General features: G+C 40.4%; 1 protein-coding gene across 1 annotated transcript; it reads right to left on the bottom strand.

Moving 5' to 3' along the window:
• Positions 1-64,779: 64,779 nt before the first annotated feature.
• On the bottom strand, positions 64,780-135,502 carry LOC126416383 (engulfment and cell motility protein 1). Its single transcript, XM_050084066.1, has 7 exons — positions 134,557-135,502; positions 130,937-131,275; positions 118,795-119,040; positions 89,555-89,833; positions 82,701-82,876; positions 65,811-65,941; positions 64,780-65,724 (listed from the first exon to the last, which is right to left on the bottom strand). The coding sequence occupies exons 1-7, from the start codon at positions 135,412-135,414 to the stop codon at positions 65,561-65,563; spliced, it is 2,193 nt and encodes a 730-aa protein (XP_049940023.1). The 5' UTR covers positions 135,415-135,502; the 3' UTR covers positions 64,780-65,560.
• Between the last annotated feature and the right edge of the window lie 8,677 nt (positions 135,503-144,179).

The following is a 144,179-nucleotide window of genomic DNA, read 5'->3' as shown; positions in this document are numbered from 1 at the left end:
ACTACAGACCAAGACTACATAGATCTCAAAGTAACAGATCACCTTAATCCCGTCCCGTACCTCTGATATCTTTTTGAGTCACATGTGCAGAAGCTTCCAGTAAATCATAATGTTAGTATTGCAGGAATAAAGAAACGATGTATTGATTTTAACGTACAGTTAGGAGAAGAAATCCAAAAAAAACTTCCAGCCAACTACAAAGCTTTAGAAAAAACAACATTCTTGACTGAGGAAGACACGTCATTAACTAATCTTGTAAAAGAAATGGGATACCCTGACGAAAAAATTGACAAAATCTTGCAGCAGTGGAAAACTATTCACTTCGTTGATTGGAATCCGCTAAAAGGCGACACTATTAGCTTTTGGGCTAAAGTAGCCGAATATAAAAATGCGAAAAGAATAAACACCTTCAAGGATTTAAGTGATTTCGCTATTGCTGTTCTATCTTAACCACATTCAAACGCCGAAGTAGAAAGGGTGTTTAGCTCCACGAATATTGTGAAAAATAAGCTTCGGAACAGACATTCTGAACAAACTGTAAATTCTCTTCTTCTCATCAGAAACCAACTCAAGATTAAAAACATGAGTTGCTCGACTTATGATCTCCCAGAAGATGTTATTAACCAAGTCGGCATAGGAAGATCAAGAGAAACTGGAGAGGCTTCAACTTCTTCTTCAGTTAACGCAATTGATGATCCTGGAGACTTCTTACATGATTTTGAAATTTAGGTTAAAGCATTCAGCTAATAATTATATTTTCTTTCATGAAAGTGCAGCGTAATATATACATCGTGACATGTTGCATCAAGAGTCGAATCGAAGTTAGGCCCTACTCATCATTGCGAACAACTTCTGCTATGGGATCAGTCGTGAAATCGCAAGAAATTAGATATTCCATATATTTTTTGAGTGGCATTGGTCTTTTTATGTGGATTTTCCGGGATTTCAGGGTTTGTCGCACAATAAAAATTGGAGTTATGAGTAGCGACATTATTTGGGCTTTCAATGTAACACGTTTAAAATGTCACAGTGTATGTATTTTATTTCATTAACAATCTCATGTACATAGTTACAACTGTTGTTGTTGTTGTGGTCTTCAGTCCTGAGACTGGTTTGATGCAGCTCTCCATGCTACTCTATCCTGTGCAAGCTTCCTCATCTCCCAGTACCTACTGCAACCTACATCCTTCTGAATCTGCTTAGTGTATTCATCTCTTGGTCTCCCTCTACGATTTTTACCCTCCACGGTGCCCTCCAATGCTAAATTTGTGATCCCTCGATGCCTCAAAACATGTTCCACCAACCGATCCCTTCTTCTAGTCAAGTTGTGCCACAAACTTCTCTTCTCCCCAATCCTATTCAATACCTCCTCATTAGTTACGTGATCTACCCACCTTATCTTCAGCATTCTTCTGTAGCACCACATTTCGAAAGCTTCTATTCTCTTCTTGTCCAAACTAGTTATCGTCCATGTTTCACTTCCATACATGGCTACACTCCATACAAATACTTTCAGAAACGACTTCCTGACACTTAAATCTATACTCGATGTTAACAAATTTCTCTTCTTCAGAAACGCTTTCCTTGGCATTGCAAGTCTACATTTTATATCCTCTCTACTTCGACCATCATCGGTTATTATACTCCCTAAATAGCAAAACTCCTTTACTACTTTAAGTGTCTCATTTCCTAATCCAATTCCCTCAGCATCACCCGACTTAATTTGACTACATTCCATTATCCTCGTTTTGCTTTTGTTGATGTTCATCTTATATCCTCCTTTCAAGACACTGTCCATTCCGTTCAACTGCTCTTCCAAGTCCTTTACTGTCTCTGACAGAATTACAATGTCATCGGCGAATCTCAAAGTTTTTATTTCTTCTCCATGAATTTTAATACCTACTCCGAATTTTTCTTTTGTTTCCTTTACTGCTTGCTCAATATACAGATTGAATAACATCGGGGAAAGGCTACAACCCTGTCTCACTCCTTTCCCAACCACTGCTTCCCTTTCATGCCCCTCGACTCTTATAACTGCCATCTGGTTTCTGTACAAATTGTAAATAGCCTTTCGCTCCCTGTATTTTACCCCTGCCACCTTCAGAATTTGAAAGAGAGTATTCCAGTTAACATTGTCAAAAGCTTTCTCTCCAAGTCTACAAATGCTAGAAACGTAGGTTTGCCTTTTCTTAATCTTTCTTCTAAGATAAGTCGTAAAGTCAGTATTGCCTCACGTGTTCCAACATTTCTACGGAATCCAAACTGATCTTCCCCGAGGTCGGCTTCTACCAGTTTTTCCATTCGTCTGTAAAGAATTCGCGTTAGTATTTTGCAGCTGTGACTTATTAAACTAATAGTTCGGTAATTTTCACATCTGTCAACACCTGCTTTCGTTGGGATTGGAATTATTATATTCTTCTTGAAGTCTGAGGGTATTTCGCCTGTCTCATACATCGTGCTCACCAGATGGTAGAGTTTTGTCATGACTGGCTCTCCCGAGGCCATCAGTAGTTCTAATGGAATGTTGTCTACTCCCGGGGCCTTGTTTCGACTCAGGTCTTTCAGTGCTCTGTCAAACTCTTCACGCAGTATCTTATCTCCCATTTCGTCTTCATCTACATCCTCTTCCATTTCCATAATATTGTCCTCAAGTACATCGCCCTTGTATAAATCCTCTATATACTCCTTCCACCTTTCTGCCTTCCCTTCTTTGCTTAGAACTGGATTGCCATCTGAGCTCTTGATGTTCATACAAGTGGTTCTCTTCTCTCCAAATGTCTCTTTAATTTTCCTGTAGGCAGTATCTATCTTACCCCTAGTGAGACAAGCCTCTAGATCCTTACATTTGTCCTCTAGCCATACCTGCTTAGCCATTTTGCACCTCCTGTCGATCTCATTTTTGAGACGTTTGTATTCCTTTTTGCCTGCTTCATTTACTGCATTTTTATATTTTCTCCTTTCATCAATTAAATTCAATATTTCTTCTGTTACCCAAGGATTTCTATTAGCCCTCGTCTTTTTACCTACTTGATCGTCTGCTGCCTTCACTACTTCATCCCTCAGAGCTACCCATTCTTCTTCTACTGTATTTCTTTCCCCCATTCCTGTCAATTGTTCCCTTATGCTCTCCCTGAAACTCTCTACAACCTCTGGTTCTTTCAGTTTATCCAGGTCCCATATCCTTAAATTCCCACCTTTTTGCAGTTTCTTCAGTTTCAATCTGCAGTTCATAACCAATAGATTGTGGTCAGAATCCACATCTGCCCCAGGAAATGTCTTACAATTTAAAACCTGGTTCCTAAATCTCTGTCTTACCATTATATAATCTATCTGATACCTTTTAGTATCTCCAGGATTCTTCCAGGTGTACAATCTTCTTTTATGATTCTTGAACCAAGTGTTAGCTATGATTAAGTTACGCTCTGCGCAAAATTCTACAAGGCGGCTTCCTGTCTCATTCCTTCCCCCCAATCCATATTCACCTACTATGTTTCCTTCTCTCCCTTTTCCTACTGACGAATTGCAGTCACCCATGACTATTAAATTTTCGTCTCCCTTCACTACCTGAACAATTTCTTTTATCTCATCATACATTTCATCTATTTCTTCTTCATCTGCAAAGCTAGTTGGCATATAAACTTGTGCTATTTTAGTAAGTTTGGGCTTCGTGTCTATCTTGGCCACAATAATGCGTTCACTATGCTGATTGTAGTAGCTAACCCGCACTCCTATTTTTTTATTCATTATTAAACCTACTCCTGCATTACCCCTATTTCATTTTGTATTTATAACCCTGTAATCACCTGACCAAAAGTCTTGTTCCTCCTGCCACCGAACTTCACTAATTCCCACTATATCTAACTTTAACCTATCCATTTCCCTTTTTAAATTTTCTAACCTACCTGCCCGATTAAGGGATCTGACATTCCACGCTCCGATCCGTAGAATGCCAGTTTTCTTTCTCCTGATAATGATGTTCTCTTGAGTAGTTCCCGCCCGGAGATCCGAATGGGGGACTATTTTACCTCCGGAATATTTTACCCAAGAGGACGCCATCATCATTTAATCATACAGTAAAGCTGCATGTCCTCGGGAAATATTACGGCTGTAGTTTCCCCTTGCTTTCAGCCGTTCGCAGTACCAGCACAGCAAGGCCATTTTGGTTAATGTTACAAGGCCAGATCAGTCAATCATCCAGACTGTTGCCCCTGCAACTACTGAAAAGGCTGCTGTCCCTCTTCAGGAACCACATGTTTGTCTGGCCTCTCAACAGATACCCCTCCGTTGTGGTTGCACCTACGGTACGGCCATCTGTATCGCTGAGGCACGCAAGCCTCCCCACCAATGGCAAGGTCCATGGTTCATGGGGGGTAGTTACAACTACAGAATTTTAATAGCTAAAAGCATACTTTTCAGTTTGTCTTTTCAGATCGGAAGCTTGAGACACGAATAATTTCGGTTGAGTGGGACATTTAATGGCTTCGTTTACAAATTAAATTTTTTTCAGATTTTTCTAACTGTGCATATGTTCGACTAATTTTATTGTTGATAACAATAAACTTTCAGTACCATTTATCAATAAATTAATGCGATTTGTAGTGTTTCATACCAAGTTTCTAAAATATCGCGGGAATAAAAGCAAAATAGGACCATTAAAAATATGTTGTAGGCGTTGTAGTACATTATTGTCCGGAAATACCCAAGAGCTGAAAATAAATATAATACTTCTATTCTTCCCCCCCCCCCCCCCCCCCCCCGTTCCGCCGACATATCTTTGCCCTTAAGAAAGTTTAGCGACATCTAGCGGATTTTTAGTGACTGTTATTTTACATATCTAGCGGACTTTTTAGTACCGGCTAGCGACTTTACATATTATGCAACGGCAACTCTGCTGCGGAGCTCAGTCTTGGCTTGGCAGCCGTACGTGATGGATCTCCAGCTCGCTTCGCCCGCCAGGTGTGAGCTGCGCTCGGTGATCCGTTTCCTGTCTGCAAAAAACATTGCGAAGGCAGAAATCCATTCCCAGCTATGCGAAATCTATGGAGACAAGTGTATGAGCGTACAACACGTGCGCAAATGGTGCAGAGGGTTCAAGAACGGGCGTACTGACGTCCATGATGAGGAGCGTTCCGGACGGCCATCTGTTTCTGACGAAACAATCGCAAAAGTGGAGGCAGCGGTGCTCTCAGATCGAAGAGTGACCGTTCGTGAGCTCTCCGAAATGATCCCATGATCCCTGATGTCAGCAAAACCTCTACTGACAAGATTTTGGCTGAGCATCTAGGGTATGCTAAGGTTTGCGCGAGGTGGGTGCCCAGAATGTTGACCGAAGACCACAAACGTCAACGCGTTGAAGCGGCCCAAGAACTTCTTCAAGATCACGGAACTCATGGCGAGGAATACCTCGACTTCATCGTCACTGGAGACGAGACTTGGGTGCACTACCGCACACCCGAAACCAAAGAACAATGGAAGCACCCAGAGTCGCCGAGATTGCAAGAATTCAAACAAACGCAAAGTGTCGGCAACAGTGTTTTGAGACAGCAAGAGGGTATTGTGCGAGTTCTTGCCCACCGGTACAACAATCAACGCTGCCGGGTACTGCGAGACACTGCAAAAATTGCGCCGTGCAATTCTAAACAAGAGGAGTGGAATGCTGCCCAAGGGGGTGCGTTTGCATCAGACTAACACTCAACCGCACACCGCTAAAGCCACTAACGAGATCATCGAAAAATTTGGATGGGGTATTTTCAAACGCCCACCCTACAGCCCGGACTTAGCCCCAAGTGACTACCATCTCTTGCCTGACATGAACAAAAACCTGGGTGGAACGAATGTCGGCGACAGAGAAGAGCTGGAAGAAGCGGTTCTCAGGTATCTGCGCGGCTTGGAGGCAGATTTTTTTGACTCGGGCGTTCAGAAGGTCGTACACCGCATGCAAAAATGTATTGACCTCAGTGGCGACTATGTAGAAAAATAGGTTGAAGTCTGAACTTTCCAGAAATGTACGCAATCATGAAAAAAAAAATTGGGAACTTTATTTCACGGACACCCCTCGGATCAGCAATGAATAAATACAATCTGTGATTACGTAGACGAAGGATCATAAAAAAACAATCACTCAGCTCTAGATGTCTTTCTTTTTCTCCCTCTTTCCGATGATAATGAGCTAAGATGATGCATTCTAGTAAGTCATTGAAACAGGTAAGATGCATTGGCCTGCTCGTCCACATTTTGCAGTGATCTAGTGAATGAAAACTATAATCTGCCCCGCTGCGTGAAAGCTTATGATGCGGAAGCCTACGTAATATCGATATTCAGATTAACTTATAAGTATCCAGTCGTATACCTCTGAGGGAAGGTACATAATAAACGAGTCGTAATCATTAAAATCTATTCAGTGTCTTCTGTTCATTAATAATCCACTGAGATTTTCGTTCCCAGAACCCCATCCTTGACGACGTAAATTTGTTTATAATATTTCTCGTCCCGCACCAGAGAAAGAAAAGCTACATGGTGTAATGTATCTTGCCTCCTCAGGACTTTCTTATTTTAATGGAAATGTTCGATCCCATATAAATTTCGGCCTGAGTTGAGTAAATTTTTATACTTAAGTTACATATTCCACACCTAAAGATAATTTTCCATATACTTGCTCACAAAAATACTATTTCTTGACAACATAATTTTATGTTTCATATCGATCCATTTAGCAGCATCGATCTTGAACCACGAAAATTAGTAATCACAATTGTTAACTTAAATGAGTCAAAAGCCACATTACAATGAAACTAATATTATTATGCTTTAGTTGCCATGTAAAAAATTCCTGTTTTAATTTTACTATCGATTATTCAATCGACAATTTTAAAAGGTAGGAACCTTCATTATTAATTATTAGGCGCATAAATCTTTATATAAATAAATATTTCCAGAAAACATTACGTAAATTATACCTGAAAAATAATTTCAAGTAAGACAATCGTAATAAAATTCTTTTGAACTACATCCTGTTCCAAAATGATCTGGAGGCTATGCAGTAATACTTACAGAAATATTAGGCACCAAACGCGTCACAAGTTTCAACTGTTTTCGAGACTGCTCAAGGTAATTGTCAAGTTCTTCGTGTTGAGTTGAAAAGTTACACAATGCATTTACTTAACAAGTGGTGTTGTAGCAGGTGTCAAGAATTTATTAATAAAAATTGATAACGTTAAAACGCAAAAATATCCCAGCGACTTCTACTAAAACAAAGAAACTTGAACCTATTAACTGGAACGCATCAACAGGAACTGACATCCTAGACAACGAGACAGCCACAGTAACGTAAGTAACACTTATTTGCTAATATAATATTTCATCCCTTACGAAATTATATAAATGTTGACAATACTAGAACAGCTACTTCAATGTAGTATATTAACTTCCGGTACATCTACGAACATTCTGACAGTAAGGGATATGTAATATTATAATGGTCGTAAAAATTAAAAATGTTTAAGTGACAGAATTAAAAGAACTATATACACTACTGGCCATTAAAATTGCTACACCACGAAGATGACATGCTACAGACGCGAAATTTAACCCACAGGAAGAAGATGCTGTGGTATGCAAATGATTAGCTTTTCAGAGTATTCACTGAAGGTTGGCGCCGGTGGCGACACCTACAACGTGCTGACATGAGGAAAGTTTCCAACCGATTTCTCATACACAAACAGCAGTTGACCGGTGTTTCCTGGCAAAATGTTGTTGTGACGCCTCGTGTAAGGAGGAGAAATGCGTACCATCACGTTTCCGACTTTGATAAAGGTCGCCTATCGCGATTGCGGTTTACCGTATCGCGACACTGCTGCTCGCATTGGTCGAGATCCAATGCCTGTTAGCAGAATATGGAATCACTGGGTTCAGGAGCGTAATACGGAACGCCGTGCTGGATCCCAACGGCCTCGCATCACTAGCAGTCGAGATGACAGGCATCTTATTCGCATGGCTGTAACGGATCGTGCAGCCACGTCTCCATCGCTGAGTCAACAGATGGGGATGATTGCAAGACAACAACCATCTGCGCGAACAGTTCGATGACGTTTGCAGCAGCATGGTCTATCAAGTTCGGAGACCATGGCTGCGGTTACCCTTGACGGTGCATCACAGGCAGAAGCGCCTGGGATGGAATACTCAATGACGAACCCGGGTGCACGAATGGCAAAGCGTCATTTTTTCGGATGAACCCAGGTTCTGTTTACAGCATCATGATGGTTGCATCCGTGTTTGGCGACATCGCGGTGAACGCACATTGGAAGCGTGTATTCGTCATCGCCATACTGGCGTATCACCCGGCGTGATGGTATGGGGTGCCATTGGTTACACGTCTCGGTTACCTCTTGTTCGGATTGACGGTACTCTGAACAGTGGACGTTACATTTCAGATGTGTTACGACCCGTGGCTCCACCCTTCATTCGATCCCTGCGAAACCCTACATTTCAGCAGGATAATGCACGACCTTATATTGCAGGTCCTGTACTGGCCTTTCTGGATACAGAAAATGTTCGACTGCTGCCCTGGCCAGCACATTCTCCAGATCTCTCACCAATTGAAAACGTCTGGTCAATGGTGGCCGAGCAACTGGCTCGTCACAATACGCCAGTCACTACTCTTGATGAGCTGTGGTATCGTGTTGAAGCTGCATGGGCAGCTTACCTGTACACGCCATCCAAGCACTGTTTGACTCAATGCCCAGGCGTATCAAGGCCGTTATTACGACCAGAGGTGGTTGTTCTGGGTATTTCTCAGGATCTATGCACCCAAATTGCGTGGAAATGTAATCACATGTCAGTTCTAGTATAATTTATTTGTCCAATAAATACCCGTTTATCATCTGCATTTCTTCTTGGTGTAGCAATTTTAATGGCCAGTAGTGTAACAATACGCAAAGAAAGGGAGAATGTTATGCAGTCAGACACATAAGTCTACATACAGCCCCATTTTGTAGTTTGTTGCGTACAGTCTGGATGCACAGAGGTAGACGTGCAACTCTGTGCCTGCGTCCACGTCCACAATAACATAAACCAAGGTCTTCAGACCGGGATCGTGCACTGCAAGCGTGATAGATGCAACAGTGTTTGTTTACTGCGGTGCAGAAGTCAACAAACATTTCGAGTCTGTCATTAGGTGCAAGAGAGACGTTGCAGTTAACACAGGACAAGTGATGTGGTTTGTTGATATAATAGACGTGTTTTGCAATACACAATTCGATCGTGTAACATGGATTCAAAAAAGAACCGAAATACCAGTGGAGATGAGGAAAAATAGTATTGAGCTCACCAAAAAGGGGTTTTCTCTGCGAAAAATTTGAGGAATTGTTAGAAGGAGCCATGCAAGTGTCCAAACCTTAATAAGAAATTAGAGGGAACGAGGAAGTGGAACGAGGAAGTGTGGAAAACAAAGCTAGATGTGGACGACCAACAAAATTATCTAACAGGGAGCGCCGACACATCATTAGAAAAGTGAATGCGGTCCCCAGAATTACAGCTATGGAGTTGGCCTTAAATGTCGCAAATACTAGTAGAAATAATGTTCATCCCATAACAGTACGAAGACTTCTGCACAATCATGGATTTGAAAGTAGAACAGCAAGGAAGAAACCGTTCATAAGCGGAGTAAAAGAACAGAAGCGACTAGAATTTGCAACTCTGCATCGAAAAAAGGATTCCACTTTTTGGAATGCATTACTTTTCACGGATGAGAATAAGTTTAATATCTTCCAGTGTGATGAACAGCGAAAGGTGTGGCAAAAAAGGAATTAAAGTTGGAAGAAGAGGAATCTTGTCCCATCAGTGAAGTATGGTGGTGCAAATATTCTTGTGTGGGGTTGCATGTCTGGAGCTGGAACTGGGAATTTAGGATTTATTGAAGGTATTATGGATAAATGGAAGCATCTCACCGTCTTAAAGGAGAATCTGAAGCAATCTGCGGAGAAACTGGGACTAAGAACAGACTGGGTGTTTCAGCAAGACAATGACTCCAAGCATACGGGAATTGTCGTAAAAGAATGACTACTTTACGATGTACCAAAACAGTTGCATTCGCCTCCCCAGTCACCACCAGACATTAACCCAAATGAACATCTTTGGGGAGAAATAAAGCGTAGGATAAAAAAATATAACGTCAAAAGCAAAGTTGATTTAAAAACAGCCTTAGTGAACGAGTGGAATAACTTTACACCTGCGTAAAAAAAAAAAAATTGTGGAATCTATGCCTCGACGTTTGGAAGCTATGATCGAAGCAGAAGGTGGATATACAAAATATTAAATTGGGCCTGAAAAAGAAGAACATCACAGTGTATGTTTACTTTTGTACCTGACCGCTGTTTCATTTGTATGCTCAAGATGTCAGTAAATGGAATTATTGTTAATTATGCAGGGTATACGTGGTTTTTCAGCTCTTAACATGTCTGTCTATGTCACAGAAAGTGAATATATAATATTTTCTTGATTAATTTTCACTTCAAGTGTTATTTTTAGGGTGTATGTAGACTTGAGTGTCCGACTGTAACTAGAAAAGGAGGTAACGGGCAGTGCTTTCTGGTATTCCTCTCATTGATTACCTTCCAAACCGTCAGACAGTAACTGACGAAGACCATAGGAGCCGTCTGTAGGTACTGTACTGGATTTTTAAAAAAATACATAAGACGCCTGTATAATAAAAGGAAACCAATCATATTCAGTCTGCACTACACATCCGTCCATAATACTTTAGCCAATGAAAAACTGATGACATTGAAGTAATATTGTTGGAACATTCACCCTATTCACCAGATTGGCTCTTACTTTTATCCATCCTACATCTAATGAAATTTGTGAACGGGAAACATTCTGAGAGCAGTGAATAGGTTACAGTAGTCGCAATCCTTTATTGTGTAGACCTTCCAGAATCGAACAATGCGGGTGGAATTTGTTTGTCGGAAAACTTTGGTCGAAGCCCGTTGACCTAAAAGGGAATTACATAGAAAAAGTTCATTTTTGACCTAAACAGGATTTTCGTTGCCAAGACAAGAATGTTTCACTTAGCGCTCACATTGTTAACTGTGAGCAAAACAGAATTATCAGCGGCCTAGATATTTTAATCTTCCGGGATTACTGTATTTTCCCCGGTGTTAAAGTTAGACAACCTTTTTTATTTTACCTTTTTTTCTTCTTTTGATAGTTTTCAACTGCTTCACTTAGCTTGCTTACATTGGTTTCCTCCGTTTTTTGTCTTTCACAGTGCTGCTCGTTATAATATTTCTAAACGTGATTCCACCATGCTCTGGCTGTGTAAGTACTTTATCGGCCATAATTTTGTATTTTATACACAGTAACCCGTCTGATCTTTCTGGGATCTTCTTCTCGCTTCACAGTGACTCTTAAATGTGCAACACTTATACGTATCTACAAAATACGCTAAGCAAATTTTAAGTGTGCAAGGATGTGAAATTTCTCTACGGTGAAACTCTTCTCTTCCATGGAGGTTATCTAATGGAGCAACAATGACCTAACAAAATACGTGAGCTGCGTCATTTCCATCGTTTCCACCAACGGCGTATACCTATTACATGTATAAATAGCTGTCACTTGCTAATGAATATTTGTCATTAGCAATTCGAAATGGTTTTCTGATACAAGAATGGTATAATGCTCGTTTTGCTGTTGTAATGCGAAGAAGACTGGTTAATAAAACGAAAAATATGCTCCCACGTCAAGTAAATCTGTCACGAGCTGAGGATAATTATATCCACATTACTGGTAAAATTATTTCAGGATCTAGAGCAGTAGTCGTCGAATTAAGTATTCGTGCGTACCGTGGTTCTCAGCCACATTTTATAAAAATACGCATCGAGTAACTAACAGCCGAGTCAACTAACATTTAGAACTTCTTGCTTCCTGCTCAATAACAAACAAAAATACTTAAATATACAGAAATATTTTAAGATGTGCTTAATCTTCGCTGCGATAGTGAATTCAGCTCTGAGCTACTCAGCTCTGAGCCAAGAAGGGCTATTACAAATGATTGAAGCGATTTCATAAATTCGCTGTAGCTCCATTCATTGACATATGGTCACGACACACTACAGATACGTAGAAAAACTCATAAAGTTTTGTTCGGCTGAAGCCGCACTTCAGGTTTCTGCCGCCAGAGCGCTCGAGAGCGCAGTGAGACAAAATGGCGACAGGAGTCGAAAAAGCGTATCGTCGCTAGGCAATGAAAACCTCGTAACTCAAATTGGTCAAATTTTACAGCAGAAACAAAAAACTAATTATAGAAATCACATGAGGACCTGATTAGTCAAATATAGTGGTTTCTGCTACACAATATGGATCCGGTCATTGGTACATAAGACTTTATTATGCACTTCAAATTGTCTGCCGGTTTTTGGAGTTACGAGGCTTTCACAGTTATTTTTTTGGTAGTGATGGAGATAAGAGGCATGTAACGAGTCCACGGTTAAGAATTGAAATGAATTTGTTTTAAAAAAACTTACTTAAATTTTGCATTATTTGTGTATTATGAAACGTTGTTACAGATTGTTACAGATATAAAGTGAAATGAATAATTTCACTTTGATCAAAATATTGGAATCTGGATGTTCATAAATTACAGTGTTTAAAAAACAGAAACAATGTTGTTAGCTTTAATTAACCTTTTCTTACTGTAAACATTTGTGCAGTTTATTAACATTTATTATTGGTACTATTGCTGCTACACAGACAGTCATAGGTGACTGTAAACAAGTTTAATTTCAGCTGCATTTTTTTATGCACGGACATGTTCTCTCATTACAAATGTGAGGCAGTGTGTCATAAAATGAATGCACATCCTTAGGAAGGACCAGCTTTAGTTGTTGCAAATGCGTAATCTTTTCTGCGCTGATTTTTAGTGGTGAACTGTAGAGAGGGGGCACTGTAAGTGAGCTGGGTATGTTTGACATCCTTCTTGGAAGTGGTTCCCATGTATCGCTGAATTTCAATTTATATTCCATTTTTCCAGAGGGATCATACTTGAGACACCGGATATCAGTCACTGTTGGATCCCCAATTTTGGATCCTGGCCGAATAGATGAATACAACGAGAGTTTATCATAGGACTTGAAAAACGTGTGGTCCAAATAATTGACAGCATAAGGTCTAGGACTTTGTCTTGCGGTAGCACAAACTTCTACATAGCCAGCAGGAGTATAAATGTGTCTGTTTTTTAACTTCCTTTCTATGATGGAGTGCATAGAATCACACTCCATTTGAGTGTGACCTTTCTACAGAAATTTTTGCACTATTGTAATGCGTTTCTGATTGGCGAGATAAGCCAGTGCATTACTCATGACTGAGTTTCGATTCTGGTACGTGCATCCGTCGCTATAGAGAATAGCTTCTCAATCATTTTGGACGTACGTTTCTATAAAATGCACGAGTATACTGGCAAATTCCGAAGCTGTTAGTCCACCTTCACTCTCGTGCCAAAGGTAACAATAACCATCGTTACTTTTTAAATCATAGATGGTAAAGTTGTGGACCTTCAGTTTGCTTTTATAGTACAGTGCAGATGCTTTTAGTCTGGGAGAAAGGAGAAGTGCTTGAAGGTCCATTGTAAACACTCTAGCTGATCCTAATGTATCACTATTTTTCGCTTCCCTTGCCTCAGTTTTTCTGGCCATATGCAAAGAGTATTCATTGTCTGAGAGATTGCCAGTCTGGTGAGAACAACAAAGATCGCATTGGTCCTTTTTAGGCGAAAATAAGTTAAGATTATTTTCATCGAATACCTCGCAGAACTGTTTGTAAGCAGCTGGGATCTGTCCTCTTTTCTTGCAAAATTGTATATATTCCCTATGTAGTTCTGATTTACTCTGCCAGTTAGGTTCCAAGTAGAGTTTTGTGGAAGAACGACGGCTATAATGCGATTCCAGTTTCGGCAACTCTGCAAAAAAATCTGATGCTGATTGTCGTCCACCTGAAACTTTCGTTGGTCTCTCCTGCATTTGAGGCCCTTCTACAAGCGTTCTTCCTGATGCACTAGATGCCCATGTTCTGACACTCCATTCGCCTAAGCACAAAGTATTCAGAAACATAGTCTTGCAGACAGTTTTTCTCTGTCCTTATATTACAAAATTGTAATATAGTGTGTTAGAACGGTGAGATTTATTAGATTCTGAATTATTTCTGCGTCTTTTAACTGGAACGTAGTAGACATGGCTTCTAACAAAAAAATTTCTTTCACCCCAAGACATATCCTACCAGAAATGATTAAATATTAGCTGTCTCTGCTCTTCTGTAATATCCTTGCAATTCCTGTTCCGATTTAAGGAAGAATGTTTACAAGTACATCGTGGTTTCATTTCCCTCCTACTCCTGCTCATTGTTGGTCTCTTTTTGCCAAACTCATCTTTTTGCATTCCTAAATAATCCTGTCCCCTCATACGTTTTTCTTTCTGCAAACTTTGAAGTGATTGATTGCTTTTCCTTCTACCGCGCTGCTTAGTACTCTTTACTCCCACATCAACTTCGTCATCGTCGTCTCCCTTGCTCTTGTTACTGCTATGGTCATTTTTGTTTTTATCTGGATCGTACGCATCACTACTGCCACTGGAGATATCATCCTCACTGCTGTGTTCGAAAAGACTTTCAAACTCAGAAGTGGAATTCGCCTCTGTATTGGCTTCTTTTTCCGCATTATATGTAGTGTAAACCATAACGTCATCAATAACATTAAAATAATTTAATCACCTCAACTTTAAAATAAGTATCTTACTTCCAGTTACAACAATATAAACTACGGTTTACCTTCATTTTGTAGGTCTACCCTTTCTTTTGGTGCAGGACAAGGAGGAACCTGACTAGAATCTTCTTCCAGTGATTTTATACGATATGATCCGTTGTCGGCTTGTTTCACTAGGTGAAGAGTGAATTTATTCTTTTTACCCATAGCTGAAAACAAGTAGTTACTGTAGAATGTATAGGATTCTGTTCAGTTCTAAAATTAGAACCTCCTATGCACCAAGCGCAGTCTGCTTTACGCGCGATGAAAAACTCGTAAGTCAACATTGTATTTAACGAGGTCATTATTAATTCTGTATATTAAAATACAATACATAAATACCTAGAAATACTAACACGTGCGTGTAGCAATAAAGCAGTGTTGGGTCTGTCAGTCAAAAAAGTTACTATCACGTCAAAAAACGTTTAAATCTCGGAGTATGTGTTCGCCCTCACACTAACAATGGCGATTATCGGAGATGCGAGATTTACAGCACAAACTACATATCGCTGGAGATGTGAGGTTTTCATTATTGCCGCTAGATGGCAACACCGTTCAACTCGAAGATGGAAGGTTTCAACAGCCTATGTGGCATAATTTTCTACATTTGGTAATGCAGTTACGTGGATTTCATTGTGAGATGGAGTTACGAGGTTTTCATTGCCTAGCGACGGTATGTCGTGCTTGAAATGCACTCACATCAGTCAGTCATAACAGTGCAACGACACTTCAGGACGAAGTTCAACAAAGATCCACCAATTGCTAACTCCATTCGGCGCTGGTATGCGCAGTTTAAAGCTTCTGGATGCCTCTGTATGGGGAAATCAACGGGTCGGCCTGCAGTGAGCGAAGAAACGGTTGAACGCGTGCGGGCAAGTTTCACGCGTAGCCCGCGGAAGTCGACGAATAAAGCAAGCAGGGAGCTAAACGTACCACAGCCGACGGTTTGGAAAATCTTACGGAAAAGCCTAAAGCAGAAGCCTTATCGTTTACAATTGCTACAAGCCCTGACACCCGATGACAAAGTCAAACGCTTTGAATTTTCGGCGCGGTTGCAACAGCTCATGGAAGAGGATGCGTTCAGTGCGAAACTTGTTTTCAGTGATGAAGCAACATTTTTTCTTAATGGTGAAGTGAACAGACACAATGTGCGAATCTGGGCGGTAGAGAATCCTCACGCATTCGTGCAGCAAATTCGCAATTCACCAAAAGTTAACGTGTTTTGTGCAATCTCACGGTTTAAAGTTTACGGCCCCTTTTTCTTCTGCCAAAAAAAACCTTACAGGACACGTGTATCTGGACATGCTGGAAAATTGGCTCATGCCACAACTGGAGACCGACAGCGCCGACTTCATCTTTCAACAGGATGGTGCTCCACGGCACTTCAATCATGATGTTCGGCATTTCTTAAACAGGAGATTGGAAAACCGATGGATCGGTCGTGGTGGAGATCATGATCAGCAATTCATGTCATGGCCTCCACGCTCTCCCGACGTAACCCCATGCGATTTCTTTCTGTGGGGTTATGTGAAAGATTCAGTGTTTAAACCTCCTCTACCAAGAAACGTGCCAGAACTGCGAGCTCACATCAACGATGCTTTCGAACTCATTGATGGGGACATGCTGCGCCGAGTGTGGGAGGAACTTGATTATCGGCTTGATGTCTGCCGAATCACTAAAGGGGCACATACACATATCGAACATTTGTGAATGCGTAAAAAAACTTTTTGAGTTCTTGTATGTGTGTGCAAAGCATTGTGAAAATATCTCAAATAATAAAGTTATTGTAGAGCTGTGAAATCGCTTCAATCATTTGTAATAACCCTGTAACGTTGGCCGCTTACCTCAGCTACAGAGGGGTAATTGGCGCTGCTACGGCGGCGTTGGTGGATGCGAACGGAGGGATGTTTTATTGTTTTTCTTGTGACAATTCACAGACGAGCGCGACTTGTATCAGTCAGCTGCTGTGGTATAAATTTCAAACGGAAGTAACATGGATTCGCGGATGTGCATCACAGGGACGGTAATCTTCCAAAGCGGAAATTATTTGCGGCAGACAACATTAAATTACTTAAAGCTGTTGTAATACAATGCGGCGAGTAGAATAACACTGTTATTTCACTTACCATACTTTATAAGAACAAATATTATTATCAATCCAAGCGAACACGGAATAAATTTCCAACTGCCAAGATCGTTAAAATCGTTTATTCACTTAGATTACCGGGTTTGACAACTCTCTGTTGCCATCTTCGGATCTGCAAAAGATGGGACCTAAAATGCTTGGATAGAGCAAGTAACATAACAGCAGACGTAATTGTACCCAATATTTGCAATACATGGAATAACAACATACCCATGTTTACATCGTTACACAATCTTCTCCCTCAGTACAGCAAGCAGTGCTATACAATGTATGTCCATGCTAGTTGTTAGCACTTTCGATGCCGTCCTTTGCGTATCCGAAGATGGCAACAGAGAATGGCCGAAACCGGTTATCTATATGAATAAATGATTTTATCGATCTTGGCAGTTGAAATTTGTTCAGCATTCACAACACTACAGATCGTCCCCACGCCGACAATGTCAGAAGTGTCTATCAATCCACACACTGTGAAACCAGCAACACTTCACCACGCAATTATAATGCCACACCTGCTCAGATTGGTAGCAATGTGTATGTGTGTGTGTGTGTGTGTGTGTGTGTGTGTGTGTGTGTGAAAGCTAAGCTCGCTTGATTTTAAGACCTTTATTCCAATTACTAGTTTCGGAAGAATCGTGCTGCCATCGTCAGATTGGCATTACACTTTGCATATATGTTCATATACATGTGTCGTCAACATTTTGAGAACAAAGTGTAAATATATTTTTAAAAAACTCTCAAAAGGTGAGAAATAATTACACGAGTAGAAGTGCTGTTTCAAGCGCTCTTCAAATTACAGAGATGTATGAAGTTGAGGTTTTACTTAACATTTCTCGGTGTACTTACCACCGCACTTAGTATGGACAGAGAAATTTTCCCAACTTGTTGTAGATGTTGACTGTAAACACGGTGCTATTAATATAATATTGCATTTAATAATTAAAAAGCACACGTTGTCTTCATCTGATGGCGCCAATCATACGGTATCGCGCACTCTAGTGTACTAACTCTGCACAGGTGCTATCTGCCCGACATGCACTCTCTTACAACTGCCAGTGCGCTGCTATATCATGTGGGAAGGCAGTGTGTCCCTTGCCACGGCTCGCCCCCCCCCCCCCCCCCCATGGGCGTGTGTCTTGTCCTTAGCGTAAGTTAGAGTAAGTAGTGTGTAAGCGAAGGGACCGATGACCCCAGAAGTTTGGTCCCATAGAACTTACCACAAATTTCCAAATTTCCGTTTCGTTGACTGACAGGTACAAAGTAACTTTAATCTAGTTACATGAGAATACTCTCTCACATAATAGTCAATGTTTTAGAAGACGCAGTATGGATTATATACATTTCAACAGGTGCAAATATGGGCGAGAAGACCAAACAAGTGCATCACAAGACACATTATTTAAATAACTTTTATACTTATATTTACTGGTGAAGAACGAAAACTTACCATTTGTAATTGTTGGCTGCACCTGACTCCTTCGTCGAATTAAAATACACTGGAGGAATTATAGTAGGCGTGCAAGAAGCTGGTCAGTCACCTCAGCGATGAAGTTACGCGCAGGGATAGATAAATTTGTCATTGCGGAGTAAGGGGGTTTAATATGGGGAAGGCCTTCTTGTTTGGCTCACAGTGCTGAAAACTTATATTAATCCAACTTATGGGCATCCGTGCCTCGTACTGGTCAGCTGCTATGGTGTGAATTTCAAACGAAAGTAACACAGATTCATGAGTGTGCATTATAGAGATGGTCATCTTCAAACACAATACGTATTTGTAGCAATGAATATGAAATTAAATTAAGGCTGTTGTAATACAGCGCAATGAGTAGAAGAAAAATGACATTTAAAACATTTATTAAATATTTGTGATCGTTTCTCCTATTGTATAATGCATTGAAATAAGGGGTGAGCATTAATAAAGCCGACAAAATGCAGTAACGGATTCATCACTGAAAACGGAGGAAAAAATGTTCCATGAATGTGTCTGGAAATGCATCATTACCATGGAAGACGGCACTGACGAATGACAATTCCTCTGACCACGTGTTGTGGATGCCTTGTGTGTTGCAGGCTATGTGACTGACTCAGTTTGCTGTAAGCAGCAGAATGGTCCTTTGTTCATGTCGGGAACAAGCAGAGATAGTGTTTGTGTGCGGAGAAGCAGGTGGAAACGGTCGAAAGGCAACATAGCTATACCAAGCTCCCACAGACACTAACCACATCACACAATATGTCAAGCACTTTTTGGGTGTTTGTTTGATCATTAGTCCTTTCAGACAGACGAACATGCAGGGAGACGGCATACTGTGCATACATCAGATTTGGAAGACCAGGTTCTACAGGATACTGAGATGAACCCTAATACAAGCTATGTGGCTCGCCGACATAATGTAAGCCAAAGTACAATGTTGTGTATCCTGCATGACAGGATCTGCAACCACTCACCTCCTACATCACATCTTAGTGAGTGAATCACCCCCTTTCCTTTAAAATCCGTACAGATGAATTTGAGCCTGGCATATTCTTCTGCTTTAGCTCACCGACTTGCCAGTTGTTACTGCTTGTGTGCTTCCCTTAAGATGCTAGCAAATGGAGCCAAACCCAACATATGCATTCTACTTCAGCTCACTTCATATGCTTACTGCTAGGCATTTTACAGCAGTTACCGCTTCTGATAACAGTGTGTGAGATTTCTAGTCCTATTAACGTGCTATAGATTTAGTTACATTCGGTTAATTACCAACTCTACCACAGGTCTTCCTGCCTTCTTGCAAACAACTCAGTCACCTACAAACATTCCAAATCTAATACAAATACAATGCAAGCAGCCGTACAGTGCACAGTGGAGGGTAAACCACCCCAATATTATCGATTACTCATCTATCCTAATCTCACATGCCGATCAAGTAAAAAATTGGCTGTATTTTTCCATACATACCCTAGCCCACCCCTACATTTCTGGGAGAAAAAAAATATTTTGTCTTTCCCAGAGATTTTATTCTCTTTCATTACACATTTGAATGAAGTATTCTTACCTATACAATCCCAGCAGCATTCATATGATGCTTTTGCTTTGCAGACCAGTCAAGTAATATCAACAGATGTGGACTTACAGGATTAGTAGACAGTGACTACAGTAGACAGTGACTATGTTCAGTCGAGCTGTCAAATCGATGTCATTGTTCACCAGTATGTATCATTTAACAACAAACGGATCTATGCCTGTTAATGTAGGGATAGCAGCCGACAATGATCTCGAAGTTATAGTACAAATTGAGAATGTATAGTTAGGTACAATGACAGTCCTCTTTCAAATAGAGTGGGGGGAAGCAATATATATATATATATATATATAGAGAGAGAGAGAGAGAGAGAGAGAAAGAGAGGGTGGGGGGCAGTTCACAGCTACGTAAGGCATATTCTGTCTTGGCATTCTCATCTCTGAATCTCTGACAGCAGCAGTGTTAGTCCATCAATACCATTAAAATTAACAGCTCTAGAGGCATCACAGGGTGTATTTCTAAAGCAACAAAGTGCCATCAACACACATGGTCTGCAGGAAGTGCTATGCTCTACAGTAGAGGGAGAGTAGGCATGTGGTATTGTTTTGCTTAAGAGAGTAGAAGCATTGCATTGGAGATGTGCTGTTCATGATTTCAGTCTCTGTCATTCTTAGATCAAAGAAAGTTCATTGCAAGGTGATATACCTATTGCGGTGTCACCGCCAGACACCACACTTGCTAGGTGGTAGCCTTTAAATCGGCCGCGGTCCGTTAGTATACGTCGGACCCGCGTGTCGCCACTGTCAGTGATTGCAGACCGAGCGCCGCCACACGGCAGGTCTAGAGAGACTTCCTATCACTCGCCCCAGTTGTAGAGCCGACTTTGGTAGCGATGGTTCACTGACAAATTACGCTCTCATTTGCCGAGACGATAGTTAGCATAGCCTTCAGCTAACGTCATTTGCTACAACCTAGCAAGGCGCCATTATCAATTGCTATTTATCTTGTGATGCATGTACCGTCAGACCGATGTTCACCAATTATGGATTAAAGTTAAGTATTCCAGCAGCTATGTCTCAATTCCTTGTCATTTTCCAGACCTCACGCCATCCTGCGTGAGCTTAAACGCGTGCCCTTCGGCCTCCCGTCCTAGTGGATTGGCTGTCTTGCCAGTCCACAAAACCTATTACAGCAGGTTTTGTATGCAACAAATGTGGACTTCAGAGCATACAAAAAACAATTATTTTCGAAGTACTGTCACACAGCTTACAAATGTTTGCAGGGCTGTTTAAGTAAAGTGATGCTGTGTGTGGTGCTCCATTCCACTGTTTACAAATGCTATATTTAAGTTGCAGTCTTGCACACCATATACCTGCATATAGATCTCCTTTAGATTTTGTAAGAAAAGAAAGCACTCCATAATTCCAGTGGTGCAATGGAATGAGATGTGTCTAACAACCAGCAAATGTGTGGCAGGGCATTCGAATACAGTGGTGCTGTGTGTGCTATTTCCTCCCACCATTAAAAAATGTTACATTAAAACTACAGTTTTCTGCACCATACACATTCCATTCTGATTTTTGAAATGTACTTCTGTATTGTTAGCATTTAGACAATATCAAAGTCAAACAGTCTAATTCCGCAGTTATAAATCAGAACTTAAAAACCAAGTTCTTTCTAGTGAAGAAAGATGTAAATGTTTCACCCAAACGTTATGTAGTTGCACATATTCATTCTGATTGTGCGAATCCATAAGCTAGTAGTCATCCATAGAAGGGCATTGCAATAGTACAGGTTGACAGTCCAGTTCAGCATCAACTGGTTCTGCTTTAGATGGATTTTTTATGTTTGCTCTGCATCCATACCAACTTCTCATAATATACACCATGCTTCTGATTATGGAATATGGCACAATGTCTCTAGAGTGTATAGAATTCCATCCATTAAAGTACTGATATATCACATCATCCTTCCATCCAGCACATAGCTATCACATTCAGAGCACTCCTAAGTGTGATTAATGTAGGGAAGAAACAAGAAAACAATGTATTTTATCTATAATGCTTTATTCTTCACATTGTGTCATAACAAAGTAGAAAAAGTACATCATAAAATAATAGTATCTTTCAGAACATCGATGTTTTCATCAAAAATGCTCTTACTATAGCAGAAACATGGCACACGAGAAAAGGGCAGGCTCACATTTAACACAAGCGGAAACACATCTGCATGGAAAGAATACTTCTCCCACTTCTTCCTGGGAGCATATATATTACAGGTGAACATTGTTAGAAGCTCTCACAGTCTCATGGTCTTATGTTGCTACTTACAGAAGATTTGACAGAGGTTTATTATTAGCTGCAACCTTTTCAGAAATTTGTGCATTTCTCTTCTGACAGATATTATCCACATAATCCCTACCTTTCGAAGGAAGCACAAGTAAGCACTTGGAAAACCACACAGTGTGTTCATCCCATGTGTTATTCACTTCACCCCAGTATTTCAACCCTCCACCACAATGGAAACCCACAGTTTCTCAGAAGCATGTATTATCCCCAGGGGGTCATAAACCACTTAGCAGAACAATAGGTTAGGAGAAGGATAATTTACTCCTGAATGTATGCTTGCCCCTAAATGTATGCATCCTATACAAACAAAATATGCTGGAATAAACATTACCCCACTACTCCTCAGGTCTGGTAGCAACAGGAGTAACATGAGCAGCAGTAGGTTCAACAACCAATGAGGAAATAGGATTGCAGTTAGGCTACTATAAGCAGTATAGTGAATGTATTGTCATAGCCAAAACAGACACAAACTCACTGTTTGAAAAACGTGTTTTACCACCAAGAGTTACTGAAAAATATTCTTTATTGAACAACCAATTTCAGTCCAAGGCCCATCATCAGGTTCATAAAAGATTTACATCATACTAGGTGATATAAAATTAATGGCGTCAAATAATAAAATCCATGAAGTTGCCATTGTTGTCAAATAGTAACACAAATTACATTGTCAAGCATAAAAATGGGCCAAATTGATTCATATGATATAATCAGTCAGTATTAATATTACAGACAGAGTCTATATACTGCAATGCTGACGAATTCACGGATTTTATTATTTGATGCAATTGATTGTCAGGATTAACAAAAGTCACGAGTTTTGTGTAGCTTGCAACACGAAGTTGTTACAGCGAATAGATTGTTGAAGAGGAGCCTGGTGGAGGTAAAAGAAAGTAACTTGATGATTCAGTATGAACTGGTCTGAATATAATTCAACAAATAACTACAAACACAGCAAATACGCTTGGTTTTGATATTCCATCAAAACGTCAGTTCATTGTCTCTGACAACTATTCGCACAAATAGTTTCGAAAATCAATTCACTCATGCAATCCTTTACTTTGAAAGTGGGGTAAGTCCATTTGTAGATTCCGTGTAGGACACTGTGGCTGGTGTGCAGTGACCAACTTCCATCCAAAGCACCGGGCGAGTTCACTCGTTTGTTCGGAAGGACAGACCGACGTTGTTTGTTGGCAAGTCATAGCATGCAAAGAGAAGAGTATGTTGCCATATGGCTATTATGCAAAAATTCATTATATATCGTGTTATTCCACTAACTACAGACTTTTTCGATGAAAGAATGTAATTTTAAGGGCCATCGATATCCAGTTAAATGAGAAATGCTCTGAGTTTTGGAACAGCATAGGTAAAGACATTGCACGTTTATTTTTGTACTGAGGATGTGATTTTTCGAAATCTATTGACCTTGCTTTTCCTCAGTTTCTCAATAAACCATGGCTTCAGAATTCTCTCGCAACAGCGTCTGCAAAACATGTTAATGTTGTGTTTTGGCAAGAGAAGCGAATTTTAACTTGGCAACAAGAGAAATATAGGTTTTATTCGAAATTCGCCACTCATGATGCTTGTCTGAAAGTTACAAATGATTAACAAGCCAAAGGAAAATAAATCGCTGCTTTTGTTGCATTTGCGGAATTGTTTCTAGATACAAACCAAAGCACAGGTGACATGCAAGTGTGGGCTCGGAGGGGCTCCACTTAATATTCACAAAAAATGTGAGCGTAGGCTTCAGTTTAAAACGGCTCTCCTCCTCCAGCGCTCGGTATTTTCCCTAAGAGCCTGCCCACAACCCACACCACCACCACTCTCCCCTGCCGATTGCGCATCTACCGACCACATTACAGGGCTATTACAAATGATTGAAGCGATTTCATAAATTCACTGTAGCTCCATTCATTGACATATGGTCACGACACACAACAGATACGTAGAAAAACTCATAAAGTTTTGTTCGGCTGAAGCCGCACTTCAGGTTTCTGCCGCCAGAGCGCTCGAGAGCGCAGTGAGACAAAATGGCGACAGGAGCCGAGAAAGCGTATGTCGTGCTTGAAATGCACTCACATCAGTCAGTCATAACAGTGCAACGACACTTCAGTACGAAGTTCAACAAAGATCCACCAACTGCTAACTCCATTCGGCGATGGTATGCGCAGTTTAAAGCTTCTGAATGCCTCTGTAAGGGGAAATCAACAGGTCGGCCTGCAGTGAGCGAAGAAACGGTTGAACGCGTGCGGGCAAGTTTCACGCATAGCCCGCGGAAGTCGACGAATAAAGCAAGCAGGGAACTAAACGTACCACAGCCGACGGTTTGGAAAATCTTACGGAAAAGGCTAAAGCAGAAGCCTTACCGTTTACAATTGCTACAAGCCCTGACACCCAATGACAAAGTCAAACGCTTTGAATTTCCGGCGCGGTTGCAACAGCTCATGGAAGAGGATGCATTCAGTGCGAAACTTGTTTTCAGTGATGAAGCAACATTTTTTCTTAATGGTGAAGTGAACAGACACAATGTGCGAATCTGGGCGGTAGAGAATCCTCACGCATTCGTGCAGCAAATTCGCAATTCACCAAAAGTTAACGTGTTTTGTGCAATCTCACGGTTTAAAGTTTACAGCCCCTTTTTCTTCTGCAAAAAAAACGTTACAGGACACGTGTATCTGGACATGCTGGATATTGGCTCATGCCACAACTGGGGACCGACAGCGCCGACTTCATCTTTCAACAGGATAGTGCTCCACCACACTTGCATCATGATGTTCGGCATTTCTTAAACAGGAGATTGGAAAACCGATGGATCGGTCGTGGTGGAGATCATGATCAGCAATTCATGTCATGGCCTCCACGCTCTCCCGACTTAACCCCATGCGATTTCTTTCTTTGGGGTTATGTGAAAGATTCAGTGTTTAAACCTCCTCTACCAAGAAACGTGCCAGAACTGCGAGCTCGCATCAACGATTCTTTCGAACTCATTGATGGGGACATGCTGCGCCGAGTGTAGGTGGAACTTGATTATCGGCTTGATGTCTGCCGAATCACTAAAGGGGCACATATCGAACATTTGTGAATGCCTAAAAAAACTTTTTGAGTTTTTGTATGAGTGTGCAAAGCATTGTGAAAATATCTCAATAAAGTTATTGTAGAGCTGTGAAATCGCTTCAATCATTTGTAATAACCCTGTACTTTGCGTGCACTCTAGTCTATAATTGCGTCCCCCTAACGTGATTCTTCTCAAACAGTAAATGAGATAGACCGGCAGGTCACTCAACCATAATTGCCTCCCAATTTTGGTACCAGCAAAACAATAAAGTTTAATGTATCACCCATCGGCTAAGCGAAATGAACAGCGGTGAATACAATTATTTTCTGTGACCCTTCAACGATAGAGCTTTCTGAATAAATGGGATATCCCATAATTGGTGGTTATTTTAGAAAAGGTCAATGTATTAAAAGAGTTGCCTCAGGCGTTTGAATACCACCGCCACTCCCACGACGAGAAACACGAAGTGAAGTATGAATCCGTATGACGCCCCATGGCGAGGAAAACATTTACCAGCCGCCGGCGTGAATACCATATTTCAGGTATTACATCTCATCACGGACAACGCAGTGGCCGATGGCCTTCAGTTTACGGCAGAGAGCAGCAGCATTTTACGTAGAGTTGTCAGTGCCAACAGACAAACAACACTGCTTGAAATAACCGCAGAAATCAATCTAGTAGGACGTACGACGAACGTATCCTTTAAGACAGTCCGGCGAAATTTGGCTTTAATGGGATATGGTACCAGACAACCGATGCGAATGCTTTTGCTTGCAGCACATCGCCTGCAACTCCTCTCCTGAGCTTGTGACCATATCAGTAGGACCCTAGTCAACGGGAAAATCGCGGCGTGGTTAGATGAGTCCTGATTTCAGTTGGTAAGAGCTGATGGTAGGGTTCGAGTGTGGCGCAGACCCCACGAAGCTGTGGACCCAGGTTGTCAACAAGGCATTGTGCAAGCCAGTAGTGACTCCATAATGGTGTGGGCTGTGTTTGCATGGAAAGGACTAGGTCCTCTGGTCCAACTGAACCGATGGCTGACTGGAATTGTTTACGTTCGGTTAATGGGGACTGTTAGCAGCCATTCATCGACATCATGTTCCCAATCAACGATGGAATTTCCATGATGATAATGAGCTGTCACCGGCCCCCAATTGTTCACAACCGGTTTGGAGAACATTCTGCACAATTCGAGGGAATGTTTCGGCCACCCATCGATCACTTATGGGGCATAATCGAGAGGACAGTTCGTGCACAAAATCCTGCATCAGTAACGCTTCCGCTATTATGAACGGCTGTAGAGGCAGCATGGCTCACCATATTTGCAGGTGAGTTCCAACGACTTGCTGAGTCCATGTCCTGTAAAGTTGCCGCACTATGCCAGGCAAAAGGAGGTCCGACACTGTTTTAGGAGGCATCCCATGACTTTCGTCACCTCAGTGTTCAAATGGCTCTAAGCACTATGGGACTTAGCATCTGAGGTCATCAAGCCCCTAGGCTTAGAACCACTTAAACCTAACTAACCTAAGGACTTTTGTCACCTCAGTGTAAGTAGATGAATAGCGCGAATGATTTTGCGACATGCCTGCACCTTGATCACGTATGCTTGCCAAGGCCACAGTTAACCATGTGACAACGTTTAAACGTTAGAAGTCTGGCCGTGAGGGAGAGAGAGAGAGAGAATTGGGGGGGGGGGGGGGGGGAGCTAGGGAGAAACAGAGAGAGTGAGGCAGCGCATTAGGGGAGAGCGGAAGGGAAAGAAACGTCTGGTAACGCACGGAGGCAGGAACGGACAGGATACTTTCCACGTTGACAAGCTTTGCAAGATATTGCTGGGGATAGAGACACGAAGAGAGTATCGAAACATTTTGGTATCGGGTACTTTTTCACTCGATACTTTTCAATTGACACTTTTATTGGTATTGAGTGATCCTAGTATTGATTTATTAAATTTTTATTCATTTTTATTACTTTTGGCCGCATAATTCAGTACCTTAAGTTAATCTTAGATGCAAAGACTCGTTGGAATTACGTTTTATTACAAGCTTCCTGCTGTACATCAAATTTTGATGCTAAGTAGAAAGGTACCATCTACCCTCTCAGCTTTATAAACACAGGATATTAATTTGTTTCTTAATATTTTGGAGACCATAAAACATATCAAGAAAGAGCAATCGAGCGAGAAGTTTGTGTCTAGAAGCAAAATCATGCCAATGGTCAACTGCTTAGAAACGCAAAACCTGATGACGGAACTGACAGCAGTGGAGGCAGTAAGATACAAGCATATGTGGAGAAATCTTGCTTACATTTTCGGGGTCCAAGAGTTTGTGCTAGGCCAATATCTACGCCACGGCGTTCATCAGTAACTAATCCTGCTGCACCAGCGATAGCGAACTAGATAGTGATTCCAGAATGATTCTTCTCTCGAAGTGATAGATGCCTTTTGGAGTCATCACAAGACATTCGCACACAACATACAAAAGAAAAATCTCTACTTGAACAAAAAGATGGAATGAACTTTTATGTGTGTCACCATTGTGGGCTAACTCCTTAGAGCAATGGGAAGACATAAAAGTTCCATTCCTCCAATTACACAAGCCAGCCAACGAGTACCTGACAATTAACAGCGAAATCAATTCCTTCCGAAAATTGTTCATCAAAGGCAGGAAGCACGTTGTCAAAGACACGTAACAAATTGTCAGCGAAACGACTGGATAAAATATTGTTTCGGTAATGATTAATTTATTTACTGTTGGCTCCTGCTAGGCTGTTTTCCCGAAAATCAATTCCGTAATTTCATGTTACAAGTTCCAAATGTTTTGATACTGTAATCTGTAATGAAAAGGTAAGCAGTGCTTGCTTTAACACTTTCATTATTCTATCTCCCATTTTAAAGACAGAGCTAGAGAGATAGTAGCCGATAATGAACACCTACTCGATATCTCAGTCTATCGAAATTTTTCTTTCGACGCTTTTATGAGTGCAATATTTACGATACTGAGACGGAAACCCCGCGATCAGGTCCTGAAGACCACGCGATAGTCGATCGAACATACATTTGGTTTGACGCAGAGTCCCTAGCTGCAGACAACAATTAATGAAATTGCACTGGCTCTGAAGATGATCCTGCACATTCTGTTTTCGCCCTCAGCGATGCTCACGGAAAGGCACACGGAAGGAGCCTAAAATTCGTTGACTGCCGGTGACTGGCGGATGTGTGTGCGCTGAACAGTTTTAAAATACGTGGCTTTACGACGCTATAGCACTATAATGAGATAAAACAACGAAATGTAACGTACATATACACTCACCTTGCTTACAACATTATGAAGAAATGGTGACAATGGAGCAGCTATGCGATGAAACAGGACGTAGCCTTAAAGCGAGTAACACACTTCCGTATGAAGTTTCTCCTTACATAAACTTGCATTTCATTACCATTGTATATGTGTGTTAAAATCAAAATCGTCGATTGTTAATTAATATTCCTTAGTTCTTCTTTCGCCATAGTGTCACTGTCTCATGAACCACTCTGATCATTATTCGTTCGAAAATATGAGTGTTAAACAGAATTACATCAGTGAGCTTCTCTGGATGGGTTTATTTCCTTTCGTTGAGGGTAGAGGAACATAGGCATCACCGTGACAACAAAACTGTGTAGTCTGGGAAATTTCAATTGAGGAAAATCCTTCAGAAAAATGTGACACTTTCATGATCACGTAACTGCCGGCCTATTAATTCTAAAGTGTAATCTAGTTCCCCCCTCAATAGAAAAGAGAAGAGAAAAATGTAAACTTTAACTTTTTACAAGTCCTGGTCGAAAATCTCAAATGTGTGAATAACTACATTGTATTGATAGGCGAATGCCAAAATAAACATTTTTTTGCAGCTTATTACAAAAATTTGGAGTAGCTGACGAATTCCATGCGTTTCGTAAAAGTGGCAGAAAATCGACGTACCGCTCAATCAGAGAGCTACCACAGCGTCTCCATCCTCAGAAGAGACACTTCTCCTTTGCATTGTAGACTTAGACTTCAAATACGTCACCGAACGAGTTGACGCATTGTTAAGACGACCCGCATTCAAGAGGCAGCACTTCAAATCCCAGCCGGACTTAGTTGATTTAGTGTGAGTTCCCTCAACAGGTTACAGGCGATTGCCAGTGCGGTTTCACTGAAATGGTACGATCAGTTTCCTTCCCCAGTTGAAGCTTGTGCTCCGTCTCTAATGATACCGTCGTCAATAGGCGTTTAATCCCACCTTCCTTTCTATTTTATACATGTTGCTGTACAGAGATAAGACACCAATTGGAGAAATTATTCAGTTTTCTCAGGACATAACTAACCTGCTTACCTGCAAATATAGAAAATGAATCTCATTTTATTTTGTTACAAATTCAAACTCATCTTACCTGAAACTACGTAATATTCTGGAGTAACTAAAAGCAATGACTTAGCTACCTCGAATTAGATGTATTGGTTGAGTGCTCGTCCTGGAAACGTAAATATATTTCCACGCTCAAAATATTCACTAAAACGAAAATTTTATTTCTTTCTCCACTCACATTTGGTAATATTTACACCAGTCAAATCGATCAGATAAACTTTAATCGCCTCAGCCTTCCACACTTCGCATTATACGAGCGCATAATTCTTTACATGGACGTCACTGCGGTGGTGCAAAAACTTAAACTTTTCCATTACGTATATTAAATTTTGAAACATACCACACACAGTTGTAAATCTAGAAAGCTAATATTGCAAATGGGTGTTGGGATGTGCGACGTCCAGGTTGAAGGTACTTGTTACTAATGGAAAAGCAATCAAAAGCAATAAATCCTCACTTACATCACAGCACCGTAAATGACTTCACTTGCGATCAAGGCTAAACGCTTGCGATCAAGGCTGCAACGAAGTCAACACGTGATAAAGGCACGGAATGAGAGGTACAAACTTGTTTCTATCAAGCCCGTCCCGTATTATTGCGACCACATAATTTAAACCCAGACCGCTACACAAGGGTGTCAGTGTACCCCAACTATTTATTAATCTCTGTAAATTCTACAAGCTGGTTCTAAGAAACTGTTGCAGTTCCCGCCAACACTTGTAAGGAACGCTCTGTGGCACAGCTGTACCCCGGTGTAGCGCATGTGTAGGGTTAAGTTTTTTTTCACGTAGCGGCTATTTGTTGACGTTTTGATCAGCTGGTATTCAACCAACATAATGCGTGGTATTTGATTTCTCTAGCATATGCAAATAAAGGAGCGGTTCCATGCATAATAACAGAAGTGAAGGCAGGAGGGGAAAAACCGCAGCATTGTTCAGTTACTTCGAGTTCTGCATTCTTGTTATGTTACCCTCAAAACATGAAAAAGACGATCATAAGATTAGACTTCCGTGTCCCTTAATGTAAAAGCTCCAAACTCTGTCAAATAATTGGGTGTGGACACCTTGGTTCATTTATGTCTTTCGTATTCACGTGGGACAATGACGAAGAGTTGGCCTTTGAGGCTATTTTGCTACTGGAATAAATTCACCGATTAAATTCAGCAACTCAGGAAACACCACGAAGGAGAAAAAGACAGAAAAACATTTAAAAAATTCCTTGCAGTTTGATCTCATAACACTGTACATGCCGTCGCGTCTACCAAGTCATACTTTGAAGATTGTTCACTGATAAAGGATATTCTGAAAATTGACGTACCATCAAAAGCATCGTTTAATAGTGGACTTTTGGTCGGAAGATGTTGAATCTGCATGGCCAATACAGGAAACAGAAAAAAAAACGAACTCAGTACACTATATGCCTCGAAACTCAAAGAAAAGCATGTGTAAACTGCAAATATTGAGTAATATTTTCTTTTTATTCTTCACATGAGATTTTCAAGAATGTAATTACATAATTAAATGAAATATGAATAAAAAAATATGTTTTTTGTTGAGGTACTCCAGTACCTCGGAGCAGCACTGACATAGTTTTTAGAATATACCTTTCCAGCGTTGAAGTGGTGAGCAAATTCGATCGCTCGAGCTCGCCAAGCGGTCTCCTGAACATACCTGATGTAGGACAATCTCGATACGGTGAGAAATCCTCTTTAAAGCGATAACATGTCTAAAGCTTCGACCATTTATAATGAAAGGTAGCAATTTCTCCAGCGATCTGTATCTTGAAAAGGACATTTTTTATTGTCTTTGAAGTCGTTGAAAACGAACAGCAGCAGCCTGTTGATGACAGTAGTCTTAAATTCCCCGTGGACGAGTCATGTGAGTTTTGGTGCAGCGTAAACAATGAGACACATATTACTGAGGCCTTACATCTATCGCTAAGAGCGTCAGTGGAAGACCTCAACAACAGCAGTCACCGTAATCCCATACTGCTTACAAAACTGCGGTTGCGGAAAAGACACCTGAAAGACGACGTGTAATGAATAAGTGCTGGGTAGTGACACAGCAGCTTTTTACTTCCATCAGCCGCAGCAATGCCTGAAAGCCTAGGTAATATTTACTTCGTCAGGAAATTCTTAAAAAGTTAGTCGTTTCCGAACGGAACGCTTCCAAGGCGTTAAGACACTCCCCATCCCAAACGTGCTGATGGAAAATACAGCATAGTAGCAAGGTTACCATGACGAATGTTATACAACGAGGAAAAAATGTTTCCACTTTCAGGATCCAGCCCTTATGATCCGGGCATACCACTGAATTATCACGTCCGAATTATTACACTACTGGCCATTAAAATTGCTACACCACGAAGATGACGTGCTACAGACGCGAAATTTAACCGACAGGAAGAAGATGTTGTGATATGCAAATTATTAGCTTTTCAGAGCATTTACACAAAGTTGGCGCCGGTGGCGACACCTACAATGTGCTGACATGAGGAAAGTTTCCAACCGATTTCTCATACACAAACAGCAGTTGACCGGCGTTGCCTGGTGAAACGTTGTGATGCCTCGTGTAAGGAGGAGAAATGCGCACCATCACGTTTCCGACTTTTATAAAGGTCGGATTGCAACTTATCGCAATTGCGAATTATCATATCGCGACATTGCTGCTCGCGTTGGTCGAGATCCAATGACTGTTAGCCGAATATGGAATCGGTGGGTTCAGGAGGGTAATACGGAACGCCGTGCTGGATCCCAACGGCCTCGTATCTCTAGCAGTCGAGATGACAGGCATCTTATCCGCATGGCTGTAACGGATCTTGCAGTCGCGTCTCGATCCCTGAGTCAACAGATGGGGACGTTTGCAAGACAACAACCATCTGCACGAACAGTTCGACGACGTTTGCAGCAGCATGGACTATCAGCTCGGAGACCACGGCTGCGGTTACCCTTGACGCTATATCACAGACAGGAGCGCCTGCGATGGTGTACTCAACGACGCACCTGGGTGCACGAATGGCAAAACGTCATTTTTTCGGATGAATCTAGGTTCTGTTTACAGCATCATGATGGTCGCATCCGTGCTTCGCGACATCGTGGTGAACTCACATTGGAAGCGTGTATTCGTCATCGCCATACTGGCGTATCACACGGCGTGATGGTATGGGGTGCCATTGGTTACACGTCTCGGTCACCTCTTGTTCGCATTGACGGCACTTTGAACAGTGGACGCTACATTTCAGATGTGTTACGACCCGTGGTTCTACCCTTCATTCGAGCCCTGCGAAACCCTACATTTCAGCAGGATAATGCACGACCGCATGTTGCAGGTCCTGTACGGGCCTTTCTGGATATGGAAAATGTTCGTCTGCTGCCCTGGCCAGCACATTCTCCAGATCTCTCACCAACTGAAAACGTCTGGTCAATGGTGGCCGAGCAACTGGCTCGTCACAATACGCCAGTCACTAATCTTGATGAACTGTGGTATCGTGTTGAAGCTGCACGGGCAGCTATACCTGTACACGCTATCCAAGCTCTGTTTGACTCAATGCCCAGCCGTATCAAGGCCGTTATTACGGACAGAGGTGGTTGTTTTGGGTACTGATTTCTCAGGATCTATGCACCCAAACTGCGTGAAAATGTTCTAGTATGATATATTTGTCCAATGAATACCCGTTTATCATCTGAATTTCTTCTTGGTGTAGCAATTTTAATGGCCAGTAGTGTATTAGTGTCAACAGAGAACCGTCTTTAGTCGCAAATGACCTTAGTATATTACAAGAGTGTCTTTTGATATAATGTACAGAGGTGTATTTTATATAGTGTAGCGTCCTTCGATCAAGTGCAACCATTTTTATTTATATATCAAATTTTTCTTAAAGCTTGTCGTGTTTATTAAAGCACCTAAATTTAGACGTATACGTACTTTTTTTCTTTTCTAAAGTTTTAAAAATTTGGCAGAATCTCAAGTTGAGCCACTTAGTAGCGGATTTCATCGGTTGCAGTTTTAATTAATTAATTAAAATTGCTGCTTATGACTGGGTGTCATTTGTGGATGCATTCTTGAGACTCATTTAAGAACGGATGATCATCGTTAGGCAAAAGTGATTTGGTGAAAAGCAAAACATACATTGCCCGTTTTATACATCTTCGGGGTAAGAGACTAGACTATTAGAGCGTTATTACCACTTCTTCGACAGTCTATACTGAGTTATTGTAAACAGGTCTGTGTTAGGGTTGTTCTAATCAGAATCGACAGAAAACCAACGCCTAGCACAATAGTTCAGGAATAAAGGTCGACGTTGAAAGCAGAAAGTTAACAGGTTGAGAGAGTGTAGCTCATTCTGTGAACGGTGATGATAATCTATTAACAGCGGGGACTGGAACGCGGTACTAGGGAAAGGAACAGAAGAAAGATTTACGGGTTGGTAGTAGGAATGAGAGAGGAGAAAATCTAATTGAATTCCGCAATAAATTTCCGATAGTAATAGTGAGTAAACTATTCAGAAATCCCAGCAGGAGCAAGTATACTTGGAAAGCGCCCAGATAGAGATGGGAAGATTCTACCTGGATTGCATCATGGTCAGACAGAGATTCCGAAATCTCTGACTGGATTATAAGGCGTACCCCGATACAGATATAGACTCAGGTCAGAATTTAGTAATAATGGAAAGCAGACTGAAGTTTAAAAGAATAACCTGGAGGAATCAATGTGGAAGTAAGTGGGATACTGGAGTACTGAGGAACGAAAGGACACGTTTGCAGTTCCATAAGGCTGTAGATACTGCGATAATGAATACCACAGTAGGTAGTCCAGATTAAGAGGAAATGACATCTCTGAAAAGGACAGTCACAAAAGTTGGACAGACAAACATGGTACAAAGAAGGTAGCTTCGAAGAAACTGTGGGTAACAAATAAAATATTTCAACTCGTCGACGAAAGAAGGAAATACAAAAAAGTTCAGGGAAAGACAGGAATGCAGAGTATCAGTCACTAAGGAATGAAATAGATAATAAGGGCAGGGAATCCATGGCGAAATGGCTGCAAAGAAAATTTGAAGAAATCGAAACAGATCTGTTCGTAGGAAGGGCGGATTTAGCACATAGAAAAGGTCAAAACAGTCTTCGATGAAATTAAAAGCAAGGGAGTCAACATTAAGAGTGCAATGGGTATTCCACTGACAAACGCACAGGAGAGGGAGCAGTTAGGTGAAGAGAGTACACTCAAGTTGTCTACAAAGGGGAGGACTTGCCTGATGACGTAACAGAAGAAGAAATGGGAGACGATCCAGTGTAGAGTCAAGGTTTAGCAAAACTTCGGAACAATTTCAAACAAATAAGGCAAAAGGTACGGATAAAATCCCTTCCGAACTTCTAAAACCGTTGGAAGGAGTGGCAACTTAACGAGTATTCAAGATAGGATGTAGAATCTATGAGACTGGAAACACACTGTCAAAAATACTATCATCCGCACGATCTCGAAGACATCAAGACAGAAAAGTGCGATAACTATCACACATCAGTTTAACGCCTCATGCTGCTGACAAGAATGATAAACACAAGAATTGAAAACTGAGGACCTGTTAGATCCTCGGAAAGATAAAAGCACAAGAGAGGCCATTCTGATATTACACATAGTAATGGAAGAAGCGTTAAGAGTAGTCAAGACACGTTCATAAAATTTGTCGATTTAGTAAAAACTTTCGACAAAGTACAAAAGAGCAATATGTTCGAAATTCTCAGAAAAATTGGGGTAAGCGGTAGGGAAAGACGGGTAATAGACACTGTGTATAAGAACCAAGAAAGAACAATAAGAATGGAAGACCAATAACGGAGTTAAGGGACATAGTCTCTCTGCTTTACTGTTCAATCTCCATATTAAAGATCCAATGACGGAAATTTAAAGCAAGGTTCAGGAGTGGGATTAAAATTCGGGGTAAAAGGATCTCAACGATAAGATCTGCTGGTGAAATTGCTATGCCCAATGAAGGTGAAGAAGAATTACAGGATCCTTTGAATGGAATGAAAAGTCTAATAATTAAAGAATATGGGCTGAGAGTAAACAAAAGTAGAAAGTAATGAGAAGTAACAGAAGCAAGGAGGACACAAAACCCAGACAAGCACAGGTGAAGAGGGCATTCCTGGCCAAGAGAAGTCTGCTAGTATCAAACATCATCCTTAATTTGAGGAAGTAATTTCTGAGAATGTGAGTTCGGAGCACAGCATTGTATGGCAGTAATCATGGAATTTGGGAATACTGTGAAAAGAAGAGAACCGAAGCGATTTAGATGTACTGTTACAGAAGGATCTTTAAAATTACACTAAGGTGGCAGAAGTTGTGGGATAACGATATGCACATATACAGATCGCGGTAGTATAGCGTATACAGGTATAGAAGGGCAGAACATTGGCAGAGCTGCCATTTGTACTCCAGGTGATTCATGTGAAAAGGTTTCCGACGTGAATATGACTACACATTGGGAATTAACTGACTTTGAACGCTGAATGGCAGTTGGAGCTAGAAGCGTGGAACACTTCATTTCGCACATCGTTAAGAAATTCAATACCCCGAGATCCACAGAGCCCAAGAGTGTGCCGAGAGCATCAAATTTCTGGCAGTACCTCTTACCACGCACAAGGCACTGGCCGATGGCCTCCAGTTGAAGACAGAGAGCAGCTACGTTTGAGTAAGTTGTCAGTGCTGACAGACAAGCAACGCTGAAAATAACCCCAGAAATCATTGTGGGACGTACGACGGACGTATCCGTTAGGACAGTGCGGGGAAACGTGGCGTTAATGAGCTAAGGCAGCAGACGACCGATGCGAAAACCTTTGCTAGCAGCACGACATCGCTTGCAATGCCTCTCCTGAGCTCGTGACCATATCGGTTGGACGCTAGACGACTGGAAGATCGTTGCTTGGTCGGATTAAGTCCCCGTTTCAGTTGGTAAGAGCTGATGGTAGGGTTCGAGTGTGGCGCAGACTCCACGAAGACATGGGCCAAGTTTTCAACAAGGCACTACACAAGCTAGTGGTGATTCCATAATGGTGTACGGTGTGTTGACATGGAATGGACTGGGTTCTCTGGACCAACTGAACTGATCATTGACTTTAAATGGTTATGTTCGGCTGCCTGGAGACCAAACAACGATGGAATTTTTATGCATGACATTGCGCTATGTCACCTGGTCACAATTGGCCGCGACTGGTTTGAAGAACATTCTGGACGATTCGAGTGAATGAGTTGGCCACCTAGTTCATCAAATATAAATCCCATCGGACATTTAAGGGTCAGTTCGTGCAAAAAATCTTGCATCGGCAATACTTTCGCAATTATGGACAAATATAGAGGCAGCATGGCTAAATATTTCTGTAGGGAACTTCCAAGAACCTGTTGAGTCCATGCCACGTCAAGCTGCTTCACTAAGCCGGGGCAAAAGAAGGTCTGACACGACATTAGGAGGTGGCCCATGACTTTTGTCATCACAGTATAGGTGGACTGGAAAGATAAGAAATGAAGTTCTCCGCAGAATCGGCAAAGAGAGGAACATACGGAGATAACTGACAAGAACAAGAGACAGAAAGATAGGTCCTTTGTTAAGACATCAGGGAAAAACTTCCATGGTACTAGAGGCTGCTGCAGGGCGTAAAAAACTGTATGGGGAGATGTAGATTGGAATACATCCAACAAATAAATCAGTATGTAGAGTGCAAATGCTACACTGAGATGAAGAAGTTGGCTCAGCAGAGAAATTGGTGGCGTGCCGCAGCAAACAACTCAGAAGACTGATGACTAAAAAAACGGGAGACATTATATAATAGTTACGCAGTTTTTTCTCAGAGGAAAGAACACGGATAATTTGATATAGTAAGGATGTTCCGAGTCGAACAGTTGCAGTAATGTAATAATGCCCTTGCAGAGGCCGCTCAAGACTTGTTCTGAAATTAAACAATTTAAAATACTGGTATGCAAATAAAATAACAACCATTCAGGAATGACGTTTATATCGTCTGGCTAATAACGTAAGCGAATCTTTCGAGCAGCAGGCAAGTCGACGTTCATGATGCTGCAAAGGTGAGAAAGTTACTCAAGAAACTTTCCGTCTTCGCATAAGTGTTGATGTCATCGGAGGTATTGTCGCCGTACATATTCCTCTTTTTCTTAGCGCCTATGTCACAGTGCTTGTCCTGTGCCACTTTTTAAAGTTTTGTTTATATTTCATCCCATGACATTGCTAGGTGACGTCGAACTGCCGCAAAAAGGAGATGAAAGAGAGAATGTTTGAGTTTAAGAAAGAGTGAACTTACGTAAGGACGAACTGTGATTCAAATTTCGATCCTCCCGATGACATACAGTATTTTAATGCGACGTCACTTCCTCCAACAATAAAACAGTTACGTGAAACTTGTACTTTCTCCTTTTATTCGCATACGTCGGTATGAACACCCCCACCCACTTTTTTATTGGAACTCCCAATAAATGTACGTTCTCCAGATCCTGCTTCATTTGTAATCATTTCCCAAGGCCAGAGTTTCGGAACGCTGTATATGCATTGTAAGGATTGCATTGTGGCTCCTGCTCAATATATGCAAATACGAAAGCAAATTACCACAAATAACGCTTAAAGCGAACTAGACTTCTCAACAGGCTTCGCTTTCCCGGATAAATTCTGGGAAATGTGTTGTTTATGTTGTGATGCATTATACGTTAGAACGTAAAAAGCACGTGACTCCTCCATCCGTTGTTTTGGGACGCCGGCGTATCCAAAAGTGAATTTTACAGCATGAAAATTTCTCCGTAAATAAAGGTACTAATAGTTCAATTGAAACGACTAAAAGTTTAACCAACATAATTACTTATAGCAATGAAAGAAAGTGTGAAATTTGACTTCTAAGCAAACAAAATTTTGGAACGTAATGAATACAGTGTTAGGCCTGAAAGTCACTATCCCCTGCTATTACATTTATAACGCTGTTAGCTCAAAAATATCCGGCTTTATAACATGTTCTTTCTCTTTTAAAGAGTTCTTATAACAGATAATGAACTACTATTTTAATCGTTACTTGTAAGTTATTTTCAAACACACGCACCTGTGTTGAATACCTCTAGATGTGATACTTAAAAACTTCCTGACATCGTAAACATCAGTTGTCGGAAATGTATTTTATTTTCGAATCCAGTCGTTGTTTATCAAAGCTATGACACCATATAAGTAACATAAATATTTTTAAAAAATATATAAGTTTTGATGCCTCTCACCATCACCTAAAAAGCATTGCAAATATTGACATCTGGTTGTTAATAGTCATGCAGCAGCGCGTATACAAGGAAGGAAAAGGCAAGGGGAAAAAATCTGCCAGATGAACATACCTGGAGTAGGACAAAATAATCAAATCGTGGCGGAACAATGCTTTTAACACTTTAATTCCCACTGTATTTGTCTTTAATAACAATTTCGAACTATATTATAAATGAATTATGTCGTAATGCACCACATTTCACGTTAAGAACAACGGCTCGTCACTCGCACACGTCACCGTTAAGATACGTCGTTTATAATTACCGCGTAAAACTGTCGCGTAACCGATCTAAGTGAGCAATCGTACAGAGACACCACACACCCGTCCTGTCGGTTGTAACACTTACAAGCGTCTGTGCCTGTCGCGTGCTGCCGGCTTCAGCGCAGGTTCGCCAACACTGCGAATTCTACAGCCGCCGATAACTTTTCGCATAACGAATAGATTATGTTACACCATACGCTTCGTTTGCAAGATACAGCATTAAACGTTATACTACATTACAAACAAACTCAGAACAATAAATATTTCTATTTTTAGGATCTTACTCTTCCCTTGTCTCATCAGTGGCAGATGGTTTAGAGCGCGGTTTACACAACTGCCATTTGAGACTGCGCGTTGGCGCCATTCCCAAATTCGAATTTGTGTAAGTAAACATCAAGCACGGGGGTCTGGTGCAAAATCTATCTCGCTCACTTTCCACATACAACTAAAAAAATTTAATGACGTGATGCATCACTTATGTAACATAGTACAAAGATGAAGCCTGAATTTACACGGGTCACTAAGAAAAACAACAAAGAGAAAGAAATACAATATTACTGCCTTACACCTTTACAATATGAGAGACTGAACTCCGGTTCAGATCCAGATAAAAAGTGAGAAACGTTGCTGCTTTTCTGCGTACATGAGTTGCAGCGCTTGAAAGGCAACAGAATAGTAAATTCACCGTAGTAAAACATTATTCCAAAGCGAAATGCATATTTTAATTCATGTTAATGACCAATGGGAAAATTAAACAGGTCATATTAATACGGATTATAGAAATGGTAGTTATTTACATTAGAAAACCCTATCAACAAAAGTATTACATAGTTGTTTCCTCTTAGAAGTGCAAAAGTTGGCACTTTTATCGTTTCCCATGTAGCTATGCACCCGGTACAACACCTCTCAAATACTTTCAGGACGTAAACTATTTCCAAACTAGGCATCAGAAATAAACACCATAAAAACAAGTATCAGTGTTTTTGCCTCATGAAGTTTATTATGTTACGTGGAAGTATTTACAGTTCATTTGGCAGGAGTTATGAAGCTGCTGATTCCACTAGTTCAGAGGTAATGAACATCCAAGTTTGTAAAACACGTAATTATTCATTAATCACATTCATCTATTAAGAAATAGAAAGATGAAGATTATAAAGGCGAAGTGTGCATGTTCATATGCATTACACTTCACAGCATTAAAAATAGAGAAGATGTATAAACAGATCACCTGCATGTCAGTTGAACTACTGGTGTCTAAAAAACATGATTACAAAGTTTGCAGTAAAATAAAAATATTAGTCAAAAAATATCTTAATTTTCGTTAATAACTTTGATTTCGATTTGTAACATCACCCATGGTTTTAAAAAGTGAACATTACCAATTTGCACAAATTCTTTATACTATGAAGGTTCTTACATGCTAGACAGTATTTGAGCTCACTGGGGTATTATTTTTTCATACCACAAGTCATATTGGTGGCAGTGACATGTCTTCCTTCCTAGAAGCATGGCCACCTGCAATATCCATGAATATGTTAAAGATTCTAATATTTCTTTTTCATCTAGGGATCCATTTAGAGCCAAGTTAGTGATTCCAGGACTATTCAGCATATGTCTTTTCTCCTGCTAGACTTTTTCAAAGACTACCTTCCGTAGCAGTTTGTTTTAGAATCTTTTCACTTCATAAACTTGCAGCATTCTTCTAAAGCACCACATTTCAAATACTTCCAGGTTCCTTATTTTTCCACACTCTGTGTTTCACTTATATATTTTTTATGCTTCAGGTTAATTTCAGAAATATCCTCTTCAATTATCATAACCATCATTATATGTTACAAACAGTATTTTAGGGCAAAGGAAAGTTTCTCCACATGTGTCAGCCTACTTCTGACAGCACCTGTAAATATAAACCTGCTTCCTAGACGTCATAATTCTAAAAAATTTTACTATATGTTTCTTCATTATGATACTAAGCAGGTCAGTATGCACCCTTGAACTAATGTTCAACATTTATATCTTTGTTTTTGTTTATCTTTAACTGAAATTATGTAATACCTGTAAGTAGTTTGTCTATTCCATTTACAAACCATCCATATTTTCAGTCAGTAGATATATGTCATCTGCAAACTAACAATGGTATCTGCATACGTTTGTACTTCCAAACAGCTTGCAGTTGCCCAACTTTCTTCTCTGAAACACAAGACATCATCAGCATTAAGCAGCAACACTGTTTCGAATTTGTTTTTTGTCATTCAGGTATAATCTTGATTCTCCTCTTATATTACTCTAACAAGGCTATTGCATTATAGACACTACAGAACATTCATCTGTCTCTCATTGCACCTCATTATAGGCAGTACAGAATATTTATCTGTCTCTCATTGCACCATTGAAAGGTGCTCGGCAAGCCCATAAATGTCATTCTGCTATTGTGGTTTTCTTTGTTCCTCTCTGAAAATTGCATTTCTTTCTTCAGTATGGTACCTTTATCATTTTTACACCAAAAATGATTTCCAAAAACTCTTCAGTTTTGTCTGACTGTTCTTTTCAATCTATTCAAGTCAGTAATTCACAAGTCTGACTATGAGATATCTTACACCTTTTGTACATATTTACCCCTGTCTTCTATGGTAGTGCGATGACTATACTGCTTTGTAAATTTTACTGTGTATATTGTACTCCATGCATTGTAGACATCAGATTAAATAACCATCAACTCTGAATTCCATCACTGAATTCTGTGGCCACATTTGATTTCAAATCATTGAGCTCAGTCACAATCTTTAGTAGATAATCAGTTTCCCTCAGATCAATCATCTGCTCTTCCTCTATAATGATGCTTGACACATCTTTTGAGTTACACAAACTGGCAATATATTCTGGCCATCAAATCACATTTTGCTCTGTGTTTGAATGAGACTTCCTTTTATGTATCGTGTTTTAAATTTTACTGTCCTAAAATTAACTTACTACATGCAGGATCAGTTTCTGTTTCATAATTCATATAGCTTACCCAAAATACTAAAAATAACAGAAAAAGTCTCCAATGTATTGAATGCTGTGGCACCCATGAATAGAAAAATGTATTCCTTTACTACTGTGCCATGTACAAATGGTATTCTTCACGACTGGTTCTATAAAAGATTTTTAAAAGACTCAGACAGAATGATTTTCACAGTTTCACAAGTAGACAATTCAGTCACAAATGGAGAACTACTCAGAAACAGTGTGGCATTGGTGCAAGGGAATGACTTTCAAGAATCCTCAGAAGTTACTATAACTACTGTGTAGTGTCTATGAGTAAAAGCCAGTTATAAATACCTATCTTTTCCTCGTCCACCAACATCTCTTTTTCCCTTTTGGATTGTAGCTTTTAACTTTATTGGCAGTCTTTCTGGATCCATCCTCTGCAAGTTTTTTTCTTGTACACTGCCTATCTGAAGCTGTTTCCTAATGTCCTCATTTCTTTTTCTACCTGTTAGTTTATGGGTATTAAGGCTTTCAACAGCACATAATGTACTTAATCACTATGTTATATGACACCAATGTTAAGAAACAACATGCCTCTAGTAAGTTATAAAATACATTGTGACTCAACTAAGATGTTGACCTCAAATATTTCCAGAACCATTTTAAATATTGTAATTGTTTTCACCCAGGAAACTGTAAGAAAGTCTTTGCTAAATGACATATAGTCTCTTCACAATATGCTGAGGAAGCAGAGGCTGTTGCACTCTCAGCTCAAAATAGAACACACAAATTATGACAAGCAAAGATTAGTAGAGATTCGTGCATCAGTGAAAAGATCAATACATGAAGCAAACAACACCTACCACTGTCATACCTTAGTAAAAGATCTGGCAGAGTACCCAAGAAAATTTTGACCCTATGTGAAATCACTAAGTGGATCTAAGCCTTACATCCCATCACTCATTGACCAGTCTGGTGTGGCTGTTGAAGATAACAAAATGAAAGCCAAAGTTTTAAATTTCATAAATCATTCACACAGGAGAATCAAACAAACACACCATTGTCTGACTGCCGAACAGACTCCCATATGGACAACATAGTAATAAGCATCCCTGGCATAGAGAAACAATTGAAAGAGTTGAAAAATAAGTTGCCAGATCTGGATAGAATACCAATTCAGTTTTACAAATAGTATTTATAGCACTGGTCCCTTACTTGGCTTGCATTTATCGCAAATCTCTCACACAGCACAAAGTCCCAAATGACAAAAAAAGCACAAGTGACTCCTGTGTATAAGAAGGACAAAAGAATGCACCTGCAAATTAAAGGCCAATATTCCTAACATTGGTTCACTGCAGAATCATTGAGCATTTTCTCATTTTGAATATAATAAATTTTCATGATACCAAGAAGATTATGTACTATGAATCAGCATGATTTTAGAAAACATCACTCATGCAAAACTCAGTTTGCCCTTTTCTCAGATGATATACTGCAAACTATGGGTGAAGGGCAACACGAAGATTTCATGTTTGTAGATTTATGGAAAGCATTTGACACAAGGCCCCATTCTAGACTGTTAACGAAGGTACGAGCACATGGAATATGTTACCAGATATGTGAGTGGCTCAAAGGCTTCTTAGGTAACAGAACACAATATGTTGTCCTCAATGCAACTGTTCATCAGAGACAAGGGTATCATTTAAAGTGCCGCAGGGAAGTGTGATGGGACCATTATTATTCTCTACATACATATATGATATGGCGGACTGTGTGGGCAGCAGTCTGGCTGTTTGCTGATGCTGAGGTGTACGGTAGGTTGTCAGAGTTGACTGACTGTAGGAGAATACAAGATGACTTTGACCAAGTTTCTAGTTGGTGTGATGAATGGCAGGTAGCTCTAAATGTATAAAAATATAAGTTAATGTGGATGAGTAGAAAAAACAAACCTGTAATGTTTGGATATGGCATTAGTAGTGTCCTACTTGACAGAGTCATGTTGTTAAAAATCTCTGGGCGTAATATTACAAAGCAATTTAAAATGGAACGAGCATATGAAGATTGTGATGGAGAAGGGTAATAGTTGACTTCAGTTTATTAGGGGAATTTTAGGAAAGTGCGGTTCATCTGTAAAGGTGACTGCATATAGAACATTAGTGCGACCTATTCCTGAGTACTGCTCAGTTATTTGAGATCCATATCAGGTCAGATTAAAGGAAGACATTTAAGCAACTCAAAGGCAGGCTGTTAGATTTGTTAGCCGTATGTTTAAACAACATGCATGTTTTATGGAGATGCTTTGGGAACTCAAATGGGAATCCCTGGAGGAAGGCAAAGTTCTTGTCAATGAATACTATGGAGAAAACTTAGAGAACTTATATTTGAAGCTGACCACAGAGTGATTCTGTTGCCACCAACATAATTTTGCGTAAGAACCAAAAACATAACATACGAGGAATTAGGGCTCATATGAAGGCATACAGATAGTCATTTTTCCCTCTGTTTGGAGGTGGAATACGGATGGAAATGCTCGTAGTGGTACAGGGTACCCTCCACCACACACTGTAGGTGTCTTCCGAGAATGTATTTAGATGTAGATGTCATAGGTGTATTAATTACAGAGGTATCAGTATCAATATTGCTTTTCCAAATGGAACTCTTAGTAATTTCTGTTGCTAGTACTATACATCTCCAAAAGCTAATAAGTAGTTTAGTGAAATTACAATATTTAAAACTAAAGATTTATCCTTCTTGAGCATAATTTGATTGCTGTCTTCTTGTAAGTTTGTGTTATCATATAGAACTGTCATATTTGACTGATAGATCAGTTCAACTTGATGCAGCTAAGAGAGTTTAATTACAGATTCAGAGTTGAGAAAAGTTTATTTTAAAATTATCAATAATCACACTGGGTTACATGTTGTTAGACTGATACACCAACTGGAACACAAAGAATTTGGCTGGGTCACCAGTTAACTATGGTACTGTAACAGTTCATCTCTTGTTCTTGCCAGAGCCGTGAGAGGAAGACGACTATCACAAATAAACTGGATTTGTAAAACAAGAAACTGTGGAATAGAGGTTGTTAAACAATAATTTCATACAAACAAAAAAAGGCAAGTCTAAATGTGAGATAATACTTACATTTTAAATCTGTAACATCTGCAACAGCAACAAAAGGAAATCATGAAAGTAAGTGGTCATGAACACTTTTCTAAATTCCATGGAACTTGAGCACTTGCTTCTTCTTTGAGCTATCCCCAGTTTAAAAAAATGGCCAATGGAGTAAATCTGCTGGACATGCAAGCCCTCACATCCTGTTCAATGTCTATCAAAAAATTGGGTGAGCACTTCCCTAACAAGTGAGCAGTGAGCAAGGTATCCATCATACTGGTACTACATACATCTCTATATTTAAAGTGGTACTCCCTCTAAGTAAACCAGCAGCATTTTGGTATAGTTTCTTGAATGAAACAGGGAGAAGTAATATTGTTCCAATATTCCAACTTAAAACACTTGTGGACCACTAGATCTGTTGTTTAACCTGGCTCAGCCAGTGCAGTTTCTCAGCAGCCCAATAATTCGTATTTCTTACATTCTGCTTGGAAAGTTCAGGTTGATATATCAACAATTATGAGAAGGATAGAGTCCTACTCACCATAAAGATAACACACTGAGTTGCAGACTGTTACACACTGAGCTTCCGGCCAAAGTCTTGTTCAGAAAAGAAGGGAAAACACACAGACATTCACACAAACAGCCACTTCTCTTACACACATTACTGCCACCTGCAGCTGCTTTGGGCAGACTGCAACTGTTGCACTGAACAAAAGAAGCAATCTGGAATGGGGCAGGGAAGGGGGACAGAGAAAAGAGCACTGTCTCTCGGAGCATGCAGGGACAGGTAGGTGGCAGGACATGGTTGCCCGGTGCAGCATCAGGAGACTCTAGGGGACAGGAGAGGGGAAGCCAAACAGGGAGTGGAAAAGGAGAGGGGAAAAGACTGGTGTGTGTTTTGGCGGAGGGTGACAGACAATGAGGGTGAGGGGACATGAGATGGGAGGAAATTACAGGACAGAAGGGGCAGAAACTGTTGGGTGGAGGATGTGGAGACAGTAGGTTACCATAGGTTGAGGCAAGGATAATTTCAGTAGTAGAGAATGTGTTTTAAGGATAACTCCCATCTGCACAGTTCAGAAAAGCTGATGGTGGAGGGAAGGATCCAGATAGCCCAGGTTGTGAAGCAGCTATTAAAATTAAATGCGTTATGCCCAGCTGCATGTTGCATCACAGGGTGATCTACCATGTCATTGGCCACAGTTTGGCAGTGCCCATTCATCCTGGTGGACAGCTGGTTGGTAGTCATACCAATATAAAAAGCTGTACAACAATTGCAGCAGACCTGGCATACAAAATGGCTGCTTTCATAGGTGCCCTGGCCTCTGATGGGGTAGGATAAGCCGGTGACAAGACTGGAATAGGACTGCTGGTTGGATGGATTGGGCAGATCTTGCACCTGGGTCTTCCACAGGGATATTATCCCTGTGGCAAAGATTTTGGATTGTGAATGGCGTAGGGAAGGACTAGGATGTTGTCGAGGTTGGGTGGATGTTGGAATACTACTTTAGCAGGGTTGGGAAGAGCCTTGGGTTGGATTTCCCACATGTCAGGGCATTATGATAGATAATCAAAGCCCATACAAAGAATGTTGTTGTAACTGCGACCGGGGTGGTCGCGGGGTTGAAGTGACGGAAAGCACGGTGGGACCCGCGGAGCGGCCCGCGAACAATAACACAACAGGAGAGGACGGACACGGCCAGTGAAGGACAGAACGAACAACCTCATACACAGAACAAGAAAGTGAGTAAGCTGTCTAACGCAAGGTGTTGTGTCCAGAGACGTATGCAAGATTAGACTCGCTGGCTGAGTAAGAGGTAGGTGCTTAAATACCCTATCGAGGGCACTGCTATTGGCCGCTGGAACCACGTGTTCCACTGTGGCGCCCTCATACTAAATGCAGGCCAGGAGGCGTGCGCCACCACAGCTTACGGCGTGACGGTGCAGAGACCTCTAGGGATCTTCGAAGTCCACGATGGCGGGTATTCAAATTCCGCCGTGCGCTGTACCAGAAATGTGGTTCAGCTGTTCCAGACCAGGGAAGTACTGGATGATGAAGGATGAAGGGGGCATTCCTTTGCATCTCGTTCTTATGGTGGTGGGAAGATGAGGGGTAGGGGTATGGTATTGGAAATCTGTTGTAGACTTGGTCAGGGGGATAGTGCCTGTCTGTGAAGATCTTTCTGAGACCTTCAGCATACTGGGCAAGGGAGTTCTTGTCACTGCAGGTACACCACCCCAGGTGGTTACCCTATATGGAAGGGATTTTTTTATGTGGAAGCAATGGCAGCTGTCGAAATGCAGTCATGTTGGTCTTTGTGGGTTTTAACATGGACAGAGGTGTGGATGGAGCCACCAGAGTGGAGGAGGTCAATGTCTAGAAAGGTGGCACCCTGGGTTGAGGAGGACCATGTGAAGCATATGGGAGGGAATATGTCAAGGTGGTGAAGGATTGAGGATAGGGTATCTTGGTCCTGAGTCCAGGGTCATATCCCTGCAGAAGGCCCAGGTGCAAGACACCCAATCCACCCACCCAGCACTTCCTATTCCAGTCCAGTCACAGCCTATCCTACCCCATCAGAGGCCGGGCCACCTGTGAAAGCAGAAACATCACATACCAGCTCTGCTGCAGTAATTGCACAGCTTTTTATATTGGTATCAGTACCAACCAGCTCGTAGCCTTAAACAACGAAACAACTGTCATTCATCAACACAACCGCTTACCAGGGAGATGCCAGTCAATTCCACTAGTTCACAATAGTATCGTAGAGGTCCTCAGCATCCACAGTGTGATCACTTATAAGATATTCAACCATCTATGACCACCAGGATGAATGGCCACTGCCAAATTGTGGCCAAGAGCAAAGCAGATCATTCTGTGGCACAACACCAACAGAACATAGCATGCTTGATTTCAATGGCTGCTTTACAACCCGAGCCATCTGGATCTTTCTTCTGCCACCAGTTTTTCTGAACAGTGCAGATGTGAGCTACCCTACAACATACTCTCCACTCCTGAAATCATCCTGGCCTCAACTTATCATAGCCTACTATCCCCAAACCCTTCACCCAACAATGTCCTCCACTTCTGACCTATAACCTACTCCCAATTCACGTCCCCTCACTCTCATTGTCCACCACTCTCTGCCAATGCACTCACCAATCTGTTCCCCTCCCTCTTCCTCTCTTTTCTACTCCCCATCCCTACTCTCCCTTCCCCTACCCTCTCTACTACAGCCTTCCAAAGCTGACACAGGCAGCCTCGTCCCTCCACCTTCTAGTCCCTGAATTATCCACTTGGTCCATAGTGTTTCTCCCAACCCCCACCCATACTCTGCTGTCCTTCCCCTTTCCTGCTCCACTCCAGATTGCTGCATTTGTTCAGTGGAACAACTACAGTCTGCCCAGAGCAGCTAGAGATTGTGGTCATGTGTGCATGAGGTGTGCTTGCTTGTGTGTGTGTGTGTGTGTGTGTGTGTGTGGGTGGGTGGGTGGGTGGGTGTGTTTTCCTTTCTTTTATGAAGAAGACTTTGGCCAAAAGCTGAGTGTGTAAGTCTTTTTGCTGTGCCTGTCTGTAACTCAATGTGTCATCTTTATTGTGAGTAGCAATCTATCTTTTTCACATTTTTTTTTACATTTAGCTTGCATTATCAGTAAAGGAATTCTTTGAAGTATGAACCTGTTCTACTGATATAACATCAGTACTGACACAACTCCCATATGCCTTCTGCTGTTCCTCTCATTAAAGTGTTGCTGAAGTGGCTCATTATACAGATGGGAGCAGTTTGCACACAAAATGTGAATACTGGACTGACTTATTCCAAGGACACTTGCTATTTCTCTGTAGTTAACATGTGGATTATGAGCAATACTTGCTGCAACAACCATTTTGCCCATCTCATTCACTACAGGCTTGCCCCTGACTCTGTGTGTAACTCTAAAGTGCTTTAGCAATCAAAATTTTTGCACATTCGCTGTATTGTCACTCTTGTGATGCTGTCTGTAAGGATACCTTCATGTGTACAATTCAATTGCTCACTTTGTGATTTTTCTGCATTCTCATTAAAGAAGTACATATGTGAAAGATTTTAAGTTACCAGCATTCGATACATGTGAACTACGCAACAGTAATAGAAAGCTACATTTTCTATGCGACCCTTTCATATTGGTATTGTGGCAGTGGAAAATGTTGTTTCTTCCTTATACTGTCTGCTGTATTTCTTTATTTGGGTATAAAATCATGAACTTCTGCATATCTTGACATTTGAACAGATAAATGGTAAGATCTAAATGTTGTAATTTATTTGAAAGTACTCATTGGATTTTGGAGAGTGAAATGCAGTTGAATTCACCCCTTTGGACCTACAATATTAGCAGCAGAAATTATTGCCTTTGATGATTCTGGAAATATTTTAGGTGTAAAACTTAGGTTAATCATCCTTACAATAGCATACATTGTAACTCTTAACAAATATCGTGACTTTTAAAATTAGTCATACAGAAATGGTAGGTTTATATTACTTCTGAAACAATGTATAGGTTAGTCACAACACAGCCACAAAAATAAGACTTAAGTTGTTTGTTCATGTTTGAATGCATAAGAGAAGTAAAAAGCAACTTGTATCATAAGAACAGAGAAAGAAGTATTTCACTCTGAAACAAGAACACAAGGGCTCATCAACATGATGTGTTATCAGTGAACTAACTATAGAGACTAAGAAGGGGCATTACATGCTACAAAAACAATCAGAATACAGAATATCAGTTCTCTGTTAACATTAGGCCTTCCATTTCTACGCACCCCAAGCACAGTAATATTTACATCTCAGTAGCTCATAATCTGGTCCTAAATATGCACCGAATTACCATCAAAGAAACCGGCATATGAGGGGCAAATGCGCAAAAACACGTCAACACATGAGTGAGTTAGGTATTCACCAAATAGCTCATTGAATTGCTATAACTTTCAGATGAAAGGCATTTACATATAAAAATCTGTCCACAGAGTATATTTATCAGTAACACTACAGGATCACAAGATACTCTGTTTGCCACACACATTTATCTATTACTCCAGCTTGTAGCCTTAAACGATGAAACAACTGTCATTCATCGACACAACCTCATACCAGGAAGATGCCACTCAATTCCACTAGTTCACAACAGTATCATAAAGGACCTCAGCATCCACAGTGTGATCACTTATAAGATATTCAACCATCTCTGACTCTGCTGAATTATCTTAGTCACTTAGTACCATGAATGTCTGTTCATCCATTCTCAGACATTAAGAAGCACTTCCAGACATTGGTTATGTTAATAACACCACCTCCACAAAATGTGACAAGTCACAGATCTTACATTCCCTTGCTCTCCTGCAAGAACCATTCCTTACACATCTGATCAAAAGTATCTGGACACCTATTAGTGGACATTAATATAGCATCTCTCTACCCTTTGCCTTGATGACAGCTTGAATTCTGCTGGGGACACTTTCAATTGGGTGGCGGAACATCTGTGGAGAAGTGGCAGACCATTCTTTCTGAAGAGCCGAAACCAAAGAAGATAGTGATGTTGATTGCTGGGGTATGGAGCAAAGTCAATGTTCTAACTTATCCCAATGGTGTTCCATTGGTTTCAGGTCAGGACTGTGGGAAGGCTCACCCATTTACAAGTGTTATTATCCACACTCCACGACTCACAGATGCTGCTTTATAACAGGATGCATTCTCACGCTGCTACAAATAACCTTCATCTCCAAACTGTCCATCTACTGTACATAGTACAGAATGCTGTAAAATGTGTTCATACCCACCCACATTCAGCATTTTCTTACACAGCAAAAGGGAACCACATCCTAAATATGAGAGTTGGAATTCAAATAGTGGATAATATTTATTCACAACCGATACAAAAGAGTTACATGTTTGAACCCTTTACTGTCCTTCAAAGTAGTCACCAGTGTTGTGTAGAACCCATTGCCAGCAATGTGAAAGGCATAGTAAACTGTTAGCAGAACCTGTTCTGTTGATGGTGCAAATGGAGTGGTCTACTGCCTGTCAAATCTCTGGAACAGTTCTGAACTGAATGCCATGAAGTGGTTCCTTCATATTCAGAATCAAATCAAAGTCACAAGGACTTAAGTCTGGGGAGTGTGGTGGATGGTACATTACTTCCCAGTCCCATTGACCAAACAGAGCAGCCACAGCTTGCACTGTATGTGCCCGCGCACTGTCACAGAAAGTGTCACCGCTTCTTTTGCAAAGCTGATCACAGGTGATGCTCCAAAAATGAACAGTAATTCTGTGCATTGACAGTCTGCTGTGGAGGAATGTAATGTGTTAGGATAACACCATCACAATCGTACAGGAGAATCACCATAACTTTAGACCGCTCCATTCACACCATCAACAGAACAGGCTCTGCTAATGGTATACTATGCCTTCCACATTACTGGCAACAGGTTCTACACAATGCTGGTGACTACTTTGAAGGACAGTAACAGGTGCAAACATTTAACTCTTTTGTATCGGTTGTGAATAAATAGTTACCACTATTTAAGTTCCAACCCTCGTATGAAGAACACCGCCATACTGTAACACCATCTCCTCCGCAATTCACTGTTTGCACTACACATTCTCCAGACATTTTCTGAACACAAACCGTTCCATCGGTTTACTATGGGATACAGAGTGACTCACCACTGACTTCCAGTCATATACTATCCAGTGGCATCATTCTTTAGACCACCTCAAGTGTCACTTAGCATCAACTTCAGAAATGTGTGGCTTAGGAGTATCTGCTCGACCACTGTACTGCATTCTTTTTAACTTCCTACACAATCATTGTGCTAGCTGGACTGATGATAGCACTCGGAAGTCAGAGTGATTTTTTTCCACTGATTTCATGCAGTTTTTAACAACCACCCTTTGAAATCCTCTAGGGCTGCTGTCTGTCAGTATATTAGACCTACCTGGTCTTGGTTTAACTGTAGTTGTTCCTGAGATGGTCCTTAGTCAATATCAGAGTGTGTTGCTTTCCATCTGTGATGTATCATTTGCCATGAGGTGGTGGGGATGGAATTTAGTGGGTTTTGCCTTTTATTTTTGTATATTCTGTTACAGTTGTTTTAAAGCTGTTGGGTGAGTTAGATTTCATTAAGCCATCCTAAGGGGTGCTGAAGTTACTGAAACATATTCTTACTTACTTACTTTAAATTGTACCCATTGGTTCATTAGCTTACAACAGTAACCAATCACAAATTCTGTTGGTATTGGCTGACTACTCCTAGTGATTTGTTTCATACAAGTTAATTAACTGCTGAGTAATTTTAACAGTGCCATTAGCTGATGCTGTATATCTTTTACTCAAATTATTTTTTTTGTTTTTAAGTATTCCTTATATCAGAAAATATTATTTAATAATAATTGCTGTAATTGTATATTACAATCCTGACCTCAGGGCAGGGTCTAGGCTTTTATTTAAAAGCTGTTATTATAATTGAATATTTGTTCTATTTATGCTCATTCTTGTTTTGTGCCAGTTTTTGTAATTGATAATGTTTTCTGGTTGCAGCAGTTTAATTACTGTAGAGTATTCTAATTAATTGTTGTGAATTTAAAATTTCTTGCCTCTGGGTTATGTTTCTGGCACTCCCGAGTTTGAATCTAATTTTGTGCTTTCTCTTGTGTGTATGATTTTTGATTTTCTTGACCTGTATTTTACTTGCTGGAAGCTCAGTGCTCTACACCCCCCCCCCCCCCCCCCCCCCCACTTTGTTATAGAGATGAAGACTGTATCCAGACCTGTCATGGGAGCCACCTACCATAAGAAAGCAAGTTTGGCCTATGAGTTGCAGATTTGTGGAGCCCTCGTTGAAGATAGTGCTGTGGAGGTCATGCAGTGGTGAAGGAGCCTGTCAGATCAGCTGTTAAAGATATTGGTTGAGTACGGTCTGTACCTTTTGCTACGTTGTGCTATATTGTTATCTGATGCACAGAAGAATGCTGAAATTTTAGGACAAATAGGAGCATCATGCTCACATATTTTTCAGGTTCAATCATATTGCCAATATTTTTTTGAGAGAATCAGTGCTCTTCTGTCAGCATTTAAAGACATTGCTAATTGCCCATAAATTTTGCAAATGCAAACAGATTTATGCTCATTGCAACAGTGAGTTAGCCTTTTAAGTTGGCAAGGTGATATGGGCTCTGAAACCCCCACTGTGACCAATTAGGCATGTGGTAATCAAACTGAGTTTTGGTGAGGATATGCAAAGTTGTCAAATCCTTTATATTGTCTTTTTTGAGTGAATATAAGTGTCTGTCTGTAGATAGCAGATAAGCTGTAACGACTTTTTGTCACTAACAGCTTTATTGGAGGTGTAAGCTGTTGTGCTACACCTTTTGCAGTTGTTTGTGTTGCAAGTTATTTGCCTGTTCCTTTGAATAAGTTAGTAGTGAAAACTATTCAGGGTCAGATTTCACTACGTGAATTTCACAAGTTAGTTATCAAACAGGGAACAGGGATTCAGATGAAAGAAAACTTTGTTAATGGGTATTGTTTCAGAGTGCAAGATGTTGAAAGCATTCATATTTCATGTGCTCCTTTCGAACTAGATTTGTTGAAGCACGATGTGGTATCTGTTGCTTTAGAATGCGTAGCTCACAAGGCTGCAGCTGCATAGTACTTTATCATAAACCAAATTCCTTTGCAGAGTTGTTTGCACCTATTTCTACAGTAGAGAATATTAAATTTGCAGATGGCAAACATAAGATTTCTATGGCAGCTGGGCAACAGGTCTGATGTGAAGTGGGGAGAAGGTGGTGTTTTTTGGGGGTTATCTGCCAGGTCATCTGGTGAGGGATCGCAAACAGCCTCGCAAGAAACTGTGATGCCAGGGAGTGGCAGTGTATAATAGAACTAGGCACAGACCACCACACTATATTCATAATATACAACGTACTCAGATTAATTCATTCCCTTTTACTTGTGTTAGTCTAAATTCTGAACCTTTGTGTGCTCTATTGGATTCAGGCTGCTCTGTGTCCTTTTTGGATAGCAAACACTATTATCACTATCATGAGGTAGGAGGGTTTGGCCTGATTACTCATACCAATAATGAATGTACAGCCACCAATGACAGTATATTGTCTGATCTTGATCAGTGTCGCTTAAAACTTGAATTAGGCAATTTCTCTTGGTCTCTTTGATTTCTGGTTGGTAAGGGGCTTACTACCCCTATGATTTTTGGGTGTGACTGGTTAAGACCCATTGTATTATTAATTATGTGGATAGGAAATGTATCTCTAAATTTAAGGACAGTATTAAATTTCCATTTTATTATCATTAATCTCAGCAGAGTGTTTATGTGATTAGTAGCCATGGTACTATCTTTGATCTGAGCAATTTAAATCCTGCTCAGAGGGAGCAGGAAGTTGTGTAGCAGTTCAGTGAAGTTCTCACTAACAGGTTTGGGATTACAAATCACATCCAGTATCAGATCCAGTGAACTGATTCTGTACCTCTGAGGCAGAGTCTATATAGGTTGTCACCCCCTAAGATGAACCAGCATCACCATATTGCAGGTCAGCTATTACAGAACGAGGGTATTAGGCTCTCAGTGTCGCCTTATACCCTACCTATTTTTCTAGTGCCTAAGGCCAGTGGCACAGGCCTCTGGTTGTTGATTACAAGGGTCTCAGTCAGAAAGCTGTCCCCACGCCCAATTTACATCATTGCTTTTCTTGGTTCACTGGAGCTAAATTCATTAGTGTCATTGAATTAAACCAGGCATACTACCATATCCCATTAGCTGAGGATTCTAAAGGTCTGACCATGTTTTGCAACGATTATAGCTCGTATGAGTTCAGTCAGGTGCTCTTTGATCTGGCTACAGCAAAAGTGGTGTTGTTGAGATTGCTAGATATGATGTTGGGGGACCTCAGGTTCTGCTGAATATACATAGTGATATATAGCAAAACGTTTTAGAAGCACCTGGATCATTTGTCTAAGGTTTTGGATAGGGTTAAGGAACTGGGACTTACTGTCAAGCCAACGAAGGTGAAATATGTTCACAGTCAGTTTCCCTTTTTGGGACACATTGTGTTGAGTGCTGGTGTGGCGACTGACCAGTTCCAGAATTGGGCCATTTTGTTTTAAGCCTCCCAGAGAAAAGAAAGGTGGTTGGGTGTTTTATAGAAATGGTTCGTTTCTTATTCCCAATTTGGCTCAGATATCTGTTCCTCTTAACCAGTTCTGCAAGAGGAACAAGTGATTTTGTTGGATACTGGCCCAACAGGAGGCATTCAACACAGTGAAGGAGGCTCTTGCTAGTGCACTGGTACTGAGGATCACTGGTTTCACTCATAACTTCATTCTCCAGAGATATATCTCTCACTCTCAGATGTTGCTGCTGTCCTTCTTCAGGGCAAGGATGACAAACAAAGACCAAAGCCTATGCATCACTATGTTGGTCTGAGGCTGAAAGCAGGTACTCAGTTTATGAGTTGGAAATGCTAGTGTGCTACTTGTGCTTAAAAGAAAAGTTCTGTTTTTATTTGGAACACAAGCCTTTCTGGTGGAGATAAGACAATCACCGTCAGCTGGATGCTTGTTAGACTGCACACTTGCTGACCCATTAAGCAGGCTGTTCCAGGGGGATGAAGGTGAAGTTCATTATGGCAATGAGGAATGCGGATTGTTTGTAGAAAGAGTGACTACTCTCTTGACAAGAGATTTCCACTCTGTTTTGTAATTATGAGAAGCAGCTGGAGCAGGACCCCAGACTGTCTCAGGTCTGGGAGTGGATCGATTGGGACAAAGTAGCGGGCCCATAATTGGTGTCTCGGGATTTGCTTTGCTACCAGACCCATTATGACCTGAGGTTGAAAATTGCCTTCCTATAAGTTTGGTTCCAGCGATCCTTCATTTATTTTCATGCATCCATCTGCGGGAGGCATTTACATTTAGCTCTAGAGAATTAAACAGCATCTGGTGTGGATTGGTTTAGTGAAGAATGTCAAAACATTTGTGGCACAATGTGAATCATGCAAGATGACAAAATCTAACTTGATTACTCAACAAGGTCTCTTGCATTTCTCCCATGAGAACAATCTAATGCATGGAATTTTTATCAACTATGTCATACTGTTTCCATGTACTTGGGGTTATCACTACATATTTGTAGCAGTTGGCACTTTCAACTGGTGGCGTGGCTGGTTCCAAGCAGGTCAGTTAAGGTGCTGACCATTCACCATTCTACTAGCATCTTTACCAGTTTTGGCTCTCCTAGGACGCTCATCTCAGATAATGCAGCCACCTTCTCTTCAGCACCTTTTAAGAGGTTTTGCTTTGATTATGCCATCAAACATTCAACAACAATTCCTTATCATCTCCAACCATCCTTCACTGAGCAGAACAACCATAATTGAAATGCAGCTTTACTTATATACCATGCTAAGAGTCAGTCATGCTGGGACAAGTTAGTGAGTTGGTTAATTTTATCCTTTAATACCACACTTCACAAAGCCCACAGAACTACGATCACTCAGTTGATGCTGGGCTACCCAGTCCACTCACCACTTTCAAACCTGAGGACGACTGGCGATCTTCTGCTGGAGGAGGCTGATTCTTGCAGTATTAAGGCCAAGTGGAATGTGGCATGTTGAAATATTTCTCATGCAAGTCTGAGGCTGGTCAAATGGTACAATCAAGGGCATCAGGAGCATAATTTCTGTGTTGGTGATTTGGTTTACATGCAGGGTTTTGGGGCTCAAAGAGAGGCCAGTCACATTATTGCACATAAAATGCTTCCCAGTTTTGTAGGCCAATGCAAAATTATGGAAAAGAACTCCCCTGTTGGTTTCCGAGAGCAGCATACTAAAATAAGGATGCCAAGTCAGGTCCATCTTAGTCAGGTTAAGCCCAACAGTAAATGTAATGTTAACCAGAAGGCTGGTATTTCCATTCCTCCCCCCCCCCCCCCCTCCTTCTCCCCCCAATTGGGCTTTCAGCAGGGGAGATCAGAGTGTTGCTTTCCATCCACAGAATATTGCTTGCCACAAGGTGGCAGGCATGGAGCACCAAAGCCTTAAGTAGGAAAAAAGAGACCGTAAAGTGACAGTTCCGGCACAAGAAGACGAGTGTCACAGTTTACCGTTTTTCACTTGACTTTGAGATTACAGCAGGCACTAGATGTTGTGGTAGACAGCAGTGGACATTGAGAATATTGTGAAGTGTTGTTAACCCCTTGTGTATGGACTGGCAAAAGGATGCAACTCTTGGCATGAAGGAAGTTCCATATTTCAGCAGCTGGAATCAGCTGTTGTAACTGCACTAGGCAGCAGCATTGTATGACTCACAAAAGTGGAATCCTCTGGATGCTTAGCGCCATTAGTTGGTATCACATTGGAAAGTAGTGTAGGTGATGGAAAGTTATTCTATGTGGCTGAACAAAGATGTCTGCAACTTTTGCATGATATGTTTGAGCATCTGCACGTCTATTAAACTTTGACCATTGCTCATGCTTTAATTATTTTAGTGTGTTTTATCCTGTTCCCAACAGAACTCATTTCTATTAGTTTTAAGTGAATCTGGTATGTTATCTTTATCAGATGATATGCTGGCTGCACTTGAAAGACAGGGTTATTATTATTATTTCTTTCCTTTCTCAGACGTTATGTCTGGTTAAAAATGGAAAGTGATGCGGACCTTGATCAAGCGTGACTTCCTTTTAACTGTACGGTATATGTTAAATTGCATTTAGGAACTTTCGGGTAATTGAACATGTATGAATAATTACAGATTTCTGTAGTTGTATATATACATTTGGATCTAGCTTTATTGCGTTGATGTACTGGTGGATATTGTGTGGTATGACTCCTGTAGTTGATAGTATAATTGGTATAATCTCAACTTTATCCTGATACCACATGTCCTTGACTTCCTCAGCCAGTTGGATGTATTTTTCAATTTTTTCTCCTGTTTTCTTCTGTATATTTGTTGTATTGGGTATGGATATTTTGATTAGTTGTGTTAATTTCTTCTTTTTATTGGTGAGTATGATGTCAGGTTTGTTATCTCGTGTTGTTTTATCTGTTATAATGGTTCTGTTCCAGTATAATTTGTATTCATCATTCTCCAGTACATTTTGTGGTGCATACTTGTATGTGGGAACATGTTGTTTTATTAGTTTATGTTGTATGGCAAGTTGTTGATGTATTATTTTTGGTACATTGTCATGTCTTCTGGGGTATTCTGTATCTGCTAGTATTGTACATCCGCTTGTGATGTGGTCTACTGTTTCTATTTGTTGTTTGCAAAGTCTGCATTTATCTGTTGTGGTTTTGGGATCTTTGATAATATGCTTACTGTAAAATCTGGTGTTTATTGTTTGATCCTGTATTGCAATCATGAATCCTTCCGTCTCACTGTATATATTGCCTTTTCTTAGCCATGTGTTGGATACGTCTTAATCGATGTGTGGCTGTGTTAGATGATACGGGTGCTTGCCATGTAGTGTTTTCTTTTTCCAATTTTCTTTCTTCGTATATGTTGATGTTATGTGATCTAAATGGTTGTAGAAGTGGTTATGAAATTGCAGTGGTGTAGCCGATGTATTTATATGAGTGATTGCTTTGTGTATTTTGCTAGTTTCTGCTCGTTCTATAAAGAATTTTCTTAAATTGTCTACCTGTCGATAATGTAGGTTTTTTATGTCGATAAATCCCCTTCCTCCTTCCTTTCTGCTTAATGTGAATCCTTCAGTTGCTGAATGTATGTGATGTATTCTATATTTGTGGCATTGTGATCGTGTAAGTGTATTGAGTGCTTCTAGGTCTGTGTTACTCCATTTCACTACTCCAAATGAGTAGGTCAATATTGGTATAGCATAAGTATTTATAGCTTTTGTCTTGTTTCTTGGTGTCAATTCTGCTTTCAATATTTTTGTTAGTCTTTGTCTATATTTTTCTTTTAGTTCTTCTTTAATATTTCTATTATCTATTCCTATTTTTTGTCTGTATCCTAGATATTTATAGGCATCTGTTTTTTCCATCGCTTCTATGCAGTTGCTGTGGTTATCCAATACGTAATCTTCTTGTTTAGTGTGTTTTCCCTTGACTATGCTATTTTTCTTACATTTGTCTGTTCCAAAAGCCATATTTATATCATTGCTGAATACTTCTGTTATCTTTAGTAATTTGTTGAGTTGTTGCTGCCAGTAGTTTTAGATCATCCATGTATAGCAAATGTGTGATTTTGTGTGGGTATGTTCCAGTAATATTGTATCCATAATTTGTATTATTTAGCATGTTGGATAGTGGGTTCAGAGCAAGGCAGAACCAGAAAGGACTTAATGAGTCTCCTTGGTATATTCCACACTTAATCTGTATTGGCTGTGATGTGATATTATTTGAATTTGTTTGGATGTTAAGTGTGGTTTTCCAATTTTTCATTACTATGTTTAGAAACTGTATCAATTTAGGATCTACTTTATATATTTCCAATATTTGTAGTAACCATGAGTGGGGTACACTATCAAAAGCTTTTTGGTAATCAATGTATGCGTAGTGTAGCGACCTTTGTTTAGTTTTAGCTTGATATGTCACCTCTGCATTTATTATCAGTTGCTCTTTACATCCTCGTGCTCCTTTGCAACAGCCTTTTTGTTCTTCATTTATTATTTTATTATTATTATGATGTTCAGTTACAGGTGTTTTAAAGCTGTTGTATGATTTAGATTTTATTAAACTATCTTTAATCTTTAGCCTTGCTGACCTTATTTAAACAGATTCTTTCTTAATTACCTTAATTTGTAATCACTGATCCATTAGCTTGCCACAGTAACTGCTCACAAATTCTTTTGTTATTGGCCAGCTACTGCTAGACATTCATTTCTTACAAGTAAATTGAGTGCTAAGTAATTTTAGTAGCACCATCAGCTGATGCGTGTACCTTTTATTTCAATTATTTTTTGTTTTTAAGCTTTTCCTAGCTACGAAAATATTATTTAATAATAATTGCTGTAACTATGAATTACAATCCTGAGCTCAGAGTGGAATCTGGAGTTTTGTATATTTTGTTATATGTATGCTTGTTCTTGTTTTAGAAGGTACCTGTACCAACCTGTAAACAGACTGTTCATGAAGCTGCAGGTGGCCACTGTCAGCATACGACAGAGCTTAGAGGCATGTTGTTTGATTGCAGCTACTTGATTAACATAAAGTATTCTAATAAAGTGTTTTGAATTTGGCTATATTTTATTTGCTTGAAGTTCAGTGCTAAATCACTATACACTGAAGTGACAAAAGCCATGAGATACTTCCTAATATTGTCAGACCTTCTTTCACCTAACACAGTTAGTTAAGTTGACTTGGCATGTACTCCACAAGTCGCTGGAAGTCTATTGTGGAAATATAGAGCCAAGCTGCCTCTATAGCTGTCTGTAATTGCAAAAGTGTTGCTGCTGCAGGATTTTGTGCATGAAATGACCTCTCCATTATGTCCTGTAATGTCCAATGGGATTCATATTGGGTAAGCTGGCTGGCTAAATCATTTGCTTGATTTATCCAGTGTATTCTCCAAACCAATCATGAAAAATTGTGGCCTGTTGACATGATGAATCGTTGTTCAGAAACATGAAGTCCATGGATGGTTGCAAGTGGTCTCCAAGTAGCCAAATATAACCATTTCCAGTCAATGATCAGTTCAGTTGGTCCAGAGGACCCAGTCAATTCCATGTAAACACACCCCACACCATTATGGAACCACCACCACCTTGCATAGTGCCTTGTTAACAATTTCGGTCCATGGCTTAATGGGGTCTGCACCACACTCAAACCCTACCATTAGCACTCACCAACAGAAATTGGGACTCATCTGACCAAGCCACAGTTTTCCAGTTGTCTAAAGTCCAATGGGTATGGTCATGAGCCCAGTAGCAATGCTGCAAGCAATGTCATGCTGTTAGCAATGGCATCACCTCAGTCATCTGCTGCCACAGCCCATTAACACCAGATTTCACCACGCTGTCCTAATGGACACGTCTGTTGTAATTCCATCACTGGTTTTTGTGGTCATTTCCCACAGTGTTGCTTGTCTGTTAGCACTGACAGCACCATGCAAACGCCACTGCTCTCAATCATTAAATGAAGGCCATTGGCCACTGTGTTGTCCGTGGTGGGAGGTAATGCTTGAAATTTTATATTCTCGGCACACTCAACACTGTGGAGCTCAGAATATTAAATTCTCTAACAATTTCCAAAATGGAATGTCCCATGCATCTATCTCCAACTACCATTCTGTGTTCAAAGTCTGTTAATCCCCATCATGTGGCCACAAGCACATTGGAAATGTGAATAAATGACAGCTCTGAACCAATGTGCTACCCTTTTATACCTTGCGTACGCAGTACTACCACCATCTGTTTATGTGCGTATCGCTATCCCTTGATTTTTGTAACCTCTTAGTGTGTGTGTGCACAGCTTAGTCCTAAGGAAGTTTTAACTTTCATGTTCTACTCTCTTGATGAAAAGGGAGGAACTGTTCAGTTCCTTTGCATTTCCCCTTCAACTTCATTCAACTCACAAAACAAGTAATCAGCTGCCACAAAACAACTAAGCATGGTCTACAAGCAAAAGCTTTTTTTCTTTTCAAATCAATATGATCACTCAACAATACCATGCCACAACTGTCACTTTAATTTGGACTGATGGCCCCAACAAAGAAATGTGTAATGCCATGTCCATATGGGCTACACTTGATAAGGTATGGAGTATAAACTAGCTCACGGTCTGAATGCTGGAATTTTTGTGCATCATTTGAATTAATGCCTAGACGGTTATAGCATTACTCCTGGCAGCTCACAGATCTTACAAAACTTTGCATATGCCCAACACAATTCATAAAATACTTCATACTGCAAGTTACCTGATAACAAGTCAAGCAATTTAGTTCACAGATCAGAGGTTTAATTAGCATGCCACATGCAATACGATAATCCCCTGTAAAACAAAACTAAGCACAAATCTATAAGCCTTACTTTGACAGGTAGTTTTAGCAACTGAAAAAGAATGTGGGAAATGCTGTTGTGATAATCTGGAACTGGTCTACTCACCATCACCTGTCCACATTAGTGAGCCAATACTATTACACTCTGAGTGACTGTCCCAACAGAACTTCAAGGGCTGCACAAAAGAACAGTGTGTTACTCCACATGATTTGTTCCCATTTCACCAGTTGAGACACCCACATTTATACCTTAGCTGGCTCATCACGTCATCCCATATTAAACCAAATTATGTCATACACAAGATTGCTGCTACAGGCACCCTCTTGGTATGGTAAATCAGTAGTTTACGCTGTTTGATAAGTGTTGAGTTCACTACAGGCTCTTCTGTTGTGTTATTACTGCACATCTCTAATATGATTTCATTGGGAATTGAACAAGTGGTTGGTCATTCATGAAATATATGGGATATCTGGCCGCCTTTCCTGATCTTCCCAAACCTATCTCTCTTACCAGTTCTGAATGGTAGAAATAGTTTTTCACTTTTAAATATGTCTATATTTATTAAAATAATTATGTCAGCTGTTCTATATACTTGAAATTATTTATGTGAAAAATGTGCACACAATAGTGAAATAAGGTAAATTGCTATTCACCACATAGAACTGCCACTGTATGAGATGAGAGGCACATTTAAAAGCAATTGAGCTACTGGAAACACCCCACCTCAGACTTACATATCCCCCTCCCCCCTCCAGACACACACACACACACACACACACACACACACACACACACGGCTAATATTGTCTTCAGGTTCTGAGGCACAAATGTAATGATCTCAGCTGGAAGGGGTAGGAAGGATAAAGAAGGGGGTGTGCTTTGGTGAGGGAGAAAGACAGCATAGTAGGGGTAGGGATGGATGCTGTAGTGCTGCCTATGGGGGCAGGATGGTGGACTGTTAGATGCAGCATCAGGAAGCTGTACTTGAAAGCATCAGGAGGCTGTATTTGAGGAGAGAACAGAAAAGGGGAAAGGACTACACATGTGCACTGGTTTGTGTGAGGAGGGGAAACTGAAACTGAAGAGTAAGCAGCAAAGGGGATATTGGCAGGAGGGGAAAGGGACTAGCAAAAGTTGAGACCAGGGGAATTACAGGAACAAACAACATCTTTTAGGGAGAGTCCCCACTCATGCAATTTATAAAAGCTTATGTTGATGGGAACAATCCAGACGATACAGACTGTGAAGCAAAGTCTAGCATGCTGTTGTGCAGTATGCTCAGCAATTTGTTGGTCTCTGGCAGACCACATATGGGGGAAAGGGGGCTGAGGTAGGTAGGTATCTGGAGAGACAAAGTGAGGGACTTCTGTTTCTATACAAAATGGGGAGTGTAAATTCAGTCTGTAAAAACCTGTGAGATTCTCGGCATATTTGGAAAGAGACTGATAACCATTGCAGCTAAGATACCCACGTGTGGCTCGGCTGTATGGGAAGGACTTCTTGGTGTGGCTTGAGTGGTAACTGTAAAAATGGAGGTATTGTTTATGCGTGGTGGTTTTGATGTGGGTGACGGTGCTGATGGAGGCATCTGTAATTTGGACGCTGACAACAAGCAAGGCAGGTTGTTGCACTGAGGATGAGCAGGTGAAGAGCATGGGGGATATGGTGCTGTAGTTGAGGAGGAATGTGGATAGGGTGTCCTCCCAGTGCCAACATTACACTAAGGCACAAGAACAATTGTACTAGCTTGCTCTGGTGAGCACTTGCAGCTGATACTGAACAATGACTAAAAATAAACCTGATTACAACACTACCACTTTCACCCATGCAATACATTGAAGTTGCTTTACTGCAAGAAAATGTTTGCTTGCTGTTACACTAGTTTGGATCTACAGGACTCTAAAACCTTTCTACCCATCCACGTCTTGGCAAATCAACCGAGTGACATTAATATTGATAACAACAATAATGTCTACTGGATGCAGTTCAATGTAGTGACATTTAACAACATACACAGTTCCAAATTGTAACTTTTCCCTTTACTTATAATGTTGCTATTTTTGGCCAATGGCTTTTCTACAGTAAGAATGTTATGCCAATTTCAACTTTCAACACAGGAATTCATGCAAAAAGGTTGCCAAAATTCAAGCACAGTGACAAGCATGTAGCACTAATTTAATGAAAACTGAGGTCCACACCCCAACAACTGGACACAGACTGGATAGATATCTTTCACTTCCAATAAATTAAAATCAGCCTACATACATTCCAACAGTTAACACTGTGGTCTGCTCTGCATTTGTGTTTTAGTTTATACAGCATATGAAATTCACTTTCAACATAAAAAGACTCTGTGGATCAGCAGTCAACAATGAGAAAAACATTTTTGTTTCAAACAATTTTATATTTCAGCAGTCAATACGTACAGTATAATACTGGAATACATGAGATATGAATGTTTTTGTAAAAAGTCTTTGTACAAATGTTCAATACAAACATATCCAAAAATCACAATTATTCTTGAACACGAATGGTACTGCACAAAACAGATCATGTACAATGAGATGGCAGTGCCAGTGGCTGCAATAAGGCTCATAAGGAGATTGAGCACCATATTTTTTGCTGTATCACTAGCAAAATACAGCACAGCACATTTATCTAGGTAAAACAACAGCTCTTATTTTGACGGAAATATAAACAAATGAGATTGCATCCTCTTATAAAAAGATGTGGTATTTGATGTTTTCTTCTGAAATAATTAACTTGTTGGTCTTTCCACTCTCCGCTCACAGAAATTGATGCAGTGAAAAGTCATTTTCTACATGCTGCAATTCATATATCAGTCTTTAAAAAATAAATCTCTGTGGAAACTGTTCATAAAATTTGTAACTGACAAACAATAACTAGTCCATAATACAAAGGTAATCCATTCACAATATAAGTTATAGTTTTACGTGACTGAAGAGCACTTGACTGGAATGACAATATTCTTAATTTATTAATAACATTCATGGTGATCCATACTCAATAAAAATGAGAATAAATACATGCTTAAAAACAATAATAAATAAAAATTTTAAAAATGAGTGTGCTGTAAAATCATGACATAAGATTAATCTTTGGTATATGTAAGAATATCACTAAAGAACGTTACATAAAATCTATATATTCTAAAAAGTTACTATCATTTCAAATCATAACAAAAATCATAGTTTGGTGGGTCAGCAGGTATTGGAGGAGGATCCTGTGGAATGTCAATCCCTTCTGCATCCAAGAGTCGCAGTTTTATGTCCATTGATAGGAGTGTTTCCAAATCACTTACTGTTTCCTTACTTGTCATTTTACTTCCTAAAAAAGAATGTGCATGTGCATCAACATTTCTGTCACACCAGTATGAAAATACTATCATAACAGACAAAACTGTAAAAACTCACCTAAAAGTGCATTGATTCCATCAGTCCAGTAATCAAATACTTGCTCATCAGGCGCAACAAAATCTAGTGACGAGAGTTCCACTGAGTCTAAAGTAAGTGAAAACGCCAACTGATGTGTCGTCTTCCGACTCCTGCATTAAGACAGTAGTATTAAAATCTAGATTCCATTGTACATTTGAGAGAGAGAGAGAGAGAGAGAGAGAGAGAGAGAAACAATGGATAATCCAGGATGGATTGTAAAAATACCAGAGAAGGTAAGTTGCTACTCACCATACAGCGGAGATGCTGAGTCACGACAGGCATAACAAAAAGGTACACACACGCACGCACGCACGCACGTGCACGCTCACACACACACACACACACACACACACACACACACACACACACACACACACACACACACACACACACACGTAAATGCAACTTGCACACACATCTGCAGTCTCAGAGAGCTGAAACCACACTTATCTTTCAAAAGAACACAAAGGTATTGTATGAGGTTCATAATTGTTATATTCAGCTGCACTGTTAATTCACACCTTGACATAATGTGTGTAGTAAAATGCGATACAAGTGCATTAACAGTACAGCTGGCAATGTGGTTTCAGCTCTCTGAGATTGCAGATGTGTGTGCAAGTTGCGTTTGTGTGTGTGTGTGTGTGTGTGTGCGTGTGTGTGTGTGTGTGTGTGTGTACTGCTGACAAAGGCCTTAATGGCTGAAAGCTTTAATTAAGTGAATCTTTTTGGTGTGCCTATTGCGACTCAGCATCTCCGCTATATGGTGAGTAGCAACTTTCCTTCTCTGTTATATGTATATATGGAAACTCATATTATTCCGCATCATTCAGATATTTTGAATATCTGATTATCATCATGCTTGTAACCATATAAGAAACAAGGAATGAGTGTAAGACATTAGTGTTAGCTGCATTCCTTCTGTCATCAACTCTCACAGCATCAGTTATCCTTCAGCTGTTCCTTTTCCTACTATAATCACTTGTATCACATTTTCTTACACAAATTATGTAGCTCATGCAATACCTTTGTGTTCTTTTGAAAGAGACTGAGAATTCAAAATGAAAAATAACAAACCATTTCACTGAAATAATTGTTTCAGACAGGATTTCAAAGGAACACTCACCATATCAGAATGAAGTTATGAGATAATACTTAATGACTGCTTACACATTAAACAGGAGCAATGGCGCTATGACTGCAATGAGTACTACTATCTAATTCAAAACAGAGTGCTCTCAATGATTTGAGTGTGAATAATGAAATAGTACTATACTTTTACAAAGACACTGTGGAAATCATCATAAATAAAAATGTCCTGGTAGTGCAGGCTCATTTAGAACACCATAGTATTATTTTTGTAACTAGTTACATGTGACACTGAATAGATACATATAGGTGTAAAAATGCATCTCAAAATGATTTCATTAGACTGCAATATTATGATAATAGAATGCAGAATACCTGGTATAAATATAAACAAACGTACGTGAAATGTGGCTTCCAATAAAACATAAAATCATTTGATTTCTCTCAAAATATGTTCCCTGAATCCATGGTAAACCCCTGTACAGCCATCTTTTACTTTGCGTGGAACTCCATAACCTCTCTCTGCTTCTTGTCCTATTATGGCTGGCTAAAAGATAGACACAGAGAAGTCTGAAGCTTTAATTGGTCACCATCCCAAAACAACTAGCTGTGGTATCCCTTGAATAATAATTCAAAATCCAGCAAATATCTGTCGTATACGTGTCACCCACATACCATCCTTATTATCTGAATTGTGCAACAGCAGAGCAAAACACTGCAAACACTGTGAACCTATATGGTACAAAAACTATCAACCTTGAAAAAAGCCACAAATGACAGGATAAATTAGATCAACCCTAATGTTAAGGACAAAAGCATACTGCTTTTTCAAGAATTGTTGTTGTTGTTGTTGTTGTTGTTGTGGTCTTCAGTCCTGAGACTGGTTTGATGTTTTAGAGAATATACTTTGTTAATTATTCCAAAAGGTATGTTGGAATTCTCATTTTTGGATCATACTTTATGTATCCCAGATATCTCAGCAATTTATAGATCGTGCTGGTTGATGAAGAATGGATGGATAGTTAGAAATTGCACATGTGGTCATGTTAATTTTGAAAATATTTTTAATCTCTGTGCATACAATTATCATTCACTTTCCATTGACAGACCGTATTAGCACATGAATGGACTCCAGATGGGCTATGAAAGTGCAAGTAATGGTTTTATGACTCTTATAGGAACAGCTGACAGTTTCTGAAAGAGGTTGCAAAATGTCACCAGGTAAACTACGAGATTTAAGCAGAAAATGTCAACTGTAAATCCAGTGAGCATCAAGTACTATTTCTCCTGAATTTTCAAGGAAGAACATTAAAGTGACAAAACACCTTTAATTGACTGAATCATACAAGTCTCAAAAGTGTGCAATCATCAAAGAGAGCATCTCTCTTGTAGTCACTAAAATTTCCAATTTAAAAAGATTAATTATACAGACTGTTCACAATATTTCACTCAGTAGTTAACTGATCTGAGGGCAATACAAATATATCACTCTGCGACATCCTCATGCCTAGTAAACAATCAATCTATGAATCTTCTCAATCTCCTCTCTCTAGCTTACCTGGTAAACATTTCAAACAGACCTATAACACTTGAGATTCAGTAAAGCAAGTGTTTTGTAAGCACCTTCATAGATGAATTAAATTTCATTAGGATTCTTCTAGTACGTCACAGAGTGGTATCTCCTTTTCCATCAACTATTTTATGTGGTTTTCCATCTTAAACTTTCCTGACATACACCTCTAGAAACAGTTTTACCAGATTCTAGTGACTGTTCACCAGCGGTGTAATCAGTATCGATATTTCCTGCCTACGTATGCATAATACACGACATCTCTTTATGCTGAGAGTCAACTGTCAAGTCCTTCACCAAGGGTTATCCCTCTTTAGATCTTCCAGCAATACACTATCATTTTCTGGCACTTGTGACATCCCTATGTACAACAGACTCATCCACATCCCATCTGACAGTTTCTCCCTGGTAAGAACATGATGTGTCCTATTTACTAGAAAGCATCCAATACAATCAGTAAAAGTGATTCAACATTTGTTAAGTACATATTTTATTTCCCAGGTGACTGCAGATTTTTAGAGACAATGAACGAAACATCAGCCAACCACAAACTACTGACCTCTGTATTGTGAATAAAATGAGAAGCTGAGTTTCATTAGATCAATAAAGTATACAATTCTTCTAGATATTTACACTGTCTCTAACGACTATACTTAAAAGTGGGAAAGCTTCTCTGCTCCAGTTATTTATTTAAACTTCTGCTAGAAGAGGAGCAAATCTTTCCCATAATCTATATAAAATGGTGCAGGTATACCATGACATTCAGGCATATTTCCTCTTCTGAGCAATTTAAGTTGATTCTCTTTTCCACTGCTACTTATGCTAATATTTATCGTTACTGCATTGATGTGTTCGATGAAATGAGGACCAATAGTCCAACATCCATCACAAAAATAATTTCCGAAGACTTAAGCCAGTGCTTCAGGTTCTTATTTTGGTGCCGTTGTAATCAGCAAGCAACTGTACAGTAGACTCAGGATTCATTTACTCACTAGGGTTTTTTTTCTGATCAGTAGCTACAATTTTACTTTTGAATTCAGTGAATGCTTCTCATATTACTCTCCTTAAGCTCATTTTACCTTTGGTCATATTTTGCTGGGGTGATAAAATTCTCTCTGCTTTTGTTGAAACTTTCTAGGATTGATATTTAACCATCGTAGGTCTTTCTCATTCCTCACAATGTTGCTTGGCAACTAGAGTAAACTGTATCATACACGTGAATTTTATCTGTTGATATTTCTCTCCTGCCCCAGAAATGAAAGTCTGTCAACACCTCAGGTAAATGGCAATTTGTTTCTTGTCCCATTTCCTTATCATACTTTCCTTAACATTCTAAAAACATAAAAACAATGATGATGTAACTTACCAAACGAAAGCGTTGCTATGTTGATAGACACACACACACACACACACACACACACACACACACACACACACACAAAATTCAAGCTTTCGCAGCCCACGGTTGCTTCATCAGGAAAGAGGGAAGGAGAGGGAAAGACAAAAGGATGTGGGTTTTAAGGGAGAGGGTAAGGAGTCATTCCAATCCCAGGAGCGGAAATACTTACCTTAGGGGGAAAAAAGGACAGGTATACATTCGCACACACACACATATCCATCCGCACATATACAGACACAAGCAGACATTTGTAAAGGCAAAGAGTTTGGGCAGAGATGTCAGTCGAGGTGGAAGTACAGAGGCAAAGATGTTGTTGAATGACAATGACAGGTGAGGTATGAGCGGCGGCAACTTGAAATTAGTGGAGGTTGAGGGCTGGTAGGTAACGGGAAGAGAGGATATACTGAAGGGCAAGTTCCCATCTCCAGAGTTCTGATAGGTTGGTGTTAGTGGGAAGTATCCAGATAACCCAGACGGCGTAACACTGTGCCAAGATGTGCTGGCCGTGCACCAAGGCATGTTTAGCCACAGGGTGATCCTCATTACCAGCAAACACTGTCTGCCTGTGTCCATTCATGCGAATGGACAGTTTGTTGCTGGTCATTCCCACATAGAAAGCTTCACAGTGTAGGCAGGTCAGTTGGTAAATCACGTGGGTGCTTTCACACGTGGCTCTGTCTTTGATCGTGTACACCTTCCAGGTTAAAGGACTGGAGTAGGTGGTGGTGGGAGGGTGCATGGGACAGAGTTTACACCGGGGGCATTTACAAGTGTAGGAGCCAGAGGGTAGGGAAGGTGGTTTGAGGATTTTATATGGATGAACCAAGAGGTTACAAAGGTTAGGTGGACGGCGGAAAGACACTCTTGGTGGAGTGAGGAGGATTTCATGAAGGATGGATCTCATTTCAGGGCAGGATTTGAGGAAGTCGTATCCCTGCTGGAGAGCCACATTCAGAGTCTGATCCAGTCCTGGAAAGTATCCTGTCACAAGTGGGGCACTTTTGGGGTTCTTCCGTGGGAGGTTCTGGGTTTGAGGGGATGAGGAAGTGGCTCTGGTTATTTGCTTCTATACCAGGTCAGGAGGGTAGTGGCGGGATGCGAAAGCTGTTTTCAGGTTGTTGGTGTAATGGTTCAGGGATCCCGGACTGGAGCAGATTCGTTTGCCACGAAGACCTAGGCTGTAGCAAAGGGACCGTTTGATATGGAATGGGTGGCAGCTGTCATAATGGAGGTACTGTTGCTTGTTGGTGGGTTTGATGTGAACGGATGTGTGAAGCTGGCCATTGGACAGATGGAGGTCAACGTCAAGGAAAGTGGCATGGGATTTGGAGTAGGACCAGGTGAATCTGATGGAACCAAAGGAGTTGAGGCTGGAGAGGAAATTCTGCAGTTCTTCTTCACTGTGAGTCCAGATCATGAAGATGTCATCAATAAATCTGTACCAAACTTTGGGTTGGCAGGCCTGGGTAACCAAGAAGGCTTCCTCTAAGCGATCCATAAATAGGTTGGCATACGAGGGGGCCATCCTGGTACCCATGGCTGTTTCCTTTAATTGTTGGTATGTCTGGCCTTCGAAAGTAAAGAAGTTGTGAGTGAGGATGAAGCTGGCTAAGGTAATGAGGATACAGGTTTTAGGTAGGGTGGCAGGTGATCGGCGTGAAAGGAAGTGCTCCATCGCAGCAAGGCCCTGGGCGTGCAGAATATTTGTGTATAAGGAAGTGGCATCAATTGTTACAAGGATGGTTTTCGGGGGTAACAGATCGGGTAAGGATTCCAGGCGTTCGAGAAAGTGGTTGGTGTCTTTGATGAAGGGTGGGAGACTGCATGTAATGGGTTGAAGGTGTTGATATACGTAGGCAGAGATACATTCTGTGGGGGCTTGGTAACCAGCTACAATGGGGCGGCCGGGATGATTGGGTTTGTGAATTTTAGGAAGTAGGTAGAAGGTAGGGGTGCGAATAGGGTTGCCATACACCACGGATTTCACGGACAGTCCGCGATTTTAGAGTAAATGAAAACGTCCGTGCCGAAAAGGCAAATGTCCGCGATATTTGCTGGATAGTCAACTTCCGGTAATTTCAAAAATTGCTGTCAAAGAAGCATCAATATGTTATCTCTTTGTCTTCACATTATATAAAATCCAAACAAAACACAACAGCTTTCGAGATATGGAAACAATGGGCAGTCAGGCTCAGGCGTACGGTACATCCTCTTCGATTTGCGTGATTGCGAGTTGTCGCTACAGTGGGCGGTTAGTCATCTCTGCCAATGAAGAGTATTATCCTCTTTGATTAGCTTGTTGAATGTTCGCATGGTTTGTTGTGCTTGCGATTTCGTTGTGTTATAGTGTATTAAATAGTTGTTATTATTTGCCTGGTGGTTTAATAATGTCGGCTAGATGGAAGGTTAAGTACAGGGAGGAATATACTGAACAGTTTCCAAGTATAAAGTGAGGAAGAACTGAATACGAAGCTTCCTGCAAAATTTGCGGGTGAGTAACATTACGATTATACACAGACCCATTGAAATCGTTGTTTTCCTAGAAAAATTATTCTATTATACGTTTTTCCTCTTCACAGTTCCTACATTTCAATCAGTAATGGAGGGAGACGTGATATTAACGACCACGTGCAATCGAAAAAGCATAAGACGGCAGTGGGTTCATCATCTTCCAAACAGCTCACCAGCTTTTTCAAAACACAGACAGATGGTAATAAAGTAGCTGCAGTAGAAGCTGCATTTGCATTTCATTGTGTCAAGCACCATCATTCATACAACTCAAGTTCTTGCACATCAAAAATTATCTCTCACGTTTTTAGTGACTCGAAAGTTGCAGTAAACTTCTCCAGCAGCAAAACTAAAACAGAAGCCATTGTTAATAAAGTTATATCACCGTTCATTGAAGACAGAACAAGGAACAGTCTAGCGAAGGCCAATTATGTTAGTATTAGCACTGATGCTAGCAACCACAAGTATCTGAAAATATTTCCTGTTCTTGTGCAGTATTTTGATTATGACGAAGGTGTCCAAAGTAGATTGTTAAATTTAAATGAATGTGACAGTGAGGATTCTAGTACAATAACTGAGTGTGTATACAGTGCCATTTTACAACATGGGTTTAGTGATAAGGTATCTGCTTTGGGTGGAGATAACACAAATACTAACTTTGGGGGTGTTGCAAGAAAAGGAGAAAACAATGTGTACAAGAAACTTCAGAAGAAATTGAATAGGGAAATTTTAGGAGTAGGTTGTCCAGCTCATATTTTGCATAATGCAATTCATACTGGTGCAGATGTCCTCTCTTATGATATTGAGAGCATTATCATAAAGGTTTTTAATTATTTCTCCATATATACTGTTCGTGTAGCATCACTAAAAGAATTTTCAGAATTTGTTGATGTGACACATAAGGACCTACTTAGACATGTAACAACCAGGTGGCTCACCATGTTTCCTGCTATAGAGAGATTCATCCACATGTTTAAGGCACTTAAGTCTTACTTTCTTTCACTTGATACATGTCCTTCCCTTCTCAAGAAATTCTTTTCTGATTCTGTTGGTGAAATGTATCTGCTCTTCTTGTATGTACAAATGAATCCTTTCCAGAGGGCAGTTAGCAGCATTGAGAGGGAAGACATATCAGTGAATGACGTAAGACTGGAGCTAGAAAATATACTGCAAATTTTAGGAGAGAGAAAACAGTGTGTTTTCGTTACGTCTAAAGTTAAAGAATTAATGTCTGACCTCACACAATATCAGCAGTCTACATTTCTAGGGTAATGTCTCTCTTTTCTATCGAACTGTTATTGATTACTTGACAAAATGGAGTAAGCCCTTGTCTGATATTAAACATTTTGACTGGATTTTGCTAAAGACTGTACCTTCATGGGAAGATGTTGAAAAGACATTCTAGTGGATGCATGAAAACACAAGCTGTAAATTGAATGAGTCCCTTCTCTTTGGCCAAGTACTGAAATTAAAGTGTGTTTTTGGGGAGGTCAAAGATGAAAGTTTTGAGAATGTGATGTCACATAAGAAATGGGTGTTCTTCATTCATTATTGTATTTCTAGTGAGCAGTATTCAGAGTTGCTGAAAATTGTGGAATTTTATTTCTCCATTCCCAGTCATAACGCCAATGTAGAGTGTCTTTTCCCTCATGAATTCTCAGTGGACAGAAGAAAGGAATAGGTTAACAGTAAAATCAGTTAATGCAATGATGCCAATACAGTACAATATGAAAAATGTAAGTTGCAGTGAATTTCATAAACTGATTGAGAACCAAATTAAGTTCCTTTCATCTATTCAAGGTTCTGAGAAATACGATTGGTATAAGAAAAGCTCAATGATGACAATAGAAATTCGTGTACTGAATAATGTAATGCATATTCTTTTTTTTTTTTTTTTTTTTGTAATAAATGCTTTCTTAATGAAGCAGTCCTTCCTAAACTCTGGATCATTAATTAAATGCACATTTCCCTTAGCTTATGGGCATGAGGACTCCTTATTCCTCTTATTTCCTTCGCTCGGCTACGGTGACCGTAAGTTTTGTCCTGGTTTTGGATTCCGAGATTATGGCAACCCTAGGTGTGGGGTGTCGGTGGGATCAGGAGGTTGATGGAGTCAGGTGAAAGGTTTTGTAGGGGGGCTAAGGTTCTGAGGATTCCTGGACATCAGGAATGGGATTACTTTGGCAAACTTTGTATTGGTGTTGTCTGAAAGCTGACGCAGTCCCTCAGCCACATACTCCCGACGATCAAGTACCACGGTTGTGGAACCCTTGTCCGCCGGAAGAATGACGATGGATCGGTCAGCCTTCAGATCACGGATAGCTTGGGCTTCAGCAGTGGTGATGTTGGGAGTAGGATTAAGGTTTTTTAAGAAGGATTGAGAGGCAAGGCTGGAAGTCAGAAATTCCTGGAAGGTTTGGAGAGGGTGATTTTGAGGAAGAGGAGGTGGGTCCCGCTGTGACGGAGGAGTTATTGTCACTGTTGCATTTCTTTCTCTTTCTGTTTTTGCAAGTAGTTTCACTTTGTATTTACCTTTTCCTTTTATTGTAATCTACCATGCAATTTTATCCTGCCTATATATACTCAATAATACGTAACCCACTTCCAAACCATAACCAAAAAAAAATTTTTTTTTTCACTTTCAACACTACTGTTGCTATAAAATCCACCGTTCCCAGTTCACAAACAGTTCCTTTCACCTATTAAACAACCATTTCAGCCAACTTTCGCTTTATTTCCATTTCCGCTTTTCCCACATCACTGATCATTTTTAGCCGCTTCCCACAGGTTTTTACGTCATTATTTCTTGGGCAGACAATTGTTAGCCTCATTTTCATAATCTGCCACCACAAAACCACACCTTTTAAAACATTTACACACAGTTTTTTCGAAATTTTCCCAAATTTCTCCACCCTTTAATGTGTTTTGACGACAACACAACCACCTAACCTTTGTGCGCATCGTTGGTTACCAACCCAAATTCACACAGGATCAACATAGCTCAGCTTTAACCAACACTTTTTTGACTTTTTTCACACCAGATCTCCAGTTGCTTTCTAGTTCACCTTTCTCTCTCCCCATATATTTTTATTTTCATTTTCATTTCAACCTCATGTTACACTTTCCACCTTCTAATACCATGTCACCCTCACAACATCCCCACAACGACCCCATTAAGTTTTATTTACATTCCCTCCGCAAACATGCCTTCGCCTTAGCCAGATTACGCTCCCATATTTTATTTACTCAGGCTTGTCTGACATTTGGCATTACCCCCAAAGGCCTCACACTTAAAGTTCCCATGTCTGGCTGTAACCCTTCTTTCCATCAGTCCCTATACCAGTTCCAAACTGAACAATCCATAGCCCTCACCCACCTAATCCTTCACCTACACATCAACTCAGCCAATGAACACACACATCAACTCCTGTCCTTAATAAAAGTCCTCAATCTTTCCTCTCCCACATCCATACCGGCTGTTGAGAGCATCCTCCTACAGGCCAACCGCAAATTAGAACAGAATGCCACCCTCCACCTCAAAAAACTATCCAATCTCCTGGTTTCTCACCTCCGGAAAGGCAACTCACTCACCCTCCACAACCATTCCAGCAAACCTCAACATCCTCTCATTGCACACAGACCCAGTCTCTCCCATCTACTCAATCTCCCACTTCCAGCTCCACTCCCCCCAAAACCTCAAAATTCTAATCAACAAAATCTGGAACCACAACACCCTAATTCAGTAGTTAACCTTTCCTCCAAACCTCTCTCCCAATCGGAAACCTCTGTCCTATCCAAAGGCCTCACCCTCAGCCCTTACTTCCAGATTCGACCAAACAGCCCTCGTCAAAGATTTACTGTCCTACACTCGTACTCTCTGCTGGAAATATCACTTTGCCATGAAGAAAAATAATCTTAATCCTACTCCTAATGATCCAACACCCAAGACACTATCCAAATTGAACCCTGCCTGGAACAGTTCCATCCTCCGTCACAGCGGGACCCACCTCCTCCTCCTCAAAATCACCCTCTCCAAACCTTCCAGGAATTTCTCACTTCCAGCCTTGCCTCTCAATCCTTCTTGAAAAACCTTAATCCTACTCCCAACATCACCACTGCTGAAGCCCAGGCTATCCGTGATCTGAAGGCTGACCGATCCATCGTCATTCTTCCGGTGCACAAGGGTTCCACGACCGTGGTACTTGATCGTCGGAAGTATGTGGCTGAGGGACTGCGTCAGTTTTCAAACAACACTACATACAAAGCTTGCCAAGGTAATCCAATTCCTGATCTCCAGGAATCCTCAGAACCTTAGGCCCCCTACAAAACCTTTCACCTGACTCCATCAACCTCCTGACCCCACCGACACCCCGCACCCCTACCTTCTACCTACTTCCTAAAATTCACAAACCCAATCATCCTGGCCACCCCATTGTAGCTGGTTACCAAGCCCCCACAGAATGTATCTCTGCCTACGTAGATCAACACCTTCAACCCATTACATGCAGTCTCCCACCCTTCATCAAAGACACCAACCACTTTCTCAAACGCCTGGAATCCTTACCCAATCTGTTACCCCCGGAAACCATCCTTGTAACAATTGATACCTCTTCCCTATACACAAACATTCTGGACGTCCAGGACCTCGCTGCGATGGAGCACTTCCTTTCACGCCGATCACCTGCCACCCTACCTAAAACCTGTATCCTCATTACCTTAGCCAACTTCATCCTCACTCACAACTTCTTCACATTCGAAGGCCAGACATACCAACAATTAAAGGGTACCAGGATGGCCCTCTCGTATGCCAACCTATTTATGGGTCGCTTAGAGGAAGCCTTCTTGGTTACCCAGGCCTGCCAACCCAAAGTTTGGTACAGATTTATTGATGACATCTTCATGATCTGGACTCACAGTGAAGAAGAACTGCAGAATTTCCTCTCCAGCCTCAACTCCTTTGGTTCCATCAGATTCACCTGGTCCTACTCCAAATCCCATGCCACTTTCCTTGACGTTGACCTCCATCTGTCCAATGGCCAGCTTCACACATCCGTCCACATAAAACCCACCAACAAGCAACAGTACCTCCGTTATGACAGCTGCCACTCATTCCATATCAAACAGTCCCTTCGCTACAGCCTAGGTCTTCGTGGCAAACGAATCTGCTCCAGTCCGGAATCCCTGAACCATTACACCAACAACCTGAAAACAGCTTTCGCATCCCGCAACTACCCTCCTGACCTGGTATAGAAGCAAATAACCGGAGCCACTTCCTCATCCCCTCAATGCCAGAACCTCCCACAGAAGAACCCCAAAAGTGCCCCACTTGTGACAGGATACTTTCCGGGACTGGATCAGACTCTGAATGTGGCTCTCCAGCAGGGATACGACTTCCTCAAATCCTGCCCTGAAATGAGATCCATCCTTCATGAAATCCTCCCCACTCCACCAAGAGTGTCTTTCTGCCATCCACCTAACCTTTGTAACCTCTTGGTTCATCCATATAAAATCCCCAAACCACCTTCCCTACCCTCTGGCTCCTACCCTTGTAACCGCCCCTGGTGTAAAATCTGTCCCATGCACCCTCCCACCACCACCTACTCCAGTCCTGTAACCCGGAAGGTGTACACGATCAAAGGCAGAGCCACGTGTGAAAGCACCCACGTGATTTACCAACTGACCTGCCTACACTGTGAAGCTTTCTATGTGGGAATGACCAGCAACAAACTGTCCATTCGCATGAATGGACACAGGCAGACAGTGTTTGTTGGTAATGAGGATCACCCTGTGGCTAAACATGCCTTGGTGCACGGCCAGCACATCTTGGCACAGTGTTACACCGTCTGGGTTATCTGGATACTTCCCACTAAAACCAACCTATCAGAACTCTGGAGATGGGAACTTGCCCTTCAGTATATCCTCTCTTCCCGTTACCCACCAGCCCTCAACCTCCACTAATTTCAAGTTGCCGCCACTCATACCTCACCTGTCATTCAACAACATCTTTGCCTCTGTACTTCCGCCTCGACTGACATCTCTGCCCAAACTCTTTGCCTTTACAAATGTCTGCTTGTGTCTGTTGTATATGTGCGGATGGATGTGTGTGTGTGTGTGTGTGTGTGTGTGTGTGTGTGTGTGTGTGTGTGTGTGTGTGTGGGCGCGCGCGCGAGTGTATACCTGTCCTTTTTCCCCCTAAGGTAAGTCTTCCCGCTCCCGGGATTGGAATGACTCCTTACCCTCTCCCTTAAAACCCACATCCTTTTGTCTTTCCCTCTCCTTCCCTCTTTTCTGATTAAGCAACCATGGGTTGCGAAAGCTTGAATTTTGTGTGTGTGTGTGTGTGTGTGTGTGTGTGTGTCTATCAACCAATGCTTTTCTTTGGTAAGTTATATCATCTTTGTTTTTAGATATATTTTTCCCACTCGAATGTTTCCCTCTATTATATTTCCTTAACATTCTTTTAACACATGTAGACACTGACATTGTATCAGCTTTGTAGTCACCAATACACCTCCTTTGCATTAGTGAATTGAAGTTCAAGTATGTTGGTCACGAAAAGATGACAGTCCAGTCCCTACAGATAATTTTCCAATAAGACATTTGGCATACATATAAATGGTGAATGTCCCTCTGTATCTCAGTATCGTGACAAAATTTATGCATAATATTTTCCAACTTTTCCCAGAAGAAATTTATTGCTACAGCTGCTGAGGCAGATGGTCTACCATGTTATCAGTCTTTGATGCTTATCTTACTGAAATTATTTCTCAGTCTGTAATAACCTCACTAGATATGACTGAGTGCTTTACAGTAACAAATGCCCTACCAGAAGTAGTATCTGAGGTACCCTTATCTCGTATATAGTCCAGTTACAATTCAAGATTTTGCTGCCAGTTACTTCTATTTTAGTAGCCCTGTGTGGACATTATCATTAATAATAGATACTAATGCCGGGACATTACTATGGGCACCTCTGCAGTTAACTGACATTTTCTCTTTCGGATCTGCACGGATGAATGTTCTCCTACATTTAAAAATTTGCGTATGCATACTTCACGTACTCTCTCATCCAAGTAAACACTTCCTGTCTGTTGTGAAAGCTAAATCTACACACACTGATCAATCTAGACACTTATTAGTGGGCATCATTATGGTGTGTGTCCACTCTTCATCTTTATGTGAGCTTGAACTCTGCTGACAACACTTTCAATGACTCCAAATGTTTGTGGAGGAACGGCAGCCCATTCTTTCTCAGAATCCAAAACCAGAAAAGGTAGTGATGTTCGACATCAAGGGTCGAAGTTGGACAGCCAGGGTCTAGAGTGATGTTGATACCATCAGTGATTCACTGGGTTCAGATCGGAACTCCGGACAGGCCAGTGCATTTCAGAAATATTATTGTCCATACTCCACTGTGTCACAGACTCTGCTTTATGACAGGGTGCACTGTCCTGCTGATACGAATAATCGTCATCTCCAAACTGTTCCTCTACTGTACATAGTACACAATGCTGTAAAATGTATTTCTATCCTTCTGCATTTAGCATTTTCTTGTGCACAATAAGGGGACACACAGTAATCATGAAAAACACCCTCACACCATAGCAAAACATTCTCTGTATTTCAACTGTTGGCAATACATATGATGGCAGGTAACTTTTGTCAGGCATTTGCCACACTCAAACCCTTTCATTGGACTGCCACAGGGTACAGCTGGACTCATCACTCCGGATCACTCATTTGCATTCATTTACACTGCCTTACGTGTCACTTAGCACTGACTACAGAAATGTGTGGCCCATGAACAGCTGCTCAGCTTCTGTACCCCATCCTATTTAACTCCCTATGCACAGTCATTCTGCTAGCTCGATTGCTGGTAGCACTTTGGAACTGATGAGTGATTCCTTCTGCGGATTTCATGAGACTTTACAACCACCCTCCACGATGCTCAGTGGTCCCTGTTGGTCAGTAACAGAGGTCTGCCCAGTCTTGGTTTAGCTGTGATTGCTCCTTTGTATTTCCATTTTACAATCACATCACCAACAATCAACTCGGGCAGGTTTAGAAGGGTTGAAATGTTCCTGATGGATTTGTTACTCAAGTGACACCCAATGATTAGTCCATGTTGGAAGTCACTGAGCACTCCTGACAGAACCATATTGCTGTTACTGCTTCTTTACTGAAATGTGATATTCCCCGCCTCCTTTTATATTGATAGGTCCACCTCCCATGACATCTAGTGGTAAAATCTGCATTACAGAGGTGTCTGGATACTTTTGATCAGATAGTGTATTTACATGGACTCTACAATTCTCCATCCAATAGCAGAGGTCAAGAAACTAATCAAAGATAATCACAAAATCTAGGAAGGAAAGTAATGTTTTAAAGTCACTTCAATGATAATGTCATTAGAGTTGGAGTATAAGCTCATAGAAGGTATGCATGGAACAAGAAAATGGCCTTGGCCTGTTCAAATCAATCATCTTGCCATTTGCCTTACCTGATTCTGGCAAACCATGAAAAATATATATCTAGTTGCATTACTGGGATTTGAATCCTACTCTGTGCTCCTCCTGAATTCACGTCTAATGCTTCAATCACAGCATCATTTCAATTGGTGTGTGGGCAAATCAAAATACAATTTCAACCATGTCTAGCTAGACAACATGGACTGAACTCTCATGAGATGGAAGTAGCTGCATATACAGAAATAAAAGGAAAACAAATCTTACAATTTTGAAAGCAGGATAGTCTTCCATCACTGAAAAGAAACACCAGAAGAGAGCAATATATTTCAGGAATGAACACAGAAAGGAAACCCTGACATCCCTCCAAGTGTCTTTTCTTCCCCTTTAACGTACTTCACTCAATGCTTCTTGTGCATCCAGCCACACGAAATCATAGAAATTACTTAATAACATTGTGCTGACATTGGAAGGCATCCTGACATACTGAAAGATGTCACCTGCATTTGAGAGTTATTGGTCAAATGTTTGAATGGATCAAAAACAACACACTCTAGAAAACACACAACACATTTTTTTCCAAATTTTCATAGCCAAACAAAGAGTGGGAAATGGACAAATGGAGTATCAAAGTAATCATCGTGATGTCTAGTTTCGCATAAAGACATTTAATTGCTTGAAAATAATCATGGTAACTAAGAAAAGTTTGATTTGAGGGAAAATCAAAATATTTAATACATGGCTGCTCCTAGCTATGTAAATGAAGTGTTAAAAAGGCCTACCTATTTTGTACATTTAAATGTTACATTGGTGTAGGAATTGTGAAATTACTTCTTTCCTGCTAAAAATAAATAAATAAAAATATAAAATTGATACAGATTGATACTTAAATCTATTATATTTCATTCTTTCTAAACAAAACTTGAAAATAAAAAAAAATGAAAACAGAACTGTCCAAAATTTTGTGAAATGATTTGTCTAAAAGTAAGGAATAAAAAAATGCATTAGAGAAACATTTGATGCACCTCATTTCCTACAAATGATTCTGAGCATCATTCATAGGTGAATCAAACGCTACTCTAATCTATTTTATTTAGACAAATCATTTCACAAAATATTCCTCAAAAAAAAAAAAAAAATCTTTGTTTATTTTCACATATACCCAGTGCTGTTGTCTGACCACCAGCCACAACTTTATCCATACTTGGCGACAGTCACTTATTCACTTTACTTTGTGCTTTGAATTGGGTTTAACTACACTACCATGTTTTGCTCATGTGTAATCACAGTGTCTATGTACTAACAATATTATGGAAAGGATAGTTGCTACTCACCATACAGTGGAGATACTGAATTCCAGATAGGCACAACAAAATGACTGTCACAAAATAAGCTTCTGGCCAACAAGGCCTTTGTCAAAAATAGATCACACACACACAATTCAGTGTGTGTGTGTGTGTGTGTGTGTGTGTGTGTGTGTGTGTGTGTGTGTGTGTGTGCGCGTGCGCGCGTGTGTGTGTTCTTGACAAAACCTTGTTGTTGCTCTATTTGGAACTCAGTATCTCCGCTATATGATGAGTAACAAGTGTCCTTTTCATAATGTTACATTCCATCCTGGGTTTTCCATTGTTTGTCTATTTACTAAACTGCTTGCAACATGAAATTCCTAAACTCTTTCACAACATAGTCCCATTAGATTGAATGTATTGAGATTACATGCATCAATTTGGAATGACCAAAAAGCATGAAAAAATCCATTTAAATTCCAAACCCTTTATGCAATATGAAATGTGGTTATCAGCATAATAAATTGCTGACAAGATATCATCAAGCAGACATACCTCACATCCTTCATGTGGGGGCATTCTTTTCCTGTAACCAATGCTTTGATGTCTACAACAGCTAGTTTATTTGGAAGTTCTTCTAGAGATGGTACACTCTTTTCATCACAGTCTCCATAATGAAACACTTTATGATTTGGAGACAGTCTCACATACCAAAATTTGTCCTTAATTCGCTGCAAAAGAAGAGGCAAATGAAAGTGAAATTAAATTTTTATTTTATTAAGTTTTGTAGCATATAGATCGAAATTTCTTCATTTTATTCTCAATAGAAATTGCTAAACAGTATTTTATGCCATCCTATATACTACAATGACCAGTCATGAAGCAGTTGTCAGAGAAAAAATCATAACAAATAAACAAACATCACTACAGCATTAAACACTAAATAATAACTGTTTGAAGTTTATTCAGATATATCGTACTGTGTAACAGAATTGACAACTGTGGGATGGTACGATACAAGCATGTTAACACTCAGCATAAACAAATGAGAAATATTTACCAGTCTTATGACATGCACCACCCATATATGAAGAAACTAAGAAACCAATAAAATGAATATCTAATGGAAGTATTAAGAAAAGTAATTGTTCACTTTTGTACGGTTATAAATTGACATTGATATCAATGTAATGGAAGGAAACATTCCACGTGGGAAAAATTATATATAAAAACAAAGATGAGGTGACTTACCGAACAAAAGCGCTGGCAGGTCGATAGACACACAAACAAACACAAACATAAACACAAAATTCAAGCTTTCGCAACAAACTGTTGCCTCATCAGGAAAGAGGGAAGGAGAGGGGAAGACGAAAGGAAGTGGGTTTTAAGGGAGAGGGTAAGGAGTCATTCCAATCCCGGGAGCGGAAAGACTTACCTTAGGGGGAAAAAAGGACAGGTATACACTCGCACACACGCACATATCCATCCACACATACAGACACAAGCAGACATCCCGGGATTGGAATGACTCCTTACCCTCTCCCTTAAAACCCACTTCCTTTCGTCTTCCCCTCTCCTTCCCTCTTTCCTGATGAGGCAACAGTTTGTTGCGAAAGCTTGGATTTTGTGTGTATGTTTGTGTTTGTTTGTGTGTCTATCGACCTGCCAGCGCTTTTGTTCGGTAAGTCACCTCATCTTTGTTTTTATATATAAATTGACATTGGTAGACAATGTGAAGCACAGCAATCAAAACTGCCAAGTGCACAAGAATGACAGAAGTAAGATTTAAAAATTTAAATCACATTTGTGGTATGAATGTACACAAGTACACCTTCAACATAAAGTTAAAATAGATAGGAAGTGATGCAAGAAGTAACTTGATTTTCTTTTGAGAAAAGTGTTTTCCTCACTAGTTATGGATTCATTACTGTGCCCAGTAATATGCAATAGCTGGTCATGAACATTACACTTTGCTCTCTCGTACCGTTAGCATGCCTGAAAAAGATACAGATAACAACTAATCGTAGTGCATCAGAATTCAATACCAGAGATTCAAATACACTCCTGGAAATGGAAAAAAGAACACATTGACACCGGTGTGTCAGACCCACCATACTTGCTCCGGACACTGCGAGAGGGCTGTACAAGCAATGATCACATGCACGGCACAGCGGACACACCAGGAACCGCGGTGTTGGCCGTCGAATGGCGCTAGCTGCGCAGCATTTGTGCACTGCCGCCGTTAGTGCCAGCCAGTTTGCCGTGGCATACGGAGCTCCATCGCAGTCTTTAACACTGGTAGCATGCCGCGACAGCGTGGACGTGAACCGTATGTGCAGTTGACGGACTTTGAGCGAGGGCGTATAGTGGGCATGCGGGAGGCCGGGTGGACGTACCGCCGAATTGCTCAACACGTGGGGCGTGAGGTCTCCACAGTACATCGATGTTGTCGCCAGTGGTCGGCGGAAGGTGCACGTGCCCGTCGACCTGGGACCGGACCGAAGCGACGCACGGATGCACGCCAAGACCGTAGGATCCTACACAGTGCCGTAGGGGACCGCACCGCCACTTCCCAGCAAATTAGGGACACTGTTGCTCCTGGGGTATCGGCGAGGACCATTCGCAACCGTCTCCATGAAGCTGGGCTACGGTCCCGCACACCGTTAGGCCGTCTTCCGCTCACGCCCCAACATCGTGCAGCCCGCCTCTAGTGGTGTCGCGACAGGCGTGAATGGAGGGACGAATGGAGACGTGTCGTCTTCAGCGATGAGAGTCGCTTCTGCCTTGGTGCCAATGATGGTCGTATGCGTGTTTGGCGCCGTGCAGGTGAGCGCCACAATCAGGACTGCATACGACCGAGGCACACAGGGCCAACACCCGGCATCATGGTGTGGGGAGCCATCTCCTACACTGGCCGTACACCACTGGTGATCGTCGAGGGGACACTGAATAGTGCACGGTACATCCGAACCGTCATCGAACCCATCGTTCTACCATTCCTAGACCGGCAAGGGAACTCGCTGTTCCAACAGGACAATGTACGTCCGCATGTATCCCGTGCCACCCAACGTGCTCTAGAAGGTGTAAGTCAACTACCCTGGCCAGCAAGATCTCCGGATCTGTCCCCCATTGAGCATGTTTGGGACTGGATGAAGCGTCGTCTCATGCGGTCTGCACGTCCAGCACGAACGCTGGTCCAACTGAGGCGCCAGGTGGAAATGGCATGGCAAGCCGTTCCACAGGACTACATCCAGCATCTCTACGAATGTTCGAATGTGTGTGAAATTTTATGGGACTTAACTGCTCAGGTCATCAGTCCCTAAGCTTACACACTATTTAACCTAAAGTATCCTAAGTACAAACACACACACACCCATGCCCGAGGGAGGACTCGAACCTCCACCGGGACCAGCCGCACAGTCCATGACCGCAGCGCCCTAGACCGCTCGGCTAATCCCACGCGGCCAGCATCTCTACGATCGTCTCCATGGGAGAATAGCAGCCTGCATTGCTGCGAAAGGTGGATATACACTGTACTAGTGCCGACATTGTGCATGCTCTGTTGCCTGTGTCTATGTGCCTGTGGTTCTGTCAGTGTGATCATGTGATGTATCTGACCCCAGGAATGTGTCAATAAAGTTTCCCCTTCCTGGGACAATGAATTCACGGTGTTCTTATTTCAATTTCCAGGAGTGTATTAAGGCAATGAACAGTGGATATACTGTAATAACAAGGAGATGAGGAGGATTGGAGAAAAGTTGTGTTCAATAAATAGCTGAAGAGAGAGAGAGACAGAAGTGCTGTGGAAGACAGTGTGAAAAGGGGATAGAAGTGGAAGTTGGAGAAAACTACAGTACAAGTAAGAGGTAAATGTGGACAAACTCCATTTCATTACAAATGGATAATGCAGTATCTCGGTCTGTCAGTGATGGTGGTGGTGACACATTCTGGAAGCTCTCAGAGCAAACATTGTATTCTCTTTTCTAGAAGTTATATTGTTTGAAACCACAGGTATATTGTGTTTCAATCAGTATTTTATATTAAAATAAATAAAACAATCTCTCATGTTTTGACAGTGTTTCAATTTCATCCATCTGCATTAATCTATGTCATATGGAAGCTTCAGTTTTAGTTTAAACCCAGTTTTGCAGTGTGAGACACTTTGTTCATGCCTACTACTTATGGCATAAACATTTAATATTTTGAAGGATACAGTCACAAATATAGTGCTCTGGTACTGTGCTACTATAACAGCCTAAGACAGTGCAAAGACAGTTGTGGCTGAAATAACTTCATTGTCTATAATAGCTCGGCATACATAATCTTGCCTTTCAGCAGCAGTCATCCAGGATTACCAGGAGATCATGTCACACATTTTACTAATTGCTTGTTGGTGCCATGCCTTGCCCAATATGTTCGCAATAATCCCACTGCACTATATAATATAGCACCTTCCAACTCACACACCCAAGCAAATGGATATGTTTTAAGCTGGATGGTTTGCCAATGAAGTGAAATGTCGTGTGGCGAGGGCCTCCCGGCAGACAGACCTGATTGCTTGGTGCAAGTCGTTTGAGGTGAGGCCACTTCGGCAACTTGTGCGTCAATGAGGATGAAATGATGACGATAAAGACTACACAAACACCCAGTCCCTGAGCGGAGAAAATCTCCAACCCAGCCAGGAATTGATCCCGGGCCCCCTGGCATGACAAGCCGGCACGCTGTCCACTCAGCTACGGTGGCGGACAGTACTGTAGTAGTTAACACATGTCTCATAATACCTACAGAGAACCATCTTTGATAATGGCAGAAAACTCCCCTTCAGTGAGTAACGGGAAATGTCATATATTTACAGAACGAAGTGTGTACAATTTTGACTGAGAATTCAAAGAAAATATTTGATTTTTTTCTTTTATATAATTACAAGATTCAGCTATTAAATTCCCAGAGGGTGGTGTTTATGTTTATAAACAAGTACTGATGATACCAGCTGTATCAAATGTATATGATGTAAATCAGTCAGTGAACAGAAAAATACACTGATGGAAAAAAAACTGGAACATGAAAAAGGAGCTGTGTGATAAACAAAAGTTGGTTAGGCGTGTTTCTACATCTGAAAGATGATGTCTATTCAAATTTTGCATCAGCTGCATAAGAGTGGCACTAGTTCCATCACTATGAGGATGCCAATCAGGTTTGATTTAAATTCATGCTGTAACAGTCAGGAGTGTTAGTTACCTTTGAGATTGGACGTGATGAGTTGATGTTAGTAAAAAAAAATGCCTTTAAGGCAACAAAGAAGCATTATCAATACCTCACTGAGTTTGAATAAGGTCATGTAATACCTTAGGAGAAGCTGTATGTTCTTTCTGCGATACTGCAGAAAGACTTGGCAGAAATGTAGCCACTGTACAATTGTTGGCAGCAGTAGTCACGAGCATGTACAGTTGCAAGAAGACCGGGCTCCAGATGGGTATGCGGCACTACCGAGGGGGAAGACCACTGTGTTCAGTGTACGGTTCTGGCACATCATACTGCATCTGCAGCATTAATTTGAGCAACAGTTGACACTACAGTGACACAGTAAATTACTACAAATTGGTTACTTCAAGGGCAGCTCCAAACCACACACCCTTTAAAATTTCCTGGCAGTTTAAAACTGTGTGCCAGACCGAGACTCGAACTTGGGACCTCTCGATAGAACACTTGCCAGTGAAACGCAAAGGTCTCGAGTTCGAGTCTCGGCCCGGCACACAGTTTTAATCTGCCAGGAAGTTTCGTATCAACACACACTCCGCTGCAGAGTGAAAACCTCATTCTGCACACACCCTTTAGTGTGCATTCCACTGATCTCAGATCACCGCCATTCGCGACTTCAGTGGTGTCAATCGAGAGCTCGATGGAAGGCAGGGGTGGAGCTCTGTTGTTTTTGATGAAAGCTGATACTGCCTCGGTGCCAGTGATGGCCACATGTTAGTCAGGAGGAGGGCTTGCAACCCACAGGTCTGCTTGTTGGGACCTACACCTGGAGTTATCGTCTGGGGTGTGATTTCTTATGACAGCAGGAGCACTTTCGCGGCTGTCCCGAGCCCCCTGATTGCAAAACTGTATGTCAATCTGGTGATTTGATTTGTTGTGCTTTCATTCATGAACAGCAATCCAGAGGGTGTTTTGCAACAGGGTAATGCTCATCCACATACCACTGTTGTAATGCAACTTGCTCTATAGTGTGTCGACGTCTTGCCTTGGTCTGCTTGATCAGCAAATCTGTCTCCAATTGAGCACATATGGGACATCATTGATGACAACTCCAGTGTCATCAAAAAACAGCATTTATCACCCCTGTTTTGACCAAGCGCAACAGGCATGGAACTCCACCTCACAAACTGATATCCAGCACCTGTGCAACACAATGCATGCACGTTCGCTCGTGTGCATTCCACGGTCTGGCAGTTATACCAGTTATTAAAGTACCAGCATTTCAAATTTGTGATGGCTTACCTCTCACTTACATTAACCTGTGGTCTTACAATGTCAATCACTTAAATATCTTACCTAGACAAACGTATTCCCAAAATTTAATTTCACTACATTAATTATTTTTTTGGTGTTGTGATTTTTTTTCCATCAGTGTATAATTCAACCCAACCCCATATATCACAAACAGTAACAAACTGTCAGTTTTGTGAAACAATATGATATTGCATTTAGCTCAATTTGTTAAAGTTCAGTCACAGGTCGTTACACAGATTTCATATCCTACAACTAACAGAAGTACTGCTCTTTTTCCACAAGGATAATGGCATTTTATATTTTTGTCACTTCATGTGTATAGTTTACCCAAGTGTGTGTGTGTGTGTGTGTGTGTGTGTGTGTGTGTGACAACACTTTTAAATCAATTCTTTTAAATAAATTTAGTGACATCTTGTTTTGCTGTTTCATGCAGTTCTGATATTTCAAACTCAAACAAAACTATTACAATTTTTCCCATAGTTAGGTAACATACTAAATACTGATAAAAGATGAAATTCAAAGATTATTAAGAATGGTGGTATTGAATAAAATCCATTATCAGTCACAATTATTATGAATATCTGGGATGTAAGCTACACAGGAAAAATTTATCAATGATTTTTATGACAAAAGTAAATGTAAATTCTCAGTGCCTACTGCACTTATGAAACATTATTCTGTAATATTACCATCTTCATACTTTTTATTTCTACTGTAACATCCACGTACTATACATCAATTTGTGACACACTAAGACAGACAGCACATCAAACATGAATTCATAAAATACAACTGCATTTTTTTCATAAAAGTATATTATGACACAAACTGTAATAAAATTTAAAAAGGAAGGTCATTACTGAACAGTATGCTCAGCATTTCAATTTCATATTTACCTGCCCACGCATGGAGTATTTAGTAAATCGTGTGCCATCAACAAGAAACCCAAGCCGTTGCTGTTGGATAAGTTCCATAATTTCAGGAGTAATTTGTTCACGAAGCTCAACAATTGGCCGAGCATGTGACTCCCACTCTTCACGAGACATTCGTTCCTGTTGCCACAGGTTTGTTATTTCTGAATACGTCAGCAATTGCAGCTTTGCTCGAAACATTTCAAAATTGTTGGGTTGAGTAGCTAGTGCTCTTGTAATTTGTTCTCGCACAACACTAAATACCTATAAACAAGTAAATATGAATGTCAGAAGAATAATATTACATTAACTCACCCTTTCTATCACTAACCTAATACTGACACTGGGAATAACACTGAAATACAGAGTGGCGCACATAAAACCAGACCCTGCAGTGAAAGGAATACGAATGAAGAAAATCAACATACATCATTGCTTTCTTACATTTTTATTGTACAGTTTCATTATTAACTATGTAATTAACAGTTTAAGTAACAGATTTACTTTCATTAGTTTAGTAAGCATATTTTAGAAAGGAATTTAAAGTCTATGTTCAAAATGTTCTCCGCCATCATCCCAGCAAAGTTGTGCACGTTGAAGCATGTTAAGAAAAACACTTTTCAGTACTCATTGAGGAATGTTCGCAATTTCTTCACATATGTTGTTTTTCAATGTGTCAAGTGCTCTGGGATTGTTGTGATAGACTCTAGCCTTTAGAAATCCCCAGAGGCAAAAGTCACATAGTGACAGGTCAGGAGAGTTGGGTGGCCACAAGCCCTTACAAGCCCTTACCTCTCTTCTGTAAAATCAGTATGTATACAAGTTAAGGACAAATCTGACATATGAGAAGTTACCCCATCTTGCTGTAAATATGCACAACATTTTTTGTTTGGAGCTTATAGAGCCGAAAATTCATTGTAGAGTTGCAAGTAAACATGTGTGTTGGCAGATTCGTTGAAGAACACTGGCCCCATAATTCTGTTACCAGATACAGCACACCATACACCAATTTTTAAATCATGTAACAGCTTTTGCAGTATGCCATGGGGATTCTCTGTAGCCCTGTGTCTTGTGAATTAACATAACCCAAAAGATGAAACCAAGCTTCATCCGTTGAAAAATGGAGGAACAGATCAAGATGTCCCCCAGAGACATTTTCCAGCAACCAATTACAGTAATGTGTATGCTTACCCTTGTTCGCTTCTTTTATTTGCTGAACAACACTCCCATGGTAAGGTTTCATTTTTTAGCCATGAAGGATGCGTTGACATGGCCTGCGAGATATTCCACACTGTTGTGATAATCATCATGTTGACTTGTAGGGACTTCTTTCAATGTGTGCCATCACATTTGCCACAACTTCAGGTGTACCTACAGTCGGTGCCTTATTTCTCTTTGAATTAACAACACTGCCAGTCAAACGCCACTTTCTCACTAGATCCTGAATCGTTGATTTTGCAGGAATATTTCTTTTAGAGAACTGTTGATGAAAAGAGTCACGAACAACTTTAATGGATTTAGACCACACATATTCTTCAGCAATGAACACACGTTCTTCAATGGAGTAAGGCATGACAATGAAGTACACGGTTTATAACAACTACTTTACGTATGAACTACTCACATGCTACTGCTGTTGGAAGGTTGCAAAGAAACTGACAAGCTAATAATGCTACTCATTCGCTTTCGCATTCTGGTTCAGGCCGGTTTTGCGTGTGCCACTCTGTAAAATGGTAGAGACAACAAGTAAAGGAAAATGACTGGAAGTTGAAGTGCAGCTGGATAAGGTAAAACACTGACTGATGAGGTAATTGGTAATATTTATCATAAAGGCACGGAGCAACCACAAGATGTCGGAAATAGAACATAGTATATAGTCTCACTTGGGCATCAATTTATTAATAATCAGTTTCAGATGGCAGGCATCCATTATTAAGTTTCAAACACCATTTGAAATTCAATAATGACTGCTTGTAATCTGAAATGCTCATTAATAAACTGTAAGATTAAAGTGAGATGATACACTGCATGTGAAATTGGATTGGTCACCTGTCAGGTAAGACAGGGAGAAAATAGATGTAGCCCTTACTGAAAATGCACGGCTAATTATTGGATGCCTGCAATCAACTCCTGTTGTTCAATTGTACTGCAAGGCGGGCATCGCTCCTCCTGACACATGCCAGAAAGTGGTTGCAAATGCCGGTAGAAAGAAAGTGAAAGAAAATGAATTAACCCACTCCATGGACATACTCCAACAAGACTTTTGTTGATGTCTAAGAAGAGCTTTTACAGTTTTCATCTGAACTAAGGCAGAGAAAATCTGTGGGCATCCAAAATAAGCCATCTACAAGCAGGAGAAAAGCCAGCACAATGCTTACCAGCCAGACACAGACTGGACCACATGGAGATCACTGAACAGGTTACATATGGACATCGGCAAACCTAAGAACAACTAATGAAATACATATACTTACAAGGGCCAACAGTATGTGAATGCTGAGAAGTGCAGACAACGAAATACCTGTGTCAGTGTTTATGTTGCCCCGGCTCTTGCAACCTGCTCATTTCTGGGCAAAGGCTTTTTCATTTCAATTTTGTATGTGTGTGCATATACATAATTTCATTCTATTTCCTTACCTGCAATTGTAAATTTGTAGAACCCTATGTGTAAGCTTACAATTTGAATAAATAAAATAAACCACTGGAAATCTGTGAGTTACAAAAATTAGAGTATGATGAAAATAGCATTGAAATACACTCAATTTCTTAACTAAGAAAGAAAACAAACAACAATTAAAATATCTGTAAACGGGTGCTAAAGTATGGACACAAAATTACTTTCTTCACTACATTAGGGCTACATCAACTCAACACGAGTCAAGAGTGTTATACAAAAATTATTCTCAAAGATTTAGGACAACAACTTAATTATGTAATTGATACAGTCATGACTTCTTGAATGTTAGTGAAAGTGGCATTCACGAACTGAACAAAGCAAGTGCTTCACAGTACATAGGCTGTCTCAGTCAGAGACACTATGCAGAGGGGACAACAGCACTCATTATCTCACACAGAGTAGCCATTCTTAGCCATGCTTTGTTCTTCATATTCAACACCTATTCTCACTGTAGACAGTGAACTTTTTCATAGAAGCAGTCATTGGTAGTTTCCATTACCGACCAGAAACTGCTTCACCAGTTTTTCAAACACTAAAAGGTCAAGTACAGCATGGCAAAATTTAACATAGCTACTACAATACTGCTGCACCAGGCATTGTTTTACTACTAAGGTTGTCAGTGGATAAACACTCAAGAAAAAGTTTAAGATTGTGCAGCATCCACAGCATAAGATTATAGGTCATCATAAACAAAAAGCATCTAACAAGTAAACTTAATACAAATGCTCTTCCAACTTGTTGATACAATTTACTCTTTGTACATCATAAATGAATTTTATAGACTGATAAGTAGTATCGAAGCCACATTTTAAATTTTGATCTGCAGATAAAGTCTGTCATGCTCACTACAACAAAGGTTTCTTCATTCAAGAAATTCATTTAGAAAATATGTTTCCTTTGCTTCTTACATTTCTGTCAAGCTATATGTGATGAAGCCCAGAGTTGCACATGTAAACTCTTTCCAGTTGCAACTGCCCGCTCCCTCCCCCCCATGTCCCCCACTATATTTAAAAAAACATGTTAGGTATTCATTCAGTCTTTACTCAATTTCCTCTTCCATTTTCTAAGAATTCTGACTGATTTCTCTACAATGTAGCATTTTACAAGTTTAAATAAATATATTACAAATTTCTGCATCACTCCGGAGAGCTTGTGTCCGATGAACAAATTGTGTTACATTCATCACAAATTGTGTTACATTCATTATGTTATTAAACACAGTGGATAATGAAATGAGCAGTTACTCTTACAATTTTACTGGCAAGTGTATGTTCTAAAGAAACAACTTTTTTTTTTCACTCATTACTGGTTGCACTACACTCAAGGTCACTAAAGTATATTGTGGCAATTAGCTAGGCTTTCAAATCATCTAACTGGTTTAGAGCTTTGAGTCTGACTGGAACAAAAATTTAGATTTAAGTAACAACAGTGTTTGCAGTCGGATATTCAAACTTAAAAGTAATCATCAACATAATGCATTTGCAACATAATTACAATAATAAAGAAGACTACATTACTGATGTGCATAGAATTTATGTCAGTGTTGACAGATCACTTTCTTACTTCACTGGCAAAAAACAGTCTCTATTGCTCTCAATATGTCTCCATCTCTTCACGTTGTTATCATCATCATCATCATCATCATCATCATCATCATCATCATCCACCAATTAAGACCTATTGGTGTATACAGGGTGTTACAAAAAGGTACGGTCAAACTTTCAGGAAACATTCCTCACGCACAAAGAAAGAAAATATGTTATGTGGACATGTGTCCGGAAACGCTTACTTTCCATGTTAGAGCTCATTTTATTACTTCTCTTCAAAACACATTAATCATGGAATGGAAACACACAGCAACAGAACATACCAGCGTGACTTCAAACACTTTGTTACAGGAAATGTTCAAAATGTCCTCCGTTAGCGAGGATACATGCATCCACCCTCCGTGGCATGGAATCCCTGATGCGCTGATGCAGCCCTGGAGAATGGCGTATTGTATCACAGCCATCCACAATACGAGCACGAAGAGTCTACATTTGGTACCGGGGTTGCGTAGACAAGAGCTTTCAAATGCCCCCATAAATGAAAGTCAAGAGGGTTGAGGTCAGGAGAGCGTGGAGGCCATGGAATTGGTCCGCCTCTACCAATCCATCGGTCACCGAATCTGTTGTTGAGAAGTGTATGAACACTTCGACTGGAAGCTGCAGGAGCTCCATCGTGCATGAACCACATGTTGTGTCGTACTTGTAAAGGCACATGTTCTAGCAGCACAGGTACAGTATCCCGTATGAAATCATGATAACGTGCTCCATTGAGAGTAGTAGTAGTAGTAGTAGTAGTAGTAGAGGGGTTTATGGGCGCACGACAGCAAGGTCTTCAGCGCCCGTTCAGTATCATAGTGAGATGGGTGTCAAGAAAAAAACTCAGAACATTTACATAAAACGGAACCAAAAACACGGAGAACAATCATTGGAAAATATGTGCTCACCCACACCGAAGCGTGGGATGAAGCAGGGCGTCAGCAGTAAAACATGGACAACACAGGAAGAAAAAGGGAGAGGGAGCTAAAACAATGTGGCAGATGGAAGTGGCTGGCTGACTGCAAGGAAAAACTGGGAGGAGTCAGCCACTCTGCAATACACTAAATCCTCCAGCCTAAAAGTTTAGGCCAGAGTCCAGACACATCACAAAACTTAAAAACCCTAGACACACACGTCTCATCGTTAGCTAAAACACAAGGCAGATCCCCATAAACTTGTGCTTCTGCCCTTGCATCACGGTATAAAATGCAGTCTGTTAAAATGTGGCTGACAGGGATGTGCACACCACAAGCAGCACAAAACGGAGGATCCTCCCGCCGTAATAAATAGCTATGCGTCAGAGGACAGTGCCCGATCCGAAGACGTGTGAGGGCCACCTCTTCCCGCCTGAGCAGCCGGCAGGAGGAACGCCACGGCCGAGTGGTTGACTTTACCGTTTATTGGCCGTCACCGCCAGCCATTCGTCCTCCCACAACTCCATGCACTTCCTGTGGAGTGCAGCGATGACTGACTGTAAGGAGATAGGACACTGGACCACATCCTGCTCTCTGCAGGTCTCCTTGGCAGCCCGATCAGCCTGTTCATTGCCCCATATGCCGACATGACCAGGCACCCAGCAGAAGGATACCTCTTTACCCCGCCGTTGGAGCAAGTACAGTTGGTCATGTATCAGCTGGACCATCTCCTCAGTCGGGTATAGGTTCTGCAGTGATTGTAAGGCACTAAGAGAATCAGAGCAGGGAAGAAATCGATCGCCCCGAACACGATGCATCAGCTCCAGTGCCTTCAGGATCGCGTGGAGCTCCGCTGCGAAAACGGTATATTCAGCAGGGAGGCGAATCCGGGTAACATGGTCAGGGAACACCACAGAACAGCCAAGGAAAGTCTCCTGTTTGGAGCCATCAGTATAAACAACAGTGAAACTGTGATGCACATCTAAAATGTTAAAAAACAGAGATTGGAACGTAAAATCTGGTGTGCCATCCTTCTTAAAACCAGTCAAATCTAAAATAAGTTTGGGTCTCCGGAGGAGCCAAGGTGGAGATCTGCTCCAACCGCGACGTAAAACATGAAGACCAGCCATAGACATCGCAGCGAGGCAATCCTGTGCGTGAATCCCATAGGGCTGCATCGCACGTTGCCGGTTATGAAACAACCGTGCCAGAGGAGGCTGAGCAACGGTATGGTATGCAGGGGTGTATGGTGTGTACAAAGTTTTATACGCCTGGCGCACTGTAAGTAGCCGTCGCCGCATATGAAGTGGCGGTTCACCAGCCTCTGCACAGAGGCTTGGTATGGGGCTAGTTCGGAATGCCCCAGTGGCCAACCGAAGCCCTTCATGGTGCACAACGTCCAACAACTTTAAGTAAGAAGGCCTCGCAGACCCATACACCGTGCACCCATAATCGAGCAGAGATCGCACAAACGCCCTGTAAAACTGGAGTAGACAAGTCCTGTCAGCTCCCCATGTACTGTGGCTAAGACATTTTAAAATACTTAAAGCCTGAAGTGACCGCCGTTTCAGGTCTTTAAGATGAGGTAACCACGTGAGCCTCGAGTCAAAAATGAGCCCCAGAAATCTCACCGTGTCTTTAAAAGTAAGTATAGTGTCCCTCAACCGCAACTCAGGAAAGGTTAAAATCGAACGAGAGCGGTTAAAAAGAACACATACAGACTTCTCGGCGGAAAATTTAAAACCACTCTTCTGCGCCCAGTCATCCAAACGCCTAATCGTAAGTTGCAACTGACGAGTTGTTGTTGCAAGGCTTGAGGAAGAGCAGAACAAAGAGAAATCATCCACAAACAAAGAACACTGGACAGGACTTTTCACTATGGACGTAATGCTATTAATAGCGATGGCAAAGAGAGTCACACTTAAAACGCTACCCTGAGGGACACCATTCTCCTGTTCAAAGCGATCAGACAGGACGTCACCAATTCAGTATCTAAAATATCGTGGCGAGAGGAAAGACTGAATAAAAAGAGGAAGACAACCACGAAAACCCCATTCGTGAAGCTGCTCCAGGATGAGACGCCTCCAAGTGGTATCGTAGGCCTTCTCGATGTCGAAAAATACACCTAGAAGGTGATGACGGCGGAGGAAAGCTTGTTGTATAGCCGCCTCCAGGAGGGCAAGGTTATCGAAGGTGGAACGAAACCTCCTGAACCCACACTGAAAGCGACTAAGGAGTTGCCGGGATTCTAACATCCAGACAAGGCGGCGGTTGACCATCCGCTCCAAGGTCTTCCCTATGCAACTAGTGAGGGCAATACTACGGTAGCTACTTGGGCTCGTGCGGTCTTTCCCAGGTTTTAAGAAAGGGATTAAAACTGCCTCACGCCACGCGTCAGGAAAGTGACCCGACGCCCAAATGGCATTAAAAAGTGCGAGGAGGATTTCTCTGTTGCGCATTGTGAGGTGCCATAGCATACTGTAATGGATCCTGTCGTGACCAGGGGATGTGTCACGAGCTCCAGACAATGCAGAATCCAGCTCCCACATAGAAAATGGGCAGTTGTAAATTTCATGAGAAATGGACTGGAAGTCCAGACTACATGTCTCAGCAACGGCTCTATGGCGCTGGAAACCTGGATCCTGACTGGTTGTTGCAGTAACTGTGCCAAAATACGCTGCCATAGTCTGGGCAATGTCTCGCGGATCCGTGTGGAGAGTGCCGTTATTCATTACAGCAGCTATGGGGCACCTCCCGCCTCTGCCAGAAATTCTCCTGATCGTCTCCCACACAATGGAACTGTTGGTGGAACGATTAATGGTGTTCAGGGACTGCTGCCATGACCTCTTCTTGCTCTCACGAATAATGCGGCGACATCTTGCCCTCGCCACCCGAAAGGCTGCAAGATTTTCAGCAGTCGGCCGACACTTGAACCGACGCAGAGCTGCACGCCTGGTCCTGATTGCAGAGCGGCATTCGGCACTCCACCAAGGCACAGGTGGCCTCTTCCGGTGGCCCGTGGACTGTGGAATGGATGCCACAGCAGCGAGGTGGATCGTGTTGGTAATATGATCCGCCCACATCTCAACATTCACACAGTGTTCGAATTGGGCCAATTGGCTATAAAGTGTCCAGTCAGCCCCACTGAGCACCCATCGTGGTGGTCTCCTTTCGGGGCTCACGCCATCTGGCAGGTGAATCCAGATTGGGAAATGATCACTGCCGTGCAAGTCAGCGACCACTTCCCAGTGAGCACTGGCGGTCTCCTTTCGGGGCTCACGCCATCTGGCAGGTGAATCCAGATTGGGAAATGATCACTGCCGTGCAAGTCAGCGACCACTTCCCAGTGAGCACTGGCGGCAAGAGCTGGAGAGCAAAGTGAGAGATCTATGGCAGAGAACGACCCAGTCGCTGTGCAGAAATGAGTACTCTGTCCTCCATTGAGCAAGTAGGCACAGGATGACAGGAGAAGCCTCTCAATTGCTCTACCCCTGGGGCAGGTAATTGCAGAGCCCCAAAGCACATTGTGGGCATTAAAATCACCACAAATAATGAATGGCTGGGGGAGCTGTGTAAGAAGGTCGGCGAGGGCCGCTTCATCGAGTGCATCATGTGGGGGCAAGTAAAGGGAACATACAGTCAATGGATGACGCACGTGCACGGACACAGTGACAGCCTGCAAAGTCGTCGTAAGTGAGAGAGGCGAGGAGTGGTAGTCCGTCCTGACGAAAATACCTACGCCTCCTCTAGCTCTCTCTCCACGCAGGTCGTCCTTTTTGTGGACCGTATAGCCTCGTATCTCAGGGGAGTATGATGGATTGAAATACGTCTCCTGGAGACATAGGCACAGTGGTCTATCCTGAGATAGGAGACGAAGTTCTTCCACATGCGTCCTGAACCCTTGCAAGTTCCACTGAAGTATGGGAGCCATCTATGATGGGGGTAGCACCTTCATCCTGTCTCTCCGACGAGGCGGGGAGACCGCAGCAGGTGGAGGAGCAGGCGTGGGGTGAGATGCCCCACACATACATCGTATTCCATCAACTCTGGGGAAGAGTCAGAGGAAGCCTCACGTAAAACAACATCCGCATGGTCAGATGGTTTACCACGGGATTTGACCCGCTGGTGCTGCTGTACAGGAGCTTTCTGTGGTTTGGTGGGCTTTGGGGGAGCGGATGTGGGAGTGGTAATTGGCGCACTGGGCTTGGGAACAGCCGCAGCTGTTGGAGGCGCCAGGGGCTGGCCCAAGTTCGCCACTGTACCTTTGTCTGCAAGTCGAGTAGGGGCTACTGGCTCTGAAACACTGGCGGTGTTGCAAGTGCACTGACACCTGCAGGTGTTAGTGCCAACACTCACCACCTCGGTCTGCGTCGAGGCATCGACTTTTGGAGTAGGCTTCTGAACCAGGGATGCAAAAGTTGTAGCAAATGTGGGAGGTTGCATCGACTTATAGATCTTCTTGGCCTCGCCATAGGGGATACGCTTGGTTGTTTTTATTTCCTGGACTTTGCGTTCCTCTAAAAATATTCGGCAGTCCCTACTCCACACAGGGTGGTTGCCAGAGCAATTGATACATCTGACTGGAGACGAGCAACCAACTCCTTCATGAGCAGCCTTACCACAGTTGCCACAAGTCGCTTCGCCTTTACACCCGAAGGTGGTATGCCCAAAACGCTGGCATTTAAAACAGCGCATTGGAGACGGGAAATAAGGCCGCACACTAAGGCGAAGGAAGCCAGCTTTAATATGTTCTGGAAGTATCGTGCTACTGAAGGTCAGAATAAAAGAGTCGGATTTCACAAGATTGCCATCAACCCTCTTCATGATATGTTGAACATCAACGATACCTTCCGGAGCCCATTCACGTTGCAGTCCGTCTTTGGGAATGTCGACTAGATCCCGGCATGTCACAACACCTTTGCTATAATTCAAGGTATGTCTATGGCATACTCCCCAAGGCATTTAGCAGCTTGCAGGTTAGTGGCTTGCTGGGAAGTGGAAGTTTCCACGAGCAAGGTCCCATTACGCAAACGCTTCACTGATTTTAAGGAGCCACAGATGCCCTCCAGACCCTTTTGTATATAGAAGGGCGAAACCTTCTCAAAACTACCCTCCTTCCGCTTTACAATGAGAAACACATTCTGATTACCAGAATGCATTCTGTTACTAAAGACTTGACTTGTCAAAGATGTGCTGCAGTCAGGGGGACTGAATGCACGATCCCTCTTCAGAGACTGGGTGTTAGAACCTTCCAGCGGCCCACCCTTTCCGCTGGGAGGAGGAAAAGAGGGATTCGAAGGATCCATCTCGGTCCCACGAGCAGCTAGGGAACTAGAAGTCCACCTAGACAGAGCCCCGCGTGCCTAGGTAAGCCTGATACAACTGGGGTGCGGCAGGTGCCCCAGAGGTTGCCCGCTTGCGACTGTTCAACCCCAACAGCCATGCATCTTATAGGCGCGCAGCACACCGTAAGATTGAGGGGTTTTTATAGAGGTTTACCGTCCTCGCAATCCAGGCGGTCAAGCCAAGATCCCCATTCCCTGAGACACACAACGTTCCACCGCCGCGCCGCACTGTGGTTGCTGAAGTATGCTCAGAGGTTACGGTGACAGGGCTGGCGGCGCTTTACCAGTCCCCAGCTCAGGAACCCCGGGGTCGCCAAGCCCGTACCCAGCAAATGAATGCTGAGCCCCTGGGGGCACTCCATTGAGCGTAGGTGGACAAAACTAAAATGAGCTCTAACAAGGAAATTAAGCGTTTCCGGACACATGTGCACATAACTTCTTTTCTTTATTTGTGTGTGAGGAATGTTGCCTGAAAGTTTGGCCGTACCTTTTTGTAACACCCTGTATAAGTCTAAGAGTTAATTCATTCCTCTGAATCCAGTAAAAAACAGCATTGCTCCACTTATCAATCTATTCACTTAGCTACCTGTCCCACCTGCCTCCACCTCACTTTCATTACAATCATAATTACATCCTCCACTCCTGTGTGTTCTCTGATGAAGTTATTTTCTTGTATCTCCTAATAATTATGACAAGTTCATTAAACACTGTCACAAGTCAAAATGTGTGCTAATAATAAACCTTCCTTTTGAAGGACTTAATACCAATTTCTCTTCATGTACAGTTCTAAGTGATACTTAAGTAATGTTCCTTTCTTTTCACATGCATTCCATATGTGAAGCCCACACTTCCACATTTATTCAGGAAGAGGACCTCAATCACAATCAAGTGAGTACACAATGCTTCTGTGTGACTTTTCTACAACATCAACTTTCACGTTTAGCTGCGAGTTGTTAAATTTCTTGAAGCCATTTCCAAGTTTAGGATTAGTGGACTCTGACATCATTGTCGGTACAAACGGGAGCTTAGAGAAATTATGTAACTGGCAGTTTAAGTACAATGACTTTTTTTTTTTTTTTTTTTTTTTTTTTTTGGAAGGTACATCCATATCTACCAGCAGTGCTGGAGAAATAAGAAGGTTGGGCTTCACTATATTTAGTGCAGCCAAGCAAGAAGAAACTGTCTCTCATGTAGCAGGCCCAGTTGCAAATAGTTAACAGAGTTGAATAACAAGGTCCAAAAATGATCAGTTTTAAACAGCAGTACATGTCCTACATACATAAAACCAAGTTCTCTGAATTGCATTACTGGTAACAGGGAACGAAAAATTCTACAAACTAAAAAGTAATGGGTACATGAATCTTTTACTACTGCCGATGAAGCCAATACCATCAGACCTTTAATTTAACTAGATTTCATATTAAGTGGAACTTGTATGTATATGCTTAGACAGAGCAGGAAATGTTAGAGGTACAATAGGTATGTGTAAGTCTCTAAAAAGAGGCAACAAGGAGATAGCTTGCCCCATGCAAAAATCGGCCAATTGCTAATAGGACTCACACTGAGGGTCCCATACAATCTTAATTACGTCTTTACATAGTTCATCCATCCTGGGAATTGAGAATCTCAATGATTTTTGCCTGTTATCAATATCAATAGTTACAAGATATTGGTGCCAGGAATTCCGAGGCCATATCAATACCTGTAGTAAAGTAGTTCAGATACACAAAAAGTACGAAGTTGGGGACTTCAGTATATACATGTAGAGGGAGAAAATTTAATAAAACATTTTTATTTATTTACTAAAACATGACTACAACTTACATTTTATATTCGCATGCAGTAATGTTCACCTATTATATTTTTGATGTATAATGAATGCAATGTATGTTCAAATGGCAAAACATATTTTCACATGATATAAATACAGTTTAACAATTTTTCAGATTTTTTTTTTCCTTTACTGGTACTGTGAACTCTTGCTTCTTGCCAAATTACACGATTCTAGATCAACGAGAAGCACCCTATAGATTTTGACGATTGACTTTCTGAGCATCAAAAAATGTGACATAAATGGCTGAAATTTTTGATTGCACTGTCTTAGAAGCTTACAATATTTACACAATCAAGGGACCACAGACCTTAATACGCGACATAAATTGCAACTTGATAAGTGTCCCTGTTCCTGAGAAATATATTTCTTAACAGACAGACAGATGGATGGACAACAAAGTGACCATATACGGGTTCCGTACTGTAGGGACAACCACAATGGAGTGGATCTCTTGAGAGGCCACACAAACATATTGCTCCTGAGGAAGGGCAGCAGCCTTTTCAGTAGCTGCAGGGGCAACAGTCAGGATTACTGATTGATCTGTCCTTCTAACACCAACCAAGATAGTGTTGCTGCGCTGGTACAGCAAATGGCTGAAGGCAAGGAGAAACTACAGCAGTAATTTTTCCCATGAATACACAGCTCTACTGTATGGTTGTGTGAAGATGCCATCCTGTTGGGTAAAATATTTCAGAGATAAAATAGTCCCCTATTCAGATCTCCTTGTAAGGACTACGCAGGAGGATGTCGTCATAAGGAGAAACAAAACTGGCATTCTACAGATCGGTGATTGGAATGTCAGAGCCCTAAATCGGGCCATGTAAACAAGAAAATTTAAACATAGAAATGGATCAGTTTAAGTGGGAGTTAGTGAAGTTCGGTGGCAGGAGGAACAGGACTTCTGGTCAGGTGAATACAGAGTTATAAATACAAAGTCAAATAGGAGTAATGAAGGAGTGGGTTTAATAATGAATAAGAAAACAGGAATGTGAGTAAGCTACTATGAATGCTACTATGAATAGTGAATGCATTATCGTACCCAAGTTAGACACAAAGCCGACACCTACCACAGTAGAACAAGTTTACGTGCACCTAGTGCCACTGACAAAAAAGAGGTTGAAGAAACATATGAAGAGATGAAAGAAATTAATCAGATAGTTAAAGGAGACAAAAGTTTAACTGTGATGGGTGACTGGAATTCGGTAGTAAGAAAAGGAAGAGAAGGAAAAATAGTATTTGAATACAGACTAGGGGGAAGGAATGACAAAGGAAGCCATCTGGTAGAATTATGCACACAGCATAATTTAATCATCGCTAACACTTGGTTTACAAGTCATAAAAGAAGGTTGTATATGTTGAAGAGGCCTGGATACATTGGAAGATTTCAGACTGATTATATAATAGACAGAGATTTAGGAACCAGATTTTAAATTGTAAGACATTTCCAGGGGGAGATGTGGACTCTACCACAATTTAGTGGTTATAAACTGTAGATTAAAACTGAAGAAACATGAAAAAGGTAGGAAATTATGGAGATAGGACCTGCATAAGTTGAAAGAACCAGAAGTAGTTGAGAGTTTCAGAGTGAGCATTAGGCAATGGCTGACAAGAACAGGGGAAAGAAATACAGCAAAAGCTGAATGGGAACTGTTAAGAGATGAAATAGTGAAGGCAGCAGAGGACCAAATAGGTAAACAACCAAGGCCTACTAGAAATCCTTGGACAACACAAGAGATATTGAATTTAATTGTTGAAAGGAGAAAATTTAAAAATGAATCAGGTGAAAGGGAATATAGAGATTTAAAAAATGAGACTGATGGGAAGTGCAAAATTGCTAAGCATGAATGGCTAGAGGACATAGGGAAAGATACATTTTGCCCACAGGAAAATTAAAGAGCCCATTAGAGAAAAGAGAAGCAGCTGTATGAACACCAAGAGCTCAGATAGTAAACCAACCCAATGAAAAGAAGAGAAAGCTGGAATGTTGAAGGAGTATATAGTGTGTCCACACAAGGGAGATGACCTTGAAAGTGATACTATAGGAAGGGAACTGGATGTGGATGAAGATGAAATGAGAGATATGATACTGTGAGAAGAATATGACAAAGTTCTGAAAGATCTAAGTTGAAACAATGCTCTGGGAGCAGAAGATATTCTGTCACAACTACGGATAGCCTTGGGAGAGCCAGCCTTGACAAAACTCTTCCATCTGGTGTGCAAGATGTATGAGACAGACAAAATACCCTCCAACTTCAAGAAAAACGTAGTAATTCCAATTCCAAAGAAAGCAGTTATTGAAAGGTGTGAAAATTAGTGAACTATCAGTTTAATAAGTCATTGTCACAGAATATTAACCTAAATTCTTTACAGAAGAATGGAAAAACTGGTAGAAGCCAATCTCAGGGAAGACCAGTTTGGATTTTGGAGAAATGTAGGAACACATGAGGCTATACTAACCCTAAGACTTATCCTAGATGATAGGTTAAGGAAAGGTAAACCTAAAAACAACCTACATTTTCAGCATTTGTAGTCTTAGAGGACAATGACTGGAATACTCTCTTTGAAAATCTGAAGGTAGCAGGGGTACAATACAGGGAGCAAAAGGCTATTTGTACAGAAACAAGATGGCAGTTATAACAGTCAAGGGGCATGAAAGGGAAGTAGTGGTTGCAAAAGGAGTGAGACTGGGTTGTAGCATATTCCCAATGTTATTCAGTATGTACTTTGAGCAAGCAGTAAAAGAAACCAAAGCAAATTTGGAAGAAATAAAAACTTTCAGGTTTGCTGATGACACTGTAATTCTGTTAGAGACAGCAAAGGACTTTGAAGAGCAGCTGAATGGAATGGCCAGTGTCTTGAAAGCAGGATATAAGATGAACATCAACAAAAGCAAAACAAGGACAATGGAATGAAGTCAAATCAGATGATGCCAAGTGAATCAGATTAGGAAATGACACACTTAAAGTAGTAGATGAGTTTTGCTATTTGGGCAGCAAAATAATTGTGATGGCTAAAGTAGAGAAGATATAAAATGCAGACCGGCAACGGAAATAAAATCATTTCTGAAGAAGAGTAATTTGTTAACATCAAATATAGTTTTAAGTGTTAGGAAGTCTTTTCTGAAGATATCTGTCTGGAGTGTAGCCATGTATGGAACTGAAACATGGCTGATAAACAGTTTAGATAAAGAGAGAGAGTAGAAGCTTTCAAAATGTGGTGCTACAGAAGAATGTTGAAGATTAGATGGGTTGATCATGTAACTAACAAAGAAGTAATGAACAGAACTGAGGAGGTAATAAATTCGTGGCACAACTTGACACAAAGAAAAGATTGCTTGGTAGGACACATTCTGAGACATCAAGGGATCACCAATTTAGCATTGGCGGGAAGAATGGGCAGCAAAAATCATAGAGGGTGACCAAGAGATGAATACAGTATGTACGTTCAGAAAGATTTAGGTTGCAGTAGTTATTTGGAGATGAAAAGCCTCACACAAGATAGAGTAGCATGGAGAGCTGCATCAAAACAGTCTTTGGACTAAAGACCACAACAGCAACAAAAAGGGGCCAATTTTTACAGATCGAGCCATGGAACCCTAAAAATGATGGGCAAAAGAGATAAGAGAGTTCTGATCACATAAGGAGGATGTGAGTAGAGCTGAACTAAAGTGTTTCTGAACGAAGATAAAGTTCATATCCTCCTTTTTATTTAAAATCCTGCAAATATTAAGACAAGTATTAAACTGATGCATAAGTTTGTAGTGTTTTAATATTGGATGGTGGTATTTCAGTTGCTGTGGTTTTATTTATCAACTGTTAATTTTTATTTGTAGTTTAGTATTGTTATTTGAGTTCATATAATGTCATGTGGAAATAGTGAGTGGAGCTGTGGATGCTAGAGAATGGATTACAAAGAGTAAAAATCAGAACATATTCAATATACTCTTCTCTTTGAGTTCAATACAGGGCCGACTTCAGTGGAGACGGCTGGAAACATTAGTGCCACATATGGGAATAATGCCACTGGACAGACCATCGCAACAAAATGGTTTTCTCATCTTAAGGAGGATCATTTTGACATTAGTGACTCCACATTCTGGAAGACATTTGGAGTTTGATGAAGATCGTTAAAATGCATTAATACACAATGGTCCATGTCACTGTACTGAAGAACTGGCAAATGTGATGAACTGTGATTATTCCACTGATATGGGACATTTACATGCAATGGGAAAGATTCAAAAATTGGGTGTATGGGTACCACATGCTTTAAGCCAAAATCACAAAAATCTTCGAGCAGCCATATGTACATCTCTGCTTGCTCATCATCAATTGGCTCATGAGCAACACTGACCAGTCCTATCAGTGTCATTACTGGTGACGAGAAATTGTGTCTTTATGCTAATATAAGGAAAAGAAGGGAATGGTTGAGCCCAAACAAAGCAGCAACTGTCCATATAAATATCTGCACACATCCACAAAAGATAATGTTATTCATCTGGCGGAACAGTGGCGGTGTGATACACTATGAATTGCTTCCCTGAGGTGTAACATCACTGCTGACATTTATTGTGAACAACTGGAATGTCTTGGAGATGCAATCCAAGAACAAAGACCAGGAAGACTGCGTGAATTGACGCTACTCCACAATAAAGCCCGCTCACATTCTGCTGCATTGACAAAAAACACTATACAGGAGTTGGGTTAGGAAGTGATTCAGCACCCACCTTATTCATCTGATTTTCGCCCTCAGATTTTCACCTTTTATGTTCTCTATCCTATGACCTTCAAGGAACTTTCTTCCTGGATGAAAATCCACTTTGAACATGGCTCAACGAGTTCTTTCCCACAAAACGATGTGATTTCTACAATCACGGAATCGAAAAGTTACCCCAGTGTTGGCAGACTATTGTAAACAGTGAAGGAGTATATATTACTGACGATTGAAGTCTCTGTTGTGTGTATCCATTACATTTATTAAACTTATGGAAAAACATTATGAACTTATGCTACAACCCAAAATTTGGTCATAATGGGGTAAATCTGAGCTGACAATATCATACAGTTTTTTCTTTAGTTCAGAAGTTAATAAGGAAATATTTGTAATGCTGCCCCCAATCTCTTACGCCTGTGTCCAGCTGATTTAAGGTCAGCGGCTGCAGCCTCATTCACACTTCTATTCTAAAGCTAATGTGTTTCTTTTCAAAGTGCACTGAATTATGGTTGATTACTCCGTACTAGACTTTGGACTCTTCATGTGTCTGTAATTGAGACGTAATTATAGTGACATTCTGCCTACCGTTATAAGGTCTATGGGAGACGTTTCATAAGTGATACAACATTTTTTTTTTCTCCACCAATTTTGGTTGGAAAATGTGGAATTTTTTGTGGGACGTCATGGAATATTCCTGCTCCAGCCTCTCTACTTTCATGAAGTTCAAATATGTGGCTGCGCTGTACGTAGCCTTCAAAATGGTATCTGTAATGGAGGAGCGTTCCTAACAGAGAGCTGTCATTGAGTTTCTTTTGGTGGAAAGCCAGAGTACTGCAGATATTCATAGGTGTTTGCAGAATGTTACAGAGCCCTGACAGTGAACAAAAGCACAGCGAGTTGTTGGGCAAAGCATCCGTCGTCATCGCAGCAAGGTCGCGTAAACCTGTCTGATCTCCAGTGTGCCACCCAGAAGACAGCTGTGGCTCCTGCAATGTTGGAACGTGCAACACTTTCATTTGAGGTGATCAATGGCTCACACTCAAACATATTAATACATAACTGGACATTTCTGCTGGTAGTACTGACACACTTGTCCACAGTTGGGTACTCAAAGAAGTGTGCCCACTGGGTTCCTCACTCTACAGTGTGCAACTCCCAATTTCTGACTTCTATCTGTTTGGCCCAATGAAGAATGCACTCCATGGAAAGCAGAAGGTTATCGACACGGCAAGACGTTAGTTCTGACATTGACCAGTAGAGTGGTGCCACACAAGCATACAGGCCCTCCCAGTAAGGTGGCATAAGGCTGTCACATTGAATGGATGTAATGTTGAAAACTAGGGTTTTGTAGCCAAAAGTGTGGGGAATAACATGGTGCAGTGGAATCCTGAACAAAAACCAACCTACTCTCAGGGGAAAAATGTGTTGCATTACTTAATGAACATCCCTCTTACTTTGACAAGCTGTGATACCATTTGACCATCAGACTAATTTCAGCCTCGCCCACATGATTTCTACCACTGCAGTTCAAGTGTTGTTAATTCTGAGTTTTTTCAGTGTAGTTATGGGAAATTAACAATGTCAGTATATCTTATGAACTGTGTGTCATGAGTGTATTGAACAAAAAGCGAACACATGGTTTTTATGGTCTAACTTTGGGAATGTAAAACTTGTGTCAAAGTAAGTTCCACTTCCATTGGATAGCACAGCTACGATGGATGCAAATTTCTGAAATTGTGGTAACAGCAGGTACATCAACATGAGATACCAAAACATTTGATCAGCTTGCTCCTCAGCAGCTACATTTCCTCCCAGCTACTCCAGTTTTAACAATGCACAAGAGGACTGAGATAGCATTACATTTCCGAACAAGTGATATTCAGTGCTGGCAGCGGTAGTGGGCTTTTTTGCTATCCAGCAACCCCTAGTTGTATTATCTCGTGTAAAAATTCGACCTGCTGATAGAATCCTCAGAGTTACCTCTTTCAGACATTTATACTTTGATCTATTATGTTAAGCAACTGTCCCAGAACCTGGTCCCACTTGCAAGTTGCTTATCTAGTGGCTTCCAGAAGGCACAAAAATTTGATTTTCGATACTTCATGTAATTACTGGTCATATTTAAAATGCTGCGATAATTTACTCATTAAAAGGTGTAATCTTATGTTAAAACTTTAACAAACAAGACAATGTTACAGCTAGAAACTGTGTGTTTGTCTTGAGGAAGCACAACTGACAGTGCACAAATACCCAACTTTATTCATCCTGTACTTGAGAATGAGAGCACTTACCAACTTTCAACAAACTTTACACATAATTTCAAACATTTATGAAACTTTTTCACACTGGAACCCCCCCCCCCCCCCCCCCAACAAAAAAACCACTAAATGTGTTTAAAGGGAAACTTCAGCATCTGACATGACTTTTAATTTATTACTTCTTTACTACCCACTCTATTTGCAACATACTTTGCAGACAGTATCTATGTATATCACTTGATGTACCAACATCATAATATCATAAATATTGAGATATGTGAAAAACTTGCATTTGCTTAATATGGAATGATAACCATGAAGACTATATTCATTCAGTGTTTCATGAGCGCACTTAGTGACATTCAACAAACTTTAAGCACAATTTCAAACCTTTTTAAAAATTTTCTACTTAGATGCTTGACATCAAATATATTAACACATCTGTAAAGTAATCAGATGTTTGAAGCTGTTTTATGCAAGAGAGTTTGATTCTTTAAAGAACTGGGCACTTACTGGTTTCCTACTAAAATGTTTGTGGTCACAGCATGGTTAGAATTTCTGCAACATTGTAAACCTAAACCAGACACAGGAAGCATCAATTCATGGTCTGTAAATCTTCAAGGATTTAGTAGGAAATGTAACCTTACAAGTACTTGTGCCTATCATTCACAGAAAGTTAAATTTTAGTTGTAAATATTTGTCATGTATTATTGTTTTCCTGACATGGTCTAAATCCTGGAGGACCTCATCACTATGGATCAATTGGAATGAAAGTAAATCTAATCTAATCTAATCTAATCTAATCTAATCTAAAAACAGACACTGTCATTCATCTTGCCTCTGAATACAGATGAATGCAAACAGGCCTTACACCAGTCTGATCTGTTGTTAGCAGAGGTGAAGCATGTCAGTTGTACTTTTTAAATTTCCCTAACCAACCACTAAATGTTTTCCACTGACTTTAAAGTACCTACAATAACTGCAGGAACGACTGACAAAGTGCAACAAAACTTTCCTTTCAATTTTAATGCAGAAACTATTACTTGTGTAACAGCGATTGCAGAAAAAAGCAGGTTAAAAACAAAAAAGGTAACATGTATGTCTCGCCCAGTGGCAGCCAACCAGCCCTGTTCTACTCCACCTCATGTTGTTCAGAGGTATAGGATGTAATGTTTACAATTAATGCATAATTAGCCTGACTATTTCAGTTTACATCCATCATTATGATACCAAAAGCTAAAAGTGTTTTCATAAGGGACACTTAGTGGAAGTTCAACTTGCACCCAGCCATTGTGTTCCCACAATCCAGATCAACAACATTACATGAAGGGATCGTACAGTGGTTCCACAACAAATGCTGTTACACAAAGAAACCAGGAATGCCAATATAGTCTGCCTCTGTGATAAATCAATCTAATTACTTTAGTATTGGTGTTCCACCTTTGGACAGTATGCATTTCAAATTTTTGGACTTCCAGATGTCATAAAATTCTGTTGTTAGACCAAACAGAGCTCTCTAACAAGTATAAACAAGTGACAAGGACATTGCCATTTCTTGTGATCACCATCAGAAGAAAATATTTTTTTACTTGACGATACTTATTCAGCTTATGGTTTTCCTATTCAGCACCACACTGTTAATATCATTTAGCTTACAGTGCTATGTGAAGAAATTCACACTTTATGTTCCCAATTTGAGACATTATTTCAGACTGGTCTATGACAGCCATGAATTTCAGACCACATTTTTTGAAGCTCACCATATTCCGTTGGCACTTCTGGATGAAGTGAAACTGAAATTAGACAGGCTGGAACAACAGTGAATTCTTTTGTCTATTTCCTTTAGACAATGGGCCTCTCCCTTAGTGGGTGTACATAAGCCTGGGACATTCCACTCATGTATGTCAACTTTTAACTTACTGTCTGTGACCAAATAGAAGTTGATGAACTTTTTTACAAATTAGCAAATGATCAGTTATTTATAATAACTGACCTGGCACAGGCTATTTACAGCTTGCATGAGCCAAAAAATTGAAGAAACTCTTGATATTAAGTACACCTGTCAACCCTTATCATCAAATTAATAGGTTGCCATCTAGGGTCACAAGTGAGTCTGCTAGTTTCCAAAGGTTTTTATAACACCTGATAGCAGATATCCCCAACGTGTCATTTATCCTGATGACCTCATGATTACAAATCATATGAACAAGGAACATTTAGGAAATTTACATCGGGTTTTTGTGGCTCTGTCTGGTAGGGTCTGTGTAATTTTTCTAAATGTTAATTTTTTCAATCTTCTGTCACTTACCTAGAAGATGTCCATATCAAAGAGGGGACTATGTTGAGGCAATCAAAAATATGCCAGGTCTCAAATATGTGAGGACCTCCAGGTGTTTCTCTGTGAAATGCTCAGTGAAGCATGCTAGGGCTTACAGTAATAGATGACTGGCAACACTCACCAGTCCCCAGTTCATGACAGCCAGGATTGGCAAGCCCATACCAGCAAATAAATGCTGTACTTCCTGAGTGAATGCTCACCATTTAGAATGACCCCATTCAAAGGGATCGCTGCAAGCAGCTAATAAACAGCATCTCCAGTTAGGTGGTCACAACAGTGTCTTGTTGTTGTTGTGGTCTTCAGTCCTGAGACTGGTTTGATGCAGCTCTCCATGCTACTCTAACCCGTGCAAGTTTCTTCATCTCCCAGTACCTACTGCAGCCTACATCTTTCTGAATCTGCTTAGTGTATTCATCTCTTGGTCTCCCTCTACGATTTTTACCCTCCACACTGCCCTCAAGTACTAAATTGGTGATCCCTTGATGCCTCAGAACATGTCCTACCAACCGATCCCTTCTTCTGGTCAAGTTGTGCCACAAACTCCTCTTCTCCCCAATTCGATTCAACACCTCCTCATTAGTTATGTGATCTACCCATTTAATCTTCAGCATTCTTCTATAGCACCACATTTCGAAAGCTTCTATTCTCTTCTTGTCTAAACTATTTATCGTCCATGCTTCACTTCCATACATGGCTACACTCCATACAAATACTTTCAGAAACGACTTCCTGACACTTAAATCAATACTCGATGTTAACAAATTTCTCTTCTTCAGAAACACTTTCCTTGCCATTGCCAGTCTACATTTTATATCCTCTCTACTTTGACCATCATCAGTTATTTTGCTCCCCAAATAGCAAAACTCCTTTACTACTTTAAGTGTCTCATTTCCTAATCTAATTCCCTCAGCATCACCCGATTTAATTCGACTACATTCCATTATCCTCATTTTGCTTTTGTTGATGTTCATCTTATACCCTCCTTTCAAGATACTGTCCATTCCGTACAACTGCTCTTCCAAGTCCTTTGCTGTCTCTGACAGAATTACAATGTCATCAGCAAACCTCAAAGTTTTTATTTCTTCTCCATGGATTTTAATACCTACTCCGAACTTTTCTTTTGTTTCCTTTACTGCTTCCTCAATATACACATTGAATAGCATCGGGGAGAGGCTACAACCCTGTCTCACTCCCTTCCCAACCACTGCTTCCCTTTCATGCCCCTCGACTCTTATAACTGCCATCTGGTTTCTGTACAAATTGTAAATAGCCTTTCGCTCCCTGTATTTTACCCCTGCCACCTTCAGAATTTGAAAGAGAGTATTCCAGTCAACATAGTCAAAAGCTTTCTCTAAGTCTACAAATGCTAGAAACGTAGGTTTGACTTTCCTTACACTTTCTTCTAAGATAAGCCGAAGGGTCAGTATTGCCTCACGTGTTCCAACATTTCTACGGAATCCAAACTGATCTTCCCCGAGGTCGGCTTCTACCAGTTTTTCCATTCGTTTGTAAAGAATTCGCATTATTATTTTGCAGCTGTGACTTATTAAACTGATAGTTCGGTAATTTTCACATCTGTCAACACCTGCTTTCTTTGGGATTGGAATTACTACATTCTTCTTGAAGTCTGAGGGAATTTCGCCTGTCTCATACATCTTATTCACCAAATGGTAGTGTTTTGTTAGGCCTGGCTCTCCCAAGGCTGTCAGTAGTTCTAATGGAATGTTGTCTACTCCCGGGGCCTTGTTTCGACTTAGCTCTTTCAGTGCTCTGTCAAACTCTTCACGCAGTATCAATCTCCCATTTCATCTTCATCTACCTCCTCTTCCATTTCCATAATATTGTCCTCAAGAACATTGCCCCTGTATAGACCCTCTATATACTCCTTCCACCTTTCTGCTTTCCCTTCTTTGCTTAGAACTGGGTTTCCATCTGAGCTCTTGATATTCATGCAAGTGGTTCTCTTTTCTCCAAAGGTCCCTCTAATTTTCCTGTAGGCAGTATCTATCTTACCCCTCATGAGATAAGCCTCTACATCCTTACACTTGTCCTCTAGCCATCCCTGCTTAGCCATTTTGCACTTCCTGTCGATCTCATTTTTGAGACTTATCTATTCCTTTTTGCCTGCTTCACTTACTGCATTTTTGTATTTTCTCCTTTCATCAAGTAAATTCAGTATCTCTTCTGTTACCCAAGGATTTCTACCAGCCCTCGTCTTTTTAGCTACTTGATCCTCTGCTGCCTTCACTATTTCATTCCTCAAAGCTACCCATTCTTCTTCTACTGTATTTCTTTCCCCCATTCCTGTCAATTGTTCCCTTATGCTCTCCGTGAAACTCTGTACAACCTCTGGTTCTTTCAGTTTATCCAGGTCCCATCTCCTTAAATTCCCACCTTTTTGCAGTTTCTTCAGTTTTAATCTACAGTTCATAACCAATAGATTGTGGTCAGAGTCCACATCTGCCCCTAGAAATGTCTTACAATTCAAAATCTGGTTCCTAAATCTCTGTCTTACCATTATATAATCTATCTGAAACCTTTTAGAATCTCCAGGGTTCTTCCATGTATACAACCTTCTTTCATGATTCTTGAACCAAGTTTTAGCTATGATTAAGTTATGCTCTGAGCAAAATTCTACCAGGCGGCTTCCTCTTTCATTTCTTAGCCCCAATCCATATTCACCTACTACGTTTCCTTCTCTTCCTTTTCCTACTGTCAAATTCCAGTCACCCATGACTATTAAATTCTCATCTCCCTTCACTACCTGAATAGTTTCTTTTATCTCATAATACATTTCCTCAATTTCTTCATCATCTGCAGAGCTAGTTGGCATATGAAATGTACTACTGTAGTAAGCATGGGCTTCGTATCTATCTTGGCCACAATAATGCGTTCACTATGCTGTTTGTAGTAGCTTACCCGCACTCCTATTTTTTTATTCATTATTAAACCTACTCCTGCATTACCCCTATTTGATTTTGTATTTATAATCCTGTATTCGCCTGACCAAAAGCTTTGCTCCTCCTGTGACCGAACTTCGCTAATTCCCACTATATCTAACTTTAACCTATCCATTTCCCTTTTTAAATTTTCTAACCTACCTGCCCGATTAAGGGATCTGACATTCCACGTTCCGATCTGTAGAACGCCAGTTTTCTTTCTCCTGATAACGATGTCCTCTTGAGTAGTCCTCGCCCGGAGATCCGAATGGGGGGCTATTTTACCTCCGGAATATTTTACCCAAGAGGACGCCATCATCATTTAATCATACAGTAAAGCTGCATGCCCTCGGGAAAAATTACAGCTGTAGTTTCCCCTTGCTTTCAGCCATTCGCAGTACCAAAATAGCAAGGCCGTTTTGGTTAGTGTTACAGGGCCAGATCAGTCAATCATCCAGACTGTTGCCCCTGCAATTACTGAAAAGGCTGCTGCCCCTCTTCAGGAACCACACGTTTGTCTGGCCTCTCAACAGATACCCCTCCGTTGTGGTTGCACCTACGGTATGGCTATCTGTATCGTTGAGGCACGCAAGCTTCCCCACCAACGTCAAGGTCCATGGTTCAGGGGGGGAGAACAGTGTCTTAGCCAGTCAATTTAAGGCCAAGTGGCTGCAGGCTCACTCTCAATTTTGTTCAAAAATAAATGCATTGCTTTCCAGCAGTCTTCCTACCACTACTAAATTCTAATTAGGCAGACTCTGATATCATTCGATCAAGTGACTGATTCCAGGCTCAACTCAAGTCGCTTCCACCAACACAATTCAAGTGGTATTAAATCAGATTGTTTCCATTGTAGTCTTAGATAATTCACAAGACTGGTAACTGTTATGATCTAAGTGTCACTTTTTTGTGTTTCAGTGTAGTCAACTAAGTGTTCGTAAATGACTTTTGCGATCTAAATTTGGAACTAAAAAATGGGCAGCAGATCATCTTTGTTTAATAATAACACTTCTCAATTCATCAAACTATCACATCCTTGAGGTAATCTTATGAAGAAGAACAATGTAAGGTGTAAAAACCGTCAGGGTATACATCAACAGAGAGAAGTAGCTGTTAAGATACTATTTCTGTACATTGTATTACCTACTGGATGATATCTGTTATTGTGCTGATATACTCCCTTTTCATAGAACATAAACGTAACGGAAAATATTTCTTGCTTGCTTACGAATGCAAAACATTGAAGAAGCCAAAAAACATAGTTCTAGCTTATTACATCAGCATAAACAGCTGTTGATTAACAATTTGCAACAATCAGCAGAAATTTCAACTCTACCCAATTTTAACTCAGTCAATGTGAAATGTCAGCTATCTTTATTGCATCAAAATATTCGAGGGCTGAGGAATAAAATTAATGAATACATTATCTGCACAGATGAATCTGAGTCCTCAAATCCAGCTGACATAATCAGCCTCTCTGAACATCATGCGACCACTGATAAGAACTGTTAAGTGTTACAGGATTTAGGTTAGCATCTCACTTTCGTAGAGCAGAAATGGAGAAAGGTAGAGTTGCCACATTCATCAGGAACTGTCATAAATTTAAGAAAATAGGCATTCATAAATTTTGCCTAAAACAGCATGTGGATGCATGTGCAACAGAAGCAGAATTTCATAAAAAATCCTTCATAATATTAAATGTATATCAAGCACCTGCAGGTAACTTTAATCTGTTCATAAACCATCTTGAAGGTGTACTGGCCCATTTAACAACCAAAAACAAAGAAATAGTGGTTGCTGGTGACTTCAACATAGATTTCCTTAAAGACTCTTCCCAAAAAGAACTTATTTGAGTTAGTAACACTATCATTCAACTTAATTCCCACTGTAAAGTTCCCAACGAGGGTAGTTAATTGCTCACAAACAGCCACTGATAATATCTTTATAGAAAAGTTCAATGAACAAAATTATATTACAAAACCAATAGTCAATGGCCTCTCAGACCATGACATGCAGTTCCTTCTGTTAAATATTAATACTGAACAGGATACAAAGTATGTTAAATCTGAACTCAAGAGGGTAATCAATAAGCCAAAAATTGATTATTTTAGGGCACTCCTCAGGGACGTTCACTGGAGTGATGTTTACAGTTCTCGTGGCATGAATGAAAAATATAACACTTTTGCTAATAAAGTGCTTACCTCATTTGAACACAGTTTTCCCCCAAAACTAACCAAGGTTAGAGCAAAGTTTACAAAGAAGCCATGGATTACTCAAAGAATAGAGGTATATTGTAAAACAAAAAGAAAACTATATCTGTCAATCCAAAACAGTTCTGATGTTTATGCAATACTACAATACAAGAAATACTGAAAAATATTAAAGACTGTAATACGGACATCAAAGCAAATATATTGCAGGAAAAGATAGTCATATCAGATAACAAAATAAAGACAATATGGGATGTAGTGAAGGAGGAGACCAGTAGATCCAGACATGAAGAGGGGCAAATAGCATTAAGAGTAAATGATACATTGGTGACAGATGTGTATAGTGTTGCAGAACTTTTTAACAAACATTTTATAACTGTTACTAAAAAGGTGGGGGTTGTCAGGTTCTGTATATACTGCCATGGGATACCTCAGACCAGACATTTCAAGTAATTTCCATAATGTGAATTGGACCCTCACTACCCCAGCAGAAGTAATGTCTATCATAAAATCTTTAAAATCAAAAACTTTCTAGTGGCTATGGTCAAATATCAACAAAGTTAATTAAAAATGTGATTTTGAGTTAATTAACACATTAAGTTGGCTGTGTAACCAGTCTTTTGTCAGTGGAATATTTCCTGAATGGTTGAAATATGCTGAAGTTAAGCCACTGTTTAAGAAGGAAGATAAAGAAATAGCATCAAATTTCCGTCCAATTTCACTTTTGCCAGCATTCTCAAAAATTTTAGAAAAGGTAATGTACAATCGGCTTTATAACCATCTTATCACATATAACATACTGTCAATGTCGCAGTTCAAATTTCTAAAGGGTTCTGATATTGAGAAGGCTATCTACACGCACAGTGAAAATGTACTTAATTCATTAGACAAAAAATTGCAAGCATTTGACTGTGTAAATCACAATATCCTCTTAAGTAAATTCGAATATTATGGTGTAACAGGAAATGCTACAGAATGGTTCAAATCTTATATCTCTGGCAGGAAACAAAGGGTGTTATTAGGAAAGAGACAAGCATTAAGCCATCAGGCATTCACAAGTATTACTAATGTTGTGCTTTCTATGCAAATAAGCTTTATTTCAAAATAATTATCTCTTTGCTGTTGCAAGTTCTACTGGGATTTCAGTTGTCTTTAAGATAAGTGAACATCTCTGTTCTAAATGTTGAATAGTTGGAATGCTTTAGCTTGCTAAGATACAGTCAACAATAGAGATTGAACTTTAATTACATTTACAGGAACCAGGCCATTTATTTTGTTTTCCTATAAGGGTATAACAAAAAGATATGTCCAACTTTCAGGAAACATTCCTGACACATAGAAGGGGAAAATTTGTTATTTGGACATGGGTCTGGAAATATTTTATTTACATGTCAGACCTCATTTTCTACTTTTTTCCATAATCACATTAACCATGCAAAACACACAGAAACAGAATGTACTGACATTACATGAAATGTTTTCTTACATGAAATGTTCAAAATATTCTCTTGGTTACAGACTGAAACACTTTCCTAATTGAAATGTTCAAAATGCCCTCCATTTGCAGTGATACATGCATCGACCTGCCATCACGCTGAATCACTAATGTATCCCTGAGAATCACATCACCAACAAAGCTTTTCTGTCAGCATTTGGGCTGGCATTGGTGACTTTTATGCCATCATGTTGTTCCACCCAGGCTCAACAGGGAAACTTTTCATGCTTTCTTAGAGATTAGTCTATCTGTTCTACTAGAATCAACTAGAATTTTATTTGTGCGGGCATTTGAAAGCCCTTGTGTATGAAACCCAGGAACAAGGTGTACAGTCTTTGTGCCTGCAGTGTGGACAGCTGTGAAACAATACACATTCCCCCAGGGATACATCAGCATATCAAAGATTCAATCTGATGGTGGGTTTATGCATGTGTCTCTGCTAACAGAGACAGAGGGTATTTTGAACATTTCATTTAGGAAGGTGTTTCATACAGTAACCAAGAGAGTATGTTGAACATGTCACGTAAGGAACCACTTCATGTAACACTGGTACTTTCTGTTTTTGTGCATTTCCAATTATTAATCTGGTTATGAAGAGAGGTAGAAAGTGAGCTCTAACATGGAAATAAAACATTTTCAGACCCATGCCCATATCATACTTTCTTTCTCTATATGTGAGGAATGTTTCCTGGAAGATTGGACATACCTTCCGTTACAGCCTGTATATAACCATTATGACAACATATAAAGCAAGAAAGAGAAATATGCACTATACTGAACAGACCAACATAGTATCAGGCATATTGCACAATAAATATCATTTCATAAAAGAACTATAAAATTCTCTGAACATACTGAATTAGGAAACAAAATGGCAGCACAAACACAGAGTAACTGGAGAACAGAGAAGCATTAGTACCTTAACAAAATCTTCTGTTGTTGCACGCATCTCTTTCCATGTCTTGTTTAACAGCACAATACAAACACAGAAAAATTCTTCAAAGGGATGATCATGCGTGAAGAACATTGGATGAAAATTTTGCCCCTGTTCACTAGGTGGTTCTCCTATTCGTAGAACTTCACACAGCAACTTGCACAGTTCCACACTTGTACGACCAAATGGGCACTCGTGTTCATCTGCTCGACATGAGTTCTCTAAAACCACCTGGTGAGAGTAAAAAATTAACACAAAACATCTCAGATGCTTGATACAGAAACATTTAATTGCAAGTGAAATGCAGAGCAGTAACATGAAATTAAATGCAAAGTCAATGTCGTGCTATCAGAGTAACATGTCTTTAAAAAAAGAACTTTGCACATAGCACTGCCACAATTTATAGTTCATTGTTTTCCCCATTATCTGTTTCTTACTTCCATAGATCATTTTGAAAAGTAATCTTTAACACCACCACCTTTGAAACATGTACAGCCTAGCTGTAAACCAGTGACCCAAGCGAACATCTAAGACTCTTAGACCCATTCCACCAATGTCAAGCAGACATCTAAATGGCATGCTGCCATGTCTGTTTCACATTTACGTGGCTGCTGTTGCACACAGAATGGCACGGCATGATAAAGCTCATCATGTTATATTAGAGAGGTTAGAACTGAGACAAACCTTCAGTTTGAGAAAGAAATCAAAAAACATAATTCCAGCTTATTACATCAACATAAACAGCCATTGGTTAAGAATTTTCAACTGTCAGCAGATATTTTAACTCCATCCAATTTTAAGTCAGTCAATGTGAAATGTCAGCTATCTTTATTGCATCAAAATATTCGAGGACTGAGAAATAAAATTAATGAATTAACTATCTGCATAGATGAATTAGAGTCTTCAAACCCAGCTGACATAATCTGCCTCTCTGAACATCATGTGACCACTGGTATAGAACTTTTAAGTGTTACAGGGTTTAGGTTAGCATCTCACTATTGTAGATCAGAAATGGAGAAAGGAGGAGTTGCCACATTCATCAGGAACTGTCATAAATTTAAGAACATAGACATTCATAAATTTTGCCTAGAACAGCATATGGAAGCATGTGCAACAGAATTAGATTTTCACAAAAAATCTTTCATAATATTAAGTGTATATCGAGCACCTGCAGGTAACTTTAATCTGTTTGTAAACCACCTTGAAGCTGTACTGGCCCATTTAACAACCAAAAACAAAGAAATAGTGGTTGCTGGTGATTTCAATGTAGATTTCCTTAAAGACTCTCCCAATAAGAACCTATTTGAGTTAGTAACACTATCATTCAACTTAATTCCCACAGTAAAGTTCCCCACTAGGATAACCACTTGCTCACAAACAGCCATTGATAATATCTTTATAGAAAAGTCAAATGAACAAAATTATATTACAAAACCAATAGTCAATGGCCTCTCAGACCATGACATGCAGTTCCTTCTGTTAAATGTTAATACTGAACAGGATATAAAATCTGTTAAATCTGAGCTCAAGAGGGTAATCAGTAAGCCAAAAATTGATTATTTTAGGACACTCCTCAGAGACATTCACTGGACTGATGTTTACAGTGCTCATGGCATGAATGAAAAATATAACATTTTTGCTAATAAAGTGCTTACCTTATTTGAACACTGCTTTCCCCCAAAACTTACCAAGGTTAGAGCAAAGTCTACAAAGAAGCCATGGATTACTCGAGGAATAGGGGTATCTTGTAAAACAAAAAGAAAACTGTATCTGTCAATCCGAAACATTTCCAATGTTGATGCTATAGCACATTATAAGAAATACTGCAAAATATTAAAGACTGTAATACGGATGTCAAAGCAAATATATTACAAGGAAAAGATAGTCATATCAGATAACAAAATAAAGACAATATGGGATATAGTGAAGGAGGAGACCGGTAGAACCAGACATGAAGAGGAACAAATAGCATTAAAAGTAAATGATGCATTGGTGACAGATGTGTATAGTGTTGCAGAAATTTTTAACAAACATTTTATAACTGTTACTGAAAAGATGGGGTTGTCAGGTTCGGTAGATGCTGCTATGGATTACCTTAGACCAGACATTTCAAGTAACTTCCATAATATGAATTTGACCCTCACTACCCCAACAGAAATAATGTCCATCATAAAATCTTTAAAATCAAAAACATCTAGTGGGTATGATGAAATATCAACAAAGTTAATTAAAGAATGTGATTCTGAGCTAAGTAACATATTAAGCTATCTGTGTAACCAGTCGTTTATCAGTGGAATATTTCCCGAATGGCTGAAATATGCTGAAGTTAAGCCACTGTTTAAGAAGGGAGATAAAGAAATAGCATCAAATTTCCGTCCAATTTCACTGTTGCCAGCATTCTCAAAAATTTTCGAAAAAGTAATGTACAGTCGTCTTTATAACCATCTTATCTCAAATAACATACTGTCAAAGTCACAGTTTGGATTTCTAAAAGGTTCTGATATTGAGAAGGCTATCTACACTTACAGTGAAAATGTACTTAATTCATTAGACAAAAAATTGCAGGCAACTGGTATATTTTGTGATCTGTCAAAGGCATTTGACTGTGTAAATCACAATATCCTTTTAAGTAAACTAGAATATTATAGTGTAACAGGAAATGCTGCAAAATGGTTCAAATCTTATATCTCTGGCAGGAAACAAAGGGTGTTATTAGGAAAGAGACATGTATCAAGCTATCAGGCATCATCCAACTGGGAACTAATTACATGTGGGGTCCCACAAGGTTCCATTTTGGGGCCCTTACTTTTTCTTGTGTATATCAATGACCTTTCATCAGTAACATTACCAGATGCCAAGTTTGTTTTGTTTGCTGATGATACAAACATTGCAATAAATAGCAAATCAAGTGTAGTCTTAGAAAGATCAGCCAATAAAATATTTGTAGACATTAATCACTGGTTCCTAGCCAATTCTTTGTCACTAAACTTTGAAAAAACACACTACATGCAGTTCAGAACTTGTAAGGGGTGTCCCAAGAGTATATGTCTAACATATGATGACAAGAAGATAGAAGAAGTGGACGGTGTTAAATTCTTGGGATTACAGCTTGATAATAAATTCAACTGGGAGGAGCACACCACAGAACTGCTGAAGCGTCTTAACAAATCTCTGTTTGCAATGCGAATTTTGTCAGACATAGGGGATATAAAAATGAAAAAGCTGGCATACTATGCTTACTTTCATTCCATAATGTCATATGGGATTATTTTCTGGGGTAATTCATCAAGCCAAGCTAAAGTTTTCCGGGCACAAAAACGTGCAGTAAGAATTATATGTGGTGTGAACTCAAGAACATCCTGCAGAAGCCTGTTTAGGGAACTAGGGATACTAACTACAGCTTCCCAATATATTTATTCCTTAATGAAATTTGTCATTAAAAATATATCACTTTTTCAAACCAACAGCTCAATTCATGGAATCAATACTAGAAATAAGAATAATCTTCACAAGGATTTAAAGTCACTTAGTCTTGTACAAAAAGGTGTGCATTATTCAGGAACACACATTTTCAATAACTTGCCAGCAGCCATAAAAAGCTTAACAACCAATGAAATTCAGTTTAAGAGAAGCCTAAAGGATTTATTGGTGGCCAACTCCTTCTACTCCATTGATGAATTTCTGAGGAAAACCAACTGATTTGTATATAAGTACAACATAACTTCTGCACAATTTCAGTGCAGTAATGTGTTCACTGAAAATTTGTGTGTGTGTGTGTGTGTGTGTGTGTGTGTGTGTGTGTGTGTGTGTAAGTATAATCTAACTTCTGCACCATTTCAGTGCAGTAATGTGTTCATTGTAAATAAGTATTACAGTAGTTGTATTACATGTTTCTTACCTTATAAATAAATATAAAACTTTTTTATCTTAAATTCAGTGCAATAGTATTTGTAAAATGACTCTTAGTGTTCATTAAAAAATGACGATCATTCCACTTGGGACCTGTGGAATGGTACATTAGCTTATTTGTTTTAGTTTAAATATTTGTCATGTATTGTTGTTTTTCTGACATGTTCCACATCCTGGAGGACCTCCTCACTACGGATCAATTGGAATGAAAGTAAATCTAATCTAATCTCTAATCTTCCCAGCCTCTCAGCACAGTCCCAGAGAAAACCAACATGAACAAATGCTAGCACGGGTTTTAGTGGAGGAATTTCAGCAAATAATGTAACGAACATAATGATGGATTACTCTTACTTCAGCTTTGTCTGTAAACTGGCAGTTTTCTAACATATAATTTTTGTTGAGATTGTTATTACTCCATTCACTGTAAATACATTTTTGAAAATGGTACACTAAAACATCTTTAAATGATTGAACAACTTCTTTACCATATTCATGTTCTTTCTTGTTCATGTTTTGAAATGATACACTGTATTCCTTGAATACAACAGTCCACAACTTTTTTGTATGAACCCTGTCCCGAATTCCTCTCCTGTGTCAACCTCCTCATCTCAGAGTATCACTTGTAACTTACTATTTGCTCAATTATTTGAGGGATGTATTCCAATCTCTGTCTTCCTCTATAGTTTTTACCCTCTACAGCACTCTGTAGTACCATGGAAGTTATTCCCTGATGTCAGTGTTTTCCACATATTCCTCTCCGCTCCAATTCTGCACAGAACTTCCTCATTCCTTATCTTATCAGTCCACCTAATTTTCAACACTCGTCTGTAGCGCAGCACCTCAAATGTTTCGAACCTTTTCTGTTCCGTTTCTCCCACAATCCATATTACACTATCATATAATGTTGTGCTCCAAACTCACATTCTCATAAATTTCTTCCTCAAATTAAGATCTACGTGTAATACCAGTAGACTTCTCTTGGCCAGAAATGCCCTTTTTGCTAATGCTAGTCTGATTTTGATGTTCTCCTTGTTCTGTCTGTCATTGATTATTTTCTGCCTATGTAGTAAAATTCCTTAACTTAATCTGCTTCGTGAGATGTTAAATTTCTCGCTGTTCTCATTTCTGCTACTTCTGATTACTTTTGTCTTTCTTCAATTTACTCTCAAACCATACTCTGCACTCATTAGACTGTTCATTCCATTCGGCAGATCATATAATTCTTCTTCACTTTCACTGAGGACAGCAATGTTGTCAGCAAATTGTATCATTGGTATCCTTTCACCCTGGATTCTAATTCCACTCCTGAACATTCCTTTTATATCCATCATTGCTTCTTCGATGTATAGATTTTTCCTCAGAATTTCAAACATCTTGCAACATTTATTTGACATTGTCAAATGCTTTTTCCAGGTCAACAAATCCTATGAAGAGTCTTGATTTTTCTTTAGTCTTCCTTCCGTTATGAACCACAGCGTGAGAATTGCCTCTCTGGTGCTTTTACTTTTCCTAAAGCCAAACTGATCGTCATCTAACACATCCTCAATTTTCTTTTCTATTCTTCCGTATATTATTCTTCTCTGCAACATGGATGCACCAGCTGCTAGGACGATTGTGCCATAATTCAACACTTGTCTGCTTTTGCAGTCTTCATAATTTTGTGGATGATATTTTTCCGAAATTCGCATGTTATATAGCCAGACTCATATATTCTAAAAACAACATGAACAGTCGTCGCTTCCCCAATGATTTTAGACATTCTAATGGAATGTTATCTATACTTTCCACCTTATTTGATCTTAAATCTTCCAAAGCTCTGTTATATTCTAATTCTAATACCATCTCCCTTATCTCTTCTAAATTGACCCCTGCTTCTTCTTCAATTACATCAGACAAATCTTCCTCCTCACAGAGACCATCAGTGTACTCTTTCTACCTATCTGCTCTCTCCCCTGCATTTAACAATGGAGTTCCTGTTGCACTCTTAATGTTACCACCCTTGCTTTTAATTTCACTGAAGGCTGTTTTGACTTTCCTATATGCTGAGCCAGTCCTTCCAACAATCATTTCTTTTTGATTTCTACACATTTTTCATGCAGTCATTTCGTCTTAGCTTCCCTGCACTTCCTATTTATTTCATTCCTCAGCGTCTTGTATTTCTGTATTCCTGAATTTCCTTGAACATTTTTGTACTTTCTTCTTTCATCAATCACCTGAAGCATTTCTTCCATTACCCATGGTTTTTTCAATGTTGTCTTCTTTGTACCTATGTTTTTCTTTCCAACTTCTGTGATTGCTCTTTAGAGCAATGTCCATTCCTCTTCAACCGTACTGCCTACTGAGCAGTTCTTTATTGCAGTATCTATAACCTAAGAGAACATTAGTACATCTGCATCCCACTTCTTTGGGTACTGTTTCTTCCTCGGTAATCTCTTATACCTCATCCTACTCTTCATCACTACTACATTGTGATCTGAGTCTATATCTGCTCCTGGGTACACATTACAATCCAGTATCTTATTTCAGGATCTCTGTCTAACCATGATGTAATATAACTGCAATCTTCCTGTAGATCTGGACCTTTTCAAAGTGTTACTGTTCACAATATACATAAATGAGCTGGCGGATGACATCGGAAGTTCACTGAGGCTTTTTGCAGATGATGCTGTGGTGTATCGAGAGGTTGTAACAATAGAAAATTGTACTGAAATGCAGGAGGATCTGCAGCGAATTGACGCATGGTGCAGGGAATGGCAATTGAATCTCAATGTAGACAAGTGTAATGTGCTGCGAATACATAGAAAGATAGATCCCTTATCATTTAGCTACAAAATAGCAGGTCAGCAACTGGAAGCAGTTAATTCCATAAATTATCTGGGAGTACGCATTAGGAGTGATTTAAAATGGAATGATCATATAAAGTTGATCGTCGGTAAAGGAGATGCCAGACTGAGATTCATTGGAAGAATCCTAAGGAAATGCAATCAGAAAACAAAGGAAGAGAGAGAAGATCCAACGGAGAGCAGCACGATCCGTTACAGGATCATTTAGTAATCGCGAAAGCGTTACGGAGATGATAGATAAACTCCAGTGGAAGACTCTGCAAGAGAGACGCTCAGTAGCTCGGTACGGGCTTTTGTTAAAGTTTCGAGAACATACCTTCACCGAAGAGTCCAGCAGTATATTGCTCCCTCCTACGTATATCTCGCGAAGAGACCATGAGGATAAAATCAGAGAGATTAGAGCCCACACAGAAGCATACAGACAATCCTTCTTTCCACGAACAATACGAGACTGGAATAGAAGGGAGAACCGATAGAGGTACTCAGGGTACCCTCCGCCACACACCGTCAGGTGGCTTGCGGAGTATGGATGTAGATGTAGACGTCTCCTCCTCTTTGTTTCTTGAATGGAGTATTCACGATTATTAGCTGAAATTTATTACAGAACTCAATTAGTCTTTCTTCCCTCTCATTCCTAGTACCAAGCCTACACACTCCTGTAACACTTTCTCCTGCTCTTCCCCTACACTCACATATCAGTCCTCCATGCATATCAGATTTTCATCTCCCTTTACATACCGCATTACCCTTTCAATATCCTCATATACTTTATCTATATCTTTGTGTTTAGCTTGCAACATAAGGATGTATACTTTTTGTTGGTGTCAGTTTGCTGTTGATTCCAATGAGAACATCCTATCACTGAACTTTTCACAGTAACGCACTCTCTGCCCTATCTACCTATTCACAATGAATCCTACTCCTGTTATACCATTTTCTGCTGCTGTTTGTAGTATCCTATACTCATCTAACCAGAAATCCTCGTCGTCTTTCCATTTCACTTCACTGACCCCCAATATATCTGGACTGAGCATTTGCATTTCCCTTTTCAGATTTTCAAGCTTCCCTAGCACGTTCAAGCTTCTGGCATTCCATGCCTCGACCCCTAGAATCTTATCTTGTAGAATGTTACCATCTTGCTGATTATTCCATCTTTTTCTCATGGTCAACTCCCCCTTCGCAGTCCTGTCCCAGAGATCCAAATGGGGGACTATTCCAGAATCTTTTGACAATGGAGAGATCGCAACAACACTTTTCAATTACAGGTATCATGTGGATACACATTATTTCTCTTTAATGCAGCAGTTTCCATTGCCTTCTTCATCCTCATGCTGTTGATCATTCCTGATTCTTCCACCTTTTAGGGGCAATTTCCCACCCCAAAGACGAGAGAGTGCCCTGAACCTCTGTCCACTCCTCTGGCCCCTCTAACAAGGCCATTGGCAGAATGAGGGTGACTTCTTATGCAGGAAGTCTTTGGCCACCAATGCCGTTTATTATTCAAATTTAACTGATGGTGGAGTTTAAACCCAGGACGTATGACATTTTGATTGCTAATCAAAGATGCTACCTCTAGATCACTAACAAAATGAATTTCTTAATGTCTATTTCCCAAGCAATGTATAGGTTTATGAGAAGAAGTTACAAAAGCAAAAAGAAAGGTGACAGCAGAAAGTAGGATCTGATGTACAAGCTACTGTTGCCTGTCAGACTGCAACGTGCCTGAAAGATTGGAAGATACTAATGTTTACTGAGCCCCCACAATGCCTCATTTAATAATGCTACTGGTACAGCAGCCGTCCACTGCTATGAGAGTGCATTGCGTTCCATGGCTGCTGTGTACTGTTCTGATGGCACCTACTAAAGCCACATGTATGTGAAACACACCATATGGCTTTCCATACTGCATCCATGGACAGTCATGCACACATTGCCATATATGCAGCTGCCAAACAAGTCTCAAATATGACTTATAAAGTATGCATTCACCTATTCACTCATACAGTAATATATATATATATATATATATATATATATATAATGGAAGGAAACATTCCACGTGGGAAAAATTATATCTAAAAACAAAGATGAGGTGACTTACCGAACAAAAGCGCTGGCAGGTCGATAGACACACAAACAAACACAAACATACACACAAAATTCAAGCTTTCGCAACAAACTGTTGCCTCATCAGGAAAGAGGGAAGGAGAGGGGAAGACGAAAGGAAGTGGGTTTTAAGGGAGAGGGTAAGGAGTCATTCCAATCCCGGGAGCGGAAAGACTTACCTTAGGGGGAAAAAAGGACAGGTACACACTCGCACACACTCACATATCCATCCACACATACAGACACAAGCAGACATATTTAAAGACCAAAATATGTCTGCTTGTGTCTGTATGTGTGGATGGATATGTGGGTGTGTGCGAGTGTGTACCTGTCCTTTTTTCCCCCTAAGGTAAGTCTTTCCGCTCCCGGGATTGGAATGACTCCTTACCCTCTCGCTTAAAACCCACTTCCTTTCGTCTTCCCCTCTCCTTCCCTCTTTCCTGATGAGGCAACAGTTTGTTGCGAAAGCTTGAATTTTGTGTGTATGTTTGTGTTTGTTTGTGTGTCTATCGACCTGCCAGCGCTTTTGTTCGGTAAGTCGCCTCATCTTTGTTTTTATATATATATATATATATATATATATATATATATATATATATATATATATATAAAAACAAAGATGATGAAACTTACCAAACAAAAGCGCTGGCAGGTCGATAGACACACAAACATACACACAAAATTCTAGCTTTCGCAACCAATGGTTGCCTCGTCAGGAAAGAGGGAAGGAGAAGGAAAGACAAAAGGATATGGGTTTTAAGGGAGAGGGTAAGGAGTCATTCCAATCCCGGGAGCGGAAAGACTTACCTTAGGGGGAAAAAAGGACAGGTATACACTCGCACACACACACATATCCATCCACACATACACAGACACAAGCAGACATTTGTAAAGGCAAAGAGTTTGGGCATTTTTTGGGCAGAGATGTCAGTCGGGGCGGAATGTTTCCCTCTATTATATATATATATATATATATATATATATATATATATAGTGTGTAAGCACCAGCTGACACCAGGCCTATCAGGTGTACACACGACAATTCAAACAAGTAATCCACAAACATTAAAACTGAAAAATCTAAATACTTGTTGAAGAAAACACACAGAACACTCAAGTTTGTACCATCCAAACAGCACAGTAATGTTAAATTTCAACAGTGATTACAAAATATGAAAACAAACAATACACAGCACTGAACTGTATGCTGACTAGTTCTAAAAATATATTTTTCCAGTTACCTAGATAGAAGGGAGAGTGACCAAATTATGAGACAACCGCAGAGCTCACTTTTGTTACAAGAATACTACTTGAAAAATAATGGGAGGAAAAAAAGTCACTCGTATTATAGAGGCATATGACCGCATAATACAGCACATACGGAAATTTGCTTTTGACAGGAATTGCTCTTACCGACTGGGCTATCTAGGCACAACACACATCATCAGCAGAATAAATGTACCTTCCAAATTGTACCACTCTATTTATCAGTTATTTTAGAACACAAATTTGCTATCTATAAACATCACATTTCACGAAGCATAACTTGATCCAAATGTGAATGGCTTTGCAAACAGCTACACTGACTTTACCCACCAGAAATTGTCTACAGACATGTTACATGAAATTACTCAGGTTTTGAATCAAAAACACTAGAAGAAAAATGAGGAAATAAAATAGCAGTTTCATTTAGAAAGGGGCCTAGTTGATATATTTCAAGACGGCAGTGACACGGTCATATGGAAAGAATGGTTTTACATAAATCCTCAAACAATATTTGAAAAAATCTGGAGGAGGACATTGTGATACCTGGGACATACAAATCTTCAGAGACAAGAGACACTCAAATAGTAATAATGTCACATGAGAAGGAGGATTGAACTGTCTGGGAGATCTTCATGTACAACTGCATCAAGCTTGCTAGAGAGAAAAGAATGGACAATGGTGGTGGTGATTTAACTCACTCAAAAATTAAAATCTACACTAGATAAAATAGAATTCCTAATATATAATCATAGAAAGTGAGTCAATTGTAGCAGGACCAACAAGCACAAAAAGAAGAATATTCACAAGTTGTGGTTTGGGAAGATTTGTAAGTAGTGCACTAGCTTAAGGGAGACACTCACAATGCAAATATGTTGTCTGTATCAAAAAATAATGTACGTAACAAGAATCAAATTCCAGGTTTTCAATAATTACGTGCAACCAACTGACAGTCAAGACTAAACACCATAAGAAACCAGGTACGAATGAAATTGTATTCTACAGAAAGAAAGACAGTAATAGTGACACAACTCTAGCATGGTATTAGGGAAGTGACTGATTCCACCGTCTTAGATTGACCCCTGACATCATCAATATGGTGGAAACAACTACATCTAGAGTATACAAAACAGTTACGATGTCACTACATATACATGCCAACAAATGCAAACAAGAACAAAAATGACACAAGAACTTGTCAATCTAACAATAAAAGGAAACTAATGGGACAAGTGCAGGAAACAGAGGATTTAGGAGAAGCTAAATATATAACAATACAAAACACCACACCATCCGAAAATATTATTAAAAAAACTCAACTCACAACAAAATGCTACAGCCACACAACCAACAGTAACTGTACACTTCACTTGACCTACATCTCTCAAACAAAGTCCATGATACCAAAAAAACCATCATCTCCAATTCGAAAAGCGGAACTGGACATTTTCCTTGACCTATATAACAGCCATAAACTTCTCACATCAACATAACTCACAAAACACCAACGAAACAAAAAACCCCAACAATTCGAAAACCCAAAAACCCCAATGTTCACAACATCAATTAAAGTACAACCAAAATGTCATAAATATAAAACACACAAAACATCACAATTACCACAAAACACACACACACGACAACGTACACCAAACTAATCAGACCTAACAAAAACACCAAACACATAAACAAAAGGAAAAAAACATAATAATTCATTGAAAACAATGCAAACACTTCCAAACCGTGTTACAACACTGGTTACCCAGACAAACAAACCCACATCACCACAGTCATAACCAAGACTCAAATGAACCCAATGTTAAACTCAACACACAAACATCCACCAACACCGCGCCATAGTGACGCCACACACAACAAAACCATTACACCACAGGACAAAGCAGACAGATGGAATCGGTCAATTCCAATAACCCATACATACAATAAAGAGAAATTACCTTCACATAGATCTAAAAAACATAATATTGTACAGTAGCTGTCTGTACCTTAGTATAACTCTCTGTATGGTTCCGAGCAAAATAAACCATGCAATCCAATGCCAGCATTCCAGGAGGAGTTTCCATAAAATCCAAAGCTGGATTAATGTCATGCTTGAAGCCAAGCTTCTTGTAGTCCTTTGCAAAAACTCCAAGTTGACGCCTTGATGCCAAATCGCCACCTCCAGAATTTCCAATATCTGTATCAAATGCAATTCGACGCAATTCTTTAATTTTGTCATGTGCATCCTGATCCTGAGAATCCATGCGAGTGTTCATACGATGCTCCAGCAGGCCCAAAGTTAATGTTTGGAGAACGTACAACTGATGTGCCATTTCTGTTCCTACCTGAAACAGAATTTTAAAGGTGATTTATTCAATGATCCTGTGACTTTACAGCAACAGGCATGTCAATATGTATGTGTTAGCAAAAATGTATGTTCCTCCTTGATAGAGTAACAAATTTGAAATGTTTTGTGTGTGTATGTGGGGGGGGGGGGGGGGGGGGGGGGGGGGGGGGAGGAGGTTGCTTGGGGCTTTTGTATTGATCTTCCTTTACAATATTTTTAAAATTTTCTTGTGCAGGCTACACATTTGATAAATTATATATTTAATTACTTTTGTTTTTCATGACTATATACAAACTGTACCAGGTAGCATAAACAGAGAAGCACCAAAGAAGAGCCGTGTGTTTCAGCGCAGGTTCATTTAGCAAATGTGAGAACATCAAGGAGATACTCATCAGACTTCCGTGGAAGTCACCATAAGAGATACTTTCTGCACCAAAGAAAGGATTACCATTAAATGTCTAAGAGTTTATGACACAAGATGATTTCAGAAACATCACATCATCCTAAAAAGAATTTAATGCTCACATCAATCAGAAGATTGGTTTGAGTGCCACTGTTCTTTACTAAGCATGCTCCTGTTTTAAGTAGTAAGCTGTTGCCTCCAACCTTTGAACTCACTCATCCAGCCAGTTATAGTGAGCCTTACAGTTTACTGGAGACTCTGCAAACATCAGTATGATGAAGCACTTTTCACATTAACAAACCTTCCCTGAGGTGAAAGAAATGATAAGTTGCAAATAAAAAACCAAAGACTCACCAGGGATCAAACTCAGGACCTATGGATCCACAGTTGAGTACTTGACCACTGTGCCACAAAGCTTCAAATTCCATTTCGTGAAATAACCGAAAAAGGAAAATCTGAGACAGCTAAACTTACAGATAAATTTACCAACAGTCATTGTTTCCACACATTATATTCGCAAAAGGAGCAGGAAAGGCACCATGCCACACACTGCAATGTGGGTTGTGGGGCATAGATGTATACATAATTAGGAGCAGATGTTACACATAACATCTCTGAGTTAAAAAAGGGGTAGGGGTCTGGTCACGTGTTGGCAATCACAGAAGACAGATGCAGCTGAATGAATGTGTTATACCACACACACAGATAAGAGCTACAGGTTTAATTAGAAGAATAAGAGTTGGAGTTGGTATCAGTAACATGCCTTAATCTCAAAGTTTAAGAAATTGGCGAATTCTGGTGAGAAAGTTAAAATTGTATTTCTCCATTTGTTAGGGTGGTAATAGACTGGAGTTTTTCATAAAAGTGATATATGAGAATAACATAACTATGAATTTTGCTGGGTCACCAATCACAAAAATAAATTGGTCAGATGGTTTGCATTTTTTTGACACAACATAAACTAAAATTACATTAACTGTAAACGTACTAACAACAAAAAAGGGCTTGCCTTTTAAAACAAGTAGGAATATGAGATTGGAATCTTATAGCATACAGAAATCTCTATCCAGTCCATATAACCTTATGACAGAGAACCCCAACAACAGACTAATTCTTCTGACAGCTCAAGCCAGAAGGTATTATTTAGCAATCAATTGGCTAAACATTTGCAACACAATGCCACAGCCTGAATAACTTCTGAAGTACAACAATGTGATTCTGAGTTAGAGATTCTAACTAGCTACCATATAGGCCTACTATCACCCAACTGGCTACGAGCAACAACAACAACTTTCCAACATCAGCACGCAATGCAAGAGCTCCCGACGATGTGCACTTTAGCCAGTGCTATACTGTGTTAATAAAGTATCTCTAATCCAATTCCACACAACTGCAGGAAGATAACATATTAACACACATTGTATGACAGTTTAAACCTGAATTCAACAGCAGCAGCTTTGGGACAAAACAGTGTTTGTCCAAAAGGAAAGTAAATCACATACAATGTGTATTTTGTACTTATCTCAGTTGAGAATAAATTAAAGCCATGGACAGAAGTTGTCACAACATGAGATAGTGTTTAGACAAAATTACCCGTTGAAAGTGCACTGGAACTAATAATTTCGCACAACCACTGACCATCAGATCACCTACACAAATAGCTTTAAAACACCACAGCAAATCATAGTAGTTTACTCATTAGTCATGCTGTGGCTCTGTGGAAGAATTTAATTTTTTTTTCCAGAAATTAGTGTTCAAAGAATTTTCATGTTGTCAGGACCAATGACAAGCCCTGTCCAGCCCAAGTCCACAGGTGGCATGCCCAATGTAATTTACCGTCAACAATCTGCTGACAATATATTCATTTCAGTGTCACATCTTGTTCATTCCATAAGACACTGTCATTCGCTATCAAGCAGAGGGCTGTCAAAATAACAATTACATGCTAGTACAAACTACTACACCTGCCAAGTCATTAGACTCGCTGCCTGCAGTCCAGCTGAACACACATTAGTAGCATTGAAAACCAGCCCAAACCATAACAATGTCCTGTGAAACCTGTGTAGGTTTTTGTTAGCTTTACCTTTGCATTTATAACATTCTAAACCACAATTCCTGCCCTTTGGATAGAGATCTACCGTACTTATTGCAACACACTCAGCTCCCGGTCACCCCAAGTACTTTGTCTCACTTTTTTCCGTGACTCCTACAGAAGAAACACACAATTTCCAAAATCATAAAATTTGTAATCCACCTCTTCGTTGGTTGGTTGTAATGACTTTTGAGCAGCATATTTCCCACTGCTCTTCTACCCTACAACCTATAACAAATGTTGAAAATGGCATTTCGGCCTTGCATGTACTGTATTTGCGTGTTTCAACATCATGATGATAAATTTTCTACTTTATAATGTTCCATAAGTCTGTGGTTCATATGATACTGTGAATCGGTTGACTTACATAAAAAGTGCAGGGCAAAGTATTTGTGGTTTTTCTTTAGAAGTCACAGTAGTATTAATTAATGACTGGGACTTTGTTAACAGACTGCTTTAAACCTCACTCCACCCATCAAGAAACACCTTTAATGAAGTGCTGTATAGCACATAAATGTCATAGAATCAGTGTCAGTGGTGCATGCAAATCTGGCTGTCACGACTCCGTAATATGAATGAAAGGATATTGCGAGAGAGATTTATTCTACAATTTTTGTTTTCATTCTGAGAAATATATTCTAATACTCCAAAAATTTACCCCTTCACATATCCATACACAATTTCCCAGCTTCACACATCTGAGAACACCGAGAGTTTACCTACAAGCAGTTTTATTTTAATGTTATGTACTGTTCCCATGCAACTATTAACTTTCTAAACTTACCTGTCCTGACACAGTTTGTATGACGTTGCTTAATATAACATTCCGGACTTGCTTTGAACACAATGTAGCAGCAACAGCTTTTCTTTTTACATGGTCGGCTTTAAGAAACAGTGCGTTAATGAGCGCAATGGCATTCTGTTGAATCACAGGATGTGGACTTTGCAGGTGCATGATCAAGTTCGGAAAAGTGACTTCTTTTTCTACTTGTCCATATTTTCCCGAACTATTCAATACTATATTCTCGAGTATAGACAAAGAAGCCTGTATCACCTTTGCATCTTGTGTGACTGACTGATTGTTCACGTAACTGGCAACCTTATTTATGAATGGTATTTCTAATATATCCCATGATACTATTCCGTGGTCCATTAGTTCCACAAAGGACGCCAAGCAATAAGCTAACATGTTGATTTTACACTTTCCCCCCTCAATCATATTTATTATTAACGCAAGTCCTTGTTTATTTATGAATTCCAAAGCAAATGTCATATCTGTACTTAATTTAGCAAGTCTCTGTAACGCTGCAAGTTTTTCGTCGTTTGTTCCTGTGTTCAGTTTCTGCAATATCTCCTGAGCAGTGGTAGATGGTGAATGTGTCAATCTCAGAACTGATCCGTTTTTAATCTCATTTCTATTTTTCTCCGTTATATAGTTCTGGTTGTTGTTTTCTGAAAACTGCAGTGCATACTGGTCAGGCTCCGAAAGCCCCCACCCATTGCATAGCTCCTGTATTATTGCTGCAAGCGGCTGCTTCTGATTGAACTCTATTAACTGAGGTACCTGATGTACCATTTCCACAGCAATCTTGACAATGTTCGCATCTTTGATGGCAGAGGTTTTCAGAACCTTAGTATTCATTGACGTGCTTTCTCACATAAACAATCTACGGGATCAAAACACCGCACCCCACAATTACCACTTGCCGTCACAGCGTCTTAGTGCATCACTGACTCAACTAGCAAGTAGCAACCAAAGATGGTCGTACCGTGCAGTGACAACAAAATCTTACATACAATAATTTTTTATGAATTTATTTATTAAATACAGTCCACCATATTCGTCAGATTATTTGCACCTAACCAGGACTTCACATGGTATTCTGCACAAAGCTATGGAACCCAGGGTGTCTTGCGCCAGTAAAACATCTGGTTGTGTTGACGTTTCGGACCAGAAACCGGCATCATGTGACTGCCTGCCGAGGCGGAACTCTATGCTCGAATGGAATATGACTGTATATACGTAGCTGTAAAATTCGTGTACTTTTCCTCATTTTGATCCCTCAGTTATCTAAATGCACTAAACAAATTTGCGAGCATACGAAAACGGCTGACTGCTGTTAAATGGAAAACTACGGTGCTAATTAATTTCATTTGTGCTTAAAAATATCCAAATAGAAAGACAGTGTGAGACTGCTTTTTTTTGTAACACGTGTGAGACCCCATTGCAGAAGTAGACTCAAGAGTTAACAGTAGTGAACATCTGTTGTAACTATGCGTTCAACCTAATTATCATTGTGCGTTAAATATTGAGAAATTTGTTACGGTATTGAAGATTTTCTCGCAAAATTAATACAACAAGACAGTACCACACTCTGCTGGCACGCTGGGGATTACTTTAAATAAGCGAAATGAGAGTAAGCAAGCTATATGGGAGACAAGCGTAGCACACACCTTAGCGCCTACTTTTAAAATGGCAAAGCACGTGCAGCCATGGAACCACAAATGTTACCCCATTTTTCTTTTGAGAACTAGAAGCAAACTGTTTAAAATACTGTACGTAAGTGATACACTCTCAGGAATAGCTCCACCGACCAAATCAGTTCAGAAAATCAGTGATGAATGTTCAAAACACGTGCAACTTCATTGTTATCCAATAAAATAGTATGAACTAAAAGAAATAATGTAAATGCTGTTCCACTAAGGAGATTTAATTATTTTTCTGAAATTTTAAAATCACCTGCTGAGGAGGTATCATGATGATACTATGAACAATCACAAAAATATAAGGAAATTGATGATTACAATTATTTTATGTTTTGAAAAGCAAGCAGGGATCCCAGGCTGCGATTCAGGGCTGTCGTCAGTCAAAATTTTATTCTCTCTCCAACTTCTCCCTCCCCCCCCCCCCCAACAGACGGAAGAAATTACTCACATGTCATGTGGCACAGATGCCTAGTATTATACACTGAAGAGCCAAGAAACTGATACACCTGCCTAATATCATGTAGGGACCCTGCGAGCAAGCAGCAGTGCCATACACAATGTGGCATTGACTCGACTAAAGTCTGAAGTAGTTCTGGAGGTAACTGACACCAGGAATCCTGTTGGGCAGTCCATAAATAAGAGGGAGGGGGGTTGGAGACCTCTTCTGAACATCACATAGCGAGGCATCCCAGATACGCTTAATAATGTTCGTGTCTGGGGAGTTTGGTGGCCAGCAGAAGAGTTTAAACTCTGGAATGTGTTCTTGGAACCACTCTGCGGCAATTCAGGACGTGTGGGGTGTTACATTGTCCTGCTGGAATTGTCCAGTCCGTCAGAGTACACAATGAACGTGAACAGATGCAGATGATCAGACAGGATGCTTATGTACTTGTCACCTGTCAGAGCAATATCTAGATGTATCACGGGTCACATGTCACTCCAACTCCACATGCCCCATACCATTACAGAGCCTCCACCAGCCTGAACAGTCACCTGCTGAATTGCAGGGTCCATGGATTCATGAGATTGTCGGCATACCCGTACATGCTGACGCTTGTTGATGCCCAGCACTGAAATCTGCAGCAATTTGGGAAACGATTGCACTTCCGACACGTTGAACGATTCTATTCAGTCGTCATTGATCCGATTCTTGCAGGATCTTTTTCTGGCCGCAGCTGTGTCAGAGATTTCATGTTTTACCGGATTCCTGATATTCACGGTACACTCGTGAGATGGCGTACAGGAAAATCCTCACCTCATCGCTACATTGGAGATGCTGTGTCCCACGCTCATGCACCGACTATAACACCACGTTCAGACTCACTGAAATCTTAATAACCTGCCATTGTAGCAGCACTAACCTATCTAACATCTGCACTAGATACTTGTTGTCTTATACAGGCTGTGATATTCGCTATTTTTGGCTTAATTAAAACAGCAAATTCAGCCAGAAGGCAAATACTTGTTTATAAAGAATGATTAATATATAATAAGGCGTCGCATGGCGACGGTGGAATTTTCTAGATAATGTAATTCGTCGTCTTTGGGCGGCAATATAAACAGAAAAGTACGGATGGATATGCGATCCTTCTCTATTTTGTTCGCTGGAGAACAAATGAAGCCTTGAGCACTAAGAAGACTTGTACTGTTTTTCTCAAGTAAGACGGACGCAGATCTGTGGCAGTCTGATCTAATTTTTTACTAAATGTATAAAAACGTGTTATGTCTAAGTTTGAGTGAAGTGTAAAGAACTGTTATAACTTACCGTGACGACGCACGAGCGACTCAAAGAAGACAATGGCCATATAAAAGAGCGCTCAATGGACATGATATGGACATAAAAATCTACCGTCATTGTAGTACTAAGCTTAAGGTACGATATATGTTTTAGTTTATAATAAATATTTGTTCTGGGAATACTGAATCATTTAGCAGTGCTCATTCCTATCATCTCCTCAGTATTATTTTCATTTTAATTATGCATTTTGCTAAGATTACAGACACGGAGATCAGCGGTCCAATGTGCGTGTTACATTGATAAAAAGAAAACTGTTTTATCGTCTTCTTGCATCAGCTTTAATATTGAATTTCCCTTTTGTGTGATGTTACAGTTGTTTTTGCGCCCTTAAGAACTTTCTGGTCCCTTAGGAAATTGTTTTGTCATAACAATAACTTCACAGCCGGGTATGATCGTATCTACGATCATGAAGTAATTAGAAAGACGATAATGCGATTTCTTAATCAATAGCACGCTAGTTGTGACTGCCTCAAGCCACGCGAAACTGCAAGTAAAAACCATTCACATCTCATAATGCAATATTTTACGACAATGGTCAATCCATGATTCTTACGCCAATTGTGATTGATAAAACAGTAAGCTAAATCTCAATTTCCAACTTTCCATTGAATAGCAACATCACTTCTATTTTGTAACATCACACTTGGCGCCCGAACAGGGACTTGACCAAAAATTAGTTCAGATTCTTGGAAAATTTTCTATGTGCTTGTGTTAATAAATGTTCTCTCGTTTCATGTACACATCATCTCTCTGTGAGTAAGACAGAAAATACGCTGGTCGATAACGCAGTTTAATTATCGAGAGAAAGGAAAAGAAAAGAGACGCGAATTTGCTGAGACAACATAGCGGTAACCAAGCCATCAAAAAGTAAGTCAGAATTTTGCATACGCAGTGTAGTGCTTCAGTAGCAACGTTGCTTTTCCAAGTCGATCCACATCCTTTCTATCTCCTTCCCGCTATAGAAAATCTGCTTTATTTTATCTTTCAAAGTAAAATTATTCGTAGTCTGATAATAGAAATTATTTCTCCCCATTGTTAGTATAGCTGTATTACATTTTCAACATGGTGGATAGTGTGTGCAATTTGCAGTGAAGAGCATCTTCATTCATTTGTCTGAAACGTTTAGGTTCCATCTTGTCTTCTCGCAAGATAGAATTTCATTTGTTGCTCACGCGAGAGCGGTGCTCTTAGCGGACTCACCACGTCACTGACAAACGACGAAAGCCTTGCGTAGCACGTGATTTACTAACGAAAATGGCAGATAGTAAACAGAGACAGGTGACAACAGGAGACGGGAGTGAAGACGTTAATAGTATTCCATACCCTTTACGATCGCGAACGGTAGGTTCCCGTGTGGAAACTGAACTAACCATGTCTGTAACAGGGGAAAGTGACCCCAAAGTCCAAATTCTTCCCGCTGCAGCTACAAATGACCTCGGTGCGTTAATGGAAATGCTGAAACAACAGTTTGACGCAGTAAATGAGACTATAAAAACACAAAATGAGACTGTTAACGCCCGATTAGATGCTGTAAGCGAATCAGTAAAAACACAAAATGAGACTATAAAAACACAAAATGAGACTGTTAACGCCCGATTAGATGCTGTAAGCGAATCATTAAAAACACAGCTAGGCACAATCAAAACAGATCTGCATAAAGAAATTACGGCTGAATTAAATACCCATTTGGGTGAGGTGCAAACTAAGATCAGTGATCAAATTCAGAAAATGCAGAAACAGATGAAAAGTGAAATAGCTGAAGTATCTGGAACATTAAACACAAAAATTCAGGCAGCTACCAAAGAAATAAACTCAGTTAGAAATGCAGTATCTGACATTGAAGGTGTAGTGGAGGATCTGTCGAGGCAGATAGACTCAATCAATATCGAAGAACAGGTTAAGAGCACCGTGAAAGCACACACGGAGGCATTGTCGGAACACTACGGTGAATGGATAAAGGGTAAAGATATTTTTATCGAAAAGAAGGTCAGGGAGGAGCTTAGGGAGACTGTCAAGGATATAACTTATGAAATCTTAGCTGCTCCTGGTAAGTCGGGAGACACAGTAGTTTCTGAATTGGGACAGATTCGGAGGACACTTACACGGGATCTTCCCGAGTGGAAGCAGCAAGTAGTGGACGAAGTCAGAATGCTGAGAAACTGTGTAGAAAATCCGCACACGCATACGCAAACTATAGGGAACAACTCTTTAGACGGTGACGAATGTCAGTCAACTCCTTATTGTTCACCGCCTGATTACATGCAAAACAACAGTCCTGTTGAGTTCCGAGTAGGGAAAATAAATGATCCGCCCACAATTGTGAGTTTAATGCAAGAGGAAAGTGTGATTAAGCATCGCACTTTTCCTGTTTTTCATCCGCACAAGCGAGAAATACACCCCATCGTGTTCCTAAAGAATTTTTCCGGCATATTTCCCAGGAGCTGGACAGACAGACAGCGTATTCAGTTCGTCACTGGCTTTATTTCTGGTGATGCAGCATTATGGGGAACGGAAATGGTAGACACGTGTAGGAATTATGAAGAGTTTGAGAAAATGTTCTTGGCAAAATTTTGGAGTAATGGGGTACAGCAAAGATTAAGGAAGGAGGTGTATGGTGCGGAAATTTTCAATGAGAAGCATGGAAGTCTCCGGCGATACTTCGAGAAGTATCTAGCAAAAATTAAATTCTGGGATTCTCCGATTTCTTCCAAGGACGTAATTATGATTCTCAAAAGCAAACTCCCTGTGTCTATTAGAGAGAAACTAGTAAATGTGTCCGAAGAAGACACGGATGCATTCCTTTCTGTGCTGGATTCCTTAGATTTAATTAGCGAGGATGTGCGCTCCAAGGTTGGCAGCGGCAAATTCTTTCCTGGCTGCCAGCAGAATGCATCGCACGCGGACAACAATGCGCCGAAGGAGAGAGCGAGCTACTGCGACCGCTGTTGCCAACCTGCCAGCCGTTATGAAAACGCAAACGGTAATAACTTTAAATGGAAGCAGAAAACCAATTACAGTAATCAGCAGAGATACCACCCAATTTACAACCACCAGGTACAACATGAGTACGGAAACGCACCCTTTAATTCTGCGCCTGAGCAGTATGGAAATTCTCCACAAACTAGTGGTAATTTTTCAAATGGGCCAGTGTACAATCAAAGTTATAGGTCGAAATATAGCAAGTGGCATGGGTAAGGCGGAGGCCACCCAGCACATCAGAACAACTTTTCACAGAATAGAGGACCGCGGAACAATTTTCAAACGGTACCAAATGCGAACTTTCCTTCACAAGGAAATGATTCTGCCGGCAACCAAAAGATCGGGCGACAGCAGACGTCTCAAGTATTTTATTCACAAGTGAATGCACCCAGTGGATTTTACCCCTCTACACCGGCATTTGTACCACATAACCAGCACCAATATGAAACGGAACAAACACTTAAGGCCATGAATGACAAACAGGTTAAACATCCTGCGGAAAATTAGAGGCAGCACCTTTCAGCCTCCTAGAGGTCGCTGCCGGTTCCAGTGGGGGTACTAACGAATACTCTGATTCTGAGTATGTTAATGCGATACGGTACGACCATGAGACCGACTTACGAGATGACCTTGCACCTGACCTAGAAGCTCAAGACATTAATGACATTTATGATGAACAGGTCCAGGCTTCGATTAAGATTTCTATTGCCAACATTCCTGTCACAGCCATTGTTGATACAGGAGCAAACATCAATGTGATGTCATCATGTCTCTTCAGACAGGTGTCTTCTGTTTCAAAAGTTTTATCATTGCCGATTCAGGGTTGCTCCATATCGGGAGCGATTGGTCCATTGAAACAGAGAGTTAGTTTACAGACGCAGCTTCAACTGCAGATAGAATCTGTTTTGGTTTTTTGCCACTTTCTAATAGTAAAGAACTTGTCAGTTCCATGTCTCTTGGGGATGGAGTTTCTTCGACAAACAAAAGCAGTGATAGATATTGAATCTGGAATGTGTACCTTTATCGTAAATCAACAACAAGTTGTTGTTAACTTGTTAAGGAGTAAAGTGAAGGCAGTGTTGACATTGCATCAGGTTTGGAGACGACAGAGGACCGCCAAACCGTGCTTTGATCAGACAAATGACCTGAGTAAATGGGATGACATAAATGACAATGAGTATGAAGACTTACTTCCTGACACAGACGAGATCAATGCTAAAGCCAAGGAATCGACTGAACTCAGGGGGGAGCAGAAATATGAGTTGTTCCATTTATTAGTAAGTTACAAGAAAATCTTTTCAAAGAAACCAGGAGTAATAAAAGGGTTCGAGTATAAAATGGAAGTGCTTCCCCACTCAACGTTCTGCAAAGCAAGCTATTCAGTACCCTACGCCCGACGAGAAGCTGTAAAGCATGAGATTAGGAAAATGCTGTGTTGGGATGTTATCGAGTTATCGAATTCGCCGTACTCAAGTCCCTTGTTGTCCGTACTTAAACAGGACGGTAGTGTCAGACTAGTACTGGACGCCAGATCAATAAACAAAATAATTGTACCGATAAGGACTCGGCCTGAAGCACTTGAGGAGCACTTGCAAAAATTTCATGGCATTAGATTTTTGAGTACACTCGATTTAAGAAGTAGCTATTGGCAGGTGAAATTGGCCAAGGAATCCAGAAAATATACTGCTTTTATATTTGCCGGCCGCTCATATCAGTTTAAGGTCATGCCTTTTGATTTAAATGTAAGCTCGGGAATATTTATTTCTGCTCTCGATTTTGTGTTAGGACCTGAACTTCTGGATGAGGTAACTGTTTATGTAGATGACGTGTTGATAGCCACTAAGAACTGGGAAGATCATTTAGCTATTCTACGAAAGGTGTTTCAGAGATTTCAAGAACATGGTGTTACAGCGAATCTGAAAAAGTCAAAATTTGGAAAACGTGAGGTAAAGTTTTTAGGTCATATGATTACACCTGAAGGGATTAAACCCGACCCGGAAAAGTTGTCTGCGATTAAGAATTTCCCTACGCCGGTAACTAAGAGGCAACTAAGAGGATTTCTCGGTCTTTCGTCTTTCTTTCGACGATTTCTGTCTGGTCAAGTAATGAACAATCCCGCTTTGCACAATCTTCTGAAGAAAGGTACGCATTGGATTTGGACACCAGAGTGTCAGAAAGCTTTTCAGGCAATTAAAGATGGTCTTGTAAACAATAACATTCTCTGTCATCCACAAATGGACAAAGAATTTTGTATCACCTCAGACGCTTCGTTTGTTGGAATTGGATCTTGTTTGTTTCAGATTGAATTAGTAGACGAAACAGAGCAGATCAGAGTGATTAGTTTTGCGAGTAGGGTCTTAACAGAATGTGAAAAGTCCTATTCAGTTACTGAGCTGGAGGCACTTGCAGTTATTTGGTCCTTCAAGAGGTTTAATTATTACATTTTTGGCAGAAAGATAAAAGTGTTTACGGATCATCAAGCACTTTCGTATCTTTTGACCTGTAAATTACAACATCCGCGTCTGACCAGGTGGTGTTTATTTCTGCAAGAATACGATTTTGATATTGTGTATATAAAGGGCAAGGATAACATTATTGCAGACGCACTTTCTCGTTCACCAGAAGGTCTGCCTGAGACAAGTGAGTTGGTAGAACAGATGTCGAATTACAAAGTTCTTCTTATGCAGGATCCCATTCATAGAAAATATTTCTTGGAACTGTGCAAGCAAATCCAGACACTACAGACCACAGATCCTAAGTGGGGAAAAGTAATCAGACTTCTTCAAGAAAATCCAAACCATAAGTTGTCCAAATTCTTCAAGATTCATAATCAGGTATTATTTCATCGTACCTCTGTGTCATCAGACAACTGGCTTGTTTGTATACCTAGCAGTTTTGTCGAACATCTTTTGTGGTATACCCACATTTCTTGGGGCCACTATGGTCCAGAGGAGTGTAAAAAGAAGATTGCTACTTACTGTTATGTGCCCAACCTACATCGTCGGATACACAAGTTGCTAAAATTCTGTGTCATCTGCCAAAAGGCGAAAGCTCTGAATATTCCTACTTTAATTCCATTGAATCCGATCATCGCAGAAAGACCTAATCAGCTCATTAGCATTGACCTGGCTGGCCCTCTACCG

This window comes from Schistocerca serialis, chromosome 8, assembly GCF_023864345.2.
Source record: "Schistocerca serialis cubense isolate TAMUIC-IGC-003099 chromosome 8, iqSchSeri2.2, whole genome shotgun sequence".
Classification (NCBI taxonomy): Eukaryota; Metazoa; Arthropoda; class Insecta; order Orthoptera; family Acrididae; genus Schistocerca; species Schistocerca serialis.
The sequence above is the reverse complement of the archived record's forward strand: the minus strand, read 5'-3'. Positions and strand labels throughout refer to the sequence as shown.

Coding starts and splice junctions, on each gene's coding strand:
- LOC126416383 (XM_050084066.1), bottom strand. CDS start 135,414: ATGAATACTAAGGTTCTGAAAACCTCTGCCATCAAAGATGCGAACATT. Junction 89,834..118,794: donor CAACAGAAGATTTTGTTAAG/GTACTAATGCTT, acceptor ACTTGTTTATAG/GTATTTAGTGTTGTGCGAGA. Junction 65,725..65,810: donor TGGAATCAATGCACTTTTAG/GTGAGTTTTTAC, acceptor ATTCTTTTTTAG/GAAGTAAAATGACAAGTAAG.